Source organism: Pholis gunnellus (assembly GCF_910591455.1).
Source record: "Pholis gunnellus genome assembly, chromosome: 18".
NCBI lineage: Eukaryota > Metazoa > Chordata > Actinopteri > Perciformes > Pholidae > Pholis > Pholis gunnellus.
The window spans coordinates 20861802-20976233 of NC_136545.1; the positions used below are offsets into that span (position 1 = coordinate 20861802).

General features: G+C 42.5%; 7 protein-coding genes across 9 annotated transcripts in view; 2 read left to right on the top strand and 5 right to left on the bottom strand.

Annotated features, from left to right (window-relative positions):
• The window catches only part of LOC306710401 (myocyte-specific enhancer factor 2C-like), a 22958-nt gene extending 22288 nt beyond the window's left edge, over positions 1 to 670 (bottom strand). For both annotated transcript variants that reach the window (XM_079178921.1, XM_079178920.1), the window contains exon 1: positions 451 to 670. The gene's annotated coding sequence lies outside the window, so the exon portion shown is untranslated. The remainder of the gene's footprint in view (positions 1 to 450) is intronic.
• An 8112-nt stretch (positions 671 to 8782) lies between these two features.
• cetn3 (centrin 3) lies at positions 8783 to 12365 on the bottom strand. The gene is made up of 5 exons (XM_079179523.1): positions 12236 to 12365; positions 11204 to 11339; positions 10419 to 10533; positions 10140 to 10331; positions 8783 to 9361 (listed from the first exon to the last, which is right to left on the bottom strand). Exons 1-5 carry the CDS (start codon positions 12250 to 12252, stop codon positions 9318 to 9320), a joined length of 504 nt encoding a protein of 167 aa, XP_079035649.1. The 5' UTR covers positions 12253 to 12365; the 3' UTR covers positions 8783 to 9317.
• A 7254-nt stretch (positions 12366 to 19619) lies between these two features.
• On the top strand, positions 19620 to 38693 carry hapln1b (hyaluronan and proteoglycan link protein 1b). Its single transcript, XM_079179457.1, has 6 exons — positions 19620 to 19756; positions 33740 to 33874; positions 35855 to 36018; positions 36997 to 37195; positions 37473 to 37775; positions 38289 to 38693. Exons 2-6 carry the CDS (start codon positions 33769 to 33771, stop codon positions 38576 to 38578), a joined length of 1062 nt encoding a protein of 353 aa, XP_079035583.1. The 5' UTR covers positions 19620 to 19756; positions 33740 to 33768; the 3' UTR covers positions 38579 to 38693.
• Positions 38694 to 43500: 4807 nt separating this feature from the next.
• On the bottom strand, positions 43501 to 67267 carry vcanb (versican b). The gene is made up of 15 exons (XM_079179330.1): positions 67154 to 67267; positions 65643 to 65717; positions 64038 to 64454; positions 62215 to 62389; positions 61796 to 61923; positions 61076 to 61372; positions 58146 to 58660; positions 52903 to 54757; positions 51962 to 52075; positions 51742 to 51855; positions 49882 to 50040; positions 48965 to 49047; positions 46987 to 47131; positions 45995 to 46177; positions 43501 to 45892 (listed from the first exon to the last, which is right to left on the bottom strand). Exons 2-15 carry the CDS (start codon positions 65704 to 65706, stop codon positions 45675 to 45677), a joined length of 4467 nt encoding a protein of 1488 aa, XP_079035456.1. The 5' UTR covers positions 65707 to 65717; positions 67154 to 67267; the 3' UTR covers positions 43501 to 45674.
• A 1739-nt stretch (positions 67268 to 69006) lies between these two features.
• On the bottom strand, positions 69007 to 87501 carry xrcc4 (X-ray repair complementing defective repair in Chinese hamster cells 4). Of its 2 annotated transcripts, XM_079178660.1 has the most exons (9): positions 87452 to 87501; positions 86690 to 86766; positions 85288 to 85431; positions 84763 to 84950; positions 80433 to 80599; positions 79602 to 79733; positions 79022 to 79164; positions 74620 to 74743; positions 69007 to 69144 (listed from the first exon to the last, which is right to left on the bottom strand). In XM_079178660.1, exons 3-9 carry the CDS (start codon positions 85427 to 85429, stop codon positions 69039 to 69041), a joined length of 1002 nt encoding a protein of 333 aa, XP_079034786.1. In that variant the 5' UTR covers positions 85430 to 85431; positions 86690 to 86766; positions 87452 to 87501; the 3' UTR covers positions 69007 to 69038. The 2 variants fall into 2 exon arrangements, with proteins under 2 accessions (XP_079034786.1, XP_079034787.1); XM_079178661.1 differs by lacking the exon at positions 86690 to 86766 and having other exon boundaries at positions 87452 to 87498.
• Positions 87502 to 94056: 6555 nt separating this feature from the next.
• Positions 94057 to 96002, bottom strand: zcchc9 (zinc finger, CCHC domain containing 9). The gene is made up of 6 exons (XM_079179228.1): positions 95953 to 96002; positions 95160 to 95599; positions 94898 to 95048; positions 94708 to 94800; positions 94559 to 94627; positions 94057 to 94267 (listed from the first exon to the last, which is right to left on the bottom strand). Exons 2-6 carry the CDS (start codon positions 95586 to 95588, stop codon positions 94155 to 94157), a joined length of 855 nt encoding a protein of 284 aa, XP_079035354.1. The 5' UTR covers positions 95589 to 95599; positions 95953 to 96002; the 3' UTR covers positions 94057 to 94154.
• Positions 96003 to 103523: 7521 nt separating this feature from the next.
• Positions 103524 to 105011, top strand: LOC306710509 (alpha-2B adrenergic receptor; the record flags this gene model as incomplete). Its single annotated transcript, XM_079179104.1, has 1 exon — positions 103524 to 105011. One exon carries the CDS (start codon positions 103524 to 103526, stop codon positions 105009 to 105011), a length of 1488 nt encoding a protein of 495 aa, XP_079035230.1.
• Positions 105012 to 114432: the final 9421 nt, after the last annotated feature.

The window sequence follows — 114432 nt, forward strand, 5'->3', positions numbered from 1 at the left end:
TTTAAAAGTGTTTAAAAGTATTAAATCTGTTTATGTTATCTGCAAAAAAAGACAGAAAGACTTTTAACTGATCTATGTTAAATATCAATATCGGTGTTGATCAGAGACTAGCTGCTGAACATCGTCGAACATTTAGCAACTAAAGACATCAGAATGTGGTGGAGACCAAAAACAGAGCTGAAGGAGAGAATATCGCACTAAAGATCATCATAATGCTGCTGCACCTCAGCTTAAGAGTCCAAGTTGTTTACAGCTTGTTTCTGCTGCCACCAAGTGGTCAGAAGAGGAAAAATACAATTCTTGCTTTAATTCAGTTTCCATCTCCAACTTCAACACAACTCTTTCGCTGTCTAGTAAACATGTTTTCTTCTCCCCTCTAGCAATAGTTAGCAATATTCCAGGTTCCCTGAACGCACCGTCCATCAGCATCAGTCCTCCTCTCACACTCACCGGAGCTTTCTCGGTTCTGTCTTCACCGGGAAGGTTCCCCAGCAGCTCCAGCTGTGGGTTGTTTCCTTTGCTCAGTCGATCCCTTGTATCAAACAAGAAAGGATATTTAAAAAAAACAAGAGAGTGAAAGAAAGAAAGAAAGAAAGAAGTGATATTAAGCCAGACCAGCTGGCTTAGAGAAGAGGGGGGGACCCAGGAACTGGGCTGCGTTTGGATCTGAGCTCAGTCCGCAATGAGTGGTGGTGGTCTACAATCATCAGACCCCAACGCTCAAACACCCCCCCCCCCGCCCTCCGTCCCACCAACACACACACACACACACACACACACTCACACACACTCATACCCGGTGACCTCCTGTGTCCGAGCTGGCTGGTCTGTGGAGGAGTCCGGTCACCTGTCGTTGTCACTCGCGGTATATTTAGCTCGGAGGTGTCATAGATGCTGCCTGTGTGTGTGTGTGTGTGTGTGTGTGTGTTTGTGGCGGAGAAAAATGTGTTGCTGACACTCAGGGCCTCGGTGGGCCTCGGAGTAGGAGCCCAGGATTACTGAACCAAAGGCTGTGGGCTCTACACATTACATCCAGAGAGAGATCAGACGGTCACGGAGCATCTGTGGGCCGAGGATTAAACTCAGCTGTCCGCTCCTGTCAGAGGGAGGCCGGGTGGACTTCCACCATCTACCAATCTCCATCGAATATCGGTGCAGAAACTTATAATAATAATGATAACTTTATTCATACAGCAGCTTTAAAAGCAGAGTTTACAAAGTGCTTTGACAGACAAAGCAGCAAAAACAAAAAACAGAAAGCTCAGTGAGACAGTCGATACAAATAAACTAAGAAATAAATAAATCAAATAAAAAATAATAATAATTTAGTAAAATCAACAAATTAAAATAAAATAGAAATAAAACAGGAAAATGTTGTTTTAAGAAGTGATTTTAAAGCCTCATCTCCTCAGGCAGCTCGTTACAAAGCTGAAGGGTCCTGATGGCAAAAGTACGGTCACCTTTATTTTTCAGCCTCGACTTTGGAACAGACAGAAATATAGTATTTATAACTATGTTTTATTCAGTGTAGAATCACCTGAACCTAAGAATGGTCGTGTTTTCATTAGCTTACCTGCATTCTCTCTAGTGTCCACCAGGGGGCGACTCCTCTGGTTGTATAGAAGTCTATGAGAAAATGACTCACTCCTCCTCAGTCCAGATATGCTCACTTCCTGTTCACTGGTTGCAAAAAACCAAGATGGCGACGGCCGTAAGTCAAAATCGTCGAACTCGATGCTTCAAAACATTCACAAACCAATGAGAGACGTCTCGATGACTACGTCCACTTCTCATCCACTGTCTTTGGTCCAAATCAAAGACTTAATTGGTGTATATATATGAATATACATACTGTACAGATATTCATAAGTTAAAGTGTCTCCTCCGTGCTACAAACTGTAGGTCAGTGAGTTTCAGTCGGCGAGGATCTGCTGATTTAAAGGAAACAGTCGAAGCGTAAACGATAATTCCACCTGAAAATAAACGTGGAGCTCGACTTCCCTCCTCCAGCTCACAGACGGAGACGGCGGCGGGTTTGTTGAGTTTTTTGGCTCGAAGGAATGTGCGAAATGTTCTGGTGCGTTAAATCCACGTGTTTTAATTTCCCCACCGTTGGTTTGCATCCATCCATGACCTCCTGAATAAGAAATATGCTGTTCATGCCCCCCCCCCCCTGTTCTGAACATGATGAGCTCTGACTCGTGGTCTCTGGTGCTGCAGACACAAAGTCAGGTTGAAAATCAGCTCCAGGTATCTTCAGTGTCAAACACAGACGTATGATCGGACTTCTATCGGCTCTCTAACGTACTTCTGCTGCTGTGTGAGCACGCTGACGTAGAGCGTCACACTTTACAGACTGTTACAGCGTTTATGCGACCGTGTTATCCGCCCGAGTCTTCACTCACGAGCAGAAGCGACGCCGCTGATGTGACTCCACCGACGGTCAGGTGAAGGTCAGGTGAAGGTCAGGTGAAGGTCAGGTGAAGGTCGGCTAAACTGTCCAGAGCTCACAGGTAGAAATATCTGATTAAAGGAAACCTTTTTTATTCAACAATAATCTTCTGCTGCATTCTGACCCGTGTGTGAATGTTAGTGATGATATCTCAATCAGTGATGCTGCAGATTGTTTGTTTCTTTGTGCAAACGTCACATTCTGTGAATAGAGCGCCATTGTTCCTCAACGTGTTCCTGAATGTTTAACAATCACCCGACGTCTCAGTAGAGTGATGCCTGGAAGTAAAGTACAGTATATACAGTGTGTGTGTGTGTGTGTGTGGGCAGGTAGTGAGGAGTTGGATGAGGTGTTGGAGGAACATAAACATTCAGAGACAGAAGCAATAAGCTCCGTCTGAAGAGAAGCAGATGTGAGCAGAGAAACGCCTTCAAACGTTCTTCTGCTTCTGTTCAACTCAACTCCTAGAAGCTCTTTTCTTCATTGAGCTCAAATCAACACAAGAACTGTACTTTAGTACGAACTCGTCTTTTCTCTACATCACACTTCTTCTATTCCACTACATTCAAAACACGCCTTAGGGACGAATACTAACAAATTCATTGTTCCATTAAAACACATTCAGAGAGTTTATAAAGTCACATGTTTTAACACTGAAGTGAGGACTTGATCGACAGTAATGTGAAAGCAAAACATGTTAATGTCATTCATGTTATTGTATTAGTGATCTGAATTCTTCCTCCTCCGCTGCTCCGCACCATGAAGCAGTGATATCTGGTGTGTGGTGAGCACAGAGAGGAGGCTGAAGTCGGGATATCTGGGTGTGTGGAGAGCAGCGAGGCTGTCGGGAGATAAAGTTACCGTGAAGTCATGAGCGAGTGTAAACCAATCCATCCTCACCCAACGGCCCACATAGTCCACGATCCACAGCACGTCTGGAGGCGCTCCCTCCTCCTCCAGAGTCCGCTGGGTCCAGGTCTACATTCCTGTGGAGGGAGACTCTCTGTGCTCATTAAAGGAAACTCTTATTGTTATAACGTGTACCTGCGCGTTGAAATACAGTTAAACAAGAAGAGTTACTGTAAAGTCAACTGTACTTTGGTTTCCTGCGTCTCTTCATGATCCACTTGTTTTCTATGTAATTGTGTATTTATTGGAGAAATATCCAGTTTGGCATTTTGATCACATTTATTTGTCTTTTTCTAATTATTAGTGTTTTTAGAACCCGTCTGTCACATTGAAAGAACAATAAAACCTTTTCATCTGATCGATCGTCTCTTGATGAATCTTTTAGTCGGTGAAGGTTTAAGAACATTTATCCCAGAATGTTTGTTTTTAATAATCCTCATTAGAGAACCTGGAGCCACGTTCTCTTTGATGAACGATCGATACAATAAACTGATGAACTGTTTCAGCTGTAACGTGCATCACAGAGCTGCAGCTGTTATATTATATATTATGCTCATGATCAGCTGTTTTAATGTCCAAAATATTGAAAATAGATTCAGTTTATTTTTCAAAGAGGAATAAATTAAGCAGCAAAAAAACAGTTAATATGTTTTTCTGTTTTTGCTTAAAATATTACTTCAACAGTAAAAATATATACATATTAAAAGTTGTATTTAGTTATTTATTTAGAGTAATAAAATGTAGAAGTAAACAAAGAACAGCTTTCATGATGCTTTTGATTTGACTATTTGAGATGTTTTTGTGACGTTTTTGTGACGTTTTTGAGATGTTTTTGTGACGTTTTTGAGATGTTTTTGAGATGCTTTTGTGATGTTTTTGTGATGTTTTTGAGATGTTTTTGAGATGTTTTTGTGACGTTTTTGAGATGTTTTTGTGATGTTTTTGAGATGCTTTTGTGATGTTTTTGTGATGTTTTTGAGATGTTTTTGTGACGTTTTTGTGATGTTTTTGTGACGTTTTTGTGACGTTTTTGAGATGTTTTTGTGATTTAAAGGAATTTATCAGAGACAAAATACAAAAACACTTTTCAAAACATTGCAGATTAATTTTCTGTTGATCAATAAATCCTTTCAGCTCGAACACACCAAGAGAATAATGAATGAATACAATCTAGAAAATGTTCACATGAAATTCAAAACAGCCCGCTGAAGACGCCGACCGTGTCACGACCTCGCTGCTCTCATGTGGTCATGCAGGCCGGGGTCAGAGGTCAGAGGTCAGACCCCCCCACCTGGACCTGGTGTCACAGTCCCAGCTGACGCACCTCGTAAACATCCTGAACGCTGACATCTTCCTCCGACTGTCCCCACGATCACCTCGCTCCGTGTCCTCTTTATAACATGAAGTCAGTTTAACCTGAACCTCAAGCAGCATTTTATTACAAAATAAAAGTCCTGCTCCTCTTAAAGCAGCATTTTATTACAAAATAAAAGTCCTGCTCCTCTTCAAGCAGCATTTTATTACAAAATAAAAGTCCTGCTCCTCTTCAAGCAGCATTTTATTACAAAATAAAAGTCCTGCTCCTCTACGGAAACAGAACAATCATGACTAGAAGTGGAGAGAACGAGAACATGTTTTTAATTTAATAATTTGGCAAACAATGAAATCTATTTATCCAACATGTTCACAAGTGTTACTAATGTTTGAAAAAAAGACTCTACGTGTTATTAAACTATTCACATGTTTCAGCCTCTCCTCCTCTCCTCTCCTCTCCTCTCCTCTCCTCTCTGTGTTCACTTCCTGTAGTTCAGTCAGAGTTTCTCTCTTGTGGTCACATGACTGCTGGTCTCAGATGAATCAATCATGACTTCATAGTTTCACAGTTTAATGTTTTTAACAGAAACATGTTAAAGTGAACTCTTTATTAGAGGAGACATACATAATGAAACATGAAGAATAAAATGTTTTTATGAAATATCAATATTTTAAGCTTTGTTTCGGTGCATATTTCGAGGTATTTGTCGCTCATGATGTGTTTGAGGACCGTCTGAAAGAGGAGAATCTGACGGTGATGACTGTTTACAGCTTCTGGCTGAGATGAATGGTGTAGTTTTGGCGATTGTTTAAAGAAAACATGCTTTTCCATCGCGCTGGCTGGTTTGGGGATCAAGAGGTTTAAAGGAGCAACATGCCATCACGGACCACCCCCCCCATGTTCCCTTGTCTGAGGGTCAGTGTTGTCACATGGTCGGCATAGCCGGCCTAATGACGGACAGGTGGGCTCAGAGCCGCTCGGTGACTCTGGTTACCAGAGAGACGTTTTAAAGGAGCCGTCTGAGCAAACAGCAGCACACGAGCAGCGACATCACAGTACACGTCTAAAACATCACAGTACACGTCTAAAACACGTCTAAAACATCACAGTACACGTCTAAAACATCACAGTACACGTCTAAAACACGTCTAAAACATCACAGTACACGTCTAAAACATCACAGTACACGTCTAAAACATCACAGTACACGTCTAAAACATCACAGTACACGTCTAAAACATCACAGTACACGTCTAAAACATCACAGTAAACGTCTAAAACATCACAGTACACGTCTAAAACATCACAGTACACGTCTAAAACATCACAGTACACGTCTAAAACATCACAGTACACGTCTAAAACATCACAGTTCACGTCTAAAACATCACAGTTCACGTCTAAAACATCACAGTACACGTCTAAAACATCACAGTACACGTCTAAAACATCACAGTAAACATCTAAAACATCACAGTTCACGTCTAAAACATCACAGTACACATCTAAAACATCACAGTACACATCTAAAACATCACAGTACACGTCTAAAACATCACAGTACACGTCTAAAACATCACAGTACACGTCTAAAACATCACAGTAAACATCTAAAACATCACAGTACACGTCTAAAACATCACAGTACACATCTAAAACATCACAGTACACGTCTAAAACATCACAGTACACGTCTAAAACATCACAGTAAACATCTAAAACATCACAGTACACGTCTAAAACATCACAGTACACGTCTAAAACATCACAGTACACGTCTAAAACATCACAGTAAACATCTAAAACATCACAGTTCACGTCTAAAACATCACAGTACACGTCTAAAACATCACAGTACACGTCTAACACATCACAGTACACGTCTAAAACATCACAGTACACACCTAAAACATTACAGTACAGATCACAGGTCTGTACTGTGATACAACCAGAGGAGTCGCCCCCTGGTGGACATTAGAGAGAATGCAGCTTTAACACATGAAGCTTTGGCTTCACTTTAAAGAACCGGAGGTTACTTCCTGATTAAACAGCATCAGTTGTGTGAGAGTTTGATCAAATGTTGCCATTTACTTCCATTCATCTATACTACGTCCATGGTGGAGGAATGAGAGCGTTTTCTTCGTATTGGGGGGGAAGTACTCTTAAGTAAAAGATCAGAGTACTTCTTCCTGCACTGACTGCTGTTAAACTAACGAGGAGTGAACAGAGTCCTCAAAGTGAAAAGTACATCAGCGTAAAACATCAAAGTTCTCTCATCGTCTAAATGTGGAACCTCGGCTAATCACAGTGACCGTGGAGCAGCACGGAGCTCCACCAGACGGATGTATTTATAGAAGCCTCACCAACACAGACGACCACCGGGGGGCGACGTGGAGGCTGTAACCGGGGAGGAAGCGAGAGCGGCTATTTCTGGAGAGTCGCTCCGGACCAGAAGACAGCTGAGCATGTCAGAGAGCAAGGGCAAGTCCTGAAGCCTGGAGCCCAGACCAGGTCCAGGTTCTGATCACCAACGTCGACCTTCACGCACACGCACACGCACACACACACACACACGCACACACACACACACACACACACACTGTAGAGTGTAGTGGTGGAATGTAACCGAGTACTGCACTTAAGTACACATTTAAAGGTACTTCATATTGTACTTTTTGCTGTACTACATCTCAGAGGTACATATTGTACTTTATATTGTACTACATCTCAGAGGTACATATAGTACTTTATATTGTACTACATCTCAGAGGTACATGTTGTACTTTATACTGTACTGCATCTCAGAGGTACATGTTGTACTTTATACTGTACTACATCTCAGAGGTACATGTTGTACTTTTCACTTCATTTGTCTGACAGTTTCAGATAAAACTACGTATCTCCAGATGTGTTGTGACGAACTGAAGAGGACAGAGAGCTACAGACGTCTGGTGATCGTATAGAATCTGAAGCGTTTGGTCATTACCAAAGCAAACACGGCGAGCTAACCCCGTCCTCTTCATCACGCTGAGGAGCTAACCCCGTCCTCTTCATCACGCTGAGGAGCTAACCCCGTCCTCTTAATCACGCTGAGCGATGACTTCATCTAAAGCAACGCGTCACGGTCTGTAGGAGACAAATAACAGGGAGCTCAGAGGATCAACACAAACACCGTCTTCATCATCTTCATCGTCTTCTTCTGGGATTGTGTTCTTTGTTGGGTTTGTGGTTTTAAACATCAGCGATCTGAGTGAAACGTTTCCCTCTCATCATGTGACGGTGACATCATCTGTTGATGTTCGTGTTCTTTAAATCGCTCCAAACGTTTGAAATAAAAGATGAATCTCTGCAGAGACGGAAGTGAAGCTCAGCTTACAGCAGAGACTCTGATCAGCTGCTCTGCGTCATCAGATACATTGAGGCTCTGAGGAGTCAGAGTCTCCCTCTGCTGCTCACACACAGAGCTGCAGTCCTGAACACCTTCATCATCGCTGTGCTGCAGAGTCTCATCTTACATGATGTGAAATATTACAACGCACACATTCAGATTAATAAAGAAGGCTTCAACAACGACCTCAAATACACGCAAAACAAAGAGGCAAAAGAGCTACAAAGAAGCGCATCACGACTACAAAGAGACACAAAACAACTTCAAAGAGTCACAAAGACCACAAACACGCAACACAACTATAAAACCACGTCAACACGTCACACGTTAGAGATCAGAGGATCATCCTCAGGGGAACATGAACGATGAGTCACATCTCATCACGATGGATTCTGTTCTGATTATAAATGCTTTTGTTGTTTGTTTTTACCACGTAGTGTCTTTTAAAGCGCTGTATGAATAAAATGTATTATTATTATTATCACAGATGTTTCACTAAAATCACAAAATGTGTCGACAAATTCATCAGGAATCATAAACCTGATCCATGTTTCACCTTCAGTTTAACTTCAGACATTTACTTTATATATATATATATATATATATATATATATATATATATATATATTTATATTTATACCACATGACCGTTGGGGTTGAAGAGGGTTTTGGTGGAACATAAATATAAATAATAAAGTGTTGAGAAAAGACTTGCTGGTAAACACATTTATTTTTGCACAAAATAAACATCACATTCAAACATTCACGTTGTGTGAACTGTAAATACGAGCAGACAAACACGACAGAGTGAGATGTGTGTGAGCGACTCTTCCTCCAGTCAAACATCTTCATCAAGTCAGAGAGATTCTCCACGTTTACAATCAGACAGAATCACGTAAAAAAAGACAACGACACGATATCAACAAGTCCTCAGGTCCACGTCAGAGTCCTTCTAGTCCACGTCAGAGTCCTTCTGGTCCACGTCAGAGTCCTTCTAGTCCACGTCAGAGTCCTTCTAGTCCACGTCAGAGTCCTTCTGGTCCACGTCAGAGTCCTTCTAGTCCACGTCAGAGTCCTTCTGGTCCACGTCAGAGTCCTTCTAGTCCACGTCAGAGTCCTTCTAGTCCACGTCAGAGTCCTTCTGGTCCACGTCAGAGTCCTTCTAGTCCACGTCAGAGTCGTTCTAGTCCACGTCAGGTGACTCGTTCCCTAACTTTCTCCCGACGTGGACGATCAGTCGGTCCGGTCGTTGGTCAGGAGTCTCCGGTCATGATGGAGAGGAACTCCTCCTGGTTTACTGGAAGGAGTTCAGAAGGAAACTTCACATTAAAGCTCGTATTCTTCTAGCGTCACGAACACAGACAACAGTTATATTTATTTTCATTATGAATAATCTGCAGGTTATTTAGCTGATGAAACGGTTCATTTTAAAAATAGAAAATAGTAAGAAATGTCTGTTTTAATCTGCTAAAGGTCGCAGCGACGTCTTCAAATGTCCCAAATATATTCAGCTTATTATCACACGAGACAAAGAGAACCAGCAAACACTCTGAGGACTCACTGACGAATCCAGGCAGGGCTGCAGAGTAACATCGAAATAGTTGAATATGTGACCGTTTGTTTGTGAGCGTGCAGTTAGAATTCTCTCTAGTGTCCACCAGGGGGCGACTCCTCTGGTTGTATAGAAGTCTATGAGAAAATGACTCTACTTCTCTCTTGATTTATTACCTCAGTAAACATTGTAAACATGAGTTTATGGTCTCAATCTCTAGTTTCAAGTCTTCTTCAATACAGCATGATGTTCATTTAGTAAATGATGGTCCATTTAGAGTCACACAGACCATAAAGCAGGGGATGCTTTAGGGGCGGGGCTACACGGTGATTGACAGGTCTCTAGCAGAGGTACGTGTAGATGTGGTCACTTCCTGTTCACTGGTTGCTAAAAAACCAAGATGGCGACGGCCCAAACGCAGAATTCGAGGCTTTAAAACCACGACGACTACGTCCACTTCTTCTCTACAGTCTGCTACTCGTAGTACTAACACAACACGGTTACTCTGCACCGATCTACTCACTTTCTCCGTCTCCGTCGGCGTCGAACTCGTCGATCATGCTGCGCAGCTCCTCGTCGCTGACGTTCTCTCCGAGTTCTCGAGCGACTCGTCTCAGGTTCCTCAGGCTGATCTTTCCGGACTCGTCGTCGTCGAACAGCTTGAAGGCCTTCGTGATCTCCTCCTTCGGGTCTCGCTCCAGGATGCGGTCGGTCACTGCGGAGAAACACGCCGACATGTTTTTTAGGATTCGCTTGACGGGCGTCGCGTTGAAGCCGAAGACACAAAAAAAAAAAAACGTACCGACTTCATTGAAATCCTCAAATGATATTTTCCCGTTTCCCTCTCTGCCGTAGTCTTTGAGAATCTTCAGAACGTCCACTTTCTTCACTTCAAAGCCGAGCGCACGCATCGCCACCTGTTAGGGAACATAATCAAGAAGTATGTTTACATGGAACACATATTAACCCGTTAGTTATATCATGAGTTTATGAAATAATTCAATATTATAATTTATCATCTTTCAATGGAATCACATGGAGATGAAATCATAATCTACATCTGTATATATATATATATATATATATATATCGTGTTAAATATATATATATATCGTGTTAAATAACATAAATTGATAATAAACAAAAATTCCTCAAAAGAATTGAGAAGAATTCTGCTTGTGTGGTTAAATCAAACTACTTTAAATAAATGTTAATTTAATAACTCTTCAACTTGTGTATGAATGTAAACATAGTCAGTGAATATCTGGAAATATTTATGTATTTTTAAAACATTTAAATTTAACGAAAAAACACTCCGCACTTTTCATTAGTCAGATACTTAATTCACACAGGAGACAAAAATATACTTTTTTATTGTATTTACTAGAAAACGTGCTTTATTGTGATCTATATCGAGATATTCTGCATCATTTCTTTAAGAATAAACTTTTGGTTTCTCCGCCTGAAACAAGAGCAGCGATAAAATTCATCGTCTTCTGTGTAACTTGTAGTTACAGCCACACGTACGTAGACTGAAGTGCTTCGTTACGTTACGTTGGTCTTTGATATCGGTCCGTCGTGACTCACCTTCAGCTCGTGGTAATCGATCTCTTGGTCTCTGTCGGTGTCGAACAGCTCGAAGGCTTCTTTGATTTCATGTTTCTGATCCTCGCTGAGCTCTCTCCGCTTCTTGCGCTTCGTTTTGTCGACAGGAAGTTCAGTTCTGGAAAACACAGACGACAGTTTCACCAAATTCTACTTCACACGTTTGTATTATACTTATAAATACTTATAGCAGCTGATACCAAAGATAGTATTCACATGTGTTTTTAAGATCGCTGTGATACAAACTATTGCGTTTACACAAAAAATAGAAACATTGTATTTAGGTTCAGAGAACTTAAACAAATGAAGTTAACTGAATATTTACTTTAAGGAAATATTGCCATTACTTAACTATTCTTAGGTAATCAGTGTTACTCAAACATTTTGAGTACTGTGAAGTTGTTTGGTTTTATAGTCTATATGTCTGCCTGAGTACTAATACCGATACTAGTACTAATACTCCTGTCAATAAGATACCTTTTCATGAAAGTAATCCTCTAGTTTCACACATTTTTGTATACCGAAACCACAGCGAGGCCGATAGAGGGAGAGATAGAGGCAGAAAGAGGGGTAGAAAGAGAGAGATAGAGGCAGAAAGAGGGGTAGAAAGAGAGAGATAGAGGCAGAAAGAGGGGTAGAAAGAGAGAGATAGAGGCAGAAGTAGTAATACCACACTGTGAAAATACTACACTACAAGTAAAAGTCCAGCATTCAAAACATATTCTTAAGTAAAAGTATGTATCAGTAAAATGTATATGAAGTACTAAAGTAAATGTACTTTCCACCACTTGTAATTCCAACTAGACCTAAACGTGACAGTTAATAAAACAGTGAGGAGGAAAATAAGGACGCTACAGGAGCAGCTAGCTAGCTAGTTAGCATCACATACCGTTAACACGGAGGAGGAAAGCTAAACATGCTAACGCTAGCTAACGTCTCGGAGCTAAGCTTTGCCGCGTTAAAATGAACTGTGTTGAATAAAGTAACAGTAGCAGCTGAGACAGAAAGGTTTACCTTAAAGACAGACTCATTTTGGGAGGGTTTAAAAACGTTAAAGCGATAAAACAACACGTTATTATCGATAAACACCACAACACAGAGCCGCGCTCACGGAGAAGCTTCCTGTTGGTCGCTGGTCACTAGGCAGCCGTATGGTGATCTGTGATTGGTTCGCGTCAGAGCTGTTCGTTCCTCTTCTTCTTCTTTGACGTTTAAAGGCAGATTGAATCCTTAGTGTTGAGCTACTGCCACCTGGTGGAGGTAGTTCAGTCTCACATCATTCAGAGGTTAATTATTACAAGAGTACTCAGATAAAAAGTGGAAATACTACAGTGTAGAGGGGAAGAAAGAGGGGGAGATAGAGGGGGAGAAAGAGGGAAGATAGAGGGGGAGATAGAGGGGGAGAAGATTATTGGCAACAATGACGATAATTGTTAGCAGCAGATTAAAAAAGATATTAAAAATTAAAATAAATACTGGATGTTGTTCCTTTGTCTTTATCGTATTTAGTGCCACTCTCATAATATCAAATATATTCTGACGTCTGTTTCCTCACACTTCCTGTGGATAAATCCTCCGTGAGGAGACTGTGATATCTGGAGCAGCGTTCCACTCCTTCCTGTCCTCATCAACTCTTCAGACTCGTCCCTCCCTTGTTGACCCACGACATCCTTTCCACTTGTTTCCCACAGAGCGTTCTCAGCAGCAGCGACAGTGAAGTGAAGTCCAGAACCTGAGCTTATCTCAGAGCGTCTCCCGTCTCACATGTGGCCGCTGATGATAGAGGCCGAGAGTCACTGGAGCTCGTCCTCCTCCTCCTCCTCCTCCTCCACTCTTCCTCTCTCTCTCTCTGGTGATCTCTAAGTACGCACAACAAAACTCAACGATGACGTCGCCTCATTTAACGTTTCATCTGCTCTGCTGCTCTCCGTCTTCAACCACCAACAAAACTAAAAGAAACAAATCCTGAACTAACACATCTTTAAATCCAAACGACTTTTTAACAAACGCAGGATGACAACATTCAGTGAGGAAGAGGATCTCCTCAAGTAGAAGCTACAGCTGCTGAAAGACAGATTCTACAGCTTTGAAAACATGAGATTCAGAAGCAGATAAATAATCCACAGAGCTCACGTCGTCCTCATTAATGTGGACTGTTGCTCTTCATGGACGGATGAGGAGACAACGGAGCCAACAGGCCTCAAAACCTCCAAGGACACAGAGAGGTCAGAGTCGTGCTGTTGTTTGCATCTTTGTGGCTGTTTCGTGTCTTTGTGTGTCTTTAGTTGTGTTTCTCTTTGTAGTCACTTTGTGTAACATTTTGTGAATTTAGAAGAAATCTACAGACGCAAACAGACAAATAGTAAAATAAACATAAAATGTGTATTTCTACCTCGAGTGTGTTAAAGTGTGCGTCGCTGCGCATCACTCAGTGCAGACGTGCAGAGGGAGGCAGTGACCGACGGGACACAACGTCATCTGAACCAGAGGATGATGAGGATGATGAGGATGAGGATGAGGATGATGAGGATGAGGATGATGAGGATGATGAGGATGAGGATGAGGATGATGATGATGATGATGAGGATGAGGATGATGAGGATGATGATGATGATGAGGAGGATGATGAGGATGAGGATGAGGATGAGGATGAGGATGATGATGAGGATGATGAGGATGATGAGGATGAGGATGAGGATGATGATGATGATGAGGATGATGATGATGATGAGGATGATGATGATGATGATGATGATGATGAGGATGATGATGATGATGAGGATGATGATGATGATGATGAGGATGATGATGATGATGATGAGGATGATGAGGATGATGAGAGGATTCAGTCTGGATCAAAACCACCGCTTCATTAAATAAAGTGTGTTAAAGATGTAACAGTGTGTGTGAGGTCAGACTCTGCTGCTGTCCCGTGTTTGAACTGCAGCTGGTTCTTCTTCTGTGTTTCTGCTCCGGCCTTGAACTCTCGTCTTGTTGCCGAGGTGAACGTGGGGGGGGGGGGGGGGGGGTTACTCTGCACAGAGCTGCTTCTTCTCAGGACGCCTCGTGTGTGTGTGTGCGCTGGTGTAAACTCAGAAAGCAGCTTCTGTTCGGACTCGGAACAGAAGCTGATTCAGTCCACTTAAGGAGGTCTACTGAAGTCCTGGATCAGGGCCCTGCAGGAGGTCTGAGCTGCAGACGGTGAATGACTCACTGATGGTCGTGAACACAAGTCTGCGTTGTTCAGCTCTTCAGAGACGGAGCAGAACTGAGCTTTTAGGAACAAACCTGTAAATGTGCAGCTTAGAATAAACGAGTCATTTTCAGATCAAAAAGATTCTTTGTGTTATTATTATTATTATTATTATTATTATTATTATTATTATTATTATTATTATTATTATTATTATTATTGTTATTATTATTATTATTATTATTATTAACTCCTCGTATCATTTACTGACCGAGTTAAAATACTAAAAACTAAAACATGAACTCGATCAAAACGTTCTGACTTTCAACAGAAGACAGAAAACAAGACATTCAAACAATAAAATGTATGAATTACAAAACTATTTTAAAGTTAAATAAAGTAATTAAAGTAAAGTATTAACTGTTGTAAAAGTCAGTTGAAGTAGAATGATGCTTTTTTTCTAACATTTTTTTCAGGATTTGTACATTTGTTCATAGAAGTCAAAGATGTGAACAATAAACGTGGAACCTTGAGTTGTGAATGGAGCTCACTACGGGGGGGGGTTGGGGGGGGGGGGGGGGGGGGCTGCAGCATGTCAAAGTCTCAGTGTTTGGCATATATGTGTCATTAAAACCTGAACCCCACCCTGAACCAGCACAAAGACCCCCCTGTCCCCCCGGCCTGCACACGGGCGGCCTGTTCTCCTCTGCAGCTCAGACTCACGTTTGACTTCTTCATGTGTGACGTGTTTTATATTTTACTGACTTTACGTACTCGTCTTCAGCCCGACCCTGATGTCATTCCTGAACCTCACTCAGTGTTTGAATGACTACAGTCGTGTGTCTCTGGTCTCAGAATATTACAACGCCCTGACTCTCACGGAGGAGATTCAATAGATGATGAAACGTTTTAACGCCGGAACGTTCTGGTGGGTGAACGGGAACAAATCTGCAGCCGAGTTCCAACATCAGATGGAAAGTGTGAAACCAGAAGAGTGGAGGCCGTTTGTATTCATGCACGTGGTTTAGTGAATCAAACTGTGTCGAGTCTGCAGAATTCATACAGACCAGGATCAGAGTGCAGAGTCCTTTCTTTTCCAACCAGTGAACAGGAAGTGACCACATCTGGGCTGAGGAGGAGTGACGTAGAGACCTGTCAATCACTGTGTAGCCCCGCCCCTAAAGCATCCCCTGCTTTATGGTCTGTTTGACTCTAAATGGACCATCATTTACTAAATGAACATCATGCTGTATTGAAGAAGACTTGAAACTAGAGATTGAGACCATAAACTCATGTTTACAATGTTTACTGAGGTAATAAATCAAGAGAGAAGTAGAGTCATTTTCTCATAGACTTCTATACAACCAGAGGAGTCGCCCCCTGGTGGACACTAGAGAGAACGCAGCTTTAACACGTGAAGAACCGACTTCACTCGGCAGAACTGAAGGTTGCCGCCTGGTTGGGAGTGAGTCACTGCCTCAAACAAGGGAGTTCAAGTATCTCATGGTCTTGTTCACCAGTGAGGGTTAATGGAAAGGTGGTTCAACATCTGATCAGGATCCTCCTCCCTTTAGAAGTTTCCCAGGCACGTCGAACAAGAGGCCCCGGAGTAGACCCAGAACACGCTGGAGGGACTAGATGTATATCTGGTCTGGCCTCGGAAAGCCTGAGGGTTTATCAGGATGAGATGGAAAACGTTGGTGGGAAGAGGGAACGTCTGGAATACCCTCATAAACCTCCGTGACCCGGCTCTGGATAAGCAGGAGACGATGGATGGACGGATCATTCTTCTGTTCTTTTGAGACGAAGCCGTTCCTGTTTTTGATGGTTAAAGAAAATAGGACTCACTGTCCACTTCAACCAAATCACACAAGCTGACTCTGAAGATCTTTGGCCTCGAGATAAACCAGATAACTCATCATTCAGATACACACATATGTCCTCAATGAACAGGTGGAATGTTTGTGTCCACATCACATTATTGTCCACGCAGTGGAGCCTAAAAGTCCCGTCAGAGCTCTCTCAGGTCCATCACATGACAACCGCTTATTCCGAAGCTCATTAAGTTCCCAACAAGATTTAGTCCCTCAGAGGAAGCTCTTGTTCAGCTGACAGTGTGATCGCTGACCTTTTCAACTCTTTATTACTTTAACCTTCTGCTGTAAAGCTCGCTGACCGAGACCACGGAGCAGTTAATGGACTCGTTTTCAGCAGAGTGGGCGGGAGAAACGCAGGAGGCTGGTTTTGGGCTTTTACGGCCCAGAAAGCTGCAGATTCACCGCATCCTGATGAACGCATCTCATTTCTTATCAAGCAGGAAGAACAATCGTGCATGTTTCTTCACTACAGAACGATATATTTTAAGTGAGTTGAATAAACTAGACTTAAGATACTTCATAGAATAGAAACTTTCCTCCAACAACCAGTTAAGTTGCAGTGAACATCCGCGTCAACACTTTATCATTTGAGTCTACTACACAACGTCTGTGAAGTTGTCATCATGCGAGTGTGAAGTCCTGAGATATCGGACATCCCAGAAAACATTATACCTACTGCCACAGCTGTCCCTGTAAATATAAAAACCACCTGCGATACATGATACATGATACATGATACATGATACATGTGATACATGTGATACATGATACATGATACATGTGATACATGTGAAGACGCAAACAAGTAAGTGGTCACTTGTGTACGACAACGACACGATTAGCTACTTCAAGATCATTAAAATATATATGAAGAGTGAAAATTGTGGAGGCAAAGGCAAAAGACAAATATTTTTTTCATAAGAATCTGAAGCTGCTCTTCACTCTAGCGGTGACATCACGCACTCTAAGCTGGGCAATACACACCCATTATAAAGGCAGAAAAGGACTGAAAAAGTCATAAAAGTTAAAATGGGACAGTTCAAAAAGTATAAAAGATATCAAAAAGATTATAACATACAATAATAGCTTAAGATGTTCTCAGTATTTTAAAGTTGAAATGGTGTCTGTAGCTGAAAGTATGAGGAAGTTGAAGGATTTGAAAGTTGAAGAATTATTTGAAGTATTTGAAAATATTCTCCATAGAAACCCATTCAAAAAAAAGTTGCAAAAAGCTTAATAATTCAAAAAGTTTAAAGATTAGAAATATGAAGAGACATAGCATAAATGTCCTTAAAGAGCTGAACATTTTGATAGTTGAACGGTTTCTGTAGCTTAAAATATGAAGAAGAAGATGCGTTTCAAAGAATAGGGACGGAAGAAATATAAAAAGAGGAATAAAGAAACAGGATAACAATAGTTGGAATGCTTGACAGCATTCCAACAATAATAAAAAGAGGAATAAAGAAGAGGATAACAATACGTGGAATGCTTAGCAGCATTCCAACAATAAGCCCGCAGGATTACAGTCAGTGTGCTTTGGCACAGGCAGTTCTACTGCCTTTGTGCCACAAAGCCACACTGAACTAAATGAGCTGAAAAACACTGAAATGCTCCGTAGAGCTGAAAGGAGCTGCAGAGTGGGTTTGTGAATCATATTATTTCACATTACAAATACATCAGATATAATAGTAAAACAGTTTACTTTGACTTTTATGTCTATTACACAATACTGACAAAGTCTCCAGAGGAAAGCTGAGCGATTACAGGATCATTTATTGTTTGTAATGTTGTAATGTGTAAAATGTTTTAGTAACGTCCTCGAGAACCCGGAGAAGCTGTGAGACTAAACTGTTTGACGTCTGGTTCTGGGCCCGGTCCGTCTTCACAGCCTGTTACTGTGACGAGCCTTTAAGCTGCAGAGACCACAGCTGGAATAAAGAGAGACGGTTTCAATCAGGCGACGGTGAAGCAGAAACACACACAAGCAGAGATGGATGGATGGAGGCGGAATGTGATAATGAATTCTCTGGTGGATCTGTTGTGAAACAGCATGCGGTTCTTTCTGAACCAACCCGAGACCGAGGAACTGTTCCCAATTACACGGAAGACTCACTTATGTCAACATAGGAGGGACGCGTCCCATTCAGCTCAGCGTCATACACTTAGAAATAAGGGTTCCAAACGGGTTCTTCCTGCAGGGCTGAGGTTCTACCAGAACCATTCGCTTCTGAAGAACCCTTTTTTAAGAAGAAGAGTTTTTCAAGGTTCTTTGTGAGACTAAGGGTTCCATTTAGAAACCAGTTTCATCCAAAGAACCCTTTTTGAGGGTAAAGAGGATTGAGCTGCACCACATCAGCCTCGGTTCTTTAGGGTTCTAGATAACATCCTTAAAAGGGTTCCCGGTAGAACCTCCTGGGTGGGTTCTCGATGAAACCCTTGGAATATAAAAGAGCTCTCGTTAGCACGCTTAGAAGGTGTAAATGTTGTGGATATAACCTCCAGAGAGGAAGAAGTAGACGTCACTCATTGGTTTGTGGACTCGTGTTTTGAAGCCTTGAGTTCGGCACTTTGGACGACGCCATCTTAGTTTTTTGCCACCAGACCTGACACAAGGGGGCGGAGCTAAGTTCAACCAAACGCTAAATACGTCGTTTTTTGACAACTAAAATGTTCCATTTAACGTTCATGAAGTGAAACAGACTGTAACATGGTTGTCGTGTAGTGAGACGAAAACACGGACAAACTCCCACAATGGACATCGCCGTGGTAACGACCTGTCAATCAAACGGTGGCCCCTTGGCCCCCTGAGATCCTGCTACGGCCCTGCTGTCTGTGACGGTTCTGACTCTGTTCCACAGTTTAGTATCAGGACTTGAACAAAGCTTTTTTCATGTTAGAAATCACATTAAATGGTAAAAAAGCAGCCGACCACTGTACCTTTGGGATCTCTCAGGTGTTTGATGGTAAAGGAAGCTTTTCATTGGAGCAGATGCATTTTAAACATCACGTGCATGGGTCTGAGGGCTCTGAGGCGGATTGAGCAACATGGGTTGGGTTCCTCCTTTGTTTGAATAAACAACAACAGAGATCCAGATCAGGTCTCCGCTGCAGTGATGCAACCCGACAAACTGTGAAGCCTTCTGATTTGTTTTGTATTTTGGAACAACACATCCGGTAAATAAACCTGCAGAAGTCACCGGAGTTTTGCACTAAATTTCACCTGCACGCGTCAGAGCGCGCACTCCTCTCGACCCTGCGCGTAAACACACGCGCACGTTTGCTGCTCTCTACCACACATTGAGCTTTCAGAGGCACCAGGAGAGGCTGCCAACACACACACACACACACACACACACTCACACACCGCCCGTTTCCTCGTACCTTGACGTGCGTAAATCATTCTTCATTCTGCGTCCTGACCGCCGGAGAGTTGAGACTTTCCCCGCAGCAGAGCGCGCTGAGCAGGTACAGTTCTTCTATTCCTGTTATTAACATCTGTAGAGGAGCGTTTGAGGACTGCTGTGTGTCGCATGTTGCTGGTGAAGGGATGGCGCACACACACACACTTTACTGCTTTTAAACACAGAAGAGACACAAAACACAGAAACAATGAAAACGGTTCAACGTTTGGCATCTTAACGAATGTTGTATCATTAACTGTTGTATTTATTAGAATACTACTGAGAATAATGACAAGTCATAGAATAAACTTTATTTAAAAAGAACAGAAAATAACAAACAATTAATTTCTGGAAGAAAATTTAAAAGAATAACATTAACAAAGTAACTTACGTCATCATACTTTATAGGTTTTTACATAAAAGCAGAGTTTCTCTGGTCCAGAATAACAACAAAGCAGCTTGACTATAAACCTCACATTATATATATATATATATATATATATATATATATATATATATATATATATCTTCCACTAATGTCCACAATGAGCTGTTTGGCATTAATTGTAAAGTTTTGAACTCTTTTCTCGTGTTTCCTGGAGATTATGTGTGATGTAACAGTGTTTGTGTGTGATGTTAGTGTGTTTGTGTGTGATGTTAGTGTGTTTGTGTGTGATGTTACAGTGTTTGTGTGATGTTACAGTGTTTGTGTGTGATGTTAGTGTGTTTGTGTGTGATGTTAGTGTGTTTGTGTGTGATGTTACAGTGTTTGTGTGATGTTACAGTGTTTGTGTGTGATGTTACGCTGTTTGTGTGATGTTACAGTGTTTGTGTGATGTTACAGTGTTTGTGTGATATTACAGTGTTTGTGTGTGATGTTAGTGTGTTTGTGTGTGATGTTACAGTGTTTGTGTGATGTTACAGTGTTTGTGTGTGATGTTACGCTGTTTGTGTGATGTTACAGTGTTTGTGTGATGTTACAGTGTTTGTGTGATATTACAGTGTTTGTGTGTGATGTTAGTGTGTTTGTGTGTGATGTTACAGTGTTTGTGTGATGTTACAGTGTTTGTGTGTGATGTTGCAGTGTTTGTGTGTGATGTTACAGTGTTTGTGTGATGTTACGGTGTTTGTGTGTGATGTTAGTGTTTGTGTGTGATGTTAGTGTTTGTGTGTGATGTTAGTGTTTGTGTGTGATGTTGCAGTGTTTGTGTGTGATGTTACAGTGTTTGTGTGTGATGTTACAGTGTTTGTGTGTGATGTTAGTGTTTGTGTGTGATGTTAGTGTTTGTGTGTGATGTTGCAGTGTTTGTGTGTGATGTTACAGTGTTTGTGTGTGATGTTACAGTGTTTGTGTGATGTTACAGTGTTTGTGTGTGATGTTACAGTGTTTGTGTGTGATGTTACAGTGTTTGTGTGTGATGTTGCAGTGTTTGTGTGTGATGTTACAGTGTTTGTGTGATGTTACAGTGTTTGTGTGTGATGTTAGTGTTTGTGTGTGATGTTAGTGTTTGTGTGTGATGTTAGTGTTTGTGTGTGATGTTAGTGTTTGTGTGTGATGTTGCAGTGTTTGTGTGTGATGTTACAGTGTTTGTGTGTGATGTTACAGTGTTTGTGTGTGATGTTAGTGTTTGTGTGTGATGTTGCAGTGTTTGTGTGTGATGTTAGTGTTTGTGTGTGATGTTAGTGTTTGTGTGTGATGTTAGTGTTTGTGTGTGATGTTAGTGTTTGTGTGTGATGTTAGTGTTTGTGTGTGATGTTGCAGTGTTTGTGTGTGATGTTACAGTGTTTGTGTGTGATGTTACAGTGTTTGTGTGTGATGTTACAGTGTTTGTGTGTGATGTTACAGTGTTTGTGTGTGATGTTATTGTTTGTGTGTGATGTTGCAGTGTTTGTGTGTGATGTTAGTGTTTGTGTGTGATGTTAGTGTTTGTGTGTGATGTTAGTGTTTGTGTGTGATGTTAGTGTTTGTGTGTGATGTTGCAGTGTTTGTGTGTGATGTTACAGTGTTTGTGTGATGTTAGTGTTTGTGTGATGTTACGGTGTTTGTGTTTTTGGTGCTTGTTTAGGTTCACAGTCGTGCTGTTAATGTTTTTAAAGATGTTTTTGGTGAAAGAGGAGTTGTAGTTTGAATATTTCCAGCTCCATGTTGGACTGTCGGTTGATTTAATGACTCACTGTTAATGTCATGGAGAATGTGAGTGAATGAATGCTGTTGGTGTGAAGGTCTATTGTTAACAACGTAAAACTTTGAGGAACTTGTTCTTGAGCAATTCAAATTTGTGCCACTTTATACTTCAAACTTCACCACATTCATCCGATTAGTTAATAAAAACAGTCCTCTGACTAACCCTATAAAAAATGAACATAGTTCAAATAACATGTTTGTGTGTTAATTCAGTAGTAATATAATTCATAAACAATTTCAATATTTTTCCAATTGTTTTGGTTCATTGACTTACATTGGTTAAGCTTAGCTTGTACCGATTTTAGGAATTGGATGAATGAAGCTTTTGAATAAATTACATCACAATTAAGCAGAAACACCAATAAGCTGGCGGATCATTTCTGTCGCATACATTTTTTAAATAATTCTGTGTAAACAACAAGATCTTTTACAGCGATTGTTTCATTGTTTATGTTGACATTTTCAGAATTAAAAAAAAACTTCATCAGCTCTCCTTCAGTCGTCGGACGGCTGGAGCGTAAAATTGCCTCGACGGCGTTCGATAAACGGAGGTTTTGTTTGCTTTCCTCAGTCGAGCGTTTTTGTAACAGCTCTCATAGTTGCGGTCGACCACGTCGTGAAGCACAACAAGTGATTTAGAGCCGAGAACATCGAGGGGCTGTGAGCGACTTCCAGCCCAACAACCCCTCTCTGTGCTGGCTTAGACATGGTGGCTCCACCCTGACCCCCACCCAACACACACACACACACACACACACACACAGACTGTGGCCCATGTCAACCCCTCAAATGACACACACACACATTCACAGCATAGTCAACCTCAATTTGTGCAAGCTGCTAGTGATCAGGAAACAAGGGGTTAAATGACTGTTTGTGCTGTTGTTGAGCAGAAAAATGTGGGTTTTACGTGTTAATTCAGAAGAAGTCTCTTTATGAATAGAAGCTTCTGTCGTGTCCAGTAATGTGTTTGCCGGGTGTGTCCGAGTGTGTGCGTGTGTGTGTTTCACCACCGTTCATAGCCAGCAGATTCTTGAGGACACGTTTTTTAAAGTTGCGTCTGTTTAGCGGAAAGATAAACATTTATTCAGGGTGAAAAGATCAACAGACTCTGTTAAAGCTGCATTCTCTCTAGTGACCACCAGGGGGCGACTCCTCTGGTTGTATAGAAGTCTATGAGAAAATGACTCTACTTCTCTCTTGATTTATTACCTCAGTAAACATTGTAAACATGAGTTTATGGTCTCAATCTCTAGTTTCAAGTCTTCTTCAATACAGCATGATGTTCATTTAGTAAATGATGGTCCATTTAGAGTCACACAGACCATAAAGCAGGGGATGCTTTAGGGGCGGGGCTACACAGTGATTGACAGGTCTCTACCAGAGACGTATACGGCGTCTCTACGTCACTCCTCCTCAGTCCAGATATGGTCACTTCCTGTTCACTGGTTGGAAAAATAAAACAAGCCGCAAACCACAAACCAACGAGTGACGTCACCGTGACTGCGTCCACTTCTTATAGACAGTCCATTGGTTTGTACGACGCGTCAAACTGTACGCAGAAGAGAAGCTAAAAGTGTTCAAACACGATAAATCGAGGCTGTTCTCACACAGCGTTCGTAGATATACCTACAAAAATGAGTGCGAAACATCTTGTAAACTGAAAAACGTCCTGGAAGACATTCATAGAATTGTTTTTACCTCTTCTCAAGTGACAGAAATAACTGTTGAGGGAAGAGAGAAGTTTAAACCAGACCTGACCAATCACAGCCTGATGTCGGAATTGTCAGTTTCATGAAAGTTACAAAAGTCGTCGTATGGTTGACGGTGAAAAGGTGTGTGAGCAGTTCTATCGAGGCCGGGACGGGGTTAGCTTAGCTTAGCATAAAGACTTGAAGCGGGGGGAAACTGCTAGCCTGGTTTCTAAAGCTCGCTAATTAACACGTTTCTTTTTTCTCTTTTTTCTTTCTTCACAAACATCAGTGTGCCCATCCGACAAGTACTTGTGCAGTGTTTATGCTAAGCTAAGCTAATCACCATCCACTGTATCTTTTTCCTTTAATTATACTTCTTCAGCTGCATTTTTTTGTTGTTTTTACTGAATCCATCTTGAATCTGAATAGAACCCTGAAGTTTAAAGTGTTTACCTGTCCCCCCCCCCCCCCCCCCCCCCCCCCGGTACCTTCAGATGAGGAATAAAGAGAGACAGTGAAACACACAGCGGCATGCTGGGATGAAGAACCAGATTAACTTTTAACTGTATGTCTCTTCTCAGGGTCAAGGCGGCGCTTAACAGAAAAAGTGTCGTAAATTACCCTCTTGCAGTCGGGGGAGGGACGGGAGAGAAGGGAGGCGGGGGGAGGAAGGAAGGGTGAAGGGTTACGGTTGATATTATCTGCTCTTTAAAGTGTCAGATATCCTGCAGAGGATGACTGGTGTCTTTGTGCCGTTCAAAGGTTTCATAATCAGGACGAATGTGAGCGAGTCTCTGAGGACGAACACGGAGGATTTATTACATTTTAGAGGTGAATCAGGTGAAGAAGAAGAGCAATGGTAGTCTTCTTCACTACAAAGGGAGATTACACAGCATCAGTTATCTTTATAAGACAGCTGCATTCTCTCAAGTTTGTACTGTACTTAAGTACAATTTTCCATTTGACGCTGCTTATTAATAATTCTACTCCACGACATCTCAAAAGGGAACTATTGTGATTTTTACTGCAGTAAAAATCTGAACACAAACTGTGTTGTTCTGGTTTAACAGTTTGAATGTGTTTCGTTTGATTCGGAGGTTTCACGTTGTGGTAAAGTTTTGGTTATTCATGGTTTTTCTCTGAAGATGCAGACAAATGATGTCGTCCTGTCAATAGTGGTGATTGGAGCCAAGCTAACTGTTTCCATCTGTGTCCAGTCTTTATGCTAAGCTAAGCTAACCAGAGTGGTCTTCTAGCTCTCCACCAGAATGTTGAACTGTTCCTTTAAGGTACGAGTCACCACAACGTACCCTCACACAACGATTCGTACGATATCTACGAAGGATTACTCCTCATCTTAGCGCGTTCTCCGAAGAAATAAACTTTATTCATACATTTCAAGATAAACTTCCTTCTTCACAGGAAACAACTTAGGTTTAGGAATAGATCGTAAAAAATACTTGAAAAAGATCGTGGTTTGCGTTGAAATAACTAGAGAAGTAGCGTTACTTAAGTACGTAAGTTACGTGACAAATAAACCGACGTTGAGACCGTTCTTTACACTTCCTGATTCATGATCACGTGGACGACATCCTGATTTTCTTTAACGTGATATTCTTTGTTAAGTTAAGCTATGAAACGTCTGCTTTTAAACTTTGGGTCGGTGAACTTTTATGGTTCAGAGCAGGTAGTCGAACACCTGTGAGATCAAAATAACTTCGGAGATTCAACCTATACGTACATACGGAGAGCTGAGGTCACGAGGGGGCGGGACAGGAAGTCTGCTGTTTCCTAGCAGTTCGTATGCAGCGTCCTGATTGGACGTCAGAGCCCTGGAGTCTCACCCCCCTCACAGAGCCTCCGGGCTCCTCACTGAGGACTCTTTGTAGCAGCCGTGGTGACGAGGTGGACCGGTGTGAACCCACCGGGGGGAAAACATTTGTGCATGTTTTGGTGAATATCCCGGGCTGTGTGTGTGTGTAAATACCACACCCATCACTTCCTACCCCACCCACACTCCAACACAAGCGTCGGAGTGTGGAGAGGTTGACTTTTCCAGAGCAGGTCGGCCGTTGCATCTGCGTGTTTCAGGTCTGAATATAGCACCTGCAGCACGTCAGTCTGAGCGGAAATAGACTTTAGTTCAGCTTCACTAAAATCCCCCAAAAAAAGAGGTCTGTGTTCGGACGGAGGGAGGAGATTTCTGTGCGCTTGAAGAATGGAACAGAACTTTCCTTTTATGGTTAATGCTTACACAGTAAGTTTGGATGTTTGGATGTGTGGTTGTGTGAGGTTCTGCTCCACAGTCAGAGTTTCACTACAGTAGATGGAGTTTGGAGAAACAGAGGAAGCGTTATCTCTGATCTCTTCAAAGACACCAGATTCACTGAAGCACTGATTCTACCGCTCAGAACAGCTGCTCTGCTGCTGCCTCGTCTGCTTCTGTGTTTGTGTTGTTGTGTGACTTTGTTTAAAACTTTGTTTCCAAAACTTCTTTTCTAAAGAGACCACACAAAAAAACAGACATTATCTATAACTTATGAGAAGAACTGATTCGTGTTTTAATGAAGGTCTGTGGACATTTTTACCAATATTTCCTCATCACCTTAAAATATCTTGAATGTGTAAACCAGACATTAAGAAGAGTTATACGTTTAGTAAAACCTTATCCTTGTACTTTAAAACAGAGAGCAGTAGAGCAGTAACTCTTCTGTTCTGAGAGGTAGAATCAGAGTCTGGTGTCTTTGAAGAGATCAGAGATAACAGCTTCAGTTCCCTGAGATAGTTCTGTTTCACATCAAGGTAAAGAGGTGAACATATTGTAAATATAGCGAACAACTAAACTAATATGAAGTATTTTAAGTCTCTCAAATGCGTCCAAAGCAGAACATTGCTTTGCTCCATCTACTGTAGTAATACTATGTAGAAGTACTTCGTACTGTGAACCTCTTATCTGTTGGACGGTGTCGGCCTGGTGACCTGAAATGTTCTCCAGAGGGAAGACGTCCGATAGATAGCAGCACGTTGAAGCTATTTACACCGTGAAGCTGTCGACCCAACCAGAACCAGAACAGGTCTGGATTGTTGTGTTTTCACCTCTTTGTGTTTATCTGCTTGTCGGATCGTCTTTGAAACGTCTGACCATTTCTAATATCCAATACTTTGGTTTATGACCAAGAACCTGAACCAGAACTAAAGACATTTAATCAGCCTCAGCTGGACTCTGTGTTTACTGATAATTAGCTATGTTAGCATGCTAACAGGCGATGCTAACAGGCTATGCCAACATGGTGAACAGATGTTTGGAAGCCTCTTTCTAGTTCGGTGATTTCAACCGTCGCTATCTTGTTTTTTGCAACCAGTGAACAGGAAGTGACCACATCTGGACTGAGGAGGAGTGACATAGAGACCTGTCAATCACTGTGTAGCCCCGCCCCTAAAGCATCCCCTGCTTTATGGTCTGTGTGACTCTAAATGGACCATCATTTACTAAATGAACATCATGCTGTATTGAAGAAGACTTGAAACTAGAGATTGAGACCATAAACTCATGTTTACAATGTTTACTGAGGTAATAAATCAAGAGAGAAGTAGAGTCATTTTCTCATAGACTTCTATACAACCAGAGGAGTCGCCCCCTGGTGGACATTAGAGAGAATGCAGCTTTAACACATGAAGCTTTGACTTCACTTTAAAGAACCAGAGGTTGTCTCCTGGGTGAACATGATTCACATGATACCTGCTAAACATCAGCGTGTTAGCATTGTCATTGTGAGCATGACGTCATGCTGACAGCCTCAAAGTGCAGCTAGCATAGCTTCAGAGCGCTAAATAGTGAACTTCACTGCAGTTAAAAAGCTCAACACTCACTCAGTGACAGCGAGGACGTACAGCGCACCAGAGAGCTGGAGATTGAACCTCCAACGCTGCGTTCAGCGGACGACCTGCAATACGTATAAAGAATAGTAAAATATTTCACAGAATCACTGATTAAATATTCTTTTATCTTTCAGAGTGTTTCTAAATGTTTGGAGGTTTCTGGTGTTGCTGCTTAATCGTCACAAATAGAAGCATCTCGCTGTACTTTTACACTACGCTGCGTTTCCTTCCTGACGTTCTCTCACATGTTAATACATATGTTGAACACATTAATGCATCAATAATTATATTGACAATATAATATATGTTATTATTTGCATGATGACTACTTTTGGTACTGACTCAGACGCTACATCCTCAGGACAATTTCTTACTTAATATACTTGTTTTAATGTAAATTTTCATATTTTCTAGTTTTACTGTTACGCACCAAATCACCGAGCCAAATTCCTTGTTTGTGTAACGTACTTAAAGCAATAAACTGTTTCTGATTGTGAATAAATATATCTTCATGCTGATACTTCTATACTTTACTTGAGACACCGAATGCAGGATTTGTACATGTAACACTGTAGTACAACTACTTCAACTGAAGTACAATGCTGCTGTTTTCTCTTTGTTACGGTCTGTTCATGTGGATCTGGTCTTCAGGTCTACCTGGATCGGGTATCTCCTTTCACAAAGCATGTATTTGACGTGTTATTGCTCACACTGTAATATATAAGTATAAGTGTTCCCTCGGGTCTCCGTCCGACTTTAAGGCTCTCGGTGTTTCACGGTCCGTTTAGTTCTCCTGCTGAAGGAGGCTGTGGGGGGGCCGGCCGCTCGCTCCCTCTGCAGCCTCCTCGTAAATATCTGTCGGCTTCAAGCCATCGGAGTCAGCCGGTGTTCCTGGGAAGAGAAGAGGCCGAGGTCTCACAGGACGGATTCCATTGTATTCTTCTGAAGAATCAAACATATACAGTTGCAAACAGAAGTGGAAGACGTGTTCAGGTCCCCGCCGGCGCCAGAGCTTTATGTGTTAAAGGGGGCGTTAATAAGAAAATAGATTTTCATGAGTTACTTTACAAGAAGCTTCTCGTTTCGTCAATAAAAGCAGATATGGCACAGAGTGCATTCAGTATAACTGTAGCTTTTAAATGGATTTATCCAAAGAATATTCAACAAAACAACGTTCAGCACCGGACAGCGCCCCCATGGAGCCACGATCAATAACAACGTGATGCAAACAAAATGAGACGAAAAAGAAAAAGAGCATTTATTCCATATGAATAATGAGGAAAGGAAATCACGACTCTTCACAGGTAGGGACGAGTATCGTTAGGACGAATACTCTTATTGATCCTCTCATCGGCTCTTTTTGATTATTTTGTGAGAAAAAAAGACAATTAATTCAGAAAATAATTCATATTTCGTTATTATACTTGTATGTAAACAAACAGTCTTTCTTGAGTTTCAAACTCGTTGAAACACATTCTCATCTCATCAATGATCGAAGTGATTATCCTTCATTGATGATCCGGTTCTTCTGATCAAACTCCGAACTACACTGCAGAACCAACAAAGCAGCGAGAGCAGAACCGCTAACTCTGGACCGCGTTGATACTCCGGGTCTCTTTTAGAACCGACTCCTGTTTAGAACAACGTTTTGGGGGGGCGTCCCAATCCACAGGGCAGCTAGCACGGTGTAATGAATGTCCTTTGGAAGGAGACAGGTCTGTTTCATTGACACATATGATGAGTTACACTTCACTAGAACCGGCGATGCACACAAACACTCACTCTGTCATGACTTCAAAGGAGCGTGACGACGTCTGCAACATATCCTGGAAGAGGAAGAGGTGCAGCTGTGTGTCGGGTACTCAGCAGGACCTGCATGAATAAATCAGACTGTCAGAGAGGGAAGAGAGCGGCTGAACACATTTAAGAGAGAAATAAATCCAGACTGAAGGTAACCGAGCCTTTAGACATCTCAACTCATAGTAAAGTGTTTATTATTTGGAGACGAGGTGAAAGGTCGTTTAAACACGGTTCTAATGGAGTCACTGGAGAGACTAAATAAAAGAGAACAACCAAACAAGGCCTGGAAACGTTCAGTGAGGGAGACAGCTGTTGGTCTTTGTGATGTTTTAACTCCAGAGGTTTGTGAGATGTTTCGTGCTGGAGGTCCGGTATTAGTGTGAGAAACCCCGTGAAGGAACCAGTTTATTTTACCTCGGCGTCGGGCCGGTTTTGTTTTGTTTGACTCTGTGAAAACACATTCACGTATTTGTTATTCGTTTTTTTGCCCCCCAAAAAATGTCACAATAGCTGAAAGTTTTGCCAAAAAATGTGGACTTTTTTATTTTTTGTAGATACCAGCCCAGTGTCACAGCAGGCTGTGGAACACCACGTGCAATATATTGTGTGTTTGTACACAAAGTCGATTCGGATGCTTTTTGGTGGAGGACACACAAGTGAACTGCTTCCACGTGACGTAGTTTAAAATATAGAAAAACAAGCTCTGGGGGTGGAGGTGGTCTTCTAACAAACACAGGACCTTCTACCACGAGACCGGTGTTTGCCAGCGTGTTGTGGTTTTGTTGTCGTGGTTCTGTTGTTGTAGTTTTGTTGTTGTAGTTTTGTTGTTCTGTTGTTGTTGTTTTGTTGTTGTGGTTCTGTTGTTGTGGTTCTGTTGTTGTGGTTCTGTTGTTGTAGTTGTGTTGTTGTGGTTTTGTTGTTGTAGTTGTGTTGTTGTGGTTCTGTTGTTGTAGTTTTGTTGTTGTGGTTCTGTTGTTGTGGTTCTGTTGTTGTGGTTCTGTTGTTGTAGTTTTGTTGTTGTGGTTCTGTTGTTGTGGTTCTGTTGTTGTGGTTCTGTTGTTGTGGTTCTGTTGTTGTAGTTTTGTTGTTGTGGTTCTGTTGTTGTGGTTCTGTTGTTGTAGTTGTGTTGTTGTGGTTTTGTTGTTGTAGTTGTGTTGTTGTGGTTCTGTTGTTGTAGTTTTGTTGTTGTGGTTCTGTTGTTGTGGTTCTGTTGTTGTGGTTCTGTTGTTGTAGTTGTGTTGTTGTGGTTCTGTTGTTGTGGTTCTGTTGTTGTGGTTCTGTTGTTGTAGTTTTGTTGTTGTGGTTCTGTTGTTGTGGTTCTGTTGTTGTGGTTCTGTTGTTGTAGTTCTGTTGTTGTGGTTCTGTTGTTGTGGTTCTGTTGTTGTAGTTGTGTTGTTGTGGTTTTGTTGCCTAAATCCAAATTAGGTTTTATAATTTCATGTCGGCATGTTTAATAGGCATCACATTACAGTGTCGGCCTCATGGTGCCGCTAGAGGAAAAGTCAGAGGTTCATCAAAGTCAGTCGGATTCATCCTCTGAGGAACATGAATATTATTTTTTATTATCATCAGAATCCATCCAAGAGTTGTGGCGATATTTCAGTCTGGACCAAAGTGTTTGAGCGAGTATTCATCATAATCCTGTTGGCCGATTATCATAATAGAAATATGTTTTTTCATTTTTTAATCATTATTTATCAGCTGACCTTTCAAAATAAATGTCCCTCCCACAGTATTGATGAGTGTATGAGTGCATGTGTTTGTGTTGGCCTGTTCACAGTAACAACCCGTCACTGGGCTCCAGAGACTGGGAGGAGTCCCACAGTTCCTACTGAGACAAGCTCTTCTTCATTTTCTCTTTTACTGCAAGTCTGTAGATCTGAATACGAGATACTACAGTAAGTATCAGAGGTGGAATGTAACTAAGTACATTTACTCTAGTACTGTTCTTAACTACTAATTTGTTGTACTACCTAATACTTCTACTCCGCTATATTTATGTGACAACTTTAATTAATCTACAAGTTACGATTTCTGATAACAAAACATGAAAAGTTAATAAAATCTGATGTTTTGTTATAAATGAAACTCTCCAACAGTTTATACAAGAACAAATGAAATGCTTCGTTTAACTTATTTTTAAAGATTTGCTGCCTTTCCTTTGGACAATGTAAATAATGCCAATGTATCAGTAATAATGTTAATATATCAGTAATACTGTTAATGTATCAGTGATAATGTTAATATATCAGTAATAATGTTAATGTATCAGTAATAATGTTAATGTATCAGTAATACTATTAATGTATCAGTAATAATGTTAATGTATCAGTAATAATGTTAATGTATCAGTAATAATGTTAATGTATCAGTAATACTGTTAATGTATCAGTAATAATGTTAATATATCAGTAATAATGTTAATGTATCAGTAATAATGTTAATGTATCAGTAATACTGTTAATGTATCAGTAATAATGTTAATATAGCAGTAATACTGTTAATGTATCAGTAATAATGTTAATGTATCAGTAATAATGTTAATGTATCAGTAATAATGTTAACAATTTTAATGTATTACATATACTGTTACAAATACAGTGTGGTAATAGTTCTTTAGCTTGAAAAGAGTATTTTTACTATGTGGTATCAGCACTTTTACTGTAGTAAAGGATCTAAATATTTCCTTAACATGTGACATCACTAACAGCTGGAGTCATGAAGTATTTAACCCTTTGTTTCCTCCAGAGAGACTCACATGAGGTTTTCTCTGGAGACTCAAACTGTTACAGCTTCTTAGGTCTCATGTGTCCTCACACCTGTCTGTCCATGAGGGGACCGTCAACATGTTTGAGGACAAATAGGTGACGTACACACGTACACACGTACACACGTACACACACACACACACCTCCTCAGTCCTCCCTCCTTTCAGACAGGAAGGGGTAATAAGTGTGTGTGTGTGTGTGTGTGTGTGTGTGTGTGTGTGTGTGTGTGTGTGTGTGTGTGTGTGTGCGCTGCAGAGTTATTCTGCTGACTGCAGGAGCTCCACCTGGCAGAGGAGGCCGGTGCATCAGCAGTATGGGACTGAGTGTATGAAGACAAGGGGGGATCAATCCGAATGACTACCTCCTCACACACACACACACACACACACACACACACACACACACACACACACACTCACTCACTCACTCACTCTCTGCAGCCCATCCTCTACACACTCACCACAGAGGGATTCACTAGTTCACTACCACAGGGATGTGTTTTATGGAGGACCAAGGCTGTCAATATTTAACTGAAGTCACTGAATCAAGTTGAAATTTCATTTTTTTATTTAAATTTTGTTTAAATTTAAATAAAAAAAAATCTCATTTTACTCCGTTGCAACAACATACTTCCTGTTTACATCCCCCAAATATCCCAAATCATGGGAGCTGTAGTTCCACAACGTAAGGCAGTAAGGCACTTTATTTTAAAGGTAACTATGTAATTTGGTACTATTTCTTTGAAAAAAATATCCATTTAAACCAAAGGAAATGTGTATTAGTTATACAATTTATAATTAGAAACTTTATTCTCAATAAATGTAGAATTGTTTGCTTGCTTGCAGACTTTATTTGTAATTGATTTAAAGTGCACGCACTAAACAGTGTTTTCTATAATAATAATGATAATAATACATTTATTTTGTCATCGGTCCTCTACATGGTAAAAACAGAACCAGTAAAAGCAATATCATAAAAATCAACAAAGCAAATAAACAACATTATAACAGTAAAATAAACAACATTACATGCAGGAATCTTCAGGAACATTATTATGAAATGATGAATTAACTTTCTCATTTAAATATCGGCACCTCTGGACTTCCGTAGCTTATCTGTGCGTTTCTTTTGAGGCTTGAGTGAGTGTGTGTGTGTGTGTGTGTGTGTGTGTGTGTGTGTGTGTGTGTGTGTGTGTGTGTGTGTGTGTGTGTGTGTGTGTGAATGAAGCCTGAGGTGTGAGCGTGACGCTGCACTGTGGCAGAAGTTGTGGACTGTCAGTGTCACCGGGACATGTTGGATGACGGGGGAACATTCACCGCACAGTATTTACAGTACGTACTGTATATTCCTACATGTGTGTTTTATCCAGAGTGTGTGTGTGTGTGTGTGTGTGTGTGTGTGTGTGTGTGCCGTCCTCTGTAGCGTTGAAGCTTCTCCCGGGACGTCCTGCTTTGGGGCATCGAGGACGAATCAAAGTGATCTTTACAACATGCAGAGTTTTTGGTATTTGGAGAGGTTTTTTTAGAATGTGTGTGTTTGTGCTGCAGAGAGAGAGAACAGCACTGCAGAGAGAAACACTGCACAGCAGCCTGAATGCAGACGATGCTCGTATATATGAATAACTTTCCTTTTCTCTCTGTGATGCACCAACTACAATAAATCCTCTTCCTCTTACTGTACATACTGTATCCCCCCCCCCCTCCTCCTCTTCTTCTCTGCAGTGATCGGACCGACGGTGTGGTGAGAGAAGATGATTCCCGTGCTGATCTGTGCGTTGATCTCATTGAGCGTAGCAGCCAATGATTTAGACATTCTGTACCCTGAACTGGAGCACTCGAGGACCATCTATGTCACAGGTGAGAGGGGGGGGGGGACTAAATGTCATGCAGAGGCCTCTTCCAGCCTCTTACAGCCTCTTCCAGCCTCTTACAGCCTCTTTTCTCCTGAGTTTTGTTCACGGCACTTTGTTAGCGCTCTGCAGCGTCGTTAGCTTCCTCGGTTTATCAGTTGGTTCTGCTGCAGAGATAGCTCTGCTATGTGGGGATCCTCAGCTCACAGAGATAAAGAGTTGTCTCTTCACTGACGGATGAACAACTTTGTGTCAAGATTTCAAACACAGCCGAGGCTCCAAGAATATGTTTATAATGGATCTGAGGAGCTGAGGTCGCCTTTAAGGTAACGCTTCAATAAAGACGGGACGTCTGCTGGGATGTTGCATAATGTTATGATACAGAAATAAAAACTCACAACTTATTTATATAATGACCATAAACAATAAACAAACTAATAACTAAACTAATAACTTTAAGACTAGTGACTAAACAGTTGACTAAATTGATTAGCCGAATTGAAAACAAGAAGTAACTAAATAGTAATATAATGTAACATTTAAAACTAATAACTAACAAACAAGTAACACTAACATTACTTAATAACATAACCATAACTAACTAACTAGTAACAAAAAACTAAGTTATAACTACCCAATTATTAACCAATGACAGACTAAGTAATACATAATTAATAAACAAGTAACTATTAACTATCTAACACAACAATATCTAACTAACTAGTAACTAAAAATGAATAAATACATACCTAACTAGGCAGTTAGTAACTTACACATAATAATAAAAACACTGAATGCAATTTAACCAATAACTAATTATAGTAAAATAAATAATCAAAAACTCATCTCTCACAACTAACAAACTCAAACTAACTAGGCTATTAACTAACCCACTAACTAATAATATAATGAATAATAAAAAACTAACCACTAACTAACTAATGTAACCTAACGACATGAAACAAACCGTTTAACAGCACAGAGGATCAATGAGCCGTCAGCTGTCTGATCAGTTCTATGGATGAAACACGTGTGTGTGTGTGTGTGTGTGTGTGTGTGTGTGTGTGTGTGTGTGTGTGTGTGTGTGTGTGTGTGTGTGTGTGTGTGTGTGTGTGCGTGCGTGTGTGTGCTTACACAGCAGACAAAGTGAAACACTGCGGTGGTTAAACAGCCAATCAGAACCCTCGGTTAGTGACGAGGCTGAAGGTCACAGCAGAGGAATCACGCTAATGTTGTGTTCAGGAACAGTTTGTATATTCAGGTTTACACTCAAACGCATCACTTTGGACTCAAACAGGACATTATTATTATTATTATTATTATTATGGGATATTATTATTAACTGTCCCAGTTATCGGTTTAATGCACCTTGAAAAGGCTCCACAGAACTGATGGCTGTTAAAGGAGGAGTTCACTTTATTTTCAGATATTGAGGAAAGAAGATGGATCAATCTAACTTCTTTGCAGGAACTAGTCAGGACGTGTTTAGCCTAGCTTAGCATAAAGACTGGAAGCGAATTGAAACAGCTAGCCTAGCTTTATCAGCCTCACAACACCTCTAAAGCTGTTGTATCTTAACAACTATTGGATGGATTGTGATGAAATATGTGTTTTAACATTCACCTTCCTCTCAAGATGAACAATAAAAACTTTATTGATCCTTTTAATCTAACGCCGTCATCAGGTTTACATTTTAACGTGACCAGTACTTAAGCTTCTGACCAGATATCTACAGAAATACATTCCAATCAGCCTCACCTCAACTTTGTGTACCGCTAATTTTGCTAGCTTTAGCATGCTAACACGCTAAACTAAGATGGTGATCATAGTAAACGTTGCACCTTCTAAACATCAGCATGGCAGCACCGTCAACGTGGGCATGTAACGGAGCCACTAACATGAATTAAGATTCTTTTTAAACAGAGCCAGGCTAGCAGTTTCCCCCTGCTTCCAGTGTTTATGCTAAGCTAGGCTAACCTTGTTGCAGAGAACGGTCCCCGACTCTCGGTGGCGGCGGAACAGTTGAAGGTCGTGTCGAGGCGAGGAGGGAACGCTACGCTGCCATGCAAGATCCGAATGGACCAATCCCTGACGCCCAGCCAGAAGATGAGGATCAAATGGACCAAGCTGACGTCAGACTACCTGAAAGAGGTCAATACATGTTTTATATATTACGGCTTATCTGTGTTTCTAGATGTTTTGTTTTGTTACAATGTGCAGCATTTCCGTAACATCACGTGTGATAATGAATTAACGCTTTTAATCACTTATTTTTAAGAAGTGGGATTTCTTTGTATGTTGTGCTCTGTTAGCATGCGCAGGAGGAGGCCCAGAATGCAAATGTGTAGAGAATAAAAGTGTTTTTATCTTTTTGAACTGATCAACATTTGGTGACAGAAACGTGCCGAAAAACGTAAACATGGGTGTGAAGGTTTCAAAATATAAAAAAAATAAAAGAGATTTTGTTAATTACAGTTTTTTTTTGTAAAAATTAAACAAACAAGAGTCAATGAGGCAGATTTTGTCTACTTTGGACAGAGCCTAGCTAACTGTTCCACCTGTTTCCATCTTTATGCTAAGCTAAGCTAGCTGGCTGCATGCTTTAGCCTTTTATTTAACAGACAGATATCAGAGTAGTGTCAATATTCTCATCTAAGTCCCCACCAGAAGGTGAACAAACATATTTTCCAACTATCGCAAATATCTAAACTTTTGCTTTAAAGGGGCCGGTTTGTAGGATGTAGTGACATCTAGTGGTTTGGTTGCAAATTGCATCCAACTGAACACGTCTCCATCACTCCGACCTGTTCAGGACTGCAGTTATCCCCGAAACCATGAACCAGGAAGTAAAAGTAACGACATAACAAACTTTTTATAAACCTTTCCTGTTAGTAGTTTGAGTAGTTTCCTGTGAAGACGAAAGTTTATTAAAAAAAAATAATATGCACGTACGAATGTAAAAGTGTTTTTCTGCTAATAGATCCGTGAAATGCTACACACTGCTTTAAACTCTGAGGATGGGGTTTGTGTGTTCTGTAACATGAAGCAATGAAACATTATTATTGTGCTGTTCTACGATCATAATAAACGTCAATAACACAAACAGAACATCTGTCTGTCTCGTTCTAGGTGGATGTATTCGTCGCCATGGATTACCACAAAAGGAGTTACGGCAGCTTCCACGGACGCGTCCACCTGCAGGGCTCCTCCCCCATGGACGCCTCGCTGGTCATCACGGAGCTTGCCCTGGAGGATTATGGGAGATACAAGTGTGAAGTCATCGATGGGCTGGAAGACGGAACAGTGGTGGTGTCCCTCGACCTGGAAGGTGAACCGACTCTTGGAAATAATGAAATGTTTATATGAATGTCATTGTTCCGTAAGAGGCTGACTCAATTTAGCAGCGCGAGCGCCGACTGCTCGGGAGGGAAAGTCAGCAGAGTGTTCATCAGTGTCAGCTTCATCTGTTTGAGACGTCAGCCTGAAGCCAGCAGAGAGACAGCTGTGCTTACACAGCGAGACGTGCTTTCAGTCATTAGGTTAAACAACAGGATCCAATCCGAACCCCAAAGAACACGGTTTGACCCGCTGACTCCCTCCCGTAGGTGTCGTCTTCCCCTACTTCCCCCGCCTGGGTCGCTACAACCTCAACTTCTATGACGGCGAGCGGGCGTGTCGCGACCAGGACGCCGTCGTGGCCTCCTTCGACCAGCTGCACGAGGCGTGGCGAGGGAAGCTGGACTGGTGCAACGCCGGCTGGCTGAGCGACGGCTCGGTCCAGTACCCCATCACCAACCCCCGAGAACCCTGCGGAGGCAAGAACATGCTGCCGGGCGTCCGCAACTACGGCCTGAGAGACAAAGAGAAGAACCACTACGACGTGTTCTGCTTCACCTCCCACTACCAAGGTGTGTGTGCGTGTGTGTGTGTGTGTGTGTGTGTGTGTGTGTGTGTGTGTGTTTACCTTTAATTAACCAGGTTGCCCCAAAAGACAATTGTCCAATGAAATACAGCAAAGTCTGGCTCATTTTACAGTGTGTTGGATCTGGTGACATCTAGTGGTGAGGCTGCAGATTGCAGCCAACTGAAACTGCAGTGTTTGGTTTGTTTGGTTTGGTTTGTTTGGTTTGGTTTGTTTGTCCATTTTCTGCTTTTGAAGAAACAACTTATTCTAAGGTGACAGAAAAATAAAATGATTCTTGTTTCGAGGTGATTATACACAAAAAAATTATTTTTTAATATTACGTTCCATTTCTGCCAATAGACCCTAAACCTTTGGAGGTCCCCAAAGATAATATTTCTTGAATCTTTTTGCAAATAACTGATGAAAGCTTATTGCTGTAATAAACCCTGCAGCCTTCAGCACATGTTGTGTTTTCACGTCTTTGTGCTCATCGTTCTTCGTCTTCCTGTCGTCTCAGGTCGGTTCTACTACCTGATCCACCCGTCTAAGCTGACCTACGACGAGGCGGTCGGGGCGTGCCAACAGGACGGCGCTCGGATCGCCAAGGTCGGCCAGATGTACGCCGCCTGGAAGCTGCTGGCCTACGACCGCTGCGACGCCGGCTGGTTGGCCGACGGCAGCGTCCGTTACCCCGTGTCCCGCCCCCGCCGGCGCTGCAGCCCCACGGAGGCCGCCGTCAGGTTCAGCGGCTTCCCCGACAAAAAGCACAAGCTGTACGGAGTGTACTGCTTCAAGGGCCACAACTGAGCCGCACACACACACACACACACATCGGCATGCACACACACACACACACACACACACACACATTCATACACTAGTGGACACACAAGTGGACAAAGAGACGTGAACAAACACATTCAAACTGTGATGCTTTATCTACATGGAAACCTTAAGACGTTATTGTTAGCTGATACTCTCTGAAGGATAGTTTACACATATTTAAGGTTGATATTATTTAATCAATGCCTTTGGAGGAGGGGGGGGGGGGGCGTACTGTCATATGTCAGATGAGCAGAAACGACTGAACTGAGAATAGTTTCCCGCGGTCGGACGGATACTTTGGGCACTTATCTTGTTTTGTTCGAGGAGAAAGAGAGAGATCATGTGACTTGTGATGTCATCAGGTAGGAACACAAAGTCTCGCACGACTTAACCGATGTTCACCGACCGTACGAGACAAAAGGTGCTACGACCGGTACTTTGTACTTCATCAGTATTTTATGTTTTTGTACGAATGTGTTCGGACCAAACATCTCCACCACAATGAATACGGGGAAGAAAAATACAACATTGTTTATGTTTTCTAAGTAGAATGTTATTATCTAGAAATGTACTTCTGTTTACGACTGTTTTCTTTTATATACTGTAGAAATATTTACATTCTTTTTTTTGTCTTATTGGCCAAACTATCCAAGTCTCTTTGGTTTACATAAAGCGGAACAAATGCAAAAACTCCACAACACAAAAAGAAGAAAAAGAAGATTTGATCTTTGCACTGAACATGTAGACGAGTAGTCGACCGCGTGCAGCAACAGAAAATGCCTGGCATGAATAGGAACAGTCGATGTTTCTCTCTGTTCTTAGACTTCAGAGCATGTTTAGCTTCTACAAGCACAAAGCAGCTATCAGTGTAGATCTACACTCACTATATCTATCTATGGATAGATCTATAGATATAGATAGATATCTATCCATCTATAGATATCTATCTATCTAGCACCTTGATAAACGGCTATTTTTGATACGAATACTGTAGTTTCTTATAGTGAAAGATTAGAGCCGAGGCGAGCCGACCGTCGTGACCTCAAACCTCCGTACTGAACTCCACAGATCTGTCTCAAAGAAAGTTCAAACTTGATCACCGGTTATCGTTGAACCGGGTCTAAAAACAAACATTTAAGTCCACATTTATCACAGACTTTTCCTGTGGAAGTTCTGGATTTTGCAAACATCAGATGAGTTTTATTTTCTTCAACAAAATCTTTGTTGACGACCTTTTTTTTCTGTAAACGAGACAAATTAGAAGGACATTCAGAGAGCGCAGACGTTCGCCAAAGTGAAGAATAAGTTGTGTATCTGCGCTGCGATTCGGGTTCTTGCTCGGTTTGGTGCTCCACCCTTCAACCGAGTTTCATGAACAGCGGGCTGGTGGGTTTGAGCTCTGATGTTATCAGAAGCTTTGTCTGAAGCTAAAGAAGTGACGAGCTAAACACAGAGAAAGCGACAGCTGCAGCCTCGTGGTTCAGACAGGAAGTGAATTCTCTGCCTTGTATAATTTGTGTGAATTTGACAGCTGGACTGTTTGTGTTTTAATCGCCAACCAAACAACCAAATGTACCAACTTTAGAGACCAGAACACGTTTTTAGCTCAAGTTGAAGCATTTTGCATTCATTTCCGCCGCCAACTTGCATTTCGTCCAATCTTTCCATCGACTTCATTCGTAACTGCGCCGTCTCTAAATTTAGCCCGACGTGCTCTCTGAACAGCATTCGTAGCTATTCCTGCAAAAAATAATGCGGCGTAATTTGTAGATATCGCACAAATTATTTTGTATGTTATCTACGTGATCTTGAACTTTTATCCATTAGACCGCTGTTTGCTTCTGCTTACTTCAGTAACGGCTCTTCAGTAGTTATTTTAACCCAAAGAAAGATCTCTTCCAAAACCTAACCAAGTAGTTTTGTTGGCTAAACCTAACTTAGTTGTTTCCTTTGTAGACTGTATTCATGTAAAGAGCAGAAATTGACACGTGTTGTGCACAAAAAATGAGGAATAACTTTACGCAAAATATCACATGAACCGTTGAACACAAGATAAGACGATAGAAAATGTAAAAGGCATGAGACTAAAACTTTTACTGACACAGTAAACGACTGTGAGACGATGACTTCTTCTGGATAACATGCGAGAGAACCACAGATTTTCCGCTTCGTAAGATTAGGAAACACTTTGTAACCGAATCACGGAGTAACGTACGAATCGCTGAGGTCACACATGGGACTCAGCCAGTCCTGATCCAGAGGCTCTGCAGAGACTCCGAACCGAGACAGAAACACAACACATTCACCAAAAACCAATCACTGCTGCATGGAGGCACTCAGGGCTTCTTCCATGTAAGGCTTTCAGAGGGTAAACGGTGCACATTGACCAAGTGTTAGCTCACCGTACGCCGGCCCAGCTGGCCCCCAGACTCTGGTTTAGGTCATCCACTCGGGCCTCGGCGTAGAGTCGGCTTTGCTTGGCTCCGCTGAACAATCAGCCACACTTATCGCTGAAGACCTGCTGGACAGACTCGATAAAACATCTCTCACTGTGGGAAACGAAGTGTTGATTTTACAGAAGAGTCTCCTGCAGGATTAGCAAAACTACACCATTTGTTTCCTTTTTAACTTGTGTTTCTTTGTCAGTTCTTGTAAACAGTTTGCAGACGATGTTAAGTGTGAGTTTGTTAAAGGGATCGTTTGACATTTTGGGAAATACAACCTCACAGCTGGTAACTTCATGTTTAAACCACGAGGTCATCGCTTCCTGTTCTCTGGAGAGAAGCTGAAACAGTGAAAGATTGGTGGTAAAAGTCCATTGAGCCACGTTGGAGATTTCAACGTCCAAAGCCAAGAAAACTGTGGTGCAAATTTAAGGATGTAGGTTTCAAAGAGTGAAACATAAATAAGCTGCAAGTTGGAAGTGATTTCAACATATTGACACAAAAAAGACGCATTTGACTGAAGTCTCCTTCATGTGTCACATTTAGAGGATGTTGAGCTGGAGAACTTAGATTTCTGTTTGTGTCCAGATAAAAGAAATAGTTCATTCATATAACTAAAAGATTGACTGACACCACTTTCATATCTCTCTGTTAAATATAAGACTTCAGCCGATTAGCTTAGCTTAGCATAAAGACACAGCTAGCATAGCTCTTTTAAACTAAATCCACAATCAATCAGCTCTAAAGTAACTCATTTGTTTTACGGACTGAAGAAACGAGATGTGACACGTTGATCAGTGAGCTTTATAGCTGCTGGTAGGCGTGTTTTTTATTTTTAAATGTTAGGCTAGCTGTTTCCCCCTGCTTCCAGTATCTATGCTAAGCTAAACTGACTGCCTGCTGGCTCAAGCTGCATATTAAGCGCTAACACTTCATTTCCCAAAATGTGAAACTATTCCTTATAAAACTAAAGAAACCTCACATCTGTTGCCTTTTATTTCATGTATAATCTGACCGACTTTGCTCGTCTTGTTCATAACTGCAGCGTTCAGAGGAAACCTTTGGGACAATAAAACAGTTCATAAACCTGGACTCTGCGTCTCATTGACTTCTTGTATTATCCACAAAATACATCACGGCAACCTACGAGCAATCACGCTTTAGTTCAGCTAAAGAGAAGCCGGCAGAGTTCAGGGTGGAGTTGAACTACAGAGCGGATCAGGTGGAGTTCCTGAGTGATGCAGTAATGTTTCCAGAGGGGGAATAATACATTTCATGTTTTCCTTTGCAGAAACACCGAGGCCATTCATGGTGCTGCTTTCGGGGGATTTTGTAACTGAAATACAGCAAAAAAAAAACACACACGATGCTGTTTTTAGGACCTGAGTGACGGCGTGCTGGTGACGTGTTGCTTCTTATGTTGACTCATATTCCACCAAATCTAATCTATTGGTTTTGTGTACATGGACACGAATTGTTGTTTTTCATGTTGCTGAGGACTGAAATAACACAGAAGGAAAGTTAATGAGGAGCCTGTTTCATGGCTGACACACAAATGAAATGCATCTATAACAAAGTCAGAGTGAGTGACGTAGTTTATAATATTCAAAAAGACGATTATTGGTGGACGGACGTTGATCCATTGACGAAAACATTGATCCATTGTTGAATATAAACTTTGCAGCTTTGTATCACTACAATGTGGGGAGTGTATATGAGGATATGTGAGGATAGCACAGAAACAAGTTCAGTGCATTCTGGGAGTTGTAGGTTTTCTACCTTCTGAGCTAAAGGGAATAAAACCTCCTACTACCTACTTTTATCTTTGTAAAGTTAAAGTGCAGCTTTAACGTTTTTGACTTCAACGGACTTGAAGCTGAGCGCCACAGACAGGAAGTCAGAAAGTAATGAGAGGAACTAATGTGTTGTTGGTTTTGGTCTTTTCACGGTTTGACAATAAGACAAATATAAATAAAGTGGTATAAAATGAAACCACACAAACAACACAGGTTGTGTTATGATAGTTCCTGTTAGTGCACAAACAGCTGAGAAATGAAACTGAAACCAACATGATGGACATTTGTTTTACATGAATTCAAATGGAGAAAGAAACAATGATTACATGAAAATAAGCTCTTGTGTCACAGATGCAGTGAATGGAGTAGAAGAACATTTAAAAAATGCATATACGCTGACAAACAATATGTAAAAAGGAAAATGTATGAACAGGAAAAAGGTCAAATGAACAAAGGTCACATACAAAAATCTTGTTGCACATTTTTCACATTCCCTTTATTTGTTGGATTAAAATCACAGATTCCAGATCTGTGGCAGAGATCAACATCTAAAAAAGCTTTTGGCTCAGAACCCGACTCAAAGATGGAACGTTCAAAACAATCGGTGGTGAATTCGTTGGCTTGAAGACCAACATGATCAGATCCGTAAACAGCACGGAATCCCTTCAGTTCCAATGACCTTTATTTAATATCACAGTCCATTCATAGTTTTTAAAGTATACAATAAGTTAAATTCATATGGCTTCATATAGTATTTAGAATATATATATATATCCTATGATTAATAGCACACGCACATTCATAACAATCTCTTTAGCTCCGTGTGCCGCCTTTGAAATCTCCCCTTTGTTTAAAAAAAACTAAACTTTTTGTACAAACATCTACACGTGGAAATCAGCCAGAAAACATGGGTCATAATGAGCAACTACAAACCGAAACTCAACGAATTAAAGCATGCCCTATGATAATAATTTAAAGTGATGAATTCATGCTCTTTATAGTCAATAACACTAAAAACTACTGGGTTAGCTCTTATAGGAGTGAATGTTGTGTTTTGGTGGTTTGTTCCGAAAATGAAAGGCACCTGGGTTGAGGTCATTACATTACATCGGGCTGGGTATCGACAGAAATAACAGCCAATCACCACAAGCATTCTTCAAATGAATGCGACCTGTGATTGGCCGACTACCGCAGCAGCCACAACTCATTCAGCGGGTATTTCCAGCCTGCTTACGGTTCTGAACACGGATGTCTGAGCTGGCAGCTAGCAGATAACAATACAAAACAACGGCAACAGTACTGACAGAGCTAACAGAGCTAACAGCAACAACAGTACTGACAGAGCTAACAGAGCTAACAGCAACAACAGTGCTGACAGAGCTAACAGAGCTAACAGCAACAACAGTACTGACAGAGCTAACAGAGCTAACAGCAACAACAGTACTGACAGAGCTAACAGAGCTAACAGCAACAACAGTGCTGACAGAGCTAACAGCAACAACAGTACTGACAGAGCTAACAGAGCTAACAGCAACAACAGTGCTGACAGAGCTAACAGAGCTAACAGCAACAACAGTGCTGACAGAGCTAACAGAGCTAACAGCAACAGTGCTGACAGAGCTAACAGCAACAACAGTGCTGACAGAGCTAACAGCGCAAACAGCAACAGTACTGACAGAGCTAACAGCGCTAACAGCAACAGTGCTGACAGAGCTAACAGCTAACAGCAACAGTGCTGACAGAGCTAACAGCTAACAGCAACAGTGCTGACAGAGCTAACAGCAACAGTGCTGACAGAGCTAACAGCGCTAACAGCAACAGTGCTGACAGAGCTAACAGCGCTAACAGCAACAGTGCTGACAGAGCTAACAGTTTTAACTGAATGGTGGGCGTTATGCTTCCACAACTATGCGCTCTCGCCTGCGACGGTCGGGGGACAACGTTATTATCTGTAGCCGCTGTAGCCGCTGTATCAGCGCTGTGCAGCGATTAGCTGGCCTGTGGGACGCACATAGCTTCCATTCACATGATGGGTATCGAATGAAGTACTGGTATCGGTATCCCTTTAAGGGTACTGGCAGAGCCATTTTTTAAACGATACCCAGCCCTAGTCTTGGGCGATCAGATTGCAGTCAGATAATTCTTGAACACATGAAAGTAAAGATGTGAATACACCCAAAAGTGCATCGTGATGGAATCTCTTACCAACTTGCCGAGGCGGTCAAAGATGTAACAGGAACATAATTCATCAAATCCGCTGCTCGCCTTTTGTTCCTCCCTTTTTTCCTCCAGTTGATTCTCAAATCATGTAATCTGGCTTCATCCACAACATCTGATCATTTAGAAAAGCCCACAGAGAAATTATACGAGTGCGTCAAACAAGTTTGTGTTTGGTTGATTTTGTCTTCTTTAAATTTCCGGCAGACTTGGTACAGGAAGTGCATCGCTGCCTCCTGTCACAACAACAACAACACGTTTGGTTGAAAGACTACGGACCACTGACTGGTCAGAGCGCAACTTAAAATGACAATTTAAAGGTGGCGGGTTTGTGCAGGATGTCCCGTTTTAAGATTGTAGAACTAAACGTTAGAATCTCTTCAGCACCAGTCTTCCTGTTTAGAGCGTTGAGACTTGAGATACGAACAACAAATTAAACTAACTTCTCACGAATGTTAAAGTTCAGATCCTGAATTTTTTCTTTTGGGGGGTACAATGAAGTCCTTTGCAGAGCCATCGATAGACAGTTCAGTGCGTCTCTCCGTCTATCGATGCCTCTGGACCGACGTGTTCGGCTGCCACCGCTAAGCTGATTTACAAAAACCCACAAAAAAACCCAAATCAGTGTCTCATCTGATCCTCTGTCTGCTGCTTCTTCTCCCTCAGGAAAGGGTTCCAGTGGTTCTGGAAGAAACTGTTACTCTGCTGCAGCTCTTGGGTCGGGTCGGGTTTCTGCGGACTCTTGGGGTGATGGACGTGGTGGTTATGGTGCCGCTTCTGTTGCTCGTTGTTCTGGTTGTTGCGGCGCCGGACAGTTAATGACTTGTGGTAGGTCGCAGCTGAGAAGACGGAGTGGAAAAGAACAAAAAGAGCGTTAAAAAGTGAGAAAAACGTCTTCAAATGTATTAGCAGCCTCGTGATTCTGAACCAAAACAACTCACGGCTGGTGCAGGTGACTTTGGGCGCGTCCCATTGGCCGTCGGCCCGGCAGCGGATGGTGGGGGCGTGTCTCTGGATGAAGCCCTGTTTGCAGTGGTAGCGGAGCAGAGTGTTGACCTCGTAGCGAGGCTTCACGGCACCGAACACTCGGGAGTCCTTCACCACGGGGGGCTGCCCACACGAGACTGATGGCAGAAGACGGACAGAGGTCACTGTGGGACGCCTAAACCTCCATTTATTAATTATAGGGACACTTAGACGCAGAGCAACAAGCTGTGAACACAACATTTAAGTAACATCACCTCAGAAAGTTATTGTGAATATGTTTTATCTGTTTTAGCAGCCTCTAAGTTTTGTGCGGATTGGATTATTTACCTTGAAGTTATAACAACTTGTTTTTTCATAAAAATGATGCAAAATGGCCGCCACGTCAAGGTTCTTCGACAAAAACTCTAGCTTTTAATAATTTTGAATCACAAAGGTCTTAAGAGCATCCTGACCAAATTTGAAGTGGATTGCATAAATTCTGCAGGAGGAGTTTGTTAAAGTACGAAGGAAGAAAAATACAAAAAGTGCCAAAAAGCACAATTTCGCGGGTTTACTGTAGCGCCCCCTAATGGTCGAATGCAAATAAAATCTCAGGGTAGGTTACAGCATGCAATGTGCACATATGCTGAAAATTTGGTGAATTTTCGACCAACGGTTGGGAAGTTATGTGAATTGATATTAAGCCACGCCTTTAAGAAGTTCATTGGTCCTTATCTTGTCAACGCAAAGAGATATCAAAAAGCTTTTGATAACTTTGTGTGATCTACATCCAATAATGATCCTCAGCAAATTTGGTAGCAATTAGACCCAGCATGTAGGAGGAGTTTGCAAAAGTGTGTTTTACACTAAATTCAAAATGGCAGAAAAACAGCTGCACTGATATCAAAAACAGGAACATTTCAGACCCAAAGGTTCTGTGTATTTCTGTGTTTCCAGGTGGGCGTACCTGTCCCCTTCTTGCAGGTGAAGGTCAGGTGGTAGTTACACGGCACGTCGTTCCACTGTCCTCCCTCGTGCCAGATCATCACCACGCAGTCCTCCCCCGACTGGAAGAAGCTGTCCGGCTGGTTCGGCCTCCAGTAGTCGTATTGCTGTCAGAACACACGACAAAATAAACTCAGACTTTTAGATGTTACTTAATCTAATTTCTGTTCAAACCGGGTTTCTACTTCATCATATTGAGAAATTCAAGATGATTTCCACTCCATCGACTCTGCTCATGTGTGTATAAGAGCGAAAAACAAGTTTATGTAAAAGAAAAAAGGAGTAAATGTGACTTGTTGTATGTTTAGTAAATTAGCCGATTAAATGACGAATGGCTTAATGTGGTAGATTTAGGGCCGTAGGTGAAGGTCGATCTCCTCTTCAACGCAAAATAGAAAAAGAAGCTTTTGTTGTTGTTGGTTTTATTTAAATGAAGTTGTGTTTTCACTCCTAAAGATAAAAACTGTGCTGCACTCGGCATGTAGAGAAGTCCAAAAAATAAATATTATTTCAAAGTATATAAGTATATATACTCGTTATATTTTATGATGTCATACACCTTAAAACATAGGAAACATATGATTTTATGTGACTGTAGTTATATAAATGAATGACTGTTGTTTTTAAAGCCTGAAAAACCAACAAATATGGTCTGAAGCAGAATATTTCATTCTTTTTTCAATGAAGTTGAACTTTTGGACTGAGTTAATTAACTGAGCGCCGCATCGCTCGCCGTGTGTGCGAGACAGATTGAGGCCATAACACGTTTCTGTAAGTTATAAATAATAATAAGATGTGAATGAAGCTTTGAGCTCTTGGGTAAAGCCCCTAATGAGGTTTTTAGGCTTTTCCTTCCTGCTGTTGTTCCACCAAACTCAAACCAACCCGTCCATGCCGGTTCCCCTGAGGAGACTCCACACATGTGACAGGATGTAATTCACAGAGCGGTCAGACTGTGGTGCTGCTGAGTCGTCCACCTCCACTAAGCCTCCACAGAGCTCTCTGCACTGTACATACAACACCAACATATGAGCAACATGCTGCAGAAAACATGCTCTCTACTGTATAAAGTGTCCCCTCTAGTCCGGGTGGGCCTCTAAGTGATAACACATTACATCAGCAGAGCCCCCCCCCCCCCTCCAGTATCAGGTTTCCACAGCTTAATCCAGCTCACATGCTTCAACTGCTGAACGTGTGAGAGAATTGTGTCATCAGGACGAAAGAAAAGTCATGTTTCAAGTTCCTGCCGAAGATGAAATGTTGCTGCTAAACATTCCTCAACAAATGATGTAAATGTCAACGTAATATTTTAGGCTTTACCTCTAAAAACATCAATGTTTGCACCTTCAACAATGGATGATTAGTCTATTGTTTGTTTACAAACTTCCCAGTTTTTAATTTGTGTTATTTTTATCAATAAAATTATCGAACGTATTTATTTCTAACAGGAAGTGGAGGGAATTTCTCCTCTCTATGCTAACATGCTGAGGTTTCGCAGGTGTAATGCTTACCATGTTAGCATAGCATGTTAGCATAGCATGTTAGCATGCAATTTGATCCCATTGGACTATTAAACATTTTCCATCCATCTTATGGTGAAGTTCACCACACAACAAACTCTCAGCTTTGGAGCTCGTCTAGATGCTAACACGCTGAGGTGTATTGTTCATCATATTCCCCTTGTTAGCTTAGCATGTTAGCATGCTAACATTAAACAATTAACTCAGTTAACTCAAAAGCACATCCGAGGCAGATTGAATGTCTTCAGTTCTGCAGGTTTTTGGTCATAAACGAATGTATTGGAGACGTTAAAATGTTGAAAAGTCAGACGCTTCCTAAACTTGTTGAGATATTTGGGTTAGCTAGTCTTCCTTCTCATTTCATATAAAACACTTTCTTTAGATGCTTCATCCACAGACCGACGTTTTAAATCGTCTCACCATCGGGTTCCCGTCCGTCCACCTGAAGTCTCTCTCGAACATCTTGTCGTTGAGGCCGAGCCACTGGTAGTCACTGCCCAGCCCTGCAGAGATAAACACACATCAGAGAGGAACTTCATTTCATTTAACGTACAATAAAAACAGCAAACACTCCACCGAGCTGGAAGAAGAGAGAGTAGGAGATGATGTGTTTGAGATAAATTAAGACGTCGTAAACGAGTCCATTTCATCTCAGTTCCCCCAATAAAGTGAGAGACAGTTTACATGAAACTCTGGTCTGCTCTCACCAACAGTCATCTTGGGATTAGAGCTCAGATACGAGCGGCTTCTTTCCAAACAAAGTGCACTAAAACAGCTTTTAAGACTTTTAAAGATCGTCGTCTAGTTTATCAACAAAGGACACAAAAATAGTCTTAATATAAAATAAAGAAAATCAGGTTTCAGCTACTTGGGTCTGAGATTAGGAGTTTTGGTTCTACAGTAGAATCCAATGGTGCATCATGGGAAGTATAATTTATTTATTTAATATAAAACTGTGTTCCTGCACCCGTACGGTAAATAATGTGAGTTAAATGTAATGAGGAATGTAATGACATCAATGTAAAGTGAATCAGGTGAGGTCGCTGTAACCAGTGAACAGGAAGTGACCTCATCTACACGTACCTCTGGTAGAGACCTGTCAATCACTGTGTAGCCCCGCCCCTAAAGCATCCCCTGCTTTATGGTCTGTGTGACTCTAAATGGACCATCATTTACTAAATGAACATCATGCTGTATTGAAGAAGACTTGAAACTAGAGATTGAGACCATAAACTCATGTTTACAATGTTTACTGAGGTAATAAATCAAGAGAGAAGTAGAGTCATTTTCTCATAGACTTCTATAGGACCGGAGGAGTCGCCCCCTGGTGGACTTACGGTTGACGAACAGCTGCTCCTCCTGAGACAGGATGCTGGTCAGGTGGGCGCCGTGCAGCCGACACTCCCTCTCAGCAGCGTCCCACGTCCGCCGGTGTGTGAAGTACTGATAGCAGTGAGACTGAAACTTCTTCCACCCGAATCCACAAACCTCCGTGTCTGCAGGCAGGAGGAACAACAAAGTGTTACTCACAATAAAGTACGACGGTCAGTAGAGGATCTACAGTGTCTGTGGTTCAGAGGAGGAAGTCCACCATGTTTATCACAGATTTTACACTTTAAACTGGATTATTTACATGAAGACGACCACAGCTGGTGGGTCTGGAATACTGCTGATGAAGCAACTTTGATTTGTTTATTTCTCATCAAATTCTGTTGTTCAGGACAGAGAGAGAGAGAGAGAGAGAGAGAGCGAGAGAGAGACAGAGACAGAGACAGAGAGAGAGAGAGAGAGAGAGACAGAGAGAGAGAGAGAGAGAGAGAGAGAGAGAGAGAGAGAGAGAGAGAGAGAGAGAGAGAGAGAGAGATTTAAGGAATGATGTCAGAGAGAGTTAATTTGAACTATTTGAAGATTAATACGCTGACTGTTAAAGTTCTGTTAAAGTTCGAGTGTTAAAGTGTTACGACTCACAACAACAAGCAAACTATGAAAGTAGAGAACGAGACCTTATTATTCATAAACGTGACACGACGTCGTCAGCTGAGCGTTGGGAGGAACCCGAAAACATGAATCCTGATCCTCAGTCAGCTGAGTAATGAGAGAAATATGAGAGCTGGAACTAATCTGCAGAGGAGCCGACGCCCAGAGAGCCACCTGTGTGTGTGTGTGTGTGCGTGTGCGTGTGCGTGTGCGTGTGTGTGTGCGCGTGTGTGTGTGTGTGTGTGTGTGTGTGTGTGTGTGTGTGTGTGTGTGTGTGTGTGTGTGTGGACTCACTTTTAGTTTGACTCTATAATGTAGTTTATTGTGTTTAAGTCCATTCAAACACATTAAATGTTTGTTTTCCTTCATTACAACTTCATTTAGAAAAACTCAGACAATCCGCTGCTCAATGTTGAGATTTTGTTCTATTTTTCTCCTTCAGACTAGAAGAGAGAAAACACTCTGTAGATTTTCCATTCGTTAATGCGTCATTTGCATATTATAACATTTTAGAAAACTTGTAATAGATAACTTCATCTTTTTAATTCTTGTATAGTTTCTATTTTTAATTCTATTTTTAATTCTATTTTTCTTCTTCTTTTTTCAAAGTTTATATATTTATCGTATTATTATCATGATTCATATTATTATTCATATTTCCTTTTTTTAAATCTATTTCAGTCAAAAAAATAATTTATGGGGCTCAATAAAGTATAAAGTATAAAGTTTCGTATCTTTTTGTTAATCGTACGATACGTTCTGGTATCATAGCGTTAGCTTACCTTTTTATATCATATTGTTTATCTTATCGTATAGTATCGTAGTGTAGCATAGTGTATCTTATCGTATCGTTTATTGTAGCGTAGCATAGCGTATCTTATCTTATCGTTTATCTTATCGTATGATAGCGTAGCATAGCGTATCTTATCTTATCGTTTATCTTATCGTATGATAGCGTAGCATAGCGTATCTTATCGTATCGTTTATTGTAGCGTAGCATAGCGTATCTTATCTTATCGTTTATCTTATCGTATGATAGCGTAGCATAGCGTATCTTTTCGTACCGTAGCAGATTGCTTCGTATCGTACATCGTATAGATTCGTATCGTAGCATAGCGTATCTTTTGGTATCGTTTATCTTAATGAAGGCCGTTTCACTGATCATCTCTCACAGTCTGCAGCGTTGCCTTGAGTTTGTTCGTCCCTCAGCTGCAGCTCACCTTCTTCACAGAGTTCTCCCGAGTAGCTCGGCAGGCAGAGACAGGTGAAGGAGTCGACTCCGTCCAGGCAGGTGGCTCCATTCAGACAGGGGTTAGACTGGCACTCATCCACTTCTGCACAACACAAGTGTTATGAGCATCACTCATCTGTCAGCACGGGGTCAGTACGGTCAGTTGTTAATATATGTGTGTGTGTGTGTGTGTGTGTGTGTGTGTGTACCTGCTTCACAGTGCCTCCCAGTGTATCCAGGTGCACAGACGCAGATGTTTTGTGTGTTTTTCTGGTAGCAGGAGCCTCCATTCTGACACACACTGGTGGAGCACGGCAGCAGATCTACGAACGATGATGTAAATACATGTTAGTTTAAGTATTGATTTCAAGTTATTTTATTAGTTTATACGACATTAACAGGCCGTCTCTCAGAAGTGTTTTATAGTTTATGAACCAGTAAACAGAAAATTAATTTATTCAGTCTGGCTTTTATGTAGTGTTTTGAACAGTGTACTCATAAACAACATCTGTTTAATGTCTAATGTGTTTTTATGCTGTTGTTTAGTATCTATACATATTTTTATTTTATTTCACTTTAGTTTTACTGCTTTACTATGATCAATGTATTCACTTATTTATTTATATGTATTTTATTTACTTATTTATTTGTTATATACTTATTCATTTGTTTATTTATTTATTTACTTATTTATTTATCTATTTATCTATTTATCCGCTTATTTATTTTCTTAACTTCATTTGTTGTGCATTAGTCTCTTAAGCTCTATTTGTCTTAATCATTTGTAAAGCACTTTGAATTGCATTTTGATTTGTTTCAAAACGTGATTGGTTGATTGGTTGGTTGGTTGATTGGTTGGTTGATTGATTGGTTGGTTGATTGGTTGATAGATTGATTGGTTGATTGGTTGGTTGATTGGTTGATTGGTTGGTTGGTTGATAGATTGATTGGTTGATTGGTTGGTTGATTGATTGGTTGATTGGTTGGTTGATTGGTTGATTGATTGATTGATTGGTTGGTTGATTGGTTGGTTGATTGATTGGTTGATTGGCGGGTGATTTCACTTCCTGGCTCCGTATCAGACGGGTAGACATGGAGATAAACCGGTGAGCTGCTGTAAAAACCACTGAAGAAGAAGTGTCATATGTACCTCTGACGTCCACCGTGCTGACCTCCACAGAATCCGCCGAGTCGGTGCTGCTCTCCGGTCGCTCCGTGGTCGAGGTCTCTCCTGGTGTCTGTGGGAGCGCCTCCACCAGAGACTCATAGTCCACAAAGTCCTCCCCGGGCAGAGGGGTGGCAGCGGGGTCAGGGACCAGAGCCCACTGGGGGACGGAGTGGGTCTCGTGGTCGAAAGTGTACAAGGGCGAGGTGACGTACTGCGAGGAGCTCGCGGTGGACTGCGCGGCGCCGGGTTGGTGGTGGTCTTCAGTGGTTGTGTGCTCAGAGGTAACAGCGGGATGTTTCTTATCATCTGTGGCAGCGAGGGCGTGGAGGGTCATGTCTGTGGCGAGTTTGGTTCGGTTTCCAAAAGTCACAGCTGCCACATCTGGTAAAACGGTAACAGTGACCTCAGTGACCTCTTTAGGGTCAACCGGCCCACCCTGTGTCCCAGAAACCTCCCCCTCTCCGGACAGCTGCTCCGCACCTGAGCCCGCCTCTGTGACCGGGTCAGCAGGTTGAGGTCGCCGGGTGTGGAGGGTGGTGGAGTAAACCGGCGGTGGCGTGCCGGTGAAGCCGGGCGTCTCTGGAGGGTCTTGTCCCGAGGCCTCGTCTTCTCCGGACGCCGACCCTTCGGAGTCTTCTGTCCGGGTCTGTGTGGTGGTTTCCGGTGTTTTAGGCACAAAATTAGGAGGCTCCGTGAAATGGCCCGTGGCGCCCATTTCTGTCTCGTCGGTCACGACGGCGGACCGGCTTCCTGCAGCCGGTGTGGGCGGGGCGCCGTCTGCGGAGCCCTCGCGAGCAGCGCTGGCCTCGTAGTCGTCGCCGCGGCCCGCGGAGCCCTCCATGTCCTCGTAGGTGGAGACAGGCTGAGAGACACCGGGGGACACCAGGCCGGGTGGTGATGAGATGGGGAGAGCATGTGGGGTCATGGTGGTGGTTCTTGTTGCCGTCTGATCACCTGGTTCTTGAGTTTTGACTCCTTCAAAGTCATCAGGGACAACGTCTGGGTATGTGACCGTACGATGAGGGACTCTGTCACTGGTCTCCTCTGTAGGCGTCTCTTCTAGAGGCGTCTCCTCTGCAGGTGTCTTCTTAGTAGGCATCTCCTTTGTAGGTGTCTCCTTTGCAGGCGTCTCCTTTGCAGGTGTCTCCTTTGCAGGTGTCTCCTTTGCAGGCGTCTCCTTTGCAGGCGTCTCCTTTGTAAGGGTCTCCTTTGCAGGCGTCTCCTTTGCAGGCGTCTCCTTTGCAGGTGTCTCCTTTGTAAGGGTCTCCTTTGCAGGCGTCTCCTTTGCAGGTGTCTCCTTTGCAGGTGTCTCCTTTGTAAGGGTCTCCTTTGCAGGCGTCTCCTTTGCAGGCGTCTCCTTTGCAGGTGTCTCCTTTGTAAGGGTCTCCTTTGCAGGCGTCTCCTTTGCAGGCGTCTCCTTTGCAGGTGTCTCCTTTGTAGGCATCTCCATTGCAGGTGTCTCCTTTGTAAGGGTCTCCTTTGTAGGGGTCTCCTTTGCAGGCGTCTCCTTTGCAGGCGTCTCCTTTGTAAGGGTCTCCTTTGCAGGCATCTCCTTTGTAGGCGTCTCCTTTGTAGGCGTCTCCATTGCAAGTGTCTCCTTTGCAAGTGTCTCCTTAGCAGTTGTCTCCTTTGTGGGCGTCTCCTTTGCGGGCGTCTCCTTTGCGGGCGTCTCCTTTGCAGGTGTGTCCTCTGTGTGGACTTCTATGACCCCGTAGTCAAAAGGAGTCACGCTCTTGTCCTCCTCCGTCTCCTCCACCGCCTCCTCTACCCGGACAGGTGTGGCCGTCTCAAACTGATCTCCTCTGGCTTCCTCCGGCTGCTCTGGCTCAAATGTCACCTGATTGGATCAGAGAAGAGGCTTTTAGATCATTTCATCAAAGAAAACTATGACAAAAAAATCTAAAAAATTTATTAAAAAGTATCATTTGCAAGTGAATACTTTGACGAAGAGAACTATCGTTTTAGTCAACGTATAAAAACGAAACAATAATGTGAAACGCTGATAAACGGCCACATTTTGGGAACTATTTTAAAGCAAAGTCTGACTCAAAGACTTGATGTACTTTGATATGCACAACAACGTTCTACTATTATTCAGAATACAGTTTGATACAGGTCATGTAAGGTCAAACATCCCATTTGGATAATCTGAGTTAAGATTTATTCCAAATGGCCTGTTTTCAGATCAACATACGTCCACCAGCGGTTATGTTAGTCGGAGGCTGCATACCAACAGGAATATTAGTGGAATAATAATTTTCATTAGTTAAGTGAACAGCTTAGTTGGAAAATTGTCTTTTTTGGAATAAAGGCAAAAACACAAATATTTAGTGCATGTAAAGGTCGTCTTTGAGAGAACAAAGTCACAGATTTATGGACTGAATGAATGTAAAACATCATTTAGTCAACATTCATTTATGGACCCAATTAAAACATGAACTACGTGTTAATTAAAAACTCCAGTGTGGTCGCTACCTCGTGTTTTCCATTGATGAAGCTGACACTCGGAGGCAGGTTGATGGGAGAAACCTCCGGAGAATCCACGTCTCCGCTGCCCTGGACCGCTTCACTGGTCACCTGAGAGAGGTCCGTGATCTGGGGGAACTGGAGGCCCAGTACAGGCTGGTTCAGGAGGTCCAGGATGTTGGAAACTAGAGACAAACAGGAAACGGACAAAGTGAGACGGCAAAGTCACGCAGACAAGGAAAACAATCGCAGACGACAAACAAAGCAAAAGAAAGGACCGTTGTGTTACTTCACTCCTTCATTTGATGTGCGACTTGTAATATTTCTCTTTGTAATAAAAGAAGACGACGTTTTATAAAGACAACACTTTTGATCTATAAATAGAGAAGTTCAGCAGATTAAACAATATTGAAAATAATCATTAGTTCCCCAAACTCAACCGAAATCTTAACATACAGTTGCCTAAACATGTTTTGCAAAATTATTACTTAACATAACAATTTTTTGGGGGTTAAAAATACAATATTTTCTCTGGAGAAACCAAAGTAACTCATAATAAACTTGACAGACAGGGACCAGGATCGATTGTTAGTATAATAAAGAGACTTTACACATAATTTACCAACTCAAAAAAGTCAAACAAGACCAAGAACTCAACCAGGAACCTTCCAACGTTTGGTTTAACTTGACGGTCAGAATAAAAACACGTATTGAGGTTCAACACTCGGCCCGAAAAACTTCTTTCTCATTGCTGACGTTTCTTAAAACGAGCCGAGGTGCATCACTGGATGTCATCAGTGAGTTTTGTGCTGAAGGTCGGTCGCTGCCCGGGGGGGGGGGGGGGGGGGGGGGGGGGGGGGGGCCGCTCCCAAACAAAGCACACTCGTGTGTCTTCATGAAGACTTCATGGTACACATGGAACCCATATCGTGGGAACTGGGAGAGAAAAAGTGACGTAAACGCAGACCTGAGTTCAGTTTTCTTGTGTGAGGACGAACGTTGTGAGCTCCTCTTTTGAACCAAAAGGCTTCGTGTGACTCGGAACTCGATGCCGCATGAAACAGATTTCACTAAAAACAATCGCTGATTCAATTTTCCTAACGTCCTGGAGACGTGTAAACAGTGAGTCGTGAGCCTCCACGTGATGATCTTCAACGTAGAATATGAACACAAAGGATTGTAAAAGTAAATGTTCGATCAGACTTGTAATCAGCAGACGCTTACTGATCCAGACTTCCCTACAGCGCCTCAGACTGAGGACTACTACGAGGTCACCAGATGCCCGGACTTTGGGGCCCCCCTGAGCACTCGGACCCCCCGGCCTGTGCCCGGTTAGTCGGCACAGTGATCCATCCACGGTGGTAATACAAACACATGTGGGGAAAGACAGAGAGCACCGAGATTGTTGGAGAAGTCGTTAGTTACGGCAATTCAGACGGCTCCCCGGAGAAAAGACGATGAAGCTCTCAGATCTCGTTCTGCAGATATTTAGACAAAAAGTTGAACCTTTTTAGAAAGTCTAATCCCTCCATCAGACCACCGGTGTGTCTTTGTGAGAGAATGAAAGAAAGAAAAAGTGAAAGAGTAATTTTCTCTGATGGATTTGACTATTCATGAGGCTGCTTTTCCCAAATGGAGACACTGTGATGTGTTTACAATATGTTAAGCTGCAGAATTGGCCGAACGGAGAAAACTGACTTCATAACTTTCCACATCTGGTTCTGCAAACAGTGAGAATGTGTGTGTGTGTGTGTGTGTGTGTGTGTGTGTGTGTGTGTGTGTCAGCATACAAATACAAAAGGTAACAAACTCTCTGCTGTTGCCTTCGCGGACAACAAACAAAACTAAATCGGTCACAGCAGATTACTGTAAAGTCTAAACAAACGCTGAAAGACAAATGTTCTCGCTGAAAGATCGAAACAGTTTCACGTGAAATGTGAGAACGTTGGGTCCCAAAGCACAGAAGGCTCGTGAAAGGTGCAGAGGGGAAATACATCACAGTAAACATGCGTGGAAATATGGATATGTGGAAATATGATGTCAGAGATGTCAAACAGAAAACAGAAAACTGCTGTGAAAAACGTCTGCCGTCTGTAAATCCTGTCGATAAATTCCACAAAGTCACTACTGACACTGCCAACAATGTTTCTCTATCGACGTTACGGCAGTTTACTGTAAATCATGTCAAGAAATGGTCACATATTATCTTTAATTCTGAATTTGAATCTCTCTAGAATGGAAAAGGCCCTGAATCAGTATTAAGATCATCTTGGGATAGGGCTGTCACTTTCTATCTGAAATCAACTACAAACATGGACGCCAACTGTCCCGTGTTCTTGTACCAAAACAAACATGGACGCCAACTGTCCCGTGTTCTTGTCTTCGTCATTGTATGTGTACATGTTTTTGAAAACCTTTGAGAACAACTGGCAGCGACAGATCCTAACGGACTCGGACTGGAACAGAACTTCTTGTCCCAACTTGGTCCCATCAGTCGTCACACTCCACATCGTATTCATAACCCCCCCCCCCCTTAACTCACCTGACTGATTTTGATCGTGCACATTGACGATGATGAGATGTAAAGGTGGTTTGACGGAAGACTCCCCATCCACAGGAATGGCCAGTGATGAGTCAAAGTCAAACTGCGATGGAGTTCCAGAGGTGACATCCTCCTTAAAAACAACTGCAGGTTGTTTCCCCACCTCTCTGGTCCCGGCTGGAAGGCCTGGTTCTGGGGTGTGGATTCCTGGAACGACCACGTCCGCGGCGACGTCTAGAAGCTGCGACGGTCTCGATGTTTTCGCACCCAGCTCGGACCCTGTGGCGGTCTCCAGAAGCCAACTCGGCTGCGTCGGGATCCCCGCCGCTCCTGCCTCAGCCCCGCTCGAGTGGCCATCGCTGCTGCCTCCCTCGCCGCTGCCGCCGCTGGTCTCGCCTCGGCCTCCCTCCTGTTCCGCGTGGAAGATGTCAAGTTGTGAGGGATGCGATATGGTGGTCGGTAATGGCGGAAGCTGCATGGGGGGCAAAACTGGTATCGACTCTACTTTGTACGGGTTAAAATCGACACCGTCGGCGTAGTCGTCCAACATGGCCGTGGGGGTCACGTAGGCTGTTGAGTGAGGGGAGGTGTGTGGTCTCTCTTTCGGGGAATGTGTGACGGGCTCTGGTGTTTGAATTGCAGCTCTTTGAGGAGCTAAGGGTCCGGGTGTTGGAGTGGTGGACTCAGCCGGAGTCATCGGTGGACTCGTGGTAGTCGGCTCTGGTAGTTTAGCTGTTAGGAAGGGAAACAGAGAAGAAGAGACGGGGGGTTTAAAACCTCAGTCTGGTTAAAGCTCGGCCATGTTATTCATGATGTTTAGACCATAAACTGTATACAAGAAGTGGAAGTGGTTTGTGGACGGATGTTTCCAAGCTTCAAGTTTTCTTTTTTGCAACCAGTGAACAGGAAGTGACCATATATGGACTGAGGAGGCGTGACGTAGAGACCTGTCAATCACTGTGTAGCCCCGCCCCTAAAGCATCCCCTGCTTTATGGTCTGTTTGACTCTAAATGGACCATCATCTACTAAAGGAACATCATGCTGTATTGAAGAAGACTTGAAACTAGAGATTGAGACCATAAACTCATGTTTACAATGTTTACTGAGGTAATAAATCAAGAGAGAAGTCATTTTCTCATAGACTTCTATAGGACCAGAGGAGTCGCCCCCTGGTGGACACTAGAGAGAATGCAGCTCACTCGACAGAGCAACTGCCGAACCTTTTCCACCTGACAAGTTGTTGAGGTTTATTTCCGTTTGGTGAGTTTATATCGTCATTATTCATCATTCCCGTAACAAACTTCATCAATGACTGAAAGTATTAAAGTTCATGACCATTGTTCTGTGTATCACAAGGAGCCATCAGTCTCAAATAAATGATGGCAGCGAATGTCGCAACAAAGAGCTCAAAATCTACATTATGTATCATTAATATATGTTAGAAATAATAATGGCTGCCTAAAGAGGTAGAACATCAGCCTTAAAACGTGTGCTGTGCTTTGGAAAATCATCCACAGTAACGAAAAGTACATGTGTTGGGCGGGTGGTGTTGGGCGGGTGGTGCTGAACCCAGAGTCTGGGGCCGGTCCGGTGGAGCTCCCGTCAGTTGTGTCCGAGATGTTTACAGAATGAATCAGAATCTTAGTGATTCACTAAAAGCAGAAAACGGTAATATCTGGAAAACGCTGCTGACGTAGCCGTCTGTCAGCCCGCCGTTAGCTCACGGCTATAAAAGGAAAAGCAGCAGCATGAGGTCACCTGTCAGACATGAAGTTTGTGTCGGAATAACAACCGTCGCTAACGATGTGGTCTTATTTTTAGCTAACTGATAAGCGAGTCTACAGTGAACTGGTTTCTCTTCCTAAAGCCTGAATCCATCTCTGGTCCTGAACAGACCAACGGATTTATATTTATGATGGAACACGTTCCATATGAGAAGAGCCTCCATCGCTCACACAATGCTCCTTTGTGTTGAGTTCATATAGTTAACGTCACATAATGCTTCAATAAACGGTACCGAACTCCCTCCAACCGGGCTGCCAGGGCCCCGCAGGGGGGGGGGGGGGCAAGACGGGGGGGATTAGATGGGTGGTTAACGTCGGCTGGTGTTAGGTGGAGACCTCGTGTTGTACTTCTTCCACCACTGAACATTCTTTAAGGTGTTTCCTGGTCTGCGGTCTCTGTGGACCTGGTCTGGGGTCCTCATGCCGTCACTTCACAGCACATTAACCTCCTTTACGTCTGTTAGCCGTTAGCCGTTAGCTCGTCTGTGAAAGTGAATACCAGGTTCTTAGCTTGCACAGACTCGTGTACTCTTTGTTTTAATGACCACGTTACACGAGGGAGTTCCCTCCCTCCGTCCGTCCGTCTGTGTTTGTTGGTCCGGGTCCAGCTGTGAACCATTAGGGACCCGTCCCCCTTTCTGCTGGATCTGGATCTGTGTTAGAGTGCATGCGTTGGGTTTTCCCCTCGTAAAAAAAAGGAAAAGCGTCCCTCCATGAACGAGGAAGAGGGAGTTTATCCTTCTCTTTGGGTTTGTTCTCTCCCATTTAATGTACATAATATATATATATATATATATATATATATATATATATATATATATATCATTTATATTTCTACAACCTCTACTCTGTGTGTTCACTTCCTGTTGGTCTCAGATGAATCAATCATGACGTCATAGTTTCACAACTTAATGTTTTTAACAGAATCTGGTTAAAGTGAACCGTTTATTCGGGACAGGATTTATAATGAGAACATGTTTAATATAATTTTTTTGGTGAAATATCAAAATGTTTAAGCTTCGTTTTGACTGTTTTTTCTGACGGAAGCGTTCGTCACACATGATGTGTTCAAGGACCGTCGGAAAGATTAAAATCTGACGATAATGACGCGTTTTTACAGCTCCTAGCTGATAAACGGTGTCGTTTTGGAGATTGTTTAAAGAAAACCTGCTTTCCCATCCCGCCAGCAGAGGGAACAGGAACTCACATCTTCAGAGAAATCGTAGGAAGACAATAATAAAGTCTTTTATCGGATCAACCTTTTTGAAACTCCTGCTGCTCTGAAGCCACTTAAAGGTCAGAGTCTTAAAGTCTGAACTCCGTTGCTTTAATAAATAGTCGTGTGACGGGCTTCAGCCTCACCCTTGAAGCAGTAGAGTCCGTGTCTGTCGGTGGGGTTCGGGTAGCCGGTCTGGTTTTTGTTCCTGTAGAGCGTGCGGACCCCCAGCAGGCCTCCTCCGCACTGAGGCTTGGGGACGGTGACCGGGTAGCGGGCGCTGCCGTCCGACAGCCAGCCGTAGTCGCAGCGGTTAAGCCCCGCCCTCCAGGCCGCGAACAGCTGACCGGTGGACGCCAACACGGCGTCGTGCTTCTCGCACTCGTCTCTGGCCTCCTGCAGCGAGAGCTTCCCGCTGACGGAGGACGGGAAGAAGACTTCGCCTTCAGACACACAAAGTTCATTCAATGTTTAGTACGAAGTTCATTTAAGAGATTTCATGAATTAATGAGACATGTTGTGGTGCAGCAACACACGCTGATGCATCTCAAGCTGACAACACTGAAAGAAATCCTGCATTTAGATCAACATTAATCAGACGATTTTGTCCGAAGTAACTCAAACATTGTATGTTTTTATTTATACTTTAGTTTAATTTAATTAAAGCACAAACTAAATAAAGTTTTAAAGCTGCAATAAAGTGTGTTTTTTGACCTTTGGACAGCTAGCTGTTTCCTCCTGCCTCCGGTCTTTATGCTAAGCTAAGCTAATGCTAGCTCTGACTCGTTTAAAACAGTCAGACATCGGACTGATTTTGATGTGGAACTATTCCTTTAAATGTTCTTGCGTGTACTTGTACTGCTCACCGTGTAGTTTATCTACGTAGCAGTACACGTCGTACTCCTCCGTCGGGTCGCGGACGCCGTACGTTCTCACTCCCGGTCGGCTCAACAGGTTTCCTGCACAGCCGGGACGAGGCGCTGTGATTGGATACCTGAAGAAAAAAAAACACACTTTCAACCAGCTTCCAACAAAAAAAGCAATTAGCGTAGTTTAGACGGGTCAGTTTCCAACAAAAATGAAATTAGTTTTGAGTATTTAGGAAGGTGGTCAGCTGCTGAATTAAAGACAAATGAAACCTCTCAGATACACACACACACACACACACACACACACAGACAGACACAGACACACACACACACACAGACACAGACACACACACACACACACACACACACACACATGTACAGGCACAGGCGTAGTAAATGTAGGTTTCGTTACACACCTGACTGACTGGTCGGAGAGCCAGCCGGCGTCACATTGGTCCAGGCCGTCCTCATAGGCGGCCGTGAGCTGCTCGGGCGTAGCGATGGCGGCGCCTGCGGAGCGACACGCCTCCACGGCTCCAGAGAAGTCCAGAGTGTAGCGGCTGGTGTTGGCTCGGTAGTGGAACACCACACCTGGAGAGAGAAACATCAGGGCGTCACACGGACAGATGTGTGGAACGGGAGGGGCCGCTGGTACCGGTACTCTAAACACTACGATACCCATGAGCCTCGGCTGCTCTGGAGAAGAGACCGGTCAGAGCTGTGAGTGGGTATTATATCCTCTCTCACATCCTCACCCCCTAGTATCCACTTGTATCCTCTCTCACCCTCTCATATCTCTCACCCTCTCATATCTCTCACCCTCTCATATCTTCTCTCACCCTCTCATATCTCCTCGTGTCCTCTTGTATTTTCTCTCATCCTCTCAGAAAATAATTTTTAAAAATAGTTTTTTCCAGCTGACTCTTAGAACCCTTTGTTCTCTTCCTCCTCGTGAGCTGCAGCAGCTCAGTGTGTTTTGTTGCTTTTGTCTTTCTTTGTTCCAAACGTTTCATTTTGGTTTGGATCAAACTAAATAGTCTGAACGGACCGAACGAGCCGATGTGATCGGGCCAAAGACCCCAAAAGGTCGGTGTTCCTCTGACCTTCACAGCGTGGTGATGCAGCTGTATTCAACTTAAAGTAGAAGCTCTAGCATCTCTTTCTGCAGAAGGACAGAATGAAGAACCTGTTCTACCTGATGAGACAGAGACAACCTCACATCTTCACTCTAAAGACTCATTCCACAGAAACCGGAGAACTCCGGCGATCATTACACGACGATAAAGGAAACACTGCGTCCTCAGACTCCACGTCGTCGTCTTGTGTCATTCGCTCCTTTATTCTCAGCTGGACGGATCATTAGAATCCTGGCAGCGCTGCAGCAGGATGTGAATAGACGGACTGAGCTGTTAAATGGAGAGTTGTGTGTCACTCAGACGGAGCGTCTTTGTGTGGAGCTGCTCGACAAAGAGTCCTGTTCAGCATTAATGTGGAATCTGTGGAGATGAGTGGAGCTCTGTGGGGTTTCCACCGGATCAACCTCACAAATCTGTCATAGTTACTGTAGTTCAATATGTATGTAAACGGGTCTACTGTTTCTGAAAAGCATAATAATTCATCTGCGACTATTCTTTTTATTGTTTACGTTGTTTAGACAAATGCCCCAAATTTTCTTTGGGTTTATGACAGTGATGCAGCGTCTGAATTGTTTTCTCCAGAGTTGGTTTTGCAACTCTTTGTAGTCTTTCTGCGTCTCATTTTGTTTTTTAGCGTCTCTTTGTGGTTGTTTTGCATCTCTGTGGTTGTTTTACGTCTCTTTGTGGTTGTTTTACGTCTCTTTGTGGTTGTTTTACGTCTCTTTGTGGTTGTTTTACGTCTCTTTGTGGTTGTTTTACATCTCTTTGTGGTTGTTTTGCGTCTCTTTTAGGTCGTTTCAGCTAAAAACAGCTGCTGGAAATGAGGCTGATGAGACTGAACCCAAACATTTAAAACAAACAGCTGAAAGATAAATCCTCTGTAGAGCTGCAGAGTTGGATATGATTCTGTGTGTTCATCAATACATGCGATCATTTTCACATTACACACTTTTATTCCATAGTTAATATACAAGTATTGATTAGTGCAACTTTAAGAAACAGTATTAGAGTTAACACCTTCTGCAGTCAAGTCTTCAAACTTCACACATCTGGACTTTTGTAGACTGTTGATTTGACTAAAAGTGTGCGTTTGTTTTGCTCACCGGTGACGTTGAGGCTGACGGTGTCCTGGGTGTCCTCCATGCCGTGCATGACCTCGCAGCGGTAAAGCCCGGCGTCGCTGGCCCTGAGCCGCTCGATCATCAGGGAGGCGTCCCCGACCGACGCGGCCGGGCTCGGCACCGACACCCGGCTCATGTAGTCCTGCCCCACCTTCACCACCCCTCCCTGGGCCACCAGCACCACCGTCTCCCCATCCTCCTGCAGCTTGGTCCACTTGATCCTCAGCTCCTCCTCGGGGCGCCGGGTGGCGTGAGGAGCCGGGAGGAGAGGTCCGGGCGTCGAGCCGCCGGGAGAAACCGGCGTGATGGAGAAGTGGCACGGCAGAACCACGTGGCCCGCCAGAGAGCTGGTCGCTGGACGGTTCTTCCGCATCGTCATGGAGGGTGGAGGTGCTGGTGCTGCAAAAACAGGAAGCTGCATGAGTGTGTGAGGTAAACATGAAGCAGCAACATCACAACAACAGACACAGAACATGCAGGAATAAGAGGGTGGAAAGTGCATTCTCTCTAGTGTCCACCAGGGGGCGACTCCTCTGGTTGTATAGAAGTCTATGAGAAAATGACTCTACTTCTCTCTTGATTTATTACCTCAGTAAACATTGTAAACATGAGTTTATGGTCTCAATCTCTAGTTTCAAGTCTTCTTCAATACAGCATGATGTTCATTTAGTAAATGATGGTCCATTTAGAGTCACACAGACCATAAAGCAGGGGACGCTTTAGGGGCGGGGCTACACAGTGATTGACAGGTCTCTACCACAGCGTTGTCCGGTTTGGGAGTTGTCAGTTTTTCGTCTCACAACTTTAACTCTTTCACAGTTTGTTTTCACATCATCAAAGTTAATTTTAACAATTAAAAATGTCTTTGGTTGTATTTAGCTCCGCCCCCTCTCGTGTCACCTCTGGTTGCAAAAAAACAAGATGGCGACGACCACGATGCCGAACTTGAGGCTTCGATATTCAAATCTGTGATCAACGCTCGCTGAAGATTCATTTCCAGAATTAAGTGAAACAAATATGAAATATGATAACTTGAAAGTACTTAAAAGTGTGTTTTATGAGTTATGGATCAGGTTTTGGCTTTTTCTCAATTGACCTATTAATAATTGTTTTATTCAGTCCAAAACCCAACGATGTGAAGTTTCCCGTCAGTATTTGTGAGAATAAACGTACAGTCTCCTGAAAACGATGAACTCATACATTAACGAAGCAGACGGGGAAAAAAAGAACTTTTCTCCAACTGGCAGCGAACGCAGCCGCAATCAAGACCTGTGTGTGTGTGTGTGTGTGTGTGTGTGTGTGTGTGTGTGTGTGTGTGTGTGTGTGTGTGTGTGTGTCAACTGGAAAACATGTGTTCATAGACGACTGTATTGGAGTAATCATCACTTTCCACTTTGTCATATTTGGAGCTGCAGTGTGTCTCATGTGTTGCATCGTCTGTGAGAGAGAGAAGAAGAGAGGAAGAAGAGAGGAAGAAGAGAGGAAGATGAGAGGAAGAAGAGAGGAAGAAGAGAGGAAGAAGAGAGGAAGAAGAGAGGAAGAAGAGAGGAAGAAGAGAGGAAGGTGATTGTTTGTTTCTGGACTCACCGGTTTGAGGCCGAGCGGCGTTCAGACTCACGAGGCTCATCAGAGTGAAGACGAGAGGAAACATCTCAACACGATCTGGAGACAAAGAGACAAAGACTCAAAGACACAAGTACACAAATATCTGAGGTACTTATACACAAGTCTGATCAGTGTTGAAGTATTTGTATGCGAGGGAAATAGTTTATATTTTACTGCAACAATTAGACAATTAATAGAAATAAATCTGATCAATCGTACATCGATCGAACATTTTCCAGATTCTGGGAAGATTAAATGTTTTTATTTGTCATTTTATGATAATAAATTAATACATTTTATTTATTTCTGGACTGTTGGTTGAATGAACTCATCGATTAATCAGCTGCAGATTTAAACAGTTTGTTACTTAAAAGGAATTAAGATAATTTTATAAAGTGATTAAAACGAGCTGCATCTCAAATGAACGTGTTAATCAGTAATAATAATAATAATGTATTATAATATATGTTAAAACACTGATAGAGGCAGTTGTGCTATTTGATCATATTTTGACTTCCGTACTTTTACTTAAAGATCTACGAATATTTAAAACATAAAAATATGTTTAGAAGAATAGCTTCACTAAAGATGATAAAAAGTCTTCTTCTCCCTCGTTCAAATATCCAGAATGTATTTAATAATGTATGAATATATTTAATTTAAGAAGTTTAGCTGCTGAACAAACCGCCTCAGTGTTTGTGACGGGAGCTTCATGCTGGACCCTGATTGGCTCACAGCTGTGATGTCACAAACCCTGCAGGTACGTCCAGCTGTTAGACTGAGATTTAAGAAACTCTCCTTCAGAAAACAAGAGGACTTTAAAAACTCTCAATATGAACCGATATTACATTATGTTGCAGCAAAGGTACTTTCACTTCATACTTTAAGTACTTTTACTCAAAAGTTGCTGCAAACGATTTATTTTCACTATTGTCTGATTATTACTTTTATATATGAAATAATAAAGAGCCTCTCGTCCACATTTATATAAAATAACACAAAGAAAAGCAGCAATTCTTCACATTAAAGATGGAACCAGAAAATCAGATTTTGGAACTTTTGACTGAAATTATTTATCATGAAAAAAGTTTCTTAATAATTTCCTGTTTCTTCATTTTACAGCTGTGAGCGCGTTCACCTCTGCACTCATACGATCCACTGTTTCACTAACGGTTTATAATCACTGTGCTTCATAAAGTCACCTTTGTGCTGTAAACTGGAGTTTAACTTCTTTACAGGAAGCTTCAGAATTACAGTTTGTTTCTGTTATTTCTTCAGTGAAAGCGTTCAGAGAACAGCTGTGAGATCAAGAGGTCGTCGCTGTAAACGGACCGAAGCCGTTCATCACCGAGTGTCACAGCGTTCCAAAGGAAAAGAGGTAAAAATAACCAAACATGCTCTAAAAACTACATTTAGTGATATTTAGACAACTTCTAAGAATATTCTGTGCAGGAATTTCACCAAAAGATTTGACATTTTAAAGATCTTCTTACCTTATAAATACTACTGTAAAAAATAAATTAGAAAACAGAGCAGAGATCCGGTTCCTCGTGCTGGTTTGTCTCAAAAGAATCCCCGGATGCTGCTCCTCTCTGCAGATGTTCTCTGCTCGCTCCTCGTTCCTCCTCTCAGCACCGGAGCAAGTTCAAATCCACTTTACACCCGCTATTATGAAGGGAGGGGGGGGGGGGGGGGGCCCACACGACTCCCCCCACAATACACCGCCCAGCGCCGAGGGAGGCGGGGGAGGGGGGGGAGACACAGAGAGAGAGAGAGAGACGAGGGGGAGAAGGAGGGAGGTGTAGATAGAGGAAGTGAGAATGGAGAAAGCCTGCGTGGGAGTGAGACGGAGCGTCACTCCTCCATGAAGTTGGGAGAACTTGAGACGATACAAAATAAATAATAAAGAGTAAAATCTGTTTGTGTTCAGGGACCAACGTTGTGTTTAGGCAACAAAAATACACAAAACCACAGAATGCATTTTGTGGTGATGCTGGTCTGACGGGTCGAGCTCCAGAAACCCGGTCCCGGTCTGAGACCACCTGTTCAAACCATTACGAACCCGTCGACGGGGTCAACGCTCCGGGGTCAACGCTCCGGGGTTCGGTTCAACCGGACCAGAAGAGAGACCGTCTGGAGACGTGCTCCGTGTTCACAAAGCTAAACAACCATCACGTCTCTCTAGAAAACCAGTGAGCTTCAAGTTCCACCTCTTCAAACAGAGAACCAGGAACCATCAACAGTGGTTTACTTTTACAAAAACACAAACAACTTTGTAATTTGCATGAAAGAATGACGTGTTCACACTGTTTATTGGTACAAATGTTAAAATGTTAAAATGTAGAAATCGTAATTCATTTTGACTTCATGAAGATCGATACAAGAGATAAAAGAGTTCTTCACCGTTAAAATACATTTTGATTCATCAGAACTTCAGACGGGCGACAAGTTAAAAGAAAAACCTGGTTCCTCGAGCGGAGAACCTGAAACGCAGGACATGAAGTTCTCACCGTAGATCTCTGGAGGTTCTAAAGGGTCCTTTAGGTGGTTCTCGAGCAGTCCTTCAGATCTTTAATTGGTTCTAGCAATCATTCAGGATGTTCTATGATTCCTTTAGGTGCTTTTGCTAATCCTTTAAGGGGTCTTGGGGTTAATTTAGGTGGTTCTAGGGTAAATTTAGATGATTATAGCAATCATTTAGGTTCCTTTAGGTCAGGGGTGTCAAACATACGGCCCGCGGGCCGGATCCGGCCCGCCACGTCATTTTATGTGGCCCGCGAATCTACCAGCAAAAAAAAAAAAAAAATGGAAATCGCGCACGGCGGAGCTCCTCCCCGATCCGCGCGCACCCCCCCCCCCCCCCCGCCGACAACCGGCCCTTTGGGGGCAACCATGATGCCGATGCGGCCCCAGAGCAACAATGAGTTTGACACCCCTGCTTTAGGTGGTTCAATTAGTCCATTAAGAGGTACTAAGGTTCCTTTGGGTCATTCGTGCAATCATTTGGGATGTTCTAGGTGTCCTTTTAGTGGTTCTTGGGGTTCCTTACGGCGGTTCTAGCAATAATTTGGGGTGTTTGAAGTGATTCTATGAGGTTCTAGTGATCCATTAGGAGGTTCTAGAGTTGATTTAGGTGGTCGTAGTGTTACTTTAGGATCCTCAGGTGGTTCTCCAGATTTCAGGGATCCTTCAGTGGTTGAACACCATCACGACACATAATAAGTGAATATATGTTCTAGAGACAGAGACACAGGTTTTCCTTTATCCGTCACCCGTCTGTATGTTTTATATAAATATGTTTGCTGTGATTCATAAGCTCAGTGTAGAAACATGAGGCCAGCGTTCTCTCTGTACGGCCACTGGAACCAGTCAACGGGGTCAAAAGTCATCAAACAGGTCCTCTGCTGCTGAAGCTGCTGTCGCAGCATCTGAGGAGCGCTGAGGGGGGGTCTGCTGCTTACTGGATGCTGCAGGGGGGTCGGTCCTGTGCAACACACACACACACACACACACACACAGGTCAGTGGGCTAATGAGGCTGGTTTACAGGAGAGTTTTCCTGTTGAGACGGGAAGTGTATCATGTGGCCCATAAGGAACAAGACTAGAAACACATGGGCAGCTTTTATACCTGTGTGTAGGTAGGTGTGTGTGTGTGTGTGTGTGTGTGTGTGTGTGTGTGTGTGTGTGTGTGTGTGTGTGTGTGTGTGTGTGTGTGTGTGTGTGTGTGTGTGTGTGTGTGTGTGTGTGTGTGTGTGTGTGTGTGTGTGTGTGTGTGTGTTCAGCGGTATAGAAGCTCATATATTCTGCCTTTACATGAATGTAACAACTTGTGATGTTTAGGAGTCAGGAAACAAGATGTGAAGACATAGGAGAGGAGGAAGGAAGGATCACGGTGGGTAGCTCACCCTCTCCACCGACTCACATTATCAGTCACAAAGGAATAGTTTCACATTTTGGGAAGTACGCTTCTTGGCTTTCTTGTGGAGGGTTCGATGTTTCCAGTGATTCTTTATGAGGTCCTAGTGATCCATTCGGTGATTCTAGTGATCAATTAGGTTCAAGGGTTGATTTAGGTTCCTTCGGTGTTTCAAGAGACCATTAGGGATCCTCAGACGGTTGGAGTTATTCTTTAGGAGGTTCTAGAGTCGATTTAGGTGGTTGCAAGGATCCTTTAGGAGGTTCTATGGTTGATTAAGATAGTTCTAGTGATCATTCAGGAGGTTCTAGTGATCATTCAGGAGGTTCTATGGTTGATTAAGATAGTTCTAGTGATCATTCAGGAGGTTCTATGGTTGATTAAGATAGTTCTAGTGATCATTCAGGAGGTTCTATGTTTGATTAAGGTAGTTCTAGTGATTATTTAGGAGGTTCTTGTGATCCTTTAGGAGGTTCTATGGTTGATTAAGGTAGTTCTAGTAATCCTTTAGGAGGTTCTTGTGATCCTTTAGGAGGTTCTAGAGTTGATTTATGTGGCAGTGATCCTTAAGGAAGTTCAAGGGTTGATTCAGGAGGTTCTAGCAATCATCACAACATATTCTAGGGTTCCTTTAGGCGTTTCTGGGGATGCCAACCAACAATATACCGCCTGTGGAAGCGGGTAACTCCCCCGTCTTAAAGCCTCACTCTCACTGATGAACCCGACAATCCAGAGAAGCAACTCAAGCTTTAAGTCACAAGTTGCTTCGAGGACGTTCAGGAAACGGAGAACACGACTCTGCTGTGACGATGATTAGATGGATGGAAACGAGAAATAAGAAAGAAGGAGCGACGTGAGAAAGAAGAGCGGAGAGGCCCTGAGCTCGTTTAAATCATTACCAACTGGATGACAAACAACGGCGCGCTGCTGGAACCGGTTAAGAGGGAAACAAGAGCCGTGTTCACTGGAGAGGGGGGGAGCTGTGCCACGGAGGACCACCGGAGACCTGAACACATGGTGCATGGTGGGGAGGGGAGGGGGGGGGGGGGGCGGGGACGTGACGGAGGCGGCCCCGGGAGGTGAGGTTAAGCTCCGGCATCGGGCACTCGGGGAGCCCCCCCCACAGGGCCGGTCCGCTGACGTACCGGAGCCGCAGCACGAACACCAATTATGTGCTAGTTTGTAGCTTAAAGAAGCTAAACGGAGGCTCAGTTTGGAGTCTAAATGAAAACTAAAGATCTGTCACATTACAACAGAGAAACATGTTTCTATTGAACTCTAGAGGTTCGTCGATACAAAGATGAGAAAATCGGAGGAAGAATTACGTTCCAATACAGCGAAACTGTAAATTTCCTTTGAATCAATCAAACAAACAGGACTTTCACCCAGGAGGCCGCTGTTCATGTCCTGTGTGATTCACTCACAGGGTTGAAGGGAATGTTTCACGTTGAGTAAACCTTTGAGAGGAGATGTTTTATTGAAACGGGTCAGAAGTTGCGTTGAACGTTTGATGTTTGTTCCTCAGATCATTTGTTTTTTTAGAGGTAAACTCATCTAAAACAGAAACACAGAAATATGTCTCCTCAGATTGATCTAGTTTGGGAACCACAGCTTTAATGGATTCCTTCCTCTAACAGAATCACACGGAACTTCATCCACATGTTCTACAAACGTTATAGTTTGTTACAGCTGATCACGTTAGCGGCTCACAGCTCAAACAGCAGACTAAGAACGCTAGAAGTCTCGTGTCTTGTAGTGATTATCTGTGATGACTGGGAGCGATGTTTGATAGTTTACAGAAACCAGAACGAGTTTCTTTTCATGAGAAAACTGTCCTCCGAGATCACAAACACTGAGATCTGAAAGACGAGTTCACAGGAACTACAATGAGGATTTAAACAACAACCAGCTGATTAAGAACTCGTTATTAAAAACAACATGGCGACAGCGTAAACGCCAAACTCAAGGCTTCAAAACATCCGTATAGACGGTCCATGTCTGTGCCTCATCATTTACTTTAGTCTCTAGGTCACTCCTCAGTCCAGAGATGGTCACTTCCTGTTCACTGGTTGCAAAAAACGCCGGCGACAGCAGTAAATCCAAGATGGCGACTGCGAAATTGCCAAACTCGATGCATTCAAAACATCCGTCCACGACGACTACGTCCACTTCTTACATACAGTCTGTGGACGGGGCTAGTCGCTTCCCCCTGCTTTCAGTCTTATGCTAAGCTAAGCTAACCAATCTGCTTCATCTCTGGAAAGGGAGTTATTCCCAAAAATGTTGAGCAACTCCTTTAATTATAACTTTGTTTTCTGCTCATGTGGCCTTCGTTGAATCCTCCTCCAGAGAAACATGGAGGTAACGGAGGAGGGTGAGCGGGTTGAGTAGTGACAGAACTAAAAAAACAACAGGGGGGGGTTCAGGACTACCAGCAGCCCTGAACCCCCCCACACACACACAAAAGGCCTCTCTTCTGCAGCTCAGAGGGAGGCAGCTCCTGCATCCAGCTGCTCATCAGCTCACTGCTGCTAATGACCCTCACCACCACCACCAGCTACTGGGGCTGGACGACGGCCCCACGTACAGACATCTGCATGTGGCACAGCTTACAGTCGCTGGCACTCGTAGGAGCTTGGACTCATTTACCGACCCCCCCCCCCCCCCCCATCTCTGTCAGGAACAATGTCAGAGTGAGACGCGACTTTGGAAAGATTTCTAAATGACCACATCCAAAAAAAAGAAGCTGGCAAACGGGAGATACGGAGGAATAAAAGCAGCGGTATTGTGAGGTTTTTGGGACGAAGGAGAGAAAATGGAGAGAGTCGTTTCTTTGACTTCGGCTTCTTAGTTTCTTGTCCTAAGATCTGAGAAATAACAGCATTCACCAACATCCAAGAGAATCACAGCGGCCGGTTCATTTCCTCACTGCACTCTGGTGTCCAGGTTTTCAGAAAACCTCTCTGGATCCAGACAACAATTCGCTTTTTTTTTGTGAACCAATTCTTCTCAATTGTATGTTTGATTGAAATCAGGCGACTCCTCCGGTCCTATAGAAGTCTATGAGAAAATGACTCTACTTCTCTCTAGTGTCCACCAGGGGGCGACTCCTCTGGTTGTATAGAAGTCTATGAGAAAATGACTCTACTTCTCTCTTGATTTATTACCTCAGTAAACATTGTAAACATGAGTTTATGGTCTCAATCTCTAGTTTCAAGTCTTCTTCAATACAGCATGATGTTCATTTAGTAAATGATGGTCCATTTAGAGTCAAACAGACCATAAAGCAGGGGATGCTTTAGGGGCGGGGCTACACAGTGATTGACAGGTCTCTACCAGAGACGTATACGGCGTCTCTACGTCACTCCTCCTCAGTCCAGATATGGTCACTTCCTGTTCACTGGTTGCAAAAAACACAAGATGGCGACGACCAAAATGCCGAAGTGGAGGCTTCAAACCAACGAGAGACGTCAAAACAATTACAATTAGTTCTTATTTATCGTGTTTGACATGATGCTGCAGCAGCAGCAGCAGCAGCAGCAGCAGCAGCAGCAGCAGCAGCAGCAGCAGCAGCAGCAGAAGAAGAAGAAGAAGAAGAAGAAGAAGAAGAAGAAGAAGAAGAAGAAGAAGAAGAAGAAGAAGAAGAAGAAGAAGAAGAAGAAGAAGAAGAAGAAGAAGAAGAAGAAGAAGAAGAAGAAGAAGAAGAAGAAGAAGAAGAAGAAGAAGAAGAAGAAGAAGAAGAAGAAGAAGAAGAAGAAGAAGAACTCCCATTCAGCCTTCAACAGTTTTCTTGCTGGTGGTGAAGGAGCAGCTTTATGATCCCTGCTGCTGGTCTCTTCTATCTGTTTTCTGTCTCTTTAAGCTCACAAACACATGCTGCCTTGGCTTCGGGCGGACCAGCTGGTGACGAGCAGACCGGGAGAGTTGAAAGACCCGTTTTTCCACTGTGGACTTTATGTGGACTCACGGCTCCACTAATGAGAGTGTGGAAAACACCGGGAGGCTGCGTTCAGGTGTCAGGATCTGTTTGAGTTTACTTCTCTCTATGTGGAGAGTTTGGGTTTTAATTGTCCTGTTTTTTGAGAAATCTCTCCCCGAATTCCACAAACATTAACAGTAAGCCCCGCCCCTAAAGCATACATATTACAGTACATTACAGTCATTTAGCAGACGCTTTTATCCAAAGAGACTTACAATAAGTGTATTCAACATAGTATTCAAGAGAACTACTAGTCACCATAAGTCATAAGTGCATCTCCTTTAAACAAGCATCTAAGAGCAGAAACCAGAGCAAACGTACAGAAACAAACGAAGGTGCATCCCCTGCTTTATGGTCTGTGTGACTCTAAATGGACCATCATTTACTAAATGAACATCATGCTGTATTGAAGAAGACTTGAAACTAGAGATTGAGACCATAAACTCATGTTTACAATGTTTACTGAGGTAATAAATCAAGAGAGAAGTAGAGTCATTTTCTCATAGACTTCTATACAACCAGAGGAGTCGCCCCCTGGTGGACACTAGAGAGAATGCAGCTTTAACACATGAAGCTTTGGCTTCACGCTGCAGAATCCGTATACTTCTCTGGTAACAGACCTGTCAATCACCCGGTAGCCCCGCCCTCTCAGGTCATATGTCATCATAGTTTTAGTTCAGAGACCAACAGATGTTTGTTTGCGTTCCTTCACATATTTACGTCTCTGCTGGTGTGAACGTTTAGCTGCAGAACGTAGAGATAAAAAACCTTTTACGATGTTTGATTTTCCAGTTCGGGAAAACGTAATAAACGAGATCATCTCTACGACTTTTTGTATTTTTGTGTTCTTCAGTAAAGACGGGAGGTGTAAGTTTAAACTTTAGTAGCAACAATAAAGCATTTAAATAGATTTAAAGTGTGTTTTTTTGTAGTTCACACCCGGCTACACTTTACGAGCCAGTAAACCGAAACCACAGAGCCGGAGGGACGCCGTTACATCGTCACAACAAGCAGTCGATGACATCACGCGTGTGCGTGTGCGTGTGCGTGTGACGTCGTGTACCTCTTCCTCTGGACGCTCGGCGGCTCCGGGCGCCCGTGGTGACGGAAGCGCCGCTTGCGACACGGGGCCACGTCTGTGATGTCCTTCAGGCTGTCGTCCAATGGGCTCGCAGCAGCAGAGCGTCCTGAGGATTATCAGAGAAAACACAGAAACATGATTATAAATACATTTTAAATAATCTGGAACCTTCTACGGAGAACACGTCCACGACTCTGGTGTGTGACGCAGGTTTTCTGATCCACGTTTTACGTCTCATTGACGTTTACATGCAGACTAATATTTCACTATTGAAAGTTATTACGAACGGAGCATTTCCAGATTAAAACATGTTGATATTATTCAGGTTTCAGCAGCATTCTTTGGACATTCCTTTACTGCAGTTTGTAACTAACGTCTCTTTCCTGTTTTACAGTCGGTTCGGTTTGTTTCTACACAAACAGAAGAGACGACGAGCTGCAAATCATTTCACGAGTTTTGCAGAATCAGAAATATTTGACTGATTCCCAAAAGGAGAAAATGTTACGTTACAGTTTCTCTTATACATCCATCAGAGAAGAAATGAGGTTTCACCAGCGGAGCAGCTGGAAAACGAGGTAAATAAAGTGACTTCAGGGCGGAGCCGCCGTGGAGCAGCTTCACGTTAGTCAGAGCCTGAACAGCTGCACGTCAACGGAACATTCATCTTCATCACACAGCTGAGGAGGAGGAGCAGCGCCTCGTTTGTTGTGCGTGTAGACGTAGTCGGTGACGTCGTCCGGGTTTAGAGATCGTTTTTAGAGAAACAGACGACGTCAGAGAGACTCTTTGACTTTGATATTCTGATTTTAAATGTTGGACAGATTTGGTTCAAAATGAAATGATGCGTAGAAGAGTAAGTGATGTAGAACGTCACACATTCTTCTTCTACTGTCTGAACATCTGCTTTTGTCCGTTTTCAGCAGCTGTAACGTGACGACGTCGAGGAGTTTACGGATCAACAGAGCGGCTCGGAGCTCAATCGGCACCTTCAGGGATCAAAGATGACGCTGGGAAACCTGGAAACATTCTTTAAATTAGACTTTTTCTTCAAGCCCGTCGTCTGGTTTCCACATCGTCCGCCCTGGTTTCTATAAATGAACCCTCAGGTCTGTAAACGCTGTCTGTTAAACACAGCGGAGAGCAGCCGAGTCAGCGGCTTCTGCTTCCCTTCAAGACCTTTTATCACTTATTGTCATTATGTAACTCAGGGTTGCACAACGACATGCAGATGTAGCTCATTTACTACCAAAGACAAACAAACAACTAATTAAAAACAGCGTTGCATTGCTGTGTTGCTTCTTTATGCATCAGGAGGAACGCAACTAAACTCTTCTCTGGGCAACATGGCCGACGTCTCAACGTTAAAAACTCAACATGGAGGAAACGCTGCACGTCAACACCGACGATGTTTCAGCGTCGACGTCTTCCAGCTCATTGATTTAAGTTTCAAAGCCGGAATGATTGAGAGACGAGCCGGTGAGCACAGAGGAGCGTTTAGCTGCTGCAGAGGTGATGGAGACCAGAACCAGAGCTAACAGAGAGAACACTCATCATACGAAGAAACCACTTAGAACGCTCACGCTGCTTTGTGCGTCTGTTGGATGCGTAACGAGGAAGAACACAAAGAACACAGATCATCAGCGTCTGACCTCACAGACTGTGCTTCATACTACTGTATTTAAATAAATGGGACTTTTAACCCCGAAGAGGTTTTGGGGCGTTTTTGTTGCTCCCGTCACATTTGAATTTCTCTGTCGCCTCGTTTTAACTACAATAAATGTATAATATACAACATAATGTATGTACGTCATATAATATACAACATAATGTATGTACATCATATAATATAGAACATAATGTATGTACGTCATATAATATACAACATAATGTATGTACGTCATATAATATACAACATAATGTATGTACGTCATATAATATACAACATAATGTATGTAAGTCATATAATATACAACATAATGTATGTACGTCATATAATATACAACATAATGTATGTACATCATATAATACACAACATAATGTATGTACATCATATAATATACAACATAATGTATGTACGTCATATAATATACAACATAATGTATGTACGTCATATAATATACAACATAATGTATGTACATCATATAATATACAACATAATGTATGTACGTCATATAATATACAACATAATGTATGTACGTCATATAATATACAACATAATGTATGTACATCATATAATATAGAACATAATGTATGTACGTCATATAATATACAACATAATGTATGTACGTCATATAATATACAACATAATGTATGTACGTCATATAATACACAACATAATGTATGTAAGTCATATAATATACAACATAATGTATGTACGTCATATAATACACAACATAATGTATGTACGTCATATAATATACAACATAATGTATGTACGTCATATAATATACAACATAATGTATGTACGTCATATAATATACAACATAATGTATGTACGTCATATAATATACAACATAATGTATGTAAGTCATATAATATACAACATAATGTATGTACGTCATATAATATACAACATAATGTGTGTACGTCATATAATATACAACATAATGTATGTACGTCATATAATATACAACATAACGTATGTACGTCATATAATATACAACATAACGTATGTACGTCATATAATATACAACATAACGTATGTACGTCATATAATATACAACATAACGTATGTACGTCATATAATATACAACATAACGTATGTACGTCATATAATATACAACATAACGTATGTACGTCATATAATATACAACATAACGTATGTACGTCATATAATATACAACATAACGTATGTACGTCATATAATATACAACATAACGTATGTACGTCATATAATATACAACATAACGTATGTACGTCATATAATATACAACATAACGTATGTACGTCATATAATATACAACATAACGTATGTACGTCATATAATATACAACATAACGTATGTACGTCATATAATATACAACATAACGTATGTACGTCATATAATATACAACATAACGTATGTACGTCATATAATATACAACATAACGTATGTACGTCATATAATATACAACATAACGTGTGTACGTCATATAATATACAACATAACGTGTGTACGTCATATAATATACAACATAACGTATGTACGTCATATAATATACAACATAACGTATGTACGTCATATAATATACAACATAACGTATGTACGTCATATAATATACAACATAACGTATGTACGTCATATAATATACAACATAACGTATGTACGTCATATAATATACAACATAACGTATGTACGTCATATAATATACAACATAACGTATGTACGTCATATAATATACAACATAACGTATGTACGTCATATAATATACAACATAATGTATGTACGTCATATAATATACAACATAATGTATGTACGTCATATAATATACAACATAATGTATGTACGTCATATAATATACAACATAATGTATGTACGTCATGCACCTTTATGGAGCGGATCTAGACTTGTGGTCACATGACTGTTGGTCTCAGATGAATCAATCATGACGTCATCGTTTGAAGTCTTTATTAGAGGAGACATTCATAATGAAACATGGAGAATAAAATGCTGTTGATTGTGATGAACGGTGTCGTTTTGGTGATTGTTGAAAGAAAACAACGCTTTTCCATCCCACCAGGTGAGTTTTGGGGTTCAGAGGGTTCAAATGTGAAAATACGCAAAAACAAACTTCGTGGCACTAATTATGAAGTCTAGTATTAGGCCACGCCCCCTTTAGTGATGTCACAGCAGGTGTTGTCCACCAGCCGTGGAACAGCTGTGACTTTGCACCAGATGTTCTCTGCAGACGATCCGTCAGAGCTCCTGAGTTCACGTCACGAAGACGCAGAAACACGGAGAACACGGCCGAGACCTTCCAGCCCAGAACCAACGATCGTGGATTAAGAATATAACAAATATGATTTAATTATTCTATTTTTATAATAAACTTATGATCTCTGGTCAACACAAGAATGAAAGTTGTACTGTTGTGATTCTTTGTTGGGGTTTTTAGTCGAGGACGTTTAATTTATATGTCGATTGTTTTATTTATTATTTTTTACAAAAACCTGGTTCTTAATAAATAAGATGATTAAAGAGATGTGAATCAGCTGTTTCATGAAGCCTCACGATGAGAAACCTCATTACCAATAACAAAGAACAAATAAGTCAAAGTTCTGAACATAAACGTCTGACGGATCCGTCTGTGAAGCGTCCGCTCGGTACAAAGGAACTGATCCGCTTCACTGATCGACGTTTAAAAGGCTCGACGGAGGTCAGACGATGAAGAGTTGGAGGTCTTACCTCGGGACGATGAAGTGGAGGCTGGAGTCACCTCCTCTGGCTCTTCATCAGTACTTCCTCCATATTCATCTTCCTCCTCCTCCTCCTCCTCACCTGCTGCTCGCTCCGATTTGACCGAATCCTCGTTTTTCTGTCCCTCAGAACTACAACAGAGAATAAAACAAACAGTTTAAAAACCAAACATTCATAAAAGACTTCAAACATCACATGAGTTCACTGTGAAAGGAGAAGAATCAGAGAACGGCAGGAATCACAGGAACAGGCGTCACAACTCTTGAGCAATTTGTTGAGCAACTAGAAAAGTTTACATGTGTTGAAAATGTGACGTTGAATCATTTCTCTCGTTTGAAACAACGCGAAGCGTTCGAGACGTTGTGAAAGCGTTACGGTGAAGCATCGAAGGAGAGGAAGTGTTGAAAGCATCACGTGAACCGTCAGAAGTCAGAAGTTGAAGCGTCGGTCAAAGGTTTAAGTCGACGTGCTGCGTGCAGCTGAAGTGTTCGTTAGTTCCCTGAAAGAACGAAACAGTTGAGCCTAAATACAGCTGAGAGGAGCTGAACCAGGGGAGGCTGTGGAGTACCTGGTCTCCTGCAGGTGCGTCACACGGTCCTGCAGACTGCGGAGCTTTGCTTTCTTCTCATTGAGGACCAGAACAAAGCGAGAGTACAGCTCCACCTCCAGCGCTTCTTTAGCTGCAGCGTAACGCTTCAATCTTCAATGTACAGCAACACAAAAACACACGTTTGTTTCATTTTCATTTACAGAGTTAGAAGTATTTAGTATTCAGATACTTTACAAAAGTAAAAGTAGCAAATCCACACTGTGAAAATACTCCACAAGTAAAAGTGTAAACGTATTAGAAACAAGTATTCTTTCTGCAGAACAGCCTGTTAAGAGTCTGTTCTCCATAGAACATAAAGGATATTATTTAATAGAACATTATGTATATACTTTGTGTATTTAGTGAATAAAAAGCCACGTTGACTTTGTATAATAATGAGAAGATAATTCTCTACAAACACTATCAAAGTAATATTTATTGATTTATAATATTCTAAAAAGGTAAACAGGCTCATTTCCATATGATTGAGTTGAAGAGGACCTTTGAGTTAAAACAGCTGCTTTAAATCACCGTTTCATGTTTAAAACTACTTTACAGAACCCCCCCCCCCCCCCCGGTTATTCTGTGTTTGTGTTCTGGTTGTTCTGTTGTATTTTTCTGGTTGTTCTGTTGTATTTTAGTGGTTGTTCTGTTGTTTTTAGTGGTTGTTCTGTTGTATTTTTCTGGTTGTTCTGTTGTTTTTAGTGGTTGTTCTGTTGTATTTTTCTGGTTGTTCTGTTGTATTTTTCTGGTTGTTCTGTTGTATTTTTCTGGTTGTTCTGTTGTTTTTAGTGGTTGCTCTGTATTTACTCTGCGGTGATGCGTTGCTGTTCCCGTCTCAGTGTTCGGTTCTCCTCCTGCAGGTTCTGGTTGTGGTTCTGCAACGTGTTCCCTCTCTGCAGACTGTGGATCAGTAACTCTCTCACTGCCTCCGCCGGCTCCGGGACGACTTTCAGCAGAGCAGAACCCAACCTGAACTGAAGAAGGTGAAGAAAACTAACCAACCAGCTCACAGAGCAACAGGAGGTCACGGCTGCTGTAACTGTTCCTAAAATAATGTAAAACTACCCACAAACGCTGCAGACCGGACTCAATTCTAAAATTATTTGATCACTTTAATCTGTGCGCTCCAGTTTCACCTGGTCATTGTCACATTTGGACCGTTGCATCCTGGGAAACAAAGTTTTCTCTCAGACATGTTTACACACAGATAAGAGGCCGAACGTTGACCTCTGACCCTCAGCTCTCTAAATAACTGACCTTTATGGAGGTAAACACAGCTGAGAGTCTGAACAGACGACAACAAGAGAGATTAACAGTAGAAATGTGGTGATGGATCAACACAGCCGCAAAAACGCAAAACAACGAAGCGTAAAACAACGTTGCGTTACATAAACAGTGGGCTCCCGGGTGAAAGTCCTGTTTGTTTGTCCTGGCTGTTAGTTACCATCGTACCGGTAACTCCTCGCCGTCGGCAGACTTCCTTGCCGGGAGGAGAGCAGACACGAGCACCGGAGAAGTAGTCTGCCAGCGATGGGGAAAGAGGCAGCGGGACGTGGGTTGAGCTAGCTAGCTAGCGCTAATTATTACCTCATTTTTTAACAGTACATCCATGTATTTACTACTTTAGTACTTTATTGTAAAGATAAATGACAGCAGCCACGCTGAGCTTTATTCACGCGTTATAACAACTGGTTATAGTCATCTTGTGGAGGATATGTGAAGATATTACTACATTATTAGTGTCAATGGATGTTGAATTGCTTTAAAGCTAGCGAGCTTTGGAGTTCAAATTACTTATTTTTAAGTAACACTAGCAAGAAGCTAACTTAGTTTGCTCCACATGTTTCCTCAAAGTCAGAAATCAAATCATTCAAGAATCGGACAAAAAGTGAGCACAGTTCAGACGTTAATTGGTGAGATTGTTGATTTAAAAGTTCTATTCAAGTCACGTACTGATGTTTGTGAACTCTGCTGAGAGGAACAAACGTCATGATGTCACAGAACTGTGGTCGTCTCATGTTTTCCCTCTCTCTCTCTCTCTCTCTCTCCCCCTCTCTCTCTCTCTTGATTATTTAAGTGTCTAATATTTGCCAGCTATTGCTTCACCACCTCTTAGAAACGTTGAGTAAATGCGAGGCACCGGTCGGTTGGCCGGTCCGTGTTGACGTGGGCACCGGTTCCCCCATGTTGCCATGGAGACGCTACTGTTTCAAAAGCTGCTTCTGACTCACGGACTCCGCTGATCAACTGCTGAGAGCAGCTTCACGGATTCTCAGCTTACAGCCGGAGCGAGCGGCCGTTTGAGTCATTCACAAACCTGCGTGTTCATGGTGAAAGAACGGACTTCTTTCACTCAGCACAGAGTTCAGACCGCCAGCTCAAATCAGCTCTTAGCAAGTCTGGAACGTTCTAGTTCTAGAAAAGACTAGAAAGTTCTAATCTTCTTCTAAGCGTCTTGCCCGAGGACACGTCGGCATGAACCGGAGGAGCTTCCATTAGAAGACGAGCCGCTATACCTCTGAGCCACAGACGCGAGTAGCTAACGAGTGAACCACCTCAGACCAGACGTCAACCTCCGGTTCTGAAGACTGAAGTTAAAGCTGCATTCTCTCTAATGTCCACCAGGGGGCGACTCCTCTGGTTGTATAGAAGTCTATGAGAAAATGACTCTACATCTCTCTTGATTTATTACCTCAGTAAACATTGTAAACATGAGTTTATGGTCTCAATCTCTAGTTTCAAGTCTTCTTCAATACAGCATGATGTTCATTTAGTAAATGATGGTCCATTTAGAGTCAAACAGACCATAAAGCAGGGGATGCTTTAGGGGCGGGGCTACACAGTGATTGACAGGTCTCTACCAGAGACGTATACGGCGTCTCTACGTCACTCCTCCTCAGTCCAAATATGGTCACTTCCTGTTCACTGGTTGCAAAAAAAACAAAGATGGCGACGACCAAAACGTCGAACTCGTTGCTTCAAAACGTCCACATCTCAGAGGCGGCCTGTGGTTCAGACTTTATGCGCTGCCTCCTCGTTCATTTCATTAGTTTAAGTCTTAATAACAGGGGGCCAATCATAGCGCTTCAACGCTAAACAGGGCGGGTCTTCCCAAGAAAAGCCAACATAGAAGAAAGTGAAAGTGTGAAAACGAAGAGTAGATCAAATAATCAGTTTTCATTTTTCTGAAATTGAAAACTTGAGAGTTTCGTTGTGATTCATCTTCAGTCATAGTTTCCTTTAAATGAGTGTTTCGGGCACAGCGGCCCTCTTTCCACACAGCAGAACGTGAAATGGAAAGAATTCATTCTGATTCGTCTGAAAGTTATTTACTTTCATTTTGGGTTTCAGTGTTTCTCGGTCAGAAGGAATAAAAGATATTTGTAATGTTTGTAAAACGATAAGATGTGTTTCTAAACTTCACAATAACGAATCATTAGTGAGAATAAACCTTTAAAATGTATAAAACTAAATATCTCAGTCCTACACGCGTCTCCTTTGAGCTGGAGGTCGGTGGTGCTGCAGAGAACAAACATGTTTGGAATGCTAACCGCTCAGGTAACACCTGTGTGTGTGTGTGTGTGTGTGTGTGTGTGTGGGTGTGTGTGTGGCGTTAACAGCAGCTGTGATTAGAGGGAACGACAGAGCGAAGCCTTTCATTATGACATCAGAGCTTAATGTTGAGAAACCCTCTGACTCATCCCGGCACACGTGAGTCCTGCAGAAGCTCGGAGTCGTTTCCTTCTTCTTCTGCGACGGACGCACTTCAGCTTTCCATTCAGTCATAACTACCATAACTACCATGGCAACAAGGCTTTGTGTGTCTCCATCACAAGTTCACAGCTGATCCCAGAACAGAGATCAGTGTTTTCCCGCCCCCCCCTTGAAGGATGCTGTAAACCCAGGGGAAACACTGGAGATTATTATATAGTCAGCATTAAAGGATGGCCGGCTATGTTCAGAGAGAGACGATATCTTTACTACTTGTTCGATGATTATTAAGAGAATCTTTAAAGTGACATCACGACTCCTCTCTCCTTTATACGTCTTCATATTCAAGACGTAAAAAGCTAAACAGCGAGAGCTAAAGGTCAGATATGTCGTTCAGGAGGAGGACAAGAACAGAGAGAACACTGGACTCAAACACAAAGACTCGTCCTGTTAGTTAATTAATAGCTTTCTGAAGGATTATGCAGGAAAATAAAGACTGAAAACCACATGTGGGACTAAAAGCTTCTTAACGGCCAAAATAAATCAGTTATTGCCGCTTAAAAATCCTCCTTTTGATATCAGAGAACACACAAAGAAGAGTTACACAAGAGGAGCCGGGAGGATCATTAACAGGCTGATTTACTACGAGATGAACTCAGACTGAAGGCGCTGATCTGTGAACAGTTAGCAGCAGCTGTGAAGGTTTGAGCTCATCACAACAAACACAACAAACACAACAATCACAACAATCACAACAATCACAACAATCACAACAAACACAACAAACACAACAATCACAACAAACACAACAATCACAACAATCACAACAATCACAACAATCACAACAATCACAACAAACACAACAAACACAACAATCACAACAAACACAACAATCACAACAAACACAACAATCACAACAATCACAACAAACACAACAAACACAACAATCACAACAATCACAACAAACACAACAATCACAACAATGACAACAATCACAACAAACACAACAATCACAACAAACACAACAATCACAACAATCACAACAAACACAACAAACACAACAATCACAACAATCACAACAAACACAACAATCACAACAATCACAACAAACACAACAAACACAACAAACACAACAATCACAACAAACACAACAATCACAACAAACACAACAATCACACCAATCACAACAAACAAAACAAACACACCAAACACAACAAACACAACACACACACCAATCACAACAATCACAACAAACACACCAAACACAACAAACACACAACGTACTGAAGGAGACTCTTTAAGACCGCTCCACCCACACACCTTCTTAAATTGACCATGTGACTCGTGTGTGTGTGTGTGTGTGTGTGTGTGTGTGTGTGTGTGTGTGTGTGTGTGTGTGTGTGTGTGTGTGTGTGTGAGCACTCACAGAGATGTCCTTCTGGACCTTCTCGTACTCCAGCGTGACGGAGGAGCGGCGGTCGGGTGGAGGCGGAGTCAGCGTGAAGCTGTAGCTCTCCGTCTCCGTCTCCGTCAGCGCCTGCTGGAGGTCCTGCACGTAGCGCTCCGTCTGCATCTCCAGCTCCTCCGCCTCCTCGCACACCTCCGCCTCACTCACTGAGAGAACGACACCAACAAAATAACACTGTTTCTGGAGAGTCGACGTGTTTGTGAAAAGCATCGGAACGTCTGTCCAACGGTGAGGAGTGAGCAGAACGTTCAGTCAGTTGCAATATGCGACCTCACCACTAGAGGGCACTAAACCCTTCACACTGTCCCTTTAAGTAAGAGATCTGACCGATAGAACTACACACAGACCACATGTGACGCAGCTGCTAGTGTGTGTGTGTGTGTGTGTGTGTGTGTGTGTGTGTGTGTGTGTGTGTGTGTGTGTGTGTGTGTGTGTGTGTGTGTGTGTGTGTGTGTGTGTGTGTGTGTGTGTGTGTGTGTTTACCGTCTCCTCTCCAAGCCTTCTGTCCGTCAGTCAGCAGCATCTGGAAGCCTGAGCCTAAGCCCCGCCCCTTCCAGTCCACGCGCAGGAAGTAGGCGGAGTCAGGCTCGGACGGGACACGGACCTCACGCACCGACACGTTCATGTCTGCGGATGACAAAACAACAACACAGAGTCACGGGACTGACACGCATACATACACACTAATGCAACAAACATATATGTATGTGTTGCCAGTTTCTCAAAACGGTTGCCAAAAGCAACCTGGCAACCGTTACTGTGAAGAGCAGAAAGGAGAATTCACCTGGAAGTTTAATCCGGACATTTTAATTTACATTTATACCATTTTATATCAATATTAAAGCTTCGTTTGTCTTTTAGTTTCAGATCTAAACCTCAAACAGTGAAACATTCAAACAGTCTGGAGGCTGATCTCTGCTGATCTCAGGTCAGCCAACACCGCATGTTATTTACCTGCTCTCACTGTCAGCTGCTTCACAACAACAACAACAACGACAACAACAACGACTCTCTGTGAGCAGCAGCGTCTGCAGGAGGCCGAGCTGTGTTTCATAAAAAGAGAGAAAGCTCTGAAGGGAAAGTGGATCTGTGGACCACCAGAGACCACGAAGACCACGAAGACCCACCAGAGACCCACCAGAGACCACGAAGACCACGAAGACGCACAAGAGACGCACAAGAGACCCACAAGAGACCACGAAGACCACGAAGACGCACAAGAGACCCACAAGAGACCACGAAGACCCACAAGAGACCACGAAGACGCACAAGAGACCCACAAGGGACCACGAAGACGCACAAGAGACCCACAAGAGACCACGAAGACCACGAAGACGCACAAGAGACCACGAAGACGCACAAGAGACCCACAAGAGACCACGAAGACGCACAAGAGACCCACCAGAGACCACGAAGACCAACAAGAGACCACGAAGACCCACAAGAGACCACGAAGACGCACAAGAGACCCACAAGAGACCACGAAGACGCACAAGAGACCCACCAGAGACCACGAAGACCAACAAGAGACCACGAAGACCCACAAGAGACCACGAAGACGCACAAGAGACCCACAAGAGACCACGAAGACGCACAAGAGACCCACCAGAGACCACGAAGACCAACAAGAGACCACGAAGACCCACAAGAGACCACGAAGACGCACAAGAGACCCACAAGAGACCACGAAGACCAACAAGAGACCACGAAGACGCACAAGAGACCCACAAGAGACCACGAAGACGCACAACACAACCACAAGAGACCACGAAGACGCACAACACAACCACAAGAGACCACGAAGACGCACAACACAACCACAAGAGACCCACAAGAGACCACTAAGACCTTTAACTACGTCCCAACACCTCCACGTGTTCCTCACCTGTTCAGCAGCTCCTCTGACTGGTGGATCACGTTTAAACAGCGTTCTGGTTTCTTTAACTGACGTTGTGACTAAATCTTTTTATGTCACAAAAGACGGAAAGAACAAAGTATGAGTTCACCAACAAACAGCATGAAAATAAATGTTCTAATCAGATGAAGCCGAAGACTTGAACACAATCATTCTGTTCTACTTTGTGTTCCTTGTTTTTATTTCTATACATTTGTGTTTATTTGTTTATTCTATGTTCGTATGTTGAGAGCAGTGGTGGTCCCTCAGGGCCTGCAAAGCCTTCTCTGCTGGTCTACACACAATCACAGTTAGAGCTACTTTATAATGTTTCTTAAATACACTGCATGTATTATAATTTATAAAAACATTGTTCTCATATCTTCTCATTGCACAGCTATGTGTTCCTCTGCTGCTCTGCTTCAGTGCAGCTTGTTTTAAGGAGAACTTTTATCCATCAGATGTATTCACGTTGAGCTTCACGTGTTTATTAATAAACTGCAGCGCGCGCACACACACACACACACACTCTGTTTGTAAACAGGGAGGCGGAAGCTACGACACGTTTTAAGACCAGCGAAGAAGAAGAAGAAGAAGAAGAAGAAGAAGAAGAAGAAGAAGAAGAAGAAGAAGAAGAAGAAGAAGAAGAAGAAGAAGAAGAAGAAGAAGAAGAAGAAGAAGAAGAAGAAGAAGAAGAAGAAGACAGCCTCAGCTGCACGTGCAACGATGTAGACGTGTCGGTGTTGATCTCACCTGAAGCTTCAGCTGCTGCCGCGTCGCTTTAGGAGGAAATCTCTTCTGTTGAACAACAAGCAGCTGTTCCGGCGACGGTAGCACTACGTCATCATCAGGCGACAGAGCCGCTTAAATCCTGAGGAAAGGGGCGGGAACCAAAACAAAGGTTTTACTACAGTACATAAATACTACAGTACATAAATACTACAGTACATAAATACTACAGCACATAAATACTACAGCACATAAATACTACATGACATAAATACTACAGTACATAAATACTACAGCACATAAATACTACATGACATAAATACTACAGTACATAAATACTACAGCACATAAATACTACATGACATAAATACTACAGTACATAAATACTACATGACATAAATACTACAGTACATAAATACTACAGTACATAAATACTACAGTACATAAATACTATATGACATAAATACTACAGTACATAAATACTACAGTACATAAATACTACATGACAAGTAAAAGTCCTGCGATCAAAAAGACAAAAGTATTAACATTAAAATATACTTAAAGTACCCAAAGTAAAAGTAGTCGTAGTTCAGAATAATATATATTTATTATTATATTATAATTATTGATGCCTTAATTAGTTTTTTTGTCCCTGGCAGAAATAAGAGAAACAAAAACACATTTCTTGTTGTTAATATTATTATTATCATGATTAGCAGTAGTATTTTATTTGTAAATTATTATTAGTAGTAGTGGTAGTACTTTGTTTGTTGAATAGTATTATCAGTAGTAGTAGTATTAGTAATAGTATTAATAGTTTTTTTGCACTAACTTGACATCGAGATGAACACAAAATGAAATGAGAGCTCAGTCCTTATTCTTATTATAAGAACAATAGTTTGTTTCCATTGTTCCTGAACAATCAACCGTCTTCATTTAGAACTTAATATTAATCTAATAATATCCTCAAATGACACGTACATGCTGATTCTGAACGGTCTGAAGATATATTAGTGGTTTGTAATCTATCACACATCATCATGTATTAGCTATTTAAATGTTGTATTAATAATCAAAATCTGCAGAGTAACTCGTGTTTAAAATATATATGTACTGCAGTATAAAGTAGTGCATAAAGTAGCAATCAATGGAAATACTCAAGTGCAGTACAAGTACCTCAAAATCATGTACAGCGGGTCAATAGGTTCCATTAGTAGAACCTGTTAGACGGTGTAATGTGTGAACATCGAGTACAGCAGCACAGTAATAATGTGTAACCAGTAGATCATCACAGTCTGTAAATAAAGCCTCACATGTTGAGTTCTTCTCTGGACTTTAACTTCCTGATGCACGTTGAGGAGAGCAGAAAGCAGACGAGCTCGAACACAACGAGCAACGAGCGCTTCTTCTCTCAGAGAGGCTGAAGAAACATCGTGAGCCTCGTGTGGAGGAAATGAAGAGATTACTGAGAGACACAAACTCTCCAAGAATAATGACTTTAAGAGGCTTTAAAAGTGCTCTCTCTTAAAGACACACATCAGCTGTTTCTCTCTGTGTGTGTGTGTGTGTGTGTGTGTGTGTGTGTGTGTGTGTGTGTGTGTGTGTGTGTGTGTGTGTGTGTGTGCAGGACTGTGAGTCTTCTTTATGAATAAAAGAGGAGCTCATGGACGAACAATAGGAATCATAACAGCTTCCTCCTCATGTCTGCTGGCGTCCACGGAGCCGTGAGACACAAACAAAGAGTTTCATCGTTTTCGTATCTTCAGAACCACCGATGGAAAGTAACAAACCTTCACTTGAGTTTTGTCTTTTCTATTTCTACTCCGCTTCATTTCTCTGAACCTTTCTACACACAAACCATGTTACCAGTTGAATATGATGTGTAAACTATGAGGTTGTGTTATTCAGTAAACTTCCCAACAGTTTATATAAGAACAGCTTAAACTAATGTAATCACAGAGAGTTCATGTGAAACTATGTTTATGGTTTTATTCTCCTTAAAACAATGTGCTGGTTCCAGATGTAATGATGTTAAAGTTTGGACTAAACAAACATTGCTGAGGGCTCTGGGTAATTGTATATAATCTAATGATATATATAGATATAGATATATATATCTATATCTATATCGTATGCAGTCGCATTAACAGCAGATAGACTAAGTTAGAGACTAGCTGGTTAGCATTAGCATTTAGCAGCTAAAGAGGTGGTGGAGACCAGAAACAGAGCAAACAGAGAGAATACTGTACTGATACTCATCAGGTGACACAAACACAAAGACGCTAATGAATCATCATGTCGCTCGCTCACTGCAGGAAACAAGCAACTGTTTGCTAAAAAGTTCAACATTTACATTTAATACAGTGATAATATATAAATGTTGTTTTTATGACTTGTTCTGTTTTAACTGTTTTCTGAACATTGAAGCTGCTTCGTGATAGTTTCATTCATGGTCTTGTGTTCTTCGTACGAAGCATCCAAACAGCGTCTGTGTTTAATTAGAGCTTTACTGATGCAGTCGGTTCTGGACCCGACCTCCTCCGTCCTGCCCGCCGGCCTTCAATCAGTTAACCGAGCTGGCTTCCAGACGTCTATGTAAACACGTCTGTGCTCCTGTTTTTTTGGGATTTGTTTTCATTAGTTTGGTCGATGTTAACGCGGTCCAATGATGAGATCCACATCTTTACACGGTGTGTGAAACAAAGCTCTCTTCTCATGCTGTCCAGTTGGATTTGTGGTCAAACACTCTGTGGCAACTTTGTGATTTACTGGAAACGTTCTTTATCTTGGCCGAGTGGTCGCTCCGGATGTGTTTGGACTCCTCCGGCCGTTCAGAATGTGCCGAACGACGACCGGTTAGACGGCCAACCGGTCCAACGATCCCTAAAACCGTATCGGACGCCTTTGGACGTGCGGTTTCTTTCTGAGTCGGCAGCGAGTTCAGAATAAAGACTTTAGTCACAGAGCTGGAGGCCGGTCGATCCTCACAGACCTCTGAAGGGCTGGCGATAGAGAAAGGTCAACAAAGCCGGCGCTCTCTCCGGGACCCGGGTCATTCGTTTAGATTGGCACATGAGAACGTGATTCTGGACTCTGGTGGGTCTTCAGATCTGATCTGAATAGTTAAACAGTAACTGAACTCTCGAACATGGAAATAAATATCAAGCCTTTTTCAACCAAGCAGAGAAATTAAGCCAAAAACTGTAGTTCCTCAAATGGCCTCTTGAGGCCCCGAAGAGAGAGCCGGTTCACGTAGACCTCAATGTTTAAATGTTCATCGTTACAGGAGTTCTCTCTATATAATATTCTCCTTCGTGAGTAAATGATTGTTGAGTATTTTGACTTGTGATCACGGGGAATATAAATGTAAAATAATTAGCATTCATGTGCACTTATGGAACAAACAGTGAGTTCCTCCTCAGTGACTGTGACTCTATAGAGGACCGTCCAGAGTCTTCAGAACTAGCTGGGACCCGTCAGATAAACAGAAACATGCTTGGTGGCTCCTGGCGTCACCTGAGGGCCCCGAGCAGCTTTTTAAGCTCCGGTAGAGTCCCAACAGATCCACACGGGGCCTTCAGGTTCTCTGTCATTACCGCTTCACTTTCATCTCCTCCGTGCTGCTCGGGGGATCCTGAACCTCAAAGCCTCCTGCGGACATGAATGCAGTGAATGTGGACCTCCAGTAATGACTTCCAGCTCCATCTTTAGGTAACAAGCATTTCCTGTCTGCCCGAGGACCAGATCCCTGTGATCCTGACTCTGTCACTGTGAAGTCCTTTTAATGGATTCATCTGTCTGTTACAGTCAGAAGGCAAACCTCCAGTTCTGCAGAGTGAATCCAAAGCTTCATGTGTTAAAGCTGCATTCTCTCTAGTGTCCACCAGGGGGCGACTCCTCTGGTTGTATAGAAGTCTATGAGAAAATGACTCTACTTCTCTCTTGATTTATTACTAAAATACATTTTAAAAAATTCAAATAAAATCACTATTTCCGAGATTCAAGTCGTAAATTTTGGAGAAAAATCTTTTATTCTCTGAGAGAAACTGCCAGAATTTTTTTTATACGAATTAAATCACAAATTTACGATAAATCCAAAAGAAAATACCAGTTAATGGTGAAGGACTTTAAGACTCGAAACGCTTAATACAGTCAGACAAGTTCTCAGCAAATTAAACATGAAGGAATAAAGACATTTCTCATTGAATCACTTAATTAACACACAATTTAATCTCAGATTTAGGTCAAGACAATTAACCTCAATGTTACTGTGAAGTTTTGCTACATTAGCAAAAGAACAGGTCCAGTGAAACAGTCCATACATGTAGTGAAGTTCATTAGGGCTGACCTAGTTCTGGAGAGAGAGGGGGGGCAGAGAGGGGCCTGGATGTGGTCTTCAGGGGGTCCCTGCTAGGGATTATGGGGGATTTACTGTTGAAGAGGCCTCGATGAGCTGAGACTGTGTTGGTCTAGATGAAGCAACACTTTATCGTTTAGAAAATGAAAGTCAGAGGAATAAACAAACATTTTAGCTGCTTTGACGGCTGGAAAGTTCGGGAGAAGTCGATGTTTATGTCGACTTGTAAATCAAATGGTGTTAGAAAGGAGACACGTCGGGTATTAAGAGTTATAAGTAACCTCTACAAATCTTTGTACACATCTAAAACCCGTAAAGGAAAAGATGGCGGTCTTTGATCAATATGGAAAAAGTCAAAAGTGACCCGAATGTTTACCTCCAATCTTAACAATAGAAACCTGAAGTCCTGCTCATCGTACGTCCACCAAAAGCTCAGAAATGCTAACGTGCTCAGAATGACAATGCTAACACATGCTAACCGCATGCTGATGTTTAACAGGTGAGTTTTAGAGTGTTAGCATGCTAGCATTAGCTAATTAGCAAATAAACAAAGTCATTGTCTTTAGTTCTGTAGATATTTGGTCACAAATGTTGACCTGATGGTGGCGCTAGACGAAAAGTCAGAGGATCAACAAAGTCAGTGGGGTTCATCCTCTGGGGATCAGGAACGTCCGTCTAAACTTTCACCACAATCCGTCAAAGAGCTGTTGAGAGATTTCAGTCTGGACCGAAGTGACGACGACAGAATGTTTGCAAGAGCTAAACGCTCAGAGTGGATGTTGCGCAATCCAGTAAACAGAAAGACAACAGCCGGACCCCCGCTCAGATCCTCCCAAATTGGATCCAGGAGACTTCAGTGAATGAAGCCTCTGTGTTGTGTTATGAGGCGCACGCACACGCACACGCACACGCACACACGCACACACACACACACACACACACACACACACACACACACTCCTGTGGATGAAGCTTGTTGGGGTAGATTGTGTAATCAGCCTCAGTGAGCTGGCAGTGAGCAGCTGTCTGGCTGCAGCTTCACTTTGCCTCCATGAGAGAGGAGGAGATGGGGGGGGGGTCCACCTCCAGGAGCCCCCCCCCTCCACACACACACACACACACATTCTTATTTACTCTATAATCCACTTTTATCCAACCCGGGAGTCGCTGGAGCTAACACTACTCTACTCCACATGAGCGCAGAAGAAGAAGAGTCTGTTTGTCTGTTACTCAAAGCAGCAAAACATGAAAGAACACAAACTAAAGCAGGAATCACAGCTTCAGGTTCCTCTAGTGTCCACCAGGGGGCGACTCCTCTGGTTGTATAGAAGTCTATGAGAAAATGACTCTACTTCTCTCTTGATTTATTACCTCAGTAAACATTGTAAACATGAGTTTATGGTCTCAATCTTCTTCAATACAGTAGAGAGACAAAGTAACGCTGTAAGTAAACTTTATTTATTTAAAGTTTCTTAAATACATATTCAGTATTTTCTTGTGTATTAGAGAACGAGGTTTGCGGACTGGACTCAAAGAGCCGAGGAGTTCCCAGAAACCTTTGCATCATCAGTGACGTAAGACACTCTCCAGGGGAACACACACACACACACACACACACACACACACACACACCCCTTCCTTGAAAGAATCTGGTCTCTGACGTGTTCGTGTTCTCAGATCTCAGAGCGTGAACAGATTTATTGATCGGACACGTTAACGTTCTGTCCTCTACTGGGACAAAGACGCATCGTCACATTAACGTTTGTGTTTCCACTGAAGAGAAACAAGAGAAGAACGAGATGAACGGAGAACATGAAGATGACGTCACTCCTTCACTCATTTATATACGTTTTAGTTTCTACACATCTGTAAATATCGTTTCTTTCTTTCTTGAACTATAAGTTACAAGAGAAGCAACATTTCTTTAACTTTGATCTTCCTCTGCGACCCTGAACGCATCATGAAGCAACATCATCATCATCATCCTCTCTGAGACGATGAAGCTGCTTCATCACCTTCATCATCCTCTCTGAGACGATGAGGCCTCCAACATCTTTTCATCAGTTTCTTTCTTTAAGGAAACAAACAGCTGAATGTGAACCAGACGACTCGTCTTCATCATCATCTTCATCGTGTTGAAGCAGTGCTGCTCCCGAGTGGCCGAGTCTCCTCATTACAGCCGTTTGGTCTCGTTCATCTGAGGAACGATGTTATTTTAGTTTGATGAGAGAAACTAAATGATCTGATAATTATTGAACAAAGTAACGCCGTAAAGAAACAGAAGAAAAACTTTATTAACAGTTTCTCTTCAACAGACAAAGAGTCAGAGAGCGAGCGGCGTTCAGTCCGTGTGTTCGAGTCCAGCTGAGATCAGAACTTCACCACTTTGGTCGGTTTGGGTTTGGGCTTCTTCAGCGGGACGTGAACGTCTTCGTGGTCGGCGCTCATGTTGTTGGACAGCCAGGGAACCGTCACCGAGTTAGCTGGAGGGAGACGAAGAGTTCAACTAAACACATCACAGCGAGGAAGACTCTGGTACGAAGGCGTAGAATAAAACAAAGAAACGACACGAAAAGAAGATCTAATAACACGATCACGTCGACCGTCACCTCCTCGCTGTAGCGTTAGCTAGCTCAGTGATGCTAACCAGTTAGCATAATAACTTTATTCATAAAGAAAGAAAATCAACAAATACAAATCACAGAAAAACAAGTGATTTAAAATGAGTATTAAATCATAATATATTTTATTTCATTATTAAATGTTAGACTCACTTGCAGTCTGATGTTCGGGACAATCCTTCTGAAAATGTTCCACTGAACCACAAACACGACAAGAACCTCCTGCAGAAACACGTCAAATCTATGAATATACATGTATTTCTGTATTTAAATGTGTTTATGATGAACATCGGTGTTTGAACCTTGGGCGTAGAGGCCTTTGGGATTGTCTGGACAGCCTCGGGACACGTGTCCGGTCTGACCGCAGATGAAGCACTTAGCGTACGGATGTTCTCCTGAAAACAAGAGGAGCGTTATGAATATTTAGATATTAGTTATGAATATGAATCAAACAGACGTCTTCATGTCGAGTCTCCGCGGGGGGTTCCTCACCCAGAGCCGGGTCCACTTTGGCTCTGCACTTGTGGATCTCGTGCTCGGTGGAGCCGCAGCGGTAGCAGATGCCTCGGCCCATCTCCTCGTCGGCCTCGGCCTCCGGACAGTCGGCCAATCCGTGACCGGGCTTCCTGCAGTTAAAGCACAGCTGCAGGGAGGGAAGGAGACAAGGAGACGAGGAGGCATCAGAGCCTGTAAACAAGGACTCAAGTGATTCATGTAAAATGTATAAAATGATGACATCGTGTTCATCACGCACCATGTTGCTCTTCTTGTCGTTCTGCCTCTTCACCCGTCGGTCCTCTCTCCTCCGGTCTTTCTTCAGAGCCGTCTCCACCTCCTCCCGGAGCTCCCGTCCTCCCGCGCCCCCCCGAGGCAGCGGCCGTCCGCTCTGCTGGAGGAACTCCAGGAAGCCGTTCACGTCCTCGCCCACGTAGTCCTTCTTGGGACGGTTTGGTTTCTTCACAGCCGATCCTCCGGGATGAGTCCCTCTCAGGTGGTCCCTCTGATGGTCCCTCTGGGGTCCATGTCTAGAGCCGCCTGAATGGTGACCTCCTCCTCCTCCTCCTCCTCCTCCTCCAGCAGCTGCTCCTCCTCCTCCTCCTCCTCCTCCTCTCAGCTGAGTCCATGGAGTGGCCTCCGCTGGCTTGTGTTTGTGGACGTTATTGGCTCTCGCCCACCTCGTCATGACGGAACCGTCTGAAGTTTAAAGAGGAAAAAAGGTTTCAGGAGGAATAATTCACAGAAACATTTCTGTTAGCTGCGTTAGCACAGAATAACTCGATGAGCGTTACTGAAACTGTTGAATCCAAACGTCGTTAGGAGAAATTATTTTACGGAAAAACAGCAAAAAAAATACTTTGTTGACATTTGTATTAGCATGTAAAGCTAGCAGCTAAGCTAACGACACAGAGCGTTATCTTACGTTTTGAGCTAAAAGTAGCATTTCGCCACTCGTGAGCTAACTTATTATAACAACATAGTTAGAATGAGAATTTCTTATTGAATATGTCGTTTAAAAAATACTATTATAAGTTCAGAAACAACGTTACCTCGAGAGAGTTACAGCCCATGTGATTGTATTTTTACCGGAAGTGATCGGTCTTCTTCTTCGTCTTCTTCTTTGTTTTTATTATCGGATCACAAACCATCAGAAGAGCTCCACACCGCCCCCTGCTGCCTGTTCATGTGAACGATAACATGTTTTAATGCTTCAACTTGTGAACAATATATAAATATAAATATAAATGCAATTATTTCTGGACTGTTTGTCATTTGTCATTACATTTGTCATTACATTTAAATATATAGATAATTACCAAAGTGACCGGTATCAAGATTCATGAAAACAAAAATATTAAACATGTTAATGCTATAAAGTAAGTGGTATTTAAATCTGAATATTGGTGAGATATTAAATTGCTTATAAGATTCAAATTAATAAGTAAGTTATTCATTTTGATATGCGCAATAAATACAGAAAAGCAGCCGTTAAAAATGGCATTTAATGATGTTAAATCTCAGGCTGTAATTGTATTTTAAAAAAGAGAATAAGAGAGAAAGTGTGAGACAGGAGGATTGTGAGACAGGAGTGTGAGACAGGAGTGTGAGACAGGAGGAGAGTGAGACAGGAGTGTGAGACAGGAGGAGAGTGAGACAGGAGGAGAGTGAGACAGGAGCTCGTTAACCGCTCACAGGTGATGTTACTTAAGGAGACTGAGGCAGCAGAGCGCTTCACTGGTTCTGCTCTGTGAGGAACATGCTGCTCCTCCTCATCCTCGCTGCTCTTCTCTTTGTTCAACATGGTGAGAAATCGACACGTTTGTTTCACTTTCTGGTAGAAAAAGTGTGAAACATGTTGTGTCCTCTGTTTGTTCTCTAGTGGCCTCCGGTCCTCTACGGGGAGAACGAGAAGGTACGTTAGTCTGACTGAAGCTCCAGCAACATGTTCACGGTGATGAGATACGAGCTGTTCTCTGTATCGATGTGTTTACAGCAGCTCTGGACGACTCGCTCATCAAAGCAGAGCGTTACATGAAGGCCAACCCAGAGACTCTAGCAGGTCGGTGTTTAAAACGGTCATATTTGAAAAGAACGGTTGAACAAAGAAGAAAAAGTCTGTTTATGATCTTAATGTTTGTGTTTTCCTTCGCGGCGTTTTAAACAGAGCTGATGGAGGCGGAGCTCGCCGTGATGGAGGGAGACATGGTTCTGTTTGTGAGTAACAGCAGTGCTCCACAAAAACACTACATTTCCCATCATGCCACACTGTCGTAACGGCAGATTTTAAGAGTTTTAGAACATACTTCACTGTTTTAAATGATGAACTAAAAGCACCATCAGATGTAATGAATGCTGTTGATCAGAAGAACCCAAAGAGAGATGTTCTCGTTTTATGACTCGCAAATGTAACGTTTTGGTTCAAAGACTTGAATGAACCAGCAGAGTGTTTAAACTCTGGATGATTTAGTGGAGGGGCCTGTTGGGCAAAGGTCAGGGGCCAAAAGTGTCTGGGGCCCCTCAGGCCTTCATCCTACATGTCAGAGAGAGACGACCAACCAGGAAGAGACTGAAGGAGGCTCAGGGAGACTTAAAACAATCCCAAAGACTCACAACGCTCAAACGTTCTTTACATAAGTGTGTGTTAACTGTTGGACCCCACAGAGCGACAGGAACGCGGTGGGAACCGTTTGGCCCACGAGAGCGATCCCGTACGCCGTCAGCCCAGAGTTAGGTGAGCAGCCTTCAGACCGCCGCTCCGCGTTTCTACTAGTCTCCGATCTTTATTCTAACGTTGTGTATTTATTTTACTTGCAGTCGGTCGGACGGCCGACATCGTCTCCGCTATGGCGATGGTGTCCGAACAAACCTGTCTGTCGTTCCCCAAGAGAACCTCTGAGAGCAGCTTCCTGCACTTCAAGCTCAGCAGCGGGTACGAGACGTCTTAGTGCTGCAGAACGAGTGCACCGATACAAACGTGTTCAGGTAACATGGAAACGTTTCGTCTTTGTGCATCGACTGACCCTTTCCAGGTGTGCGTCGTACGTCGGCTTCGGCGGCGGCGAGCAAGTCCTGTTCATCGGCCCCGAGTGCATTGTGGGTAACATCGTCCACGAGATTCTTCACGCTCTGGGCTTCCACCACGAACACACGAGGATGGACCGCGACACGTACATCACAGTCCTGTTCCCCAACATCATGCAGGGTAAGAGTTTCTGCTTAAAACGGCTCAGAAATCCTGGAAAAGAAGCGCTGCAGAAGAATCGTCATGTTTTTAGGTTTTCTTTAATATAAAAGTAATCCAGTGATGGTTGTCTGCAGTTTAACAATATACACAAACAGGAGCTAATGATGTCAAAATAAATTTTAAAAACCGCTCAAAATAGATCACAAGAAAAACTGAACCAAATAAAGTTTTAAGCTGCGTTGAAGACAACTTGGAAGTTTAAAATCTACTTCCTCCTAAAAGTACAAAGAGCTCAACTCAACGTCTCAGATCCATTTTTAAAAACCTTTTTTAGCCGCCTATCAAACACAGGAAGCTCACGTTATACATCAACAGAGTTGTCTGCAAATGCAGAATGACAGAAATACCTATAAGCCCAGAGTGCTTTTCCGACCCACAATCCTTTGCACAGCAGATATATGATCGGGGGGGGGGGGGGGGGGGGTCTTGTAAATGGCGACGTGGTCCACGGCTGAATGCATCCTGCAGGAAACCGTAGTAGACTTCATGAGCTGTAGTGTCCTAAAGTAAAAGGTATGAGACGCGTGCGTTTCGTACTCAACCCTGATTGGCTGCAAACTAGTTGTGATGTCACAAATCCTGCAGGTAACGTTCCTCTTTCAGCAGAGAGGTAAAACACATTTCTGAGTGAATTATGTATTATTATTATTATAATACTGATGTGTTTCAGGGATGGAGAAAAACTTCCAGAGAGTACCAGGCGTGACGTTTGACCTCGGTTACGACATGAACTCCATCCTTCACTACGGGAGGTAACGTGATCGTGAAGATGAGTTATTGATGTAAATGTTTTATGAAGATGAGTTATTGATGTAAATGTTTTTTGTGCGTCAGTGGGTTTTTTTCAGCCAACGGTTTACGCACCATCGTCCTGAGCCAGTACGTGAAGAACATGGGTCAGCGGGTGGACATGGGGCAGAGGGTGAAGATGTCAGAGATGGACGTCCAGAAAGTTCGCCGCCTCTACAGCTGTGGTACTCGACATGTGTACTTGACATCGTGGCACCTTGAGAGGCATTGATACACGAGGCCTCAGTAACTCTTTGTTCTCATCTCTCGCCAGAGTCTCCAAAAACTGTGAAGGAAAGCGTCGCCGGGAAGGAGACGATGGACGATGCGACGAACGGCACGAGTTCTGATCAGAGTCCTTCATCGCTGCAGCAGCTGAATTCCACCACCAGAGGGCAGAACAACACCAGTTATTAATAAATAAAGCATCAAAACTCATCTGTGGTTATCTACATGAGTTATTACGAGCAACCACGATTATTTTGTATCTTTAATCTATAATAAAATGGTTCATAAATGTGTTTTGTTTGTCCAGACGGTTCAAAACTCCAAATATTCAGTTTCAGACATCAAGAGGATAAAACCAACGTGTGTTCATGTCGCTCACTGTGAATGAAACGCGTCATGCATTCAGCTCAACATCATGTTAACGCTCAAAACAAATGTCCTAAAAACATTTCATATGCTTTCTTTTTTTAGAAAGTTGTGAAACAAAGAAAATACTCAAATGAGTTGAAAGAATTATGATTTTTGTGGAGTCACATGTTTTGGTTTGTGTGACTCACTACGTAAAGAGTACTTTCACTGATGAATACTGATTCATTTGTACATTTAATACTTTATCTATCTGGTATAAACTGACGTTTCACTTCTTTCAGCTTCACGGTTTGATTTCTTGTGTCGGGTTTAAATGTCAGAGCAGCAAACTGATATTTACAGATAACTGGGATTCCATTTCATTCTTCTGAAAGTCAAAGGAAAAACACATTTACTGACTTTTCTTTGAATAAATTAAAGTAAAAAACTGACAAAGGGATAAAAGGTTAAACCGTGACCCTCCTGAAATAAGTTTAAAGGATAAAAACGTCCCCATTAAAACCATTACAGCATAAAATCATACATTCTACTATATCAGACATAAAATCTAGAGATAATACATGTTCTTAGTGTCCACTAGAGGCATCACTGCTATATTATAGAGATAATACACGTTATTCTCTTAGTGTCCACTAGAGGCATCACTGCTATATTATGGAGATAATACACGTTATTCTCTTAGTGTCCACTAGAGGCATCACTGCTATATTATGGAGATAATACACGTTATTCTCTTAGTGTCCACTAGAGGCATCACTGCTGTATTATAGAGATACTACATTCGGGTGAACCAGTGACCGTGTTAACTGGTGACTCTCGTGCTCGCTCGTAGCGACGGCAACAGATCTCGTAGGTTTTCTTGTGAAAGTCTTCAATCTATTTTAAATATCCGTGTTTATTATCTAAACGTTGAGTCACTACGAGCTAACGCAGGCGGCTGAGAGTCACCAGTTAACACGGTCACTGGTTAACCCGAAACACCCGTATTCAGAAAACCAGACATTTATATTCTGGTTTTAATTTTAGTTAAACGTTTAAAGCTTCTAACTCGTCTGGATGACAAAACGATACTCAGGAGTTATTTTACTTGAGTATTTTTGTTCGTGACATTAATTATTTTTATTATAGAGCAACAATTCTGTCATTTAGTACAATTTTAAAAAGTGCTATATAAGTATTATTATCATTATTATTATATATGTTAATTAAAGTCCTGCATTTTAAGTTGTTCAGAACAATTTACTTATACAAGTTAAAAACATTATAAAAAGTTTGTTATAAAGTGTGATATGAATTATTTTGATAATCAATTGATCTTTTAAAACAATAAAAAAATATTGACGATATTTTAGAAAAGTGCTCTATACCCAAATAAAGGACATTATTATTATTATTGATAATATAATATATTAATCATTTTTATTAATGTCTTATTTTAAAGCCTTAAGTAAAAGTCCTGCATTTTAAGTTGTTCTCTAATTATGAAAGTTCAAAACATTATGAAAAATGTTTGTTATAAAGTAAAGTAAAGAAACTAAAATCTAAAATCTTCAGTTTCCTGTGAACGTCAGAAGAAACGCAGTGAATCCTCACGTGCACCAGAGCGCGTTTCATTGGTTTGTTTTTTCTACATAAATAACTTTATTGATTATTGGAGCTGCTGTCGATCCACTAATCGATTACAATCAATAACAATAAGCTGCGCGTGTAAATACAAATGTAAAGTTACGTTAGTCCTCGTGTTTAGATGAGATGAAGTCAGACTGTAGAAGAAGAAGCTGCGCGTAAAAAGGAGAAAGGCGCGTACTCGTTTATCCGGTAACGTCCGCATCGGTTCCTCCTCGTCTTCCCTCAGAGCCCGGAGAGGAGCGCTGCACGCGGATACGACCTCCTCCCGTTAACCGGACCGGTTTACGTTCCTCCGGGGATCTCAGCGGGCTCTCGGTCCCGGGTTTGTCCGACAAACAGTTCATCATCACCGGATACTTTCAGTCCCGATTCTGCAAAGAAAAGCAACTTTTAAAGTTGTTTATCACGCGGAGAGACGCAGCTGGAGGATCTTTTTATTGCAGTAAGTCTCTTTAACGTTCATTCTGAGGATTATTGTTCTTATACACTCATGAAAATAATCTGTTCAATGACATAAATGATTTCCTTTACGTTCAGCCACATGTTCACGGTGAAAACATCTGGATTTCTGTCTTTTATTAATCATCTAAAAAATGACTTTTGACTGAAGATTTGACTTTGAATCACAGCTTTAGAGGATATGATGGATTTATATTAGAAATAAAGAATCAGTCTCCAACTAAATAAAGAAATGTATAACTGACAAAGAGAAGGATAATATAGTGACATATACATACTATATTCATTTAGGATGAAACACACACACACACATATCTATATGTAATATATATATATACATATTTACATAGTATGGAAATATATATTACACATACATGTGTGTATTTAACATATGTGTTTGTGTTTCATCCCAAAAAAACAACAGCTCTTTAGTGACAGTTTGCAAAATCTAAACAAATAAATAGGTTTATGTGTCTGTTTCCTTCTTCCCTCATCATCTTCATCTTCATCATCTTCATCATCATCATCATCATCATCATCATCATCATCACTGAGCTGACTGTGCAAAACATAACAATCAGAAGGAAACATGCAAACAGCAGTCAGTTGTGTTTCCTGCACTAAAGGAACTGAAGAGGCTTCACAGGCTTTATCGCTCCAGACCTGTAGGTGGCGCTCTGCTAACTTTAGCTATGATGCTAATGCTGCTAATACATCGCAACAGTAGCTGCTGATGTTTCTCTGAACAATCGTTTTATTTTGCCGGGTCCCAATAAAGAGCTTGCCTCCACAAAGAGCCAACAGGATTCTTCCTTTTTGGATTATTAGACGCTCACGGTTCTTCACGCATGTGGACCGCGGATTAATTCCACAGTTTACTGTTAACCATCAGAGTGTCAATAAAGTTTAATCATTATCAATACTCAGTAGAACATACGTTTAGTCTCTGATCTCTGATGTTTCATTTTAAACAACCAATCAGTGTTTAAACCAATCAGAGGAGAGCTAGTAACGTTAGCAGCACCGCTAACGGCTAACCAACGGAGGTTCACTTCAGTGACATCATGATGCCTTCAGGCTCTGCTCAGTGAACATGAGTACTGGCTGAAGGTACATTATAACGTCATCATGATGTGTTCACATGTAATCTGTAAAATGTAGTTTTGGTGATGAACTTGAATAAATCCAGTAGTTTGAAGGAGATGTTCTCACGTGAATATAAAACAGATATTAGAGATGAATTATGATGTTTAACTTCCTAACACGAGCTCTAAACACACTACAGGGCGGTCATTGGATAGAGGGGGTCGTCCGGTAACCGCAAGGTCGGTGGTTCGATCCCCGGCTGCTACATGTCCTGTGCCGAAGTGTCCCTGAGCACGACACTGAACCCCGAACCCTGAACCGTTCCCCGGGCGCTTCTCAGCAGCCCACTGCTCCCAATAAGCTCGGGATGGGTTAAATGCAGAAGTTACAGTTCTACTATAATAACATTTCATTGATTTGATTTAATTATAATACATCATTAAAAATAATGACTCGATTTTTTTTAATCCGTAAAAATACAATCTTTTATTTCCTCATCATTTGAATCGTGTATAACATTTAGTATTTTTGATTGTTTACTGACTTCAGAGCGTTGAAATGATTTTTGGGACGATGACAAAAAATAAATATTCTGGATCCTTATAGACCAGCTGCTGTAATCAAACCTCTCTCTCTCTCTCTCTCTCTCTCTCTGTCTCTCTCTCTCTCTCTCTCTCTCTCTCTCTCTCTCTCTCTCTCTCTCTCTCTCTCTCTCTCTCTCTCTCTCTCTCTCTCTCTCTCTCTCTCTCTCAGATCACATGGCTTCACGTTGACCGACGACCGTCCGGTTTCCCCCCCGTCGTCGTCGTCGTCACCATGTCAGCCTCCCAGGACGCTCCTTGCCTGTCGGAGCTCGGCGGACTCCCCGGCAGGAACCTCAGCCTCGTCTCCGGCGCTCGTCCCTGCAACCGGAGCACCGCCAGGACGTCGCCGTACACGCCGCAGGCCACCGCGGCCTTCGCCATCGCCATCACCTTCATGATGGTCCTCACCATCGTCGGGAACATCTTCGTCATCATCGCCGTGCTGACGTCCCGGTCCCTCAAGGGGGCTCAGAACCTCTTCCTGGTGTCGCTGGCGGCGGCGGATATTTTAGTCGCCACGCTCGTCATCCCGTTCTCGCTGGCCAACGAGCTGCAGGGCTACTGGGCGTTCGGCTCCATCTGGTGCGAGATCTACCTGGCGCTGGACGTCCTCTTCTGCACCTCCTCCATCGTGCACCTCTGTGCCATAGCGCTGGACCGCTACCTGTCCATCTCCCGGCCCGTGTCCTACGGCGCCAAGCGCACCCCGACGCGCATCAAGGCGGCCATCGTCGTGGTCTGGCTGATCTCCGCGGTCATCTCCTTCCCTCCTCTCCTCACGCTGGACAAGAGCGAAGGAGGCGAGGAGGTGTGCGAGCTGAACAACGAGCGCTGGTACATCCTCTACTCCACCATCGGCTCTTTCTTCGCCCCTTGCGTGATCATGATTCTGGTGTACGTGAGGATTTATCAGATCGCCAAGCGGCACACGCGCTGCCCGGCCGGACGGGAGCAGAAGGCGGCGGCGGCGGCCGGAGGAGACGCCAGCGTGGGAACCAACGAGCCTCCGGCGAAGTTATCTGAGAACAGGGATCAAGAAGGTAGAGAACGAGAAGAAGTCCCGAACAAAATGTCCCCGTCGTCGCTTCAAAACCCTCCTGGGAAAACCACGAGCCAGGACGCTCAGCCCGACCCTGCTAGTCCGGTCCAAACATCCGCCTCAATCCCCCATAAAACGCCTTCAGCCGTTCCCCACAAAGAAGAAGAGGAGGAGGCGCTTCCCGATAACTCGTCCAGCTCCGGCTCCGAAATGGGCGACGAAGGCAAAGACGAGACGAACGGCGCAACCGACGAGCAAACGCCGGCATCGTCCCGACGGAAAGGGTTCAGAGTTCAGGCGCTGAACCTGGCCCGCAGGTACAAAACCACTATGGCCACGCCGTCCGGCACCAAACTGGTACCCGAAGAGACGCCCAAGATCCAGGGGACGCCCGCGTCCCGCCGCAAGGCCATGGCGAACCGGGAGAAGAGGTTCACCTTCGTGTTGGCCGTGGTGATGGGCGGGTTCGTGATCTGCTGGTTCCCCTTCTTCTTCTCTTACTCCCTTCAGGCGGTGTGCCCCGAGACCTGCAGCATCCCCAACCCTCTGTTCAAATTCTTCTTTTGGATCGGCTACTGCAACTCCTGCCTCAACCCGGTCATTTACACCATCTTCAACCACGACTTCCGGAAGGCCTTCAAGAGGATACTGTGCCGGGACACGAAGGGGACGTTCTTCTAGAAAGAGCAAAGTTGTGTTTTTTGAGCTGAAAAAATGAATCATTTCTTTGTGCGTTTGACCGGGATCGACCTTCCCTTCGGCATCGAACATAAAACACTTCGCCGTCCGAACGTCTTCCTTGTTTTTCCGGACGCTCGGCTGAGTCACAGCAGCGGCGACAAAGGAAGGGGATTTTTCAGAAAAAGCTGCGGTCAAGTGGCCCGAATCAATTATCTTTAATGTTATTTAAGAATACGCTGTAATTGAATATTCAATGGCTCTGAAGACGAAATGATTTGATTACATATTGAAACGGAAGTCAAGAGGGTTTACAGGGTCTGTGTTCAGTAATTTAACGTACAAACGAGAATGTGTGTGTGTGTGTGTGTGTGTGTGTGTGTGTGTGTGTGTGTGTGTGTGTGTGTGTGTGAGCAGAGGAGGGCAGCCTCAGGGTTTTACTGGAAGAGAATAAATATCACTAAGTGTCCTTTATCGGAGATTAAAAAAGGCACTCGAGGAACACAAGATCAGGGTGAACTTGTGAGCGTCCTTCTCTGTTTCTTCCTCCATGTGAAGCTGAAACTTGGGTCAAACAGAGTTTTTTTTTTATTCCCGAGTGTCGGTGAACCGCTGGATGTTACGCTTCCCACTGGGATTACATCACGAAGGCCTCGGCCGGCGGGGAGAAACTAGAGAGTCCTCAGAGGCCGCTTGAGAAGATGGACACACTTTAATCTTCTCTCCTCTAATGTATTTTCTTTTAGGCCATTGGTGGAATGAAGATACTGTAAGTACATTTACTCAAGTACTTCTCACAGGTACGCGTTTACCTTCACGTACCTCCAGATGTGTTGAATGTTTGTGATGAAGTTGTTTCCTTTAAATACTTCTACAGCTAAATACACATGTAGTGGAGTACTTTCACAGCGTGGTAGTAGTACTTTTACTTTAGTAAAGGGTCTGAATACTTCTTCCACCTCTTGCCAAAGCAATACAGACTCTGAACTCGGCGTTGACCCCCGACGATGAGCAGAATCCCTGATGAAGACGCTCCTCCTCACTGTGTGTGTGTGTGTGTGTGTGTGTGTGTGTGTGTGTGTGTGTGTGTGTGTGTGTGTGTGTGTGTGTGTGTGTGTGTGTGTGTGTGTGTGTGTGTGTGTGTATGTGTGTGTGTGTGTGTGTGTGTGTGTGTGTGTGTGAGACAGTGTTTGCAGCTGCATGTTTTTTTTCCCAAAATGCACTTTTATCTTTTAAAAAGCCGATACAAAATGTGCTGAAGCATCCGGTTCTGTGTGAGATAACAGTGTTGGAATCAGCTTTTGTACAGTTCTACTTCTACTGCTAGCTTGAACATAAAACAGTATTCTTGCTTTTTGTTTTAAAGTCCAACTGAAATTAAATTGTTTGTTTGAGGGTTTTTTTGCTAAAGATCTGCTCCGTTAGTTCCTCCGCTCTGTCGCATCCTAACACACTATTCATTCTTGAGATGAAATTGAAGGCATCTTCTTGAGAAATACCCGGATTTAGCAAGAATTTATGAGAATGAACCGTGAGCTTATACCGCACATACTAAACCGTCCCACAATGCATTGCATCTGGTTGCCATTATTATGTTTTAATATGTTTTAATGAGAGAAAGTAACCGTTTAGATTCCCAATATGTCAGTTTATGGTCTCAATCTCTACGTCGTGAATATACGGTCACTTCAATTCACTGGTTGCAAAAAAAACAAGATGGCGACGGCCAAAACGCCAAACTGGAGGCTTCAATACGTCAGTACACAAACCGGTTTATGATCAAACCGTTTGTAGTTGGAAGTACATACGAAGTCTTTGGCTTTGAGCTAAAGCTAACACTGGAGTACTAACACGATGTTTAGCAAGTTTCATTTTTCACTCTCCTAGTTTGTTAGCATGTACGTGTTAGCATGCTAACGTCTTTTGTTACGGTCTTTTGTGATTTCAGTTGGACTTTGAGTTGAGAATAACTTCCTCGTTATCTACTTGTATCTTTCTTTCTCTGCTGCTGTGTTCGTGTGTCCTGGTTTTCTGATGCTTTTACTTTGAAGTCTTCATATTAAGGGTTTGAATAAAGGTCGCGGCGTTGGAACAACACACGGGGACGCTTGTCTTTTCAGAGGATCGACTTACAAAAGCACTTACAGAGCAAAGAATAATGGAACCAGACAATTCAGCGTCGCTGCTGTCTGTCAGGAGAATTATCTTTGTCTGCTTCACTGACCTCTGACCCGAATATAAAACACTGAGATAAACAGGTTTACTCGTCCTCCTGTCAGCACACACCAAGTAACGGACCAAAAAACGGTCCCAAAAATAAGCATATCTGGGAAATTAAAGGTGATAACTAACTAATTAGCTCGCACCAAAAAGCAGAAAGTGTTGTTTACGTCTTGCACTTGTGATCGGTGCGTAATTAAAGCGGTTAAAACCCTCCAGTGGTGTAATTGAGTGTAATTAGGACGGCTGCAGTTTATTATATTTATTTAATTCACTATTTGTAAGATTTAAAAACCCTCTTCTTCATAAAACTTTAACGCTGAACATCTCGTAGACCTCACAGTGTGCTGGAGACGCTTCTTTATTTTAAAAAGAGCAGAATATTACGTTCATTCCTTCCATATTTATGATGGCAGCTTTATGGCTCCGAGGTATTATGGTATTGGATTTTTAATGTCTTTTTTATGACGCCATATTAAGCCCCGACAGTGTTCGTCTCCGTCGCGTTTCGGCGGTGAATCAGATGACATCACTGTTCCTCAGCTGGAAACTAATAAAACAGATTCACGTCCATGTTTTTCTCGTTTTTTAACCTCTTTGCCCGACAAGAAGCGTCAAAGTCTCAAAGTCCTGCAGCTCGAGTCGCGATGACAACGCTTTAAAAAAAACGATCAATCCTCAAAATATCTGCACAGGACAAGTACAGTTCGGTAGGAGAAAGATGAGTTGTTTAAATCTGCTGATATTCTCTGTTTTTTCTTTTCTTATCAACAAATCTTATCTGCATCAATGACAGAGAATGATGAGCCCGACGTCTCTTCTTCCTCTGAGCCACACGGCTCCATTAAAAACCCATCAAAGAGCCTCACTGCTCCACCACAAACCCTCTGAGGAGGGAAGTCACAAAAGCATTCTGTGGTTCTAAAAACTCCACAAGAACAGAAATAATTGATTCTCAAAGCGTCGCCAAAAGGGTGAAAACACACCTTTTACTGCGCTGCAGGGCGACAATTAATATGCACATCTCTATGTAAATGAGCCGCACAGAAGAAACACGCAGTTACATTATTAACATTAATAATCTCTACTAACGAAGATATATATATGTATATATATATATATATATATATATATGTATATATATATATATATATATATATATATACATATATATATATATATGTATATATATGTATATATATATATATATATACATATATATATATATATATATATATATACATATATATATATATATATATATATATATATGTCAGAGTCTGAGAGAAACTCATTTAGAGAAAACGTCCTTTAAAGAGACGTTTAGTTCATTACAGACGTTCAGCGACTCTACAGGTGAACACATGAACTCATAGAGATCACCATGAAGCTTCACCACTTCATCACTCACATTAAGAGGATTATTATTTATATTGCAAGTTTTCTGAAATACTATGTATAAATATGTAAATGAGGCGTATGTAATGGTGTGTTAGGGCTGGCTCAGGCTTCTCTGGACCAGCTCTATGATCTCCAGCTGTATTATTAATATATTAATGCACATTACTAACTTCCTCCCTGGAGCCTCTCCTTTGGGTTTTTCTCCCCCTTTAAGGTGTTTTTGGTGAGTTGTTCCTGTTCCGGTGTGAGCGTCCTGGGACAGAAGATGTGTGTTGTACAGATTAAAAATCCCTTTCAAATGCAAATTTGTGATTCGTAATTTCGGGCTATAATAAATAAATGTAATTTAATTTAATTTAATTGGTAACTTTAGGTGAATTCAGGAGAAACCTAGACGCAAATATAAAATAAATGTTTTCTTTCCTTTATGAAAGCAAACTAGTCTGAAATCATTAAATCGATTGATTTGTTTCATTTCTATTAGCTGCGTTTTTATTATGTCTGCATACGACAAATACAGTAAATGAGCTCCATGTTTCTTTCTTATTCCTGTAAACTCCTCTAGAAGGTTCCCACCTTGAATCGTCCCTTCAGAAGATATAAAACACACAAACCATCGTCGTGTCTGCTGCCGTGACTCCACGATCCGTCTCAGTGAACTCACGCTGACGTTGGAGGCAAAGTGCTGAAGTGAATAATTCAGCCGGATTACAGAACGATGCCGCTCAGTCATGAAGCAATGCGACGCATCAACGGGTCACTTACTCCACGTACTTCTGCTGTCGTACATGTTGGACTGTTTGTGTGTGTTTAATAAATAATAAGGTTCACGTGAACATACAGGAGCAGAAATGTTCACAAAGCATCCCCTGCTTTATGGTCTGTGTGACTCTAAATCAGGGGTGTCAAACTCATTGTTGCTCTGGGGCCGCATCGGCATCATGGTTGCCCCCAAAGGGCCGGTTGTCGGCGGGGGGGGGGGGGGGGGTGCTGCTCCTTCGTCGTCGTCGGCGGCGGGGGGGGGGGGGGGGGGCTGCTGCTGCCACATACGCTGGTGGAGGTGTGTGCGCGCGGATCGGGGAGGAGCTCCGCCGTGCGCGATTTCCATTTTTTTTTTTTTTGCTGGTAGATTCGCGGGCCACATAAAATGACGTGGCGGGCCGGATCCGGCCCGCGGGCCGTATGTTTGACACCCCTGCTCTAAATGGACCATCATTTACTAAATGAACATCATGCTGTATTGAAGAAGACTTGAAACTAGAGATTGAGACCATAAACTCATGTTTACAATGTTTACTGAGGTAATAAATCAAGAGAGAAGTAGAGTCATTTTCTCATAGACTTCTATACAACCAGAGGAGTCGCCCCCTGGTGGACACTAGAGAGAATGCAGCTTTAACACATGAAGCTTTGGAGGTTTGTCTCCTGGTCCTGACTCCATCTCCTGATTTCACTCAAAGAAAACGCGTATTAAAGCTCCAGTGTAGGAATTCTGCTCCCTGACTTTCTAAAGATATCTTAAAATGTGCGTCTTCAACGTGGTGTCATGATGCATGTGCATGAACACCACGACCGTTGACCTTTTCTCCGTCTGGATGATTGTTTTTCTTCCCTCTCGTTGCCTGTGGTGCTTTCACGGCGGCTGCCTCTGCAGACAGCTTCTCAAGATAAGTGACGGGTGTCGGCGGGAGGCGGTGGGTGGGGGGAGGGGCTAACGCGGTGCAGCGGTGAGCGCCGGGTGAATGTGTGATTTACTGACCCGACCTGCAGTCACGGAGCTACTGTAACATGAATAATACACAGACTGTGATGCTCTGAGGTGGGAAAAGATTTGTGCTGCTGGCTCTGAAGCAAAACACAGATTCTTACTGTGGAAACAGAGAAGTTACTACAACAAACCACCTCATTCTATTATATTTAAATATATTACCAGTTATTATCACGACGAGAGTAAGAAGCTGTTTATTTACAATCCACTATATTATTTATATCAGTGCGTGGATTTACTAAAGTACTGTATTGAAGTACAATCTTGAGCTACGTGTACTTTACTTGAGTATTTCTGCTTCTTTATACTTCTACTACATCTCAGAGGTAAATATTGTACTTTTTACTGCACTACATTTATCTGACAGCTTTAGTTGCTTCTGATTATTGAAACAAAATGTAAAAAATAAACAGAATAATGATGTATTATTACAGATTACATAAAGCCATTTAAATGAGCTCCACCTTTAAAGTGATGAACATTAATCAATCATTATAACAATAATATAACGCATATTATTCTGCATAAGGAGTACTTTTACTCTTAGTACTTTAAGTATATTTTGATGCTGATATCATAATTGTGTAATTAAGTGTATTTGAGTATTTAATTGATAGTATTTCTACACTGTGGTACTACTACTTTTACTCAAGTAAATGATCTGAGTACTTCTTCCAACAGATAATGTAAACTGTGTATATTACTTCTACTGCATATATAATACATAATATATACTTATTATATTACTATGTGTATTGTTCTTATTTATACCACTTAAGATCAAAATATACAATTTAATTTGTATGTATTTTATTCAAATAGTTCTTTATGTTTCTGAACGTGTGAATTCACCCTCAGGCATCAATAATGAAGTCTGATCTTATCTCAGCTTCTCTTTTGTGTTGAATGTAAAGACGAGTGTGAGAAAGACAACAAATAAGAGATAGAAAAGCCCCGAACCAGAAGGAGAGGAGTGTGTGTGTGTGTGTGTGTGTGTGTGTTAATTCAATAACAAATAAGGATGTTATCCTGTTAGAAAGTAGCCGTTGTGCTCGGGGGTCTGCTGTGACACGGTTAAATGTCAGAGCCCATCTCTGTAGAGACTAATCGCATGAGAGTGGACACACACACACACACACACACACACACACACCACTGGTATATGTGCTTTTACATATTTCTCCATCTGTTATTTAAAGATCATGTATTTCTCAATTCATAAATATTTACCCGTTGAAACATGTTTTTTCTTCATCTGCAAAGGGTGCAGACTGTAAAACCCCCAGAGGCAAGTTAGTGACGCCAACGTTCACGTGTTCTTGCACCAAAACAAACATGGACGCCAACTGTCACGTGTTCTTGCACCAAAACAAACATGGACGCCAACTGTCACGTGTTCTTGCACCAAAACAAACATGGACGCCAACGTTCACGTGTTCTTGCACCAAAACAAACATGGACACCAACTGTCACGTGTTCTTGCACCAAAACAAACATGGACGCCAACGTTCACGTGTTCTTGTACCAAAACAAACATGGACGCCAACTGTCACGTGTTCTTGCACCAAAACAAACATGGACGCCAACGTTCACGTGTTCTTGCACCAAAACAAACATGGACGCCAACGTTCACGTGTTCTTGTACCAAAACAAACATGGACGCCAACGTTCACGTGTTCTTGCACCAAAACAAACATGGACGCCAACGTTCACGTGTTCTTGCACCAAAACAAACATGGACGCCAACGTTCACGTGTTCTTGCACCAAAACAAACATGGACACCAACTGTCACGTGTTCTTGCACCAAAACAAACATGGACGCCAACGTTCACGTGTTCTTGTACCAAAACAAACATGGACGCCAACTGTCACGTGTTCTTGCACCAAAACAAACATGGACGCCAACGTTCACGTGTTCTTGCACCAAAACAAACATGGACGCCAACGTTCACGTGTTCTTGTACCAAAACAAACATGGACGCCAACGTTCACGTGTTCTTGCACCAAAACAAACATGGACGCCAACGTTCACGTGTTCTTGTACCAAAACAAACATGGACGCCAACGTTCACGTGTTCTTGCACCAAAACAAACATGGACGCCAACTGTCACGTGTTCTTGCACCAAAACAAACATGGACGCCAACTGTCACGTGTTCTTGCACCAAAACAAACATGGACGCCAACGTTCACGTGTTCTTGTACCAAAACAAACATGGACGCCAACTGTCACGTGTTCTTGCACCAAAACAAACATGGACGCCAACTGTCACGTGTTCTTGCACCAAAACAAACATGGACGCCAACTGTCACGTGTTCTTAGACCAAAACAAACATGGATGCCAACTGTTTCCCTGTAAGTGTTGACAACCTTCTACAATGAAAGAAGGTGGAACAAGCTCCAAAACACCAGATGACTGGTTGGTGAGGTCATTGTGCATTAATTAGCATAAAGCTTGAATTACAATATGAATATATTCAAATGTCTTTCTTGCTTTTCCCTGATGGTCTGAATAAGTCACTTAATTTGTTGCTCGAAGCCTCTGAGGAAAACAGAAAGCGATGTTTATATATACTATCTATAATAGAATATATAATATGTCACCACAAATCTCCACCGACACATTCCATGAATCCACTTCACGGGTCTCTCCAGCTGCAGTGGTAGCGTTGGACTTCCAGGTGTTAAATAACTGATTTGGGGAGTTAACAGCCTCTAGAGAATATTTTTAGTTGAAGGAGTTTCTCTAGAACCACCGAGTGTTTGAAGTGAGCACCCTCAGGACGAGCTGGAGGGCCGTTCGGCGGCACATAATTGATTTGGGGATGTGGATATTTACATGAGCGGCTGCTCAGGGTTACTGTTAGTCATGCATTTATTCTGCTGCGGAGTCGAGCAATCTTTGTGAAATGCATTCTGCCGACGCGGCACTTCTTTGGGGGTCACGGAGTCACGCTTTGCTTACACGTTTTCTTTGGAGGTTTTTCTGGATGTTTAGCAGTTTTTCAACTTGAGTGGTTGTCATCGATGTTCACTCTGCTTCCTGCAGCCATCTGTCCTCAGGAGCAGAAGTGATGAAGTTAGCTGAATTAAAACCGTGCAGATAAAACCTCGTAACTCCACCAAGTTTCAAAGAGTGTTTTCTGTAATTAAACATCAAACGCTGCATGAAATTAACATTTAAATCATCTCTTGTGAGGATTAGACGACATTATTAAAGACAGTGAAGCTGTATGTCTGTAAAACACTCGTCACAGTTTTCACCACATTTACAATTATTGTAATATTATATTGTAATATTTAAGCGCTGACATCAACGTTTACCACGTTCTGTCAGACTTATTATTATCTAAATCAAAAACACAAACAATGCACAAAGCCTCTGAATTCAACACTGATCAAGGTGTCGTTGTGAAGGCTGTTGCTGTGACGCTTGCGGCTCTTTACGCTAACGGTTAGCTTGCGGCTCTTTACGCTAACGGTTAATTAACGGTCATGCCGGGAAACAAAAGTCGTCTTTTCTAAAGAGATCCAGAAGGCTCAATTAATTCTCCCTCAAGTACCTGCAGACAAAAACACAAAGTTCTGCAGCTGCAAGAGAGCATTTTAAGTTTTGATGTAAAGTGATATTAAGACGGACAGATATGGATAAACAATACAATACACTGGTTTCTGCAGAGGGTCATACATGTGCGCATACAAGGGTCCTGGTTTGGGGGTTTGAAAATATGGTTATTATGGTATGGACGACCTCAGGATGTTACCAAAGACCGACCACACCACTAGATGTCCTGCACACTGTCCCCTTTAAGTAGAATTCGATGCTAATATTTAATAATACTTATTGAAGTAAAATGTTGAATTATTGCATAAACCTTTTCTGCAGAAACAGACATTAGGATTTAGTGTGCCTTCATCTCTCGCTCCTCTTCACTTCCACCTGTGACATCAATCTGTGACCGTTTTAAAATCCAATCTCAAACCACGTCCTCCCTCCGTCCTCTCCTCTCTGCTCCGGAGCTTTTATGCTCCAC

Excerpts from the sequence above, each read along its gene's own strand:
- zcchc9 (XM_079179228.1), bottom strand. The coding sequence starts at position 95,588 with ATGACGAGGTGGGCGAGAGCCAATAACGTCCACAAACACAAGCCAGCG. Across the intron at positions 95,049-95,159 it reads ACGACAAGAAGAGCAACATG|CTGTGCTTTAACTGCAGGAA; the intron begins GTGCGTGATGAA and ends CCCTCCCTGCAG. Across the intron at positions 94,628-94,707 it reads CAAAGGCCTCTACGCCCAAG|GAGGTTCTTGTCGTGTTTGT; the intron begins GTTCAAACACCG and ends GTGTTTCTGCAG.
- vcanb (XM_079179330.1), bottom strand. The coding sequence starts at position 65,706 with ATGTTTCCTCTCGTCTTCACTCTGATGAGCCTCGTGAGTCTGAACGCC. Across the intron at positions 61,924-62,214 it reads CTCTCCGACCAGTCAGTCAG|GTATCCAATCACAGCGCCTC; the intron begins GTGTGTAACGAA and ends TTTTTTCTTCAG. Across the intron at positions 54,758-58,145 it reads TAGACGTCGCCGCGGACGTG|GTGACATTTGAGCCAGAGCA; the intron begins GTCGTTCCAGGA and ends TGATCCAATCAG.
- cetn3 (XM_079179523.1), bottom strand. Across the intron at positions 10,534-11,203 it reads TCGATTACCACGAGCTGAAG|GTGGCGATGCGTGCGCTCGG; the intron begins GTGAGTCACGAC and ends GTTCCCTAACAG. Across the intron at positions 10,332-10,418 it reads TGAGGATTTCAATGAAGTCG|TGACCGACCGCATCCTGGAG; the intron begins GTACGTTTTTTT and ends GTTTCTCCGCAG.
- hapln1b (XM_079179457.1), top strand. The coding sequence starts at position 33,769 with ATGATTCCCGTGCTGATCTGTGCGTTGATCTCATTGAGCGTAGCAGCC. Across the intron at positions 36,019-36,996 it reads CGTCAGACTACCTGAAAGAG|GTGGATGTATTCGTCGCCAT; the intron begins GTCAATACATGT and ends GTCTCGTTCTAG. Across the intron at positions 37,196-37,472 it reads GGTGTCCCTCGACCTGGAAG|GTGTCGTCTTCCCCTACTTC; the intron begins GTGAACCGACTC and ends TCCCTCCCGTAG.
- xrcc4 (XM_079178660.1), bottom strand. The coding sequence starts at position 85,429 with ATGAACGTGTCGGTGCGTGAGGTCCGTGTCCCGTCCGAGCCTGACTCC. Across the intron at positions 80,600-84,762 it reads AGGTCCAGAAGGACATCTCT|TTCAGGTTGGGTTCTGCTCT; the intron begins GTGAGTGCTCAC and ends CACCTTCTTCAG. Across the intron at positions 74,744-79,021 it reads CTCCACTTCATCGTCCCGAG|GACGCTCTGCTGCTGCGAGC; the intron begins GTAAGACCTCCA and ends GATAATCCTCAG.